General features: G+C 42.6%; 1 protein-coding gene across 3 annotated transcripts; it reads left to right on the top strand.

The window, feature by feature from the left end:
• The first annotated feature begins 561 nt into the window (after positions 1-561).
• Positions 562-77,805, top strand: FAXC (failed axon connections homolog, metaxin like GST domain containing). Of its 3 annotated transcripts, none has more exons than XM_045844089.1 (7): positions 562-682; positions 1,430-1,551; positions 6,835-6,970; positions 19,856-20,052; positions 29,379-29,602; positions 62,236-62,352; positions 70,068-77,805. In XM_045844089.1, the coding sequence occupies exons 2-7, from the start codon at positions 1,445-1,447 to the stop codon at positions 70,355-70,357; spliced, it is 1,071 nt and encodes a 356-aa protein (XP_045700045.1). In that variant the 5' UTR covers positions 562-682; positions 1,430-1,444; the 3' UTR covers positions 70,358-77,805. The 3 variants fall into 3 exon arrangements, with proteins under 3 accessions (XP_045700045.1, XP_045700044.1, XP_045700043.1); XM_045844088.1 differs by lacking the exon at positions 562-682 and adding an exon at positions 821-948; XM_045844087.1 differs by lacking the exon at positions 562-682 and having other exon boundaries at positions 835-1,551.
• The last annotated feature ends 44,091 nt before the right edge of the window (positions 77,806-121,896 follow it).

The following is a 121,896-nucleotide window of genomic DNA, read 5'->3' as shown; positions in this document are numbered from 1 at the left end:
TAGGTGTTCAATAAATATTACTCCCTTCTCTTTTCTTGTAATACCACAATTAAAGTTAGTAAAACAAAGTCCTTGAAAACTAAAAACAACAAGATGCCTCTCGCTTGAAGCTAATGTTACGATGCCAAGGTCGTCAGAACTAGTGCTGGTGGCGGGAGGGGTGGGAGTAAAGATGCCCACTTAATTTTTTTCGGTTCCCCCAGTTTTAAATGATCCATGCTCTTGCTAAAATTTGTGTGTACATCATAAACTTCTGTGAAACACGATCCTATTCTTTGTACTTACAAGCCTTTAAAAAATGAAGTTAAAGGGAAAAATTGGGCGCACACGCATTTTGACCGATATTCTGCACTGAAGAGGAGTGGAAAAACAAAAACACCACACATCAGCGAGTTCAGTGATAGTGATTTAAAAGAGGAAAGGCTTGAAGCAGGGTCTGTCCGAAGGAAAAATCTGCCTGGAGTGCATTTTTCTTATTTGTTACAGCAGATATCTTTCCATGAGCACGTGGCCAAGACCTAAGTAGTTGTGTAATGTAATGTAGTGAGAGTATTTTTACAACTTATGTAGAAAATAGCGCTTCGATAATGGACAGAACGATCTAATTCCCGACCTTGATCCGGGTCCTGGTAGCCAGCCCCGCTGGGTGGCGTTTCCTGCCCGCAGCCTCGCGCCGCCCCAGGTGAGTTTGGCGCGCTCCCCACGCTCGGGCTTGCGGGAGGGGCTGGAGCGTAGGCGGAGGGCGGGCCGCGGGTTGCGGGGACTGAGATCCGGGCCCTGACTGCAGCTTGCTTTCGTCGGAGCCGCTTTGGCAGCCCCATCTTCACCCTTTTCCAGGGCGTGCCGCCTGGAGGCGTGGAGCCCGCCCCGCGCGTCCCAGCCCTGCAGCTCCGGCCCGGGGCGGTGGCCGCCGGACCGCGGAGATGCAGGGCGGGGGCAGGGCGCGGGGTAGGTGACTTTATCCCGCCTCTGTTTCCCTGCCCCGGGGAGCAATGACATCACGCGGCCTTGTCCAGGCGCTGACACAAAGAGAGGCGCTGAGAGGCCGCTGCGGGGGAACCGAGCGGCCGCCCCTGCCGCCCAGGACCCTGGGGGGGTTCCGCCGGCCACGTCCGCCTCCCGCGGCCCAAGCGCTTTCAACTCCTCCTTTGCCGCCACCGCCTCGGTCGCTGCCGCCTGCGCCGCAGTCTCTCGGAGCGCACAGCTGATCCCGCGCCGGGCCGCGTGGGCCCCTTCTCATGCGGGCGCCGGCCCTGGGAGGGGCGCCCGCAGCCAGCCGCGCAGCATGCACTGGGGGGTTGGCTTTGCCTCGTCCAGGCCGTGCGTGGTGGATCTGAGCTGGAACCAGAGCGTCTCCTTCTTCGGCTGGTGGGCCGGGTCCGAGGAGCCCTTCTCCTTTTATGGGGACATCATCGCTTTCCCTTTGCAGGATTACGGTGGGATCATGGCAGGGCTGGGCTCGGATCCCTGGTGGAAGAAAACACTTTACTTGACCGGGGGCGCTTTGCTGGCCGCAGCTGCGTATCTGCTCCACGAACTCCTGGTCATTAGGTGAGCTGGAGAGAGGGCCCCGCGTAGGGGCGCCAGAGGGGCACTTGGCCAGGGCTGGCTCAAGGGGGGTGGGGGGCGTGCCAGTCCCTCGATCTCGCTGTCGAAATGCTCTGAGGCCTGTACTTACCTTTCCCCAGAGGGAGTCCGTGGGTACCTGGTCGTGAGGGGCAGTTTAGAGTTGACAGGAGAATGAAACTGGTTTGGGGAGGGAAAAACATTTGTCTACCAATCTTTTGGTGCTGAAAGCAAAGACTCTGGGCTGTGGAGCAAAATAGTCTAGTATGAAATGCTCTTAGGAATATGCTAAGCGCAATGTTTTTGCAACAATAGAATTAGGTCCTGGAGAAATACTAAGTTACACTTTTCTGAAATCCCTTATTTGTTTATAGAGATATAAACATATAGAGAAAAATAACGCTGGAACGTTAACCACTAACCTTATCTTTTACTTAAAGGTTAGTTCTCCACCATCCCTCCTCAAATGCTAATATCATCAAAAAGCTGAAATTGCACAAGGTCCAGAGACCTCTGTGTCCCTGTTAAGGATGCATGGCCAGGTGTGGTGGTGTGCAGTGTGCTGTTTTGATGCAGCCTTAACCTGGTTCTCTGCTAACCTGGTGTTTAAAGCTGAGCACAATCTTCAGGGTTAAATGCCATGGTTGTGGGAGTCACAGGAGATCGGAGGACAGGGCTAGCACATGGGCCTGTTTGATGAGAACACCGGAGTCACCCAGGGCCGGAAACAGTTGCATCGGCTGCCTGCCGCAGAATGTTTACAGGATTGACTTGGAAATACCGGAAAATGGAGGCCCTGCTGTGGATGCGTCCCGCTGGTCGTGAGATCTTTGTTTGAGCAGGATAATGCCATAGGCTGCCGAGACAGTCATTTGGCTCATTGCTACGTTAATTTGACATTAAAATTTCTGTGCTTTTGAGCCCTCTGTCACCGGGAAATGACTAGAAGTGAGCAATTTTCTGTCCCTGTTGGCCAGTATTTTGTGAATACTGAGAAATGGGTCCACACTGCTCTTTTCCAGTTGGAGTCCTACACCATTGGCTGTAAACAAAGGCAGTGACAGGTGACCTTTCACAGGCCGCAAGCGTTCCAGGAGGGCACCGTGACAGCCAGACTGAGGCGTTGTGAATATTTCTAGTCTCAGAGGGTGGGGAATCGTGTAGGTCTGGGAAAAGGTGTTGGCTTTCATATAATTTGGTCATCATTGAGAAGTTTTATTTTTGTCTTATTATACATTGACTGCTCTCAGCACAGTGCCTTGAATCTAGGTGAACCAAATAAGAAAATTTTAAGTGAAATTATCTCTCTAGATTATTTTAAGTTTTTGCTCCTGTTAAAACCATTTCAAGTTAGGTTTTAAGCTATATGAAAAACCAAAACATTTGTGCAGTAATTTAAATGGTAACCACATTGTTTCTCAATTACATTCTAGCTCAAAGACTTTTCAGGATCCCAAACCATGTGGCTTCTTACCAGTTGTCCACTTTGTGGAGGGTGTGAAGGCACTGCTTCACAGGACTGAGTCCAAACCTTGCTTAAATGACCTTGCAGAAATAGGAAGGAGCTCAGAGCTCACTCTGGGAGCAGGCCACGCCCTGGTAGGTGTGGTCGCTGGACACAGAAGAGACCTGTGGACACAGATGTGTCCTTCTCTACTTAGGGGTCTGCTTGGATACTTAATTAGTTGAGGCATTTTTGATCCTTGGTTTATTCACTTTCATTTCTTGACAAATACTTAAAATCCTGTTACAATGTAAGTAATAAAAGTGCCTGCCCATTTTTGAGTCCTCAGCAACGGTTCCACATAGCAGTGCTTTACTTGCATGATTGCATTTATTCCTTAAAACTAGCTTTGGGTGCTTGATCCCCACTTTATAGGTAAGGAGAGTGGGGTCCAGGATGGTTAAGCAGCTTGCCCAAGATCACACAGTAAGAGTAGCAGGATCCAGATTCAGGTCTGGGAATGTGCATATGCTGAGCTTGAACTTTTCCACCACTGGCTCCTGGAGAGTATCAGTCCTGAACGAGGTTTTGATGTGGGGAGAGGAGGAGAAATGTAGAGAACTGGGGCATTGCTTGGGGAAGGCAGGCCTGTGGAAAGGACCTGAGTTCCTGACAGCCTTTAGGAACACAGAGGCATGGAGGAAAACTGAGGCTGGGGAGGGAGGGTCAGAGGTTACATGATAGAAACCTCCACCTAGGGTGAAATCAGCAGTTTTCTGTGTAGTTTAGGGAAAACACAAAACAATGTAAAATATGCAAAATGGACAATAGACTTCGAAATGGCTACACTAAGTTCACTGGCAATTGCCTGGCCTCTACCACCCTACTCGGATTTGCTTCTGCGTGGACTTAACCTTAATGTATGGTTATGTCTCCAGAGTGGAGGGTGAAGTCAACAGGTGAGAGTTATTTACAAAGTTTCATTAATGAGCATCACCAAAGTAGATATTTGGATTTTATTCATGTTTTCCCCACCACAATATTTTTAAACATGTAGTTCCAACCCCACGTTTTTTCCCCCTGCGTGGAGGTAGACTAGCAACCATCTTCAATTTGAGTTGGCATTTGGAAATGTATTATTTGTAAGTTGAATGACTAAATTAATGACTTTTTACTAGTAGCTCATTTGCATTTAAGGCTCATGGGCTCAGCCTGCCCTAGAAAACTTAGGAATCAGAGCAGGGTCACCTGATGTCCACAACCAGTTTCTCAGCCGGACATAGAGGCACGGCCACCTGTGAAGTCTTCCACCACAGGAGGAGGGGCGAGTCTCGCTGCTCTACAGGTGTTCTCTTACGCAACTCTCGTGATAAGGTCACTTTGTAAAATATGGCTGTCCAGGAAACCAGTCACCTGCTTCTCTGATCCTAAGTTGGAGAGAGGTTCCTAATGTGTGGAGGGAGGGCTCTGGGGCCAGACTGGATTCAAATTCACTCTGCTTTTAATCAATCATGTGACCTTGGGTTGGAGAGGAACCTTCTTGGCTGCTGGGTTTTCTCATTTGTAAAGCAGGGATGGTAATAGTAGCCTTCCTCATAGAGTTGATGAAATGAGTTAACACATGTGAAGTGCTTAGCACACCGTTTGACATATAGTGAACATACAACAAAAGTTGGATATTAGTTACTATAGACTTTCATTAGAAAGTTCCAGGCTTGAGTGGTCTGAGTCAAACTAGCTGTTTTAATAAAATTAACTGAGGAATGGTCCATTTCAGTGTAGTTGAAGTGCTTAAGAATGGGGGAACTGGAGCTATTAATAATTTGATCTTAAATTGATATTCCTTGGGCAAGTTATTAACCTCTCTGAGCTTCAGTTTCCCTGTCTGCTATAAAATGTAAGTATAGTATGTACTTAAAAATATACAATTTTAAACTATAGCAATATATACTCTATAGTGTTACTGAAGTCAGTTAATATGCCTGTATACAAAGTTATTGGCATAGACGCTTGTCACATAGCATCCATTCTTATGACATGGCCCAAGTTAACCAATAGAATGGGATTGTTCTGGCCAATGGCTTAGGGGATTGTATAGTTATCTCCTAACCTTTCAGTTCTTAAAATTTTGCCCAGCTAATTTACATGAAAATACTACTCTGTGACTTGAATTATTTAACTGGATAAAATCAGTTAGTTGTCAAATCTACAGTTTGCACTTTCTAGGAACAAACTCTAAATGGCTTCTTAATGTTAATATTTGACCTTCCAAATATGTCATCTAAATGAAAACCTTTGTTTTATAGCGAGTATTGCCAGAAAGCAGTAAGTATTTTTATTCTTTTGACCAATATTTTCAAAATGAGCCATTCTTACCTCCTGAAGTGGAATGGGCACTCGAGTGGCAGGCATCATCACCAAGAGAGTTTGTTATATTGAGTGGGGATGCTGTGGTAAGTGAGCATGCGCGTGATGATGATATGAAGGGCTTGTCTTTGCTTGCTTAGATAGAAGCTTTTGCGGGACTAAACTAGGAACAACATGAGGGAACCAGAGTCTCAGGGAAGGCCAAGGAGAAGGGTGGAAAGTGGTTGGGTAGAGTGAAGGAAGGAAATTACAGAAGGTTCCTGTGGTACATGAGTGGAGCTGTATGGAATGATGAGATTTTGTAGCATAAGGGAATAAGAGAACATCTCTTTGAATTAGAATAAAGTCCACCTCCCTTACATAATGTTTGATAGCTCACCAAATGTGTACAGATATTAACTTACTTAATTTTCAGGATAATAATCAATACAGAATAGCTACGGTTCTCACTTTCCCTGTGAGAGAAGAGAAGAGGTTGAGGGTAACATGGCCAGTAGAAAGCAGGAGTTGGACTTGACCCCAAGTGTCCAGATGTGGAATCCAATGTTCATTTCACTTCTTGATGGCTATTGAAAACCTGTACCAGGGAAGTCCTCCCCACCCAAAAAAGTATTGTGTGTGGCTGAGACAGAAGAAGGGGGAAAGGTAGGGGCACTCAGATAAACGTTGTGTGGTAGAAATGGGGACCCTGTGAAGGTGGAGGATGAGAGAGCCCAGAATCCAGGTTCCTCAGCACCACAGGTGAAAAGCCAGGTGAAGGCATAGAGAGTTTGAGAGAGGGACCAGTGTACTCAGTCTCAGGTCCCCTGAAGACTTGGGTCACGGCAGCTAAATTGGCAGTTACTTCAGGGTTCTGGGGGATGAACAGGCTGTTTCACGGTGCAGTCTACTGGTCAAGAACATAGGCTCTGACTACCTCATTTAGTCTAGGTTCTGCCATTCACTAGTAATGTGACTTTGGGCAAGTTAATCCTCTGTGCCTCAGTTTCCTCATCTATAAAACGTGGATAACAGTAGCACCTACCTCATAAGGGTATTGCGAAGGTCAAATGAGATAAACCTGTGAAGCCCTCAGAACAGTGCCTGACACATAATAAGCCCAGAATGTAATTTTTATCCATCCAACTTGTCCTTGGCAGGTAGACATAGCCAGTAAGGGGAAGAAGGGGACATGTACCCAAGAGCACTCTTCCTGTCCATTGGTACCAGATGGAAGTTGATATGTAGTTACTTTTCTGAACTTTTGGGGTCATGTTAATAACAGAGTTTCTAAGGTTCTTTTGTGTCTCAAATAAGCTCCCACTTTCTAAGTGCTTCCGAGTGAAGTAAGCCCCCTGACAAACAGATCTGCCTGTTCATTGAGGAGCTACAGCCCAGCTCCTCAAGGTTGAGGAATGCTAAAGGAACCAAATGTACAACCTGTGGATTGTTCTTTATTTCTGTTTTGGTTTTAACAGGAAACAGCAAGAGATTGACTCCAAAGATGCTATTATTTTGCATCAGTTTGCAAGACCTAATAATGGTGTCCCCAGCTTATCTCCTTTCTGTTTGAAAATGGAAACTTATTTAAGGATGGCTGACTTACCCTATCAGGTACTTGTGTGCAAATATGTTTTATTCTCCTGACAGTGGTGTTGCTTAGAGGGCGGTACTTAATCTCTCGTGGTGGGGAGGCTGGCACTTGGTGCTGGAGGGGCAAGGATCAAAACAGCAGTGCCCAGTCCTTGACTGCAGGAGCTGGTGACTTTTATGTCCAATTTAATGTGGGATCAGAAGGGTTATAAAATTTGTAGGCTTCAAGGCCATGTTATTTTTTCCTGACATAGAGTGTAATTTGGTTAAGAGTTTGGGTAGGCTCACTGGGCAGCTTTAACCCAGGTGGATGCACCGTTGCCTGACATGGTTTTACCCCTTAGGTTTCTATTTATTGACTGCACTGTATTTTGTCTCCTGTGAGCCCTGGGGGCAGAGCTCCCACGTGCCGCCAGGGAGATGTGTGCAGGTTTTGTGAGAGCTTCCCCACAGTGTTCCCTGTTTGGTGTGGGTGACTTTCAGGGAAACACCAGCTCAGTTCAGCACTAGAGAGGGAACAGAGGAGGGTACAGGGCATACCCTTTTCTCTGGGTAATGCTTGAGCTGTGTGTCACAAATCTGATGGATTTGTGTTTTCACTGCCATTCATTTCTATGTATCTTTTAAAATTCCCTTATGTTTTTCTTTTTTCACCTAAGTTCTAGCTAAGTGCAATTTTAAAAAAGCTTTTATTTTTGTTATTGTTTTTAAATCTATGATCAGAGTAGGTAGTCTTTGTGATATCGATTCCTTGGAGTTCACTGACCTTTTAGCCTAGTGTGTGGCTACATTTTATAAATGTAAAAAGTAATTGTGTATTCTCTGTGTGGGTGTATAGCTCTCTCTATGTCCTTGCACAAACATATTTAGGGTATTGTTTAGACCTTCTATATCTCTGGTTATTTTTTGTTTGCCTGTTCTAGCAGTTTCTGAAAGGAATGGGTTAAAATATTCAAGTATATTTGTTTATCTCTTTTTTTTCTGTCATTCCGCCAGTTCTTTCTTTAAGAGTGTTTCTATATTTGAAGTTACATTATTAGGTTCATATATATCAAAGATCACATCTTTTACTGTTTTGTTTCTTTAGTATATATCACCCATTTCTGTTCCTTATGACTTTTTTAACCTTGAATTCTATATTATCAGTTATTGAGAATGATTCTTGAGCTTTCATTTGGCTTCAATTTGCTTGAGGCATCTTTCTCTCCCTCCCTCCCTCCCTCCCTTCCTCTCTCTCTCTCTCTCTCTCTTTCTTCTTTTCTTTCTCTTTTCTTTCTTTTTTCTTTCTGTATTTGTCTTTTGTGTAAAATGTATTACTTATACCCCATCTGAATTGGTGTTAGGACTTATTTCTTTTTTTTAAATATATTTTATTGATTATGCTATTACAGTTGTCCCATTTCTCCCCTTCACTTCCCTCCACCCTGTACACCCTCTCCCATCTACTCCCCCCACTTTAGTTCATGTCCATGTGTCATACTTATAAGTTCTTCAGCTTCTACATTTCTCATACTATTCTTACCCTCCCCCTGTCTATTTCCTACCTACAATCTATGCTACCTATTCTCTGTACCTTTTCCCCCTCTCTCCTCCTCCCACTCCCCTGTTGCTAACCCTCCATGTGATCTCCATTTCTGTGGTTCTGTTCCTGTTCCAGTTGTTTGCTTAGTTTCTTTTGGTTTTGCTTTAGGTGTGATTATTAATAATTGTGAGTTTGCTGTCCTTTTACTATACATGTTTGTTTTTTTTTTTAATCTTCTTTTCTTAGATAAGTCCCTTTAACATTTCATAATATAAGGGCTTGGTGATGATGAACTCCTTTAACTTGACCTTATCTAAGAAGCACTTTATCTGCCCTTCCATTCTAAATGAAAGCTTTGCTTTCATTTAGAGCAATCTGGGATATAGGTCCTTGTCTTTCATGACTTGGAATACTTCTTTCCAGCCCCTTCTTGCCTATAAGGTCTCTTGAGAAATCAGCTGACAGTCTGATGGGAACTCCTTTGTAGGTGACTGTGCCCTTATCTCTTGCTGCTTCTAGGATTCTCTCCTTCATTTTTACCTTGGCTAATGTAACTATGATGTGCCTTGGTGTGTTTCTTCTTGGGTCCAACTTCTTTGGTACTCTCTGAGCTTCCTGGACTTCCTGGAAGTCTATTTCCTTTGCCAGAATGGGGAAGTTCTCCTTTATTATTTGTTCAAATACATTTTCAATCTGTTGCTCAACCTCTTCCTCTTCTGGTACCCCTATAATTTGGATGTTGGAATGTTTAAAGATGTCCTGGAGATGTCCTAGGACATCTGGAGATGTCCTAAGCTTCTCCTTGTTTTTTTGAATTCTTATTTCTCCATTCTTTCCTGTTTGGTTGTTTCTTTCTTCCTTCTAGTCCACCCTATTGTTTTGAGTCCCAGTTTCCTTCCCATCACTATTGGTTCCCTGTGTAGTTTTCTTCATTTCTTTTATAGTAACCTGCATTTGTTCATCTAATTTGGAACCAAAATCAACCAATTCTGTGAGCTTCCTGATCACCTGATCACCGGTGTTTTGAACTGTGCATCTGATAGGTTAGCTATCTTTTGGTCGCTCCAAAGGATGAGTTCTGGGGCACTGATTTGTTCTGTTTGAGCCATCTCTCTCTCTTTTTTTTTTTTGGACTGGTCGCTCCCCTTATGGTGAGGGGCGGAGACTTAGGTGTTCACCAGGGCTGGGTACCCCAGTCGCTAGATTATGACGTTGTATGTGAGGGTGGGGTTGAGAGGGAACAATGGCGGTGGCTTTGTTCTCTGTGGGACCTTAGTCCCTTCCCTGGGTTCCTTGGTTGTGCGCTTTGCCCCTGCTCCACAATTGCCGCCTCACTGGGTCTGGCAGCTGCCGCTTGCGTACTCAGGGTCCACTCGATGCGATCTTGTGCGCCCCAGATGCCTTACGTGCTCCCCGTTGCCTTATGCGCCCAATTCTCCCTGTTCTCTGTGCTGCGACCCACGCCCAGCTGCTCCTCTCTGCCCCTCTTACTGGTCTGGACAAATGGGTCTATTTCAACTCCTTGGCTGTCCGATTTCCATTCAGATAAATTTTCTGACAGTTCTGGGTGTTATTCTGCCTCTAAATTGTTGTTGTTCAATCATGGTTGTGCGTGGAGGTACGGTGTGTCCACCTATGCCTCCATCTTGCCGGAAGTCTCAGGACTTATTTCTAACATCTTATTTAATGCTTTTCTCCTTACTATTATTACTTTGTTCTTAATTTTTCTCATTTCCTGCTTTCTAATGGTAGCTAATTTTTTCTGTCATTTTAAACAAATTCTACTTTTATTGTTATAGTGGTTGTGCTTAAGATCCCAATGTGTGTTTATTTATCCCTATTTATTTCTTAAATGTATTCCATTCTGTATTCGCCCTGTACAAGTATGTTAGCAGGTTCATGTGAACCTTGCATCTCTTTCTTCCCGACCCTCATCCCGTTTGCATTGCTGGTATGTAATACTGACTTTTGGAATTTTGCAAACATGCTCTTGTGCTCTCTCTCTCTCTCTCTCTTGATTTTCTTCCAGACAACACACCTTACTAAGTTATTTGACTAGCCTAATTTCCCATATCTCTGATCCTACAGGATCTGTTTGTCTTTTCTGTCAGAGTGCTTCCTTGATGAGTATTTTCAGAAGAGACTTAGTGGCAAACCATCAATAGCTTTGCATGCCTGAGAACATCTTTGTTATGCTCTCACACTTGATGATTCTATGGTCAAAGTTCTTTCAGTGATTTAAAAATGATATTTTCTTTTTAATATAAAATTTAACAATATACCTCCATTGCCTTTCTGCAACTGTATTTGCTATTGAAAAATCTGATGTTAATCTGATTCTTTTTCTTCCTTTTTTTTCCTCTGGAAGCTTTTAGAATTTGCATTTAATCTTGACATTCTTAAATTTCACTATAATGTGCCTTGGTGTGGGTCTTTATGTACCTCGTGTGGTTCTTTATAAATTCTTTTAGTTTGAAATCTTTAATCTTTGTAATTCTTTTCTTTTTTATTTGTTTTCCCTTCTCTCTGTATTGCCTGGATACTGAAGGCTCTGCTTTTATTTCCTGCATCTCTGAATGTATCCCTTCATTCTTTTCTTCTTTCTTCTGGGAGAATACACCTCTTTGAGCTTCTGTGGCTCTGTTCTCTTCTTGTATCCACCATGCTAATATTTCTCCTTGGTTTGTACTGTTAGTCTCTTCCATTATCTCTTAGAGGGTATTTATAATGCTACTTAAAATTTTTTGATCTCTCCCAGTAACTCTGCCTTATGTTGTAGATATCTAGTCTGTTGCCCTTCTCTTACAGTGGTCGTACACTTCTGGTGTCTAGTTATTTTGGTTTGAGGTCTCCTTTCACCAGAAATGTCAGCTCACCTGCCTGGGAATTTGTACTGAGGAAGGGCTAAGCTCTGGTCACAGGTTGTGTACCTCAGAGGGAGGGAAGAAAGGGAAGGAGGTGAGCCCCTGGCATTCCAAAGCAGCATGGTCTCTCCTGTTTGCTGCCTCTTCTCCAAATAACTCCCACTGACCAGGGCTCACCTTCGAGCTCTTACAAAGTAGCAGCATTGAGAGAAGGTGCTGTCCTTGGATGGAAACTGACCAGCAGGGAATTTGGAGGGGGAGAGCTTCCAAATCCAGCCAAGACTTTGGCTACTGTGATAACGATATCCCCCGCCCCCTAACTCCTGACTCCCTGTGGCCTGTGCTTTCTGAGCCAGTTTCTCTACAGAAGTGGGCATGGGGTCAGCAGCGATCCTTCTAAGGCAGCACTGGGACAAGATGAATGTCATTCTCTCAGCTTGGTAAGTGCCATTACGGAGGTCCTGTGGGAATGTGGTGGAGCGGCGCTGGATCTGGATGTTGGGGGGTCTGGGAGGGCACAGGGTCTTTGTGACTGGGAACTCAAGTTCAAGTGTGAGTCTGGACAGAAAAGCTTATTCAGGACTTTCTCAGCCAGTGGTGGAGGAGAAAACAGTGATAAAAACAGACAAGGCTTGACTTATCTAAATGCAGTAGATCAGATTTGAAAGATTGCTGTTCAGCTTGGTGTTGACAGGCGGCATCAAAGATGAGTGTCACCGAGGGGCATAGATCGGAGGGGACTGCTATCCAGCAGCTGCCTGTCTCCCGGTCCTCTCTCTGGGCCACATTGTTCCCTGTAGCCATAGCAGCAGTGGGACAGTTATGCTTGTACACCTGGATTTTGTGCTTCAAGTTTCTGGCTGCTTTTACCTCCATCCCCATGAAGTGATCTTGCTGTTTGTTCTACTCTTTCCGTTCTTGCTTTCTGGCCATCGGGCACTGATTGCCACTGGCCTGTCTTTACCAGTAGCCTAACTAACCAACTGCCTTAGTTCATATTTTGGAACAGCTGCTTTTTAGTTATTATGACTGGAGCAACAGGGCACACACCTCACTATGAAGCCTGGAGCTAAGACAGAGGAAAGGGAATGCTTACTCCCTTCTAAAATTATTATTTGTTGTTGAGTATATTTTTTAAAAAAGGGATGGTATGGGAGTGTTTTTTCTTCTGTGAGGTCTCTATGGAAAATAAATGCAGGGAGCATTCAGTACAGGGCAGAGATTCCAGGTAGAAGGAAAGTGGTTCTATGGTTTGGAGGGGAAGCCTCGAGCCCCACCTGCCATCAGGAAGGGGTTGGTTGACTCGAGACATGCCTGGGATGTGGTGGTGGGAAGTGCTAACTTCTCAGATGGTCAGTAGAGAGATTTGTCATATTCCCAGGGAACCCCACCCTCTGCCCCTTCTGTGCTCTGTGCCTTTTTAAAAAAGATGAAAAGGCCATATTTCTAAAAGCACAACTTTATATATGAAGTTCTTTTATTTTTTAACCTAAATGAGACTGGAATAAATATTTGATAACCATTAATAGGCACTCACAAGGCTTTTAAAAAAAGCCTGATGTATTGGTCATAGTTATTCTAAAAATCAAGCTATAAATACCAGAGGTTAATTTAAAACTTTTCATTTTGTAATAATTTCAGATTTATAGGAAGTTGCAAAACATGCATAGGGAGGCCCTGAGAATGGTTAATTTTTTAAAAAACAGTTTATTATTTAAATTTTTTTCTCATTTATCAATTTCAGAGAGAGAGGAAGGGAGGGTGGGGGGGACGGAGGAGGAGGAGAGAGAGAGAAACATCAATTTGTTGTTCCACTTATTTATGCATTCATTGTCTGATTCTGGTGCGTACCCTGACCAGTGATCGAACCTGCAACCTTAGCATATTGGAATAACAGTCTAACCAAATGAGCTACCTAGCCAAGGTTGGTTAATTTTTTAAAAAAACAAAAATAGCTTTACAAAAATAGCTTTAGTATTTTCTTTTGATTACATGTATTTGACATATGGTTCTTATCAGGATTTCAAACAACAGAAAAAAAGTATAAGTGGAAAACGAAAATTACCTGATATCTACTAGCTAGTGATTACCACCACAGATATTTTTGACCATCCTTCCACTCATTTCTCTAGGCATGCCTGAAGACACTCACATCATTTGCAGTAAATGGTTGTATAAGAAGCATGTATTTCACACAACAATTCTTTTTAAATAAGAGAAGAAAAAAGAAAGACAGTGACTTCTTTGGAACTCTCTACTCTGGCTCTCAGGTTCAACTTTTGATGCTCCATTTATTTGCTGATCTTGCCTTTTTTATCTGATCTCTTAAAATAATTTCTAAGTTACAGACAAGTTGAAAGAAATAGGAGAGTGAATACCCATATGCCCTTCGCCTAGATTCAACTGTTGTGAACATGTTGCTTGCTTTGCTTTATTTCTCTTTATATATACCTTTTTGGACATTTTTTTAAATGAACCAACCAGGTGAAAGTAGGTGGCAGAATCATGACACTTCATCCTTCACCATTTCAGTTTGCATCTCCAATAAATAAAGACCTGCTTCTATAAAACTATCATACATATTATAAACTATAATATGTAATATCATAGTGGGTGCATGGGTGTTTTTCAGTGTGTTATAACCCAAAAAGTTTCTCAAAGTTTCTAATTTAGCCAGTGGGAGACTTTTCAAGATGGTTTCAGGGGTTCAGGGAATATAAGAGATATGACTTTAGCTGAAAATTTGGGGGCAGCATGGCTTGTAGTAAATCAGAATGACAAGACTTTGGGATTTCTTTCAAGGTCTCAAGTTCTGCATCCCAGAATGGTGATGGTGATGTTAATCCTCCTGATGAAGGCACTTTGTCAAACACTTCATGAGCATTTTCTCATTTGGTTCTAGCAACTGTTAGTGTATCAGCCCCAATCTATAGATGAGGAAATTGAGGCCCAGGGAGGATTAGGGAGACTCAGGGAGGTACAAGGTCGCACACTGAATGAATAGTGGAAACAGATGTTTATGCCCAAAGCCTGTGCTAATAACGCAGTGTCGGTACAGGTGCGGTAATCTCACCTGGGACAGACTTGCTGGGGAAACATCAGATTGGAAAACATGTGGAGATTTACTTTTTTATCTTCCCAAAATTCTTTTCAGAAACTACACTTAGTAGGTTGGTCAGACTCCAATTGCTCAAATGAAAATAGACCAGAAGTTCTTCAATACACTTAAGGATATGTGTACATAAATACACACACATATACACAGGGGCAGGCAAAAGTAGGTTTATAGTTGTTCATGTGAAAAATAATACAATAGTTATAAATAATAATACAAGAATAAACTGTTTTGTGTACTCACAACTGTAAACCTACCTTTGCCAGCCCATGTATAATGAAAATATACACCTATATAAATATGTATTATTGTTTAAAAGTAATACTAAAAAGTATTGTTTAAAATAAAAATCTGTATTTTTATTTTAAAAGTAATATAACCACACTTAGAAAAACTGAATGGATGGAAAAGGTTACCTGGGTCTACCCATAGTCTTGCCAATGACTTTTGACATTTTCGTGTTTCCTTTTAAAAATATTTTCTAATTCATCTAATTTCTAGTGAGAGATGACAATAGTGTCTCTAAACTGCTGTCTTCTGCTTTTTTTAATCGAGCAAATGAAATAAAATTTTTTCATACATTTTATTGATTATGCTATGACAGTTGTCCCAGTTCCCCCCCTCCTTTGCCCCCCTCCACCCAGTGCCCCCTTCCCTCCAGCAATTCCCCCTTATACTCAAGTCTGTGGATCATGTATATAACTTCATTGGCTTCTCCATTTTCTATACTGTTCTTAACATCCCCCTGTGTATTCTGTACCTACCAATCTGTACTTCTTAATCCCTGTGCCTTTCCCCCCTTTTTGCCCCCTCCCCCTCCCAACTGATAACCCTCCAAATGATCTCCATATTTATGATTCTGTTCCTGTTCTGCTTGTTTGCTTCATTTGTTATTTGGATTCAATTATTGATAGTTGTGAATTTACTGCCATTTTAAATTTCATAGTTTTGATCTTCTTTTCCTTAAATAAGTCCCTTTAACACTTCATATAATAATGGCTTGGTGATAATGAACTCCTTAAGCTTTACCTTGTCTGGGAAGCACTTTATCTGCCCTTCCATTCTAAATGATAGCTTTGCTGCATAGAGTAATCTAGGTTGTAGATCCTTGCTTTTCATCACTTTGAATACTCCTTGCCAGTCCCTTCTAGCCTGCAAAGTTTCTTTTGAGAAATCAGCTGACAATCTTTTGGGAACTCCTTTGTAGGTAACTGTCTGCTTTTCTCTTGCTGCTTTTAAGAGTCTCTCTTTAACCTTTGGCTTTATAATTATGATGTGTCTTGGTGTGTTCTTTTTGGGGTTCATCTTTTTTGGTACTCTCTGTGCTTCCTGGACTTGTATGTCTAGTTCCTTCACCAAATCAGGGAAGTTTTCTTTCGTTATTTTTTCAGATAAGTTTTTCATTCCTTGCTCTTTTTCTCCTTTTGGCACCACTATCATTCAAATGTTGGTATGTTTGAAGATGTCCCAGAGGCTCCTTAGCCTATCCTTGCTTTTTTAGATTCTTTTTTCTTCTGCTGTTCTGCTTGAATTTTTTTCTTCCTTATATTCCAAATCATTAATTTGAGTCTTGGCTTCATCCACTCCACTGTTGCTTCCCTGTAAATTTTTACTTAGTGTAACCTTCATTTCTGTCTGACTCCAGACACTTCATTTCTGTCTGTTGAAGTACCCAATGAGTTCCTTGAGCATCCTAATAACTAGTGTTTTGAATGCTGCATCTGACAGATTGCTTATCTCCATTTTATTTAGTTTTTTTTCCCCCTGGAATTTTGTTCTGTTCTTTCATTTGGGCCATATTTCTTTGTCTCCTCATTTTGGCAGCCTCCCAGTGTTTGTTCTGTGTCTTAGGTAGAGCTACTTTGACTCCCTGTCTTAGTAGCATGGCCTATTGTAGAAAAGCACAGTGGTAAGTTGGATTGACCAGAGCCTTAGGTAATCGCTAGGGTGGAGGCAACCCAAGTTGCTGCTCTGTGGCTCAGGGTGGGGGAGGGCTCAGAGAGGGGACAATGCCACTGCCTGGCCTTTGGAGTTTTGTCTGGAGGAAGCTGTCTCCTGGCAGTCGCCCTGAATCCAGATATTTCAGTTTCTCCCTGTATGCTACTGGTGCCCTTTCAGCTACTGCCCTGGTGCTGAAGCCCAGAGGGGATGAGTCTGTGTAAGTCATAAGTCCATCATGGGCTCTTTAAAAGGTGATTCCTGAGAATCCTGCAGTTTCTTCTTCTGCCCCAATCCTCACTGTTTTTTATAGCTGGATGTTATGGGGACTTCCCTTCCTCCACTGGAATTCTGGGCTGGGTGGTCTATTTTTGTCTACCAAATGTGGGTGTGGGCTGCCTGTTCTGGGTCTCCACACCCTCCTGCCTATCTGCAGGTCTCCACATCTCCATCCCTCCTAAACATCTGGATGAATGTGGCTTCTTGAATTTCTTGGTTGTCGGACTTCCATACAACTTGATCTTCTGATGATTCTGGGTGATATTTGTTTTGTAGTCTAGTTGTAATTTTTGCTGTGGTTGTGCAAGGAGGTGAGCCATGTTTACCTGTGTCTCCATCTTGACCAGAAGTTCAACTCCCAAAATAAAATTTTTGATGAATACATAGTAGAGCTTTAGTTTCCATAAGAGCTGGTCATTAATTTTTATTACTACAATTTGAAAAAGTGGTCTTGATAGAAATACACCATGTACCCAGGGAGAGGGTGGTCTAGAGGAAAGGCAGATGTGTAAACAGAAATTCTCTAAGAAGCAGGAGTGTACATTCTGCAGTAGAAGCATAGAAGAAAGGCAGACAATGGTTGACCTTGGGGAAAGTGTTCACTAACAAGGTGATATTTGATCTGAACTTTTGGGATGGACAGGGACTTTGCAGAGAATGGGGATGGAATTCCTGTAAAAAGTAGAGTCTACAAAGTCAGAGAGGTGGCAAAGAGTTTGACTTGGGTCAGTGTAGGTAGTTTGGAATTCAGGAGACCAGAGGGACTGAAAGCAAGGAAGCTGGGCAGGTGGACAGCAGCTAGACAGTGTGGGCCTAGACTGTATGTGAAGGGAATTAGATTAGATCCATTAAGGCCACTGGGTAGTTTTGAGCAGCAAAGGCCTTATAAATTATTTGCATTGCAGGCTTTTCCCTCTGATGAGAGCATGGAGGATAGATTGCATTTGTGAGTGACAGGCTCCCAGAAGGGGATGTGTTGGATATGAGTTGTGTTGAGAAATCTGAAACTAGTGCTATGTTATATGGCAAATTTACATCTTTAGTATACAAATTAGATGAACTAGCAACTCTTAGAGGTATGTGCCATGTCTCCTGGTCAGCATCAGGGGTGAAGTCTGGGGCTGCTGTGTGTGGTTGTGCAGACTGTTCACCGCACAACAGTGCCTGTCGAGGGAGGGGCTGGGAGGACTTGACAAGCTGTGAATTCTGGCACAGACGGAATCCACCAGAGTAGATTCTGGTTTCCTAATTGCACAAAAGCAATGGCTAACAGCCCCATTAACTCCCTTTTTCTAGGCTGGGCCTAGAATGAATTTCTTTACAATGAGCAATGAGGTAAAGTATCAAGATACCAGCAGATGGGGAGAGCAGTCAAAGTTTCCAGTATGCATGGTCAAAGACAGATGTAAACAACGTTAAGCTAGTCCTGCCCTGCTTTGCGCCTTCCCAAAAGGTGCTAGTTCCTCAAGGGTCTGAGAAGCCTGGGACCCTCAAGCTGAGTCCAGGCCCAGTCCTTGTGGGCACAAATGGACAACTGCCTTTAAGAGTCATGATATCTAGCCATATCCCTGTTACTTTACTGGAAGCCAATTCAGTGGCCATACATACCATACTCAATATGCAAGCATACTTCTTAGACCCAGAGAGACCTCACTTAGACATTTTGTAACAGTCTATGTTTTTTGTCCCTTGTGGTAGGATGTACTATTTGTTTTTTTGGGAGAGGCACACACAAATCTTGGTGTGATTTAGGTGAGAACATTTAGAGTAATAGTCACCTTTGTTAATCTCAATGATTTCTCACAGAAAACTCCAAAGTGGTAATTTTTTTTATTTCTTGGCAAATTTTGGTCTCTAGTCTAAAAGAAGGTTTGGCCAGGGTCTCCTGGAAGGTGGCCCTTGCAGAGTTTGCCATCATCAAGCACTGTACAAGGAGGCATCTTCTCATGCAGGGCTTGATGCGTGTGGTTACTTACGCGTGACCTTATTTTCCTGGGATGCAATTTGGGTAAATGGGTGCTCCCATGCAGGGGTGGGCAGGCTGCGGGTCTGCCGGCCCCATCAGGCTTATGACCTAAGAGGGATTTTCACATTTTTAAATGGTTGAAAAAAGTCAAAAGAAGAATACTATTTTGCATCATATTGCAGTCACATTTCGGTGCCCATAAACATATTTTTGTTGCCACTCATTCACTTATGTGTTGCCTTTGGCTGCTTTCAAGCTACAGCTGCAACGTGGAGTCGCTGTGGCGGAGACCACATGGCCTGCCCACAATGTACGGTCCGGCCCTTTACAGGACAGCTTTGCTGACCCCTGCTCTAGAGAAACAGTTTAAAGATGCCGAGGTCTGATATATTTAAAATTTACCTAGTGCCATCTTTTTAAAGTGAAAAACAGCTTTAATGAAATATAATTGACATACTATAAACCACCCATATTTAAAGTATATAATTTGATAAATTTTGGCATGTGTAAATATTCATGAAAACATTGCCATAATCAAGATAGTGATGTATCCATGACCCACCGAATTTCTTCTTGCCCCTTTGCAATCCTGCTCTCCTGTTACTTCCTGTCCCTTATCCTCCCTAACAAAAACACTGATTGGCTTTCAGTCACTATAGATCAGTCTGAATTTTCTAGAGATTAATGTAAATGGAATCCTACAGTAAGTACTCTTTCTTTCTTTCTTTCTTTTTCTTTTTTTTTTTTTTTTTTTGGTCTGGCTTCTCTCAGCAGTGTTATTTTGAGATTCATCCGTGTTATTGTGTGTATTAGTAGTTCATTCCTTTTTATTGTAAGGTTATACCAGAATTTGCTTCATTCATTTACCTCTTAATGAGCATTTGCCGTTTCCCCTGTTTCTGACATTTGCACAACAGAGCTTCTGTGAACATTTGTGTACAAGTCTTTGCTTTCTTTTCTTTTGGCTCTCTCTCAGCAACAAGCCAGAGCCCATGGTAAGATCTGCTGGAGTTAAGTAATATCTTTACGTGAAGTAAATCTTGTTTTGTTTTTTCTCCCAAGAGTGACCATTTGTTCTCTTTAAGAGTTTATGTACTGAGTGCACTTACATGAGTCGTGTAGTCACTGTCAAATGTGCAATTGGAATGTTTCTTTCTGTCAATCATATAGAGAAATTGAAATAAAACATTGCTTTTCTCTTTTTAAACTTTACTCTGCTTAGAACTATTTTGGTGGAAAACTGTCTGCTCAAGGGAAAATGCCTTGGATTGAATATAATCATGAAAAAGTTTCTGGCACAGAATTCATAATTGACTTTCTGGAAGAGAAACTTGGAGTGAATTTAAACAAAAACCTTGGACCTCAGGAGAGAGCCATCTCCAGGGCGGTGACCAAGATGGTGGAGGAGCACTTCTATTGGTGAGTCCCGGGCGCTGGGCAGGGGCCCAGGGCCTGCCCCCAACCCCAGAGTAAGCCAAGTTCTGTGTCACTTTTCAGATACTCCCCAAACCTTTCCTTTTGGAAAGAAAACTTTTCAAAAGTTTTCTGCACTCTGACTGACTCAGGAGTCAAACTTATGACTGTTAAGTTTCTAGGTATCTAGAGGAGGGCTGACATTTTCCGTAGAGGCCCAGCTAGCACTTATGGTGGGCTTGTGTTCCACGTGTCTCTGTAGTAACTGCAGTTGACCCTGGAACAACGTGGGGATGACGCTCTGCACAGTCGAAAATCCCTCAGAACTTAACTATTAACAGCCTGCTGTTGACCAGAAACCTTACCGATAACACAAACAGTCAGTTAACACATATTTTGTATGTTACGTGTATCATATACTGCATTCTTACAATAAAGCAAGCTAGAGAAAAGAAAACGTGTAAAGAAAAACATTTGGGATAGAAAATATATTCATAGTACTGTCCATACTTATGGAGAGAAATCCATGTGTGAGTGGGCCCTTGCAGGTCAAGGGTCAATGGTACGGACTCTGCCCTGCTGTTGTCGTGGGACAGTGGCCATAGAGGAGATGCAAATGAATACACATGGCTGTGTTCCAATAAAAACACTGAAATTTGAATTTTATTTAATATGGAACTTTTTTTATTTCTTAGCCTCAACGATTTAAAAATGTACATTTCTTAGCCTATGGGCTATAGTAGGCTGACCCCCCCCCCGACCTAGACTGGAACTCACTAAGGTGAGGGCGATATTTTAATAGGCTGGGCTCTTCACCAATACGAGCTGCTGAATTAAAATAACATCGCCTCAGATACCCAGAGGAGGGAACAGAAAACTAAGGCAGGAGAGAAGTCTTAGGTGAAATAAATTACACAAGCTTCCTGAGATCCTGGTCAGTTTTCCTCAGAGGACAAGGGCGCCCCCATGCCAGGGAGTCAAGCACGCTACTGCTGTCTGTGCATGTCTGCGCGTGTCTGCCCTGACTGCCCCGTGCGGGCTGTTGTCCCGGAGGCCGGAGCAGCACACACACTGTTGACGAGTTGGCCCCTTCCACCCGTGGCGTTGTGCTGGCTGTGACACCTCGGGGGTTAAACAGACATGGTTCTTGCTTTACAAACTCATGGTCATCTGGGTTTTTTATTTTTTTCCTTTCTTTCATCCATCTTTTGGGAGTCATACTATCTTTCTATATCCCAGTAGATAAGCGTTTTCTCTCTGATTTCTGCACACTTGATCTCGTTCCAAAGATTGAATTAAGAATTGTTAAGCCCAGGGTTTTGGCATTCATTGCTCTTCCCCTTGAGTCAGTAGCTCTCCCAGTAGCTCCTCCCTCCCGGGCTGGGAGATACACTCAGTGTGGAGGTGACTACAGAAGGCTCTTCCTCTTCGTCTTCCTGGTTCGTTCATTCGGTTCTCTAAATGGGAAACTCGCTCTGTCTTTTGGATTTTGAGTGACCCTCTGTTTCTCTTTTCATCTTTCTACTTTCAGTCCTTGCCCCCTGTATTCCAGGGCCGACCAGAAGAGCCACTCCCTGCTCTTCCCCCTCTCAGCACCGCGGTGAGGTGGGAGGGGGGCAGGCAGAGGTGCGGGTCTGTGTGGGAGGAATCAGAGACGGTGTCCCAGGTCTTTAGCGTATGGTAGCACCTGTCGGGAACTGCTGGGCTTCCCTTCTCAGAGACTGCAGGGCTTGGCAGTGAGGACCAGAAAGTATGACTGCAAGTGACATGCTTACCTTCAGGGGGGAGCCTGTGGGACCGAGCCTGTCTCACCTGCTGCCAGGTTCCAGCCACAGGGATTAAGGGAAATGAAGAAGCGGTTCCGGACCACGCTGACCCTCATTCCACCTCATTTGATTGATGGGTCCATTAATGTGGAGAGCTAGTGCTTTGTCAGCTGCCTGAAAATGAGCCAAAAGCCTTACATGGGTTGGTAGTTTTGTTATAACTCTTTGATTTCTGTGGTGGTTCATAAAATTTATATTCCAGTTAGAAAGGTGTTTATCCAGAAAGATTCCGAAGTACCATCTGTCACTGCCTCTTGCTCTGGGTGTGTGGGGCATTTTACATATGTCTACTTCATGGTAGAAGTTCATCTTCTGGTCTTCCCTCCTCTTCTCTTTCTATAAGGGCCCCTGCTAATACTTGCTGGGGGCAGCAGGGGGTGGGGGATGGGGGGGAAGGGCACTTGTGGGAGGGGTGGGAGGGACGGATGGGAGCTGGTGTCCTGGTAGGGAAATATCTTAATTCTGTGGGCCACAAACCTCCAAGTGCTTGGGTCATACATAGAATCTTTTCTTTTTAATTAGAAAAAATACTTTTTGGGGCGTTAGCTACTCTTTCTCATTTGCGCTCTTCAAGAATTAATTTGAGGAAGACATAGTTAAGGTGGAAGATTGGGTCTTAATTGAGAGGCACACGTATACAGTGAACTTTCAAAAGAAAAAGTCCTAATTCTCCAATTCCCTTAAGTCCCTAGTAACAGAAGGAGAAACAGACCTTCCTCGGTTTCATAAGTTTTCCAAACCTTTAGCCAGGTTCTTGCTCTGGGGTGATGCTGAACAGGCTCTCCCGAAAGCTCTGAACCCCAAGGGAGAAAAGCCCCCTCCCCGTCATGGTGCAAGAATGCGTGGCATGGAGAATCCGTGGACCCTCCACCCCCAGGCTCCTGTCCTCCTCCCCCTTCTCCAGTCCCAGCGGCAGAACACCAAGCGTGCACCTGGGGAAACTGGGACCAGCACAGGGAACTGATCTCAATATGTAGGAAAACGGTGTAAGTGTGAGCTTCTTCCCATGACAGCCTATTATGTTCTGACAGTCTGTAAGCTGTCAGGTTGTGTCTGTACTGACTGACAGTGGCGGAAGAGGTGGGATGATTGTTTGACTCAATTGATTAAATTATCTGGACTTTTCAGATATGTTTATTTTGGTCTGAAACTTTAAAAATATTCCAGGTGTGATTTTTCTGAAGAACAAAGACAATGGAAGGCTCTTGCTATATAATGTCACATAATTCTGAAGGTCTGTTTTAAGTTTGCTCAAAGAAGCAGCTCTAAAGTGGTTTTTGCCTTGCACTTGAAAGCCCTATAATTATGTCCCACTTGCTTTATAAATCTATTATAGAAGATGAAGAAGGCAGGTTTTATCCTCTTTGTTCCACTGAATGCTTAAGTCAAATCCAATTCAGGGAAGTCCCTATAAGGGAAATCTGAGAGACACAGGATCAAATTACTGAAGTGAAATTGATTTTTGGTAGCAGCTTCTTTTCTGTGACATACTGCCACCTTGTGGACACCAGTGTCTTAAGAGTCTTCCCATCACGTAGGGAAATGTATAGGAGGCACCACAGTCAAACTAGTCATAACAGCACATAACACCCATAAACATATAGGTGTTGGAACAGGGAATTCAAGTTTGCTTCTAGATTGGCTACAATTTTAAAATTTTGAGTTTTTTAGTGAGTGGAGAGATGGGAAGCCTTAATAAAATGACTTAACATCAAGATCTTCTGATTACAACTTGATTGATGTGTTCTCTGATATGCCCTCTCCCACTTCTAAAAGGAGACATAGTGAGGGCTCCTTTTGGGAGGAGCTAATCTCATGCCTGTGACACTTGGGAAAACACAGAGACTTATCCTGTGCTTCTGCACCCTTGAGCATTTGGAGAACAAGCAAAATATGGCAAGGATAGCACGATGGACGAAGAGAAAGGCGTTCTCGTGGTTGGAAAGGCCACGTGCAAGGACTCACTCATCAGACAGTGGTTTGCCATGGTTTGTAGCTTCCCGCCTATTGATAGTTGTTTCTGCTCTGGGCCGGGTCTTGTGTTAGGTTATAGTGAGACATATGTTCATTTAAATACCTAGGGTCAGTTTTTCTTTCCTGTCTTCTTGATATCCTTTAAAAAGTGTTTGAGCACCCAGACCAGTGTGGCTCAGTAGGTCGGGTGTCATTCAGCAAGGTGAGGGAGTTTCTGGTTTGATTTCTGGTTGTGCTGCATGCCTGGTTTGTGGGTTACGTCCCTGGTTAGGGTGTGTTCTTGAGGCAACCAATTAATGTTACTCTCCCTCCCTTCCCTTCTCTCTAAAAATAAATCAATAAAATCTTTTAAAAAGTGTTTGAGCAGGGTTTATTCTTCTGTTTCAATATAATCATTCTTTAAAAAAAAAAAGAACCCTCTTTGACCCCATTTTACAGAGGAGATCAGATCCATCAGTTGCAATAAAGAACACAAGTATCAGCTTCCTGAAAGAGGCTCTCAGAATGATAGATTATTTTAATTGCTCAGCCTAGTCTAGTTTCCAAATGGCTCTCATTGGCTTCTCCAGTTAAGAATTCATGACTCCTTGTGCAGAGGCCTCTTCCCAGCGGAGAGTGGCACAGATCTCAGAAGAGACAGTGACAGCCTCTTCTTCATTCCCCAGAGCCACTGCAGCTCTTTCCATTTTTTAATTTAAATATTGTCATCTTTCAGAAACACAGCTTAGCAGTGGCTGGCTTAGAAGTGAAGCCTTGTTTTCATTCATTTGGTAATTCATTTCTTTAGCTAACTTAGTGAATAAATGACTGTTAGAGGCCAGGTGCCATGCTGGATGTGGTGGTGGCGGAGAGTGGCTGAAAGCAAGGTGATGAGATGCCACTCTGTCCTCAAGTGGCTCCCAGGCTGGAGGGAGACATGCAGCCTTTGTATTCTCAGTGCTGGGGAAGAGTTTGAAGAACCAAGGAAAGGCACCAGCTAGAAGGATGAGGAGGAGGCTTCCCACAGGAGAAGGTGTCACAACAGAATGTAGGGACAAGTAGAGTGGCAAGTGAAAGGGCTGGGTGGTAGGGAAAGATTAGGATATCCAGACAGAGGGAGCAGTGTCTGCAAAAGTTGAGAGGCTCAAAAGTGGCATTTGGGAGCCACATATAGTTCTGTGGTGGGGCATGGGAGGCAATCGATGCAGGGTGATGGGTCACTGTGGTGAGGGGCCTGGTGTGCCAAGGGAAAGAGCTATGGGCAGTTGATGAATGACTCTGAGAAGTCGCATCATTCTCACGTGATTAGATTTGTGTTTCAGGAAGCTCTTTGTGCCTACCTTGGGGCAAAGAGATTTTTGGATGGCCTTGAGGGGGATGTCGGGAGCCTTGTAGGAGGCCACTATCCTCAAGGTTGAGAATGCTGAAGGGCTGAACTCCACTGTTAACTGAGTTGGAAACAAGAGTGAATTCCCAGGGTGACTGGCTGTCAGGAGTGAGGGATGCGAAGCAGTGAGGGATGACTCCAGAGCTGCTTTCTGGCTTGGGTGAGGAGAAGCAGATCAGAAGGGAAGGAGGATGATGAGTTCCAGTTGTGCAGGTGTTGGTTTGCAGTTCCCGAGGGTCCCTCAGGAGTGTCTGTGGATCTCCGGACAGAGGACTGGGCTAGAAACGGAGTTGGGAGTTACCACTTTGGAATCATGGGTGGGAAATAGATCACTCCTGGAGTGAGAAGATAGAAGGTGTAAAGATAAAAATCTTGGCAACATGAAGGAGGTGAGAGGAAAAGCAGTGGAGACATAAGCTAAGGAAGAATTCTAAGAAAGACGCCAGTATTGTTGGATGCCGTAGAGAATTCAAGGAAGATAAGTACGGAACAAGGTTGATTTGGATTATGCAAGAAGGAGGGACTGTGGACTTGAGCAGGGTGGTTTCAGTGGAGTGTCACAGGTGGTGACCCTGCCATGTGGACAGAGTTTCCAGGAAATGGAGTTCCAGGAGGAGATGGATTCAGGGTTGTAATAATATGGAACTGTGTGTCAATAATGTCAATTACCTGTAGTAATTGATTTAGGAACTCATGAAGCACACATTTTCTTTGATATTTAAATTAAAGTGTGGTATTATACACACCTTACGGGGCTTGACCCTGAAAGAGCCTGCCTGGCCTTCATTATCTTCTCTTTCCTAACGCGTGGGAATGAAAGAAAGGAAAGAAATCAAGAGTAGGGCAGGAAAGAAAATGGAGGAAGACCGGGGAGTTTCTGAGGTTACTCTTACCTGCAAAATTCTAAATCAATCAATCCAGTGCTGCTTCTGTGTCCTGCATTTAACCAGCTAATGCAGGTAGAGAACCTTACCTTCTTCCTTGCCTTGGTGGGGGCTCCTGCCTGCTCAGCTGTGTGGCCAAGATAGGTGTCTCTCCCACTCTCACCTGCTGCTCTTCCCATCAGTCTTCAAAAACTCCTCATTGCTGCATCCTCCTCTTCTGCATCTGCCCTTGTTTCCTGCTCCACAGAGGAAACTGAAGTCATAGGAGCTTTAAACCTCTCTGCAGCTCCTCACCTCTTGCAAATGGTGTGCTTACTATTTTCCATTTCAGAAAACCATGTCCGCTACTTATCTCCAAGCTGGCCCTGGAGCCCAGCTGTCTTCTCCTCTAACTTGCCCTTGAACTGTGGTTTCCCCAATACCACTCTTTACCCTCAAAACTTCCCTAGGCAACCTCATTTCCTCTCATAGCTTTAAAACTGCTACTGTTGCCCCCGCCTACAAATTCCCTATCCTGATCTAAATCTATCTCCTGAGTTCTCAAACTGCTGGACTCCTCACTTTGGAGGTTCCATGGAAACTTCAGATGCAACAGGTTAACTCATCGTTCATCAACTAAGTCTATTGCACCCTGTGTATTGCCAGTATTGGTTAACAGCATTATCCACTAAAACCATCAGCCTGGGAGAAAATGCCTAAGTTCTCCTTCTATCTAAGCCTGAGTAAGAAAAAGATCCATTGGTCTTTTTCTCATGTCTTCTCCATGTTTTCCCTATGCATTTCCTGTTCGCCATCCCTTCCGCTGTTGCCTTAGTTCAGTGATCACTTCTAGCCTGGTCTTGCCATGGTCTTCTAGCCAGTCATCCTCTTCCAATTTATCCACTTTCAGCCCTTTCTTCCTCACAAATCTGATCATGTTTCTTGTCTGCTTCAAACCATTCAGGTGGTTCAACTTTGGTTTAAAAATAAAGTTTAGCCCCCTCTGCTTCTGATCCGTCCTGACTGGTCCTTGCCCACCCTTCTAGCCTCAAACTCTTACGAGCTTCCTCAGGCATCCTGTGCACCACCCACCTGTCCTGAAGTTCCTGGCATTCACCCACCAGCCAGTGCTCTTCCAGCACACAGCTTCTCCCTCTGTTCTGTGCAGTGAGCTTCTGCTCACCCTTCAGCATCAGTTATGCTTATGACAAAAGCTATGAAATTTGCTTATGAAGAATGCATTTCCCCCCCACATCAACCTGTTAGCTTAAAGCTGCCATATTTCTCATTTTTACACCTTAGATGCTTCCTGAATGCTGTTATTATCTGTTCATGATTAATTTAGGATAATTTCATTTTATTCTCAGACCACTGACTTCCCGAACAATCACAGATGGCATACCCATCTATTGTGAATTTAGATGTAGTTCATTAGAATGAAATTGCAAATTATTCTGAGAGAATGTGAAAGTTGACTTGATTGCTGGTGTAAAAAGACGAGCAAATAGAAAAGCATTTTGTTTGAAAAATTTATAATATTTACTAGAATAAATATTTAAATTCTTCAAAAATAAAGAATTTATTGATTTTTAGAGAGAGAGAGGAAGGGAGAGAGAGAGAGAAACCTGGATTTGTTGTTCCAATTATTTATACATTCATTGGTTGATTCTTGTGTGTGCCCTGACCAGGGAGAGAAGCAGCCACCTTGGTGTATGGGGACAGTGCTCCAACTGCCTGAGCTACCTGGCCAGGGTGAATGTGAGGTCTTTCATATCAAAGGCTCCACTGAGTACTCTGATGGTACATATTAATTTGTCACCATCATGATATACTTTTCTCTCTTCTCACCAAAATCCATTTCTTGACTCCTCAATACTTTATTTTAAGGAGACTTTTAAAAAAAAGAGGTACACAAATCTTTCTGACAGGATTTGTAGGCATCCCTGTAAAAGGTGACCAGGAAGAGTGATGGTCGCAGTAGAGAGAGTACGTTAAAATTGGTTGTAGGATCTTTCAGTAAACATGAAGAATGCTTAAAACTTTTAGAGATATCTAGTTTTTTTTTTCTAATTTTTATTTTATAGAGAAACAATCCCTTAAAAAAAGAACAATATAAAGTGGTAAAAATTTCAGGGTCTTTTATAGCTTTTTTTCAATTGAGGTGGAAAGTAGCTATAATTTACTATCATACCTTGTATTCTCTGTAAAAATATTTTTTGCTCTTCTAATCATTTTGAAGTGGCCATTACTGCTTTATCAATCAGCAGTAGGAGTAGAGTTGACTGCTAATACATCTTTATTGCTCATTATGAGAAAAAAAAATAAATATCTTAATGCCTGTACACCTTCAGCTACATTTTTCTCAGCCTTTGGTACAAAACCCTTTAACTTGTATCTACCAGCACTATCAACCATAAAGACATTCCTGAGAGGTTGCACAGGTTTGGAGAGCAAAATTTGCAGAGGCCCGGGTGTTGCAGCCAGCACAACACACAGTGAATAGTTGCTTAACTGCCCGTCTCTGTTACATGGGGACACCTGGACAGGTGAGAAAGCACCCTCCAGATGGGAAAAATGATTCCACTAAGTTCTTTTGGTATTTGTATCCGTTTTAGAGTTCTGGGGAGCAAATCATTAATATAATATTTATAATTTGACTTTCTGGAAAGGGAATCATTAATATTTGTAATTTATATAGTTTACAATAAACATGAACAGGTATACCTAATTCCTAATCTTTTCACAAAGACAAAAGGCATCTTTAAAAAAATTCTTTGATATCATAAAATATAAAATGTATACACAAAATGTACAAAACAAAAATGTGCAGCTTAATTAACAGAACATACACCTGTGTAACCATTGCTTTGATCAAGAAAGAGAAGGAAGCCAGCACGCCAGTCACTGCCACCTTCTCCCAATGCCCCCATAGGTACACACTGTGCTGCCTAAAACCCTTCTAAAGAGGGCTTCTGCCTGTTTTCTGTGGGGTTGCCTAAAAGAAAGCAGAGCAAGGCCATGGGAGTGGGCAAGGGGATGGTCCAGAAGTGGGTGCCAGAAGAGGTTTGGTGGAATTGTAACGTGGTACCATTTTCTGGGTTCGTTACTGAGTGTCTCACAGGCCCGAACTCCAGGCATTCACGAGGGCCTGTTGTGGCTGCCATGCAGACTGCTCATTATAAAAACTGCAGTGATTCAGTTCCTCCAGAGTGTGCTCAGTTCTGAACCACTCAGTGGAAATCGACCCCGTGGAGCTGCTATGTATCTAATGCACAGTAGTAACTTGTTTCCACACACTTCCAGGACGTTAGCTTATTGCCAGTGGGTGGACAATCTCAATGAGACCCGGAAGATGCTCTCTCTTAGTGGTGGTGGTCCCTTCAGCAACCTGCTGAGGTGGGTCGTGTGCCACATAACGAAAGGAATTGTGAAACGCGAGATGCATGGCCACGGCATTGGCCGCTTCTCAGAGGACGAGATTTACATGCTGATGGAGAAGGACATGCGCTCTTTAGCGGGGCTTTTGGGTAATGTACCACACCTTCTATTCTATATTTTCTATCCTTTTTGCATGATTAGTAAAGAACTGTTAGTTTACTGATTTAAAGTAAGATTTTGATGGGTTTCTTTGCATCCATGTGTAGGTTGCAGCCCCACCATGGGTTTAATTGTGCTTGGGGAGCCCCTCCCAGGGAAGCCGTCCGTGCCCACAGGTGGGCGAGGGTGCTGAGAGGAGGGCGACTGCCCTGGCTCACCTGGTTGGCTGCAGGTGGCTGGAATGATGTGAGTCTGAACTAGGCAGAGCCTGAGTCTTAGTGGTAACAATTCATAAATATTTGAATTTAGGAGCTTCAACGTGTGAATTGATGGCCTCTCCTGGGGACAACTAATGTTTAAGGAGCTAAGCTCTCTCTGTGACTAGTTATATGACCTAGTCCTTCGGGGCTGCTGCTTTTGTTTGGGGATGATGGGTTTTCACTGCCCTCTCTCAGCACCCTCGTCTCCATTCTGGAGCACATTAGGTGCCTCACTTCTAGGAAGTGGGGTTTGAGATTGGTTTTGTTGGAACCCACCTAGTGCCCTGGGAACTGGGGTCTGTACAGGGTGTAACCTGCCCCCTGCAGGGAGACCCGCTCTGACTGGCTCCTTCCTGCTCCACATTCCAGATGCTTCCTGGACCTGGGATCCTCTCCTGAATTCCAGCTTGCAGGGGGAGATCCTAATAGCACATGCAGCACTCACATCCAGTCTTACACACAGCTTTGTTACATGGGGGTGCATGGGGGGTGGTGTTGGCTGGTTCCTACTCCAAACAGACATCGGAAAGCACTGCCTGGCTTGAAGAGTGACCCTGTCTCGACCTTCTGGTGCTCTTCCTGCCTGAGCCCAAGTTGGCCTGCCTGATGTAGATATGAGTGGAATTAGCCTCCAGTTTGTCTTGTTCTTGGGAATGTCAGACCGGACTCCTGGCCTCACAGAGCAGGTGTGCAGAAGGTCTTTTCCTCCTTGGCAATGGCTCTGCCTGCTACTGGCTTCCTCCCCTTCCTCACTAGCTCAGCTGTTGGGAGCCGAGCAAGCCAGGCATTGAGCCCTTCAAGTCAAGACAGAGATTATGCCAGGGACATGGTGCTCATCTCTCACAGTTTAACAGTGTAGCTCCTTAACCAGAGAGGGGTGATCATGATGACCTTTCTGGAGCATTTTTGGTTGGGAGAACCAGGAACAAGGTCCTAGCTGTGGTAATGATAAACAGCCAATGTCTTTATGGCACTTAATGACTTAGAAAAAGGCTTTTTCCCCAATTGTAGTGAAACAAGAGGTGAATGAATGATCAATGGTAGCTACTGGGTACCTGGAAAGTATTCAAAACTGCATCACAAATCTAGATGAATTTCTGCAATGGGAAACTGAGTGGACCACTCAAAAGCTGAGTTAGCTGGAGTTGGGTCCTGTATGGGGAACCAGGGAGCAGCCTGGCTCTTTCACAGAAGCGCTTCTGCTGCATTTGGAGAGGGAGAGGCTGTTTGGCTGAACATCAAAGTTTTTCTTACTAAACAAGGCAAAATTATCTGTTTCTCCCTTTACCCAGGGAGATAGCTTACTTTTAATGCCCAGATGCCTAAGAGACTCAAAATGCAAAATGACTTTCTTTTGAAATCATTCAAGATTTGGGAAAATTGATTCATAAGGATAAATGAGATACTGTTGTTTCAATTTAACTGTCATCAATGGTTTGAACACCTCCATGTCCAGGAGTTGGGGAATGCAAAGATGAATTAGAGATCACCCCTGCTGTCAGGGAGCTTACAGTCCAGTGGGACAGATAAGACTCTGGAGCATGAGTAGGCAAATTATGGCCCCTAGCCGGTGGCCTATTGTTTTTATGGCCTATGTGTTCAAAATAATTTTTACATTATTAAAATATAAGGACAAAATGCAATAGAGATTAAATATGGCCTGGGAATCCTAAAATGTTTACTACCCGACCATCTGGAGAGGTATGCTGGCCCCTGCTTGAAAAGTGTGATCATGTCCAGGTTGGGCAGGGGCAGGTCACGTGATGGAGGTCTACACTCAGGGCTGTGGGGACACAGCAGAAGCAGAGATGAAGTGATGGGGAGAACTGGGGAGGACCATGCAAGAGGTTGAATTTGTGTTAGCTTAAGAAAGTAAACAGTTGTTCTAATGAAGAAAATAAGGAAGGACCTTTGAGGCAAATCATGGGAAAAGGACTCATGAGTGAGGGGCATTTTGGGATCAGAGATTGCAACGAAGACTAAAAGGTGGTTGGAGCCACATTATAAGGGATGGTCATTATGCTAAGAGGTATGTGCTTTAGCATACTGAAAACACGGAGGTGTTGCACGTTTCGGAGTGGAACAGGAAGAGCCCTAGTTGTAACTTAGACAGTGACTCTCCTCATGCCATAGAGGATGGGTGAGGCCTGAGGAGTAGGTGGTAGAGATGGAAGGCAGGCAGTGACTATCTATGCATGTAGTTTAAAGGATTCTAATTAGATTCAAATTAAAATAAAAAATTAAATTTGAAATGAAAATTAAAGTTAGTTAATTTTAATTTCTAGGTACTTTTAATTTTGGTGTCTAAAAAAAGTCTTTACATGCAGACCAAGTAAAAACAGAATAGAAAATGTGATTTGAAATATGAAACAAACGAATAATACTTGTTGTGATTAGCTAGGAGGAGGACCATAGTTCTCTGAACACTGAGAATTATGCTGGAATTAAGAATTAAGAATTAAGAATTATGTTAATTTTGATGCTGGAATTAAGTATCTGCTTCTGGCAGAAACTATTAGTGAAGGAGACTTGAAGACTAGTTTCTTACCATGATGGAAGGACTGAACCAGGAGCCAGTGTCATGGTGAACGATGAGTCCCTGGGAGCATCTCCACCGTGCAGAAGACAAGGGCGCCTGCTCTCACTGTTCTTTATGTAGTTTTCGGAGAGCCTATCAATGCAATTGGGCAACACAAAAAGGGATGATACCTCCAGTGTTGGAAAGAGCAGACAAAATGATTATCTATAGAAATTAAGAGATTATGTAGCTAAAATAATGGGGAAACAACTAAAGTTATTACAGATAATGAGAGAACTCAGTAACTACAAAAGTTACAAACAGGTTAATATGCCAGTTTTTTTGTAACATCCAAATAACAAGTTAGAAATATAATTCAAAAAATTCCATTCACAATAGCAATACAATTTTAAAATATTAGAAATATGATTTATGAGCCCTGACTAGTGTGGCTTAGTGGGTTGAGTGGTGTTCCACAAACTGAAATGTTGCCGGTTCGATTCCTGGTTGGGACACATGCCTGGGTTGTGGGCCAGGTCCCCCACCGGGGCATGCAAGAGGTGACCGATTAATGTTTCTCTCGCACATAGATGTTTCTCTCCCTCTCTTTCTACCTCCCTTGTCCTTGGTCTAAACATTAAAAAAAATCTTAAAAAATATGATTTATGAGAAATATTCATTATCTCCAGAAATAAAATCAAACAATCCTAATAAGAGACAGGCTTTTTAAAAAAAAGGAAATGGAGGGTGTACTTTCATTCATTTATCTATTTGTTCATTCAAGATTGATGCCTCTAGACATCAATCCCAGTTTGTCAAGTAAAATGACAAAACCCAGTTCTGTCATTTAATAGCTTTGTGACCTTGGGCAAGTTTCTAAACTTCTCTAGGTCTCAGTTTCCTTATGTGTAAAGTGGAGACAATAATGGTGAGAAGAAAACTAATGCATGTTAAGTGCACAGAATAGTGCCTGGCAAACAAACAGATGACAAGCACATGTAAAATTCAGTTGTGACAGGGTCAGGAAGGAGAGGCTCACCATGCTGTGAGAGCCGCTAATGGTCAGTGCTGTTCCCTGTTTGGTTCTGCACGTTCCCGCATCCCTGTGGGAAGGTATGTGTGTTTAAAGCAGAGATTCCATGTACGCAGTGAATGCTGAATTTTTACCTCATGCAATGAGTATACACATGAACTGTTTCCATCCTCCTCCGGAAAGGGTGAGAGTCAAGAACAGCTATATGGAAAATATAAAAATCAAGAGCAAAAATTTAAAAAAGGTTTTGGGGAAGCAGTGTAGGTGGAGGCAGGAAGCCTAGTAGTGGGAGAGGGACAGGGAGAGGGAGAGGGAGAGGGAGGGGAGAGGGAGAGGGGAGAGGGAGAGGGAGAGGGAGAGGGCGCGAGAGCTCTGGAGTCAGATCCCCTGTGTTTGTATCTTGGACCCTACCAGTTATTAGCTGTCTGATCTCACATGAATAACTCGAGTTCTTTCATCTGCAAATGGGGTCAGAACAATACCTACATCATAGAGTGTGAGGACTAAATGCGAATTTAGGTAATGTACTTACTGTAATGATTGGCACATCATAAATGCCAAATAAATATTAGCTATTTTCATGATCACTTTCACAGATTTTATGTGTAATATAACTACATTAGGAACATTGTGTTCTGGGCAGGGGGAAGGTCTTTGGGGGAAAAAACCTTTCTTCTGATTTTAAAATTTAATTGTAGAAATTTGGGAAAGTTCAGAAAAGCACAGAGAAGGAAAATGTCACCCTAATCTTATAACCTATTACTAACCACAGTTACCATTTTGATGCATATCTTTCCAATTTTTATGCATAATTTTGAATTATATATGTATGCATATATATATATATATATATATACACACATAATTTCTTGACCTGTCTGCCCCCACTTAATATATTGCAAATGGTTTCTTTTGTCATTAAGTATTCAACACCATTCAGTTTTGTGTACCTGGGAGCACACCTCATGGTGCTATAAGACTATTAGCCAAACTCCACTTTGCCCTCTGCCTCTTTTATATTTTTGTTCTATTATTAATCCTGAATCTACAGGTATGATCTTTAAGGAGAAGGAAAATAAGACAGAATAAAAATAAGAAATACATAGTTGTGTCCGGTGTTAGCACAGAGATCCTTAGCTATGCCATTAGATACGAGTTTAAAGTAAGAACAGGAGATAAAGTCCAGTACAAATCAGGGTCACACCACCCATTTGCCACAGGAGGAAATGAAGGCACAGTCACACAAAGAGTAAAACCTGGAGCCAGGAACCAAAGCCAGGTGTTTGACTCCAGACCCCTGCTAGTTCTTACCTACCGAACAACTGCCCTGACGTTCCTTGTGAATTGAGATTTAAAGTGGGGTTGTGTTTGCCAAGATGACTCCTTTTGAGCACTTTCTGAGTTGTCACAACTAAGCATGTAGTTTTCAAAGTAGTTTTTAAATGTGTTTCATAATGTGCTCCTGGAGGTTAAGTAGAGAATCACATAAGGAGTTTTATCCCTGGTTCAGATTTCCTGGGCTGGGTGAGTTGAGGTCACACACTTCTTTACTTAGGAGGTGGCTCCCCAGCAAAGAGATGTGTTAAAACTCAGTCTGAAGTGCATAAATATTTGAGGAGGAATGATGTCTTTTTGAAGCTGCAGTTGAAAGAGCCAAGTAATAAAGTGGAATTTGTTAATGGAAGTGAGAAAAACAAGCCAATTGCCAGCCAACTACACTTGACTAATGACAAATGCAAAGCGCTCCTCCCTGCCCAGCCTGAAGCCTTTTATTAAGACACACACGTGGCTTGGAAGTCTTTAGTTTTGAGAGTCCTTGTTCACACTGGGTTGGCACATGTCGAAGAGCCAGATCTCTTGGTTATTTTTAATAAACACCAGTATGTGATCTCAACTACTTAATAAAGAGTAAAGGGAGGCAAAGGAGCACTACTTTTCAAAGGCAATAAAAAGGAACCACTTGCCATGTGTACTTCATGTCACCCTTATCAGCATGTATACTTACAATGTGGTCAAGTTTTTCAGGATGAGTTAAAAAGTGAAATAATTTTTAAAGTACATAGATATTTGATCGATCATTTAGTTCTTAGTTAAGTAATATATAGAAGATGAAAGGAAGCTTTTGTGTTTAGTCATAGACAATTGCTAGCCCACCGTTAACCAGACATGCCTGTGGGGTTCCACTCCTCCGGACAGGGAAGCCTCACTCAGGGGCAAATGTAACGTGACTCAGGGAGCAGATGGACTGCGGCAGAGTCAGGGGTGAGGAAGAGGTAAAGAGAGCATGGCTGCAATATGCATGCAAGTCTGGGCCAGGAATCTGTGAAGAACAAGGTGCCACTTGGCAGACCCCCTCACTGCTCTGGCACGCCAGGAGAGGAGAGAGTTGGTCTCAGGGAGCTGGGGCTCCAAAGGGGGAAGTGGGGCTCCAGGAAAACACAGATGAGGGGAGAGATGTGGTCACTACAGCAAGGGAGCTGCCCTCTTAGGGGTGTGTGCCTTTGGTTGTTGCCAAGTCCTTTCAGTGGGTTTATACTCCATATCTGTTCTCACATTTCTCCCAGTCACAACACAAGATTGTATTTTAATGCTTTTGGAAGGCAGTTTTCATAAAGTTGAGCTAAGAGTTTATTAAGGAAAATGGAGGTGGGACCCCTTGTGTGTGGGTCAGGGTGGATTGCTGCTGGGCCTGAGATTCCTCTCTACTGACCCTTAAGGTTTAGGCTAGGGTAGCAGCCTGCAGGATGAGGGGGTGTTGGGGATAGTTCAGATTGTCATGAAGGAGTCTTGAGAAAGCTGTGCATTTATATGGGTGCCATGAGGCAGATACTACAAGAATCTAATGTTTCTTCACTTTTAATTGGGCTGTTATAGGTCCTATGTGGTGACACAGTGGTTACCTGATGGGGAAAGCAAATTGGTTTGAGAGAGTTGGTAAGGACAGTTGGTTTGGGAGAGATAATCATATGGGGGAGAATGATAAAAGTACAGTTTCAGTTATGATGCTCAGCTATGCATCGTTGGTGAGCAATAAGTATGTGCTGGATGAACGGCAAATCTAGACTCCAGGATCTGTGGATCTGGGAGTACTTTCCTAGTAAAATATTGAAATTTGTGAATGCATTTAAGAAGTGGAATCAGAAATAGTGATAGGTTTTCCAGGTGACATTTGCAGTTTCCTATCAAAGAATGTAATGTCCAGTCATGGCTAGAGATTTAGGAGAGAAAGTATACTTACAATAATTGGAATTCAGACAGAAGGACTATGCCTTTGAGTGAGGACTGTGTGAGTGTACCTGTGTGGACAAACACACAGAAGTGTGCCAGGCTCTTTGTGAGGGGCTGAAGAGACAGTGGTGAACAAGTTGGGCACAGTCCTAAGTGACCGGAGCTGTCACCCAAGGGAGATAGTGTCATGAACATCTATAACATAGCAAACTTAGGAGAAGTGCCACATGGAGAAATACGAGGTGCAACAGGGCATCATGCAGGGGAAGCTACCTTGGTCAGTGGGGAGGGCTTGTGGAAGCCCTCTTGGAGGGGGTGACATGTAAGGTGGGCTCTGAAAGATAAGCTGGAGTTAGGTAGGGATGTGCGTGGGGAAGGGGAACCGGGGTGGGACAGGGAGAATATCAGCATGGAAATACAAGGCTCTGAGATGAAGAGCAGCTGGGATTCTTTAAGGAATGAAAAGATGGCCAGTGTGTCTGGAGATTGCACAAGAGCTGAAGTGTGGCATGAGGTGGAGGTAGGCTGGGGCTAGATCAGGCAGGCCTTATATGTCCCCTAAATCATTTTGGGCTTTGTTTTTAAGAGCAATGGAAGCCACGAGAGGTTGGAAGTCGGGAAGTGGCACGACCTTATTTATATTTAATGTGCCAGAGGGGCCAAGAGTGGATTCGGGGTCCGGTGAGGAGGCCGTCGTAGTCCAGGAGAGAGAAGATGATGCTGTGGACTGCAGCCAGGGTGCTAGAGTTGGGCATCAGATAATGGATTAAGGCTATATTTTAGAGACAGAATTGGCTAAAATTTAGTGATTTGATATGTGTGTATGCAGCAGGGTGAGGGTGGTGGTAGTGAGGGTAGGGGTGCGGAATAACCAAGTTCTTGACATAAACTGACTAAACAAAATAGTGAATAGACTTGAAGAACACTGGAGGAGAGGGAAGATTACATCTTTAAGTTGTGGATATTAAGTTGAGTTTGATATTCCTGTGAGATAGACATGTGGGTGGAAACAAAGAATATGATAAAGGAGGCCATTTCTATCAGTGGAGGAAGACAAATTAATTCAGTAAATCATTCTGGGACATTGGCTCTTGACTTTATGTCATACACCTGAATACATTGCAAATGGGTTAAGTATTTCAATGTAAAAAATAAAATTATAAAGTTTTAAGGATAAAATGTGGAAGACTTTTCTATAATCTCGAAGTTGGGAAATTTTTTCTGACATGGTACGAAAGAGAGAAACTATAAAAGAAAAGTTGAATTGCTAGATTACATGAGAAAAATAAAATGAACCTCCTCTATGTCAAAAATCTTCATAACTAAAGTTAAAATTAAAATGGTAAGCTGGAAAAATGTTTGTAACAAGTGACAAAAGCATTAATATTACTAAATACATGAAAGGCTTCTACAAACCAATGAGAAAAATGAATATCTGAAGGGGAGAATTGGGCAAAAGAGATACAAAGATAATTTGCAACAACAATACAAATGATGAATAAATACATGAAAAGTGTCCAACCTCTTTAGTATTGGGCTGGCCAAAAAGTTTGTTTAGCTTTTTCCATATGATGGTTCTAGTAGAGCTTAGTAGTCTTGAACTTTATTTGAAACAGTTTTGTTAGATTGTATTGTGACAGCTGTCATTACCAGCATGCATTAAAAAATATTAAAATTGGTGAATATTTGTGCAGCCCTTTTAATATTGAAGGAGATATGGAACATTTAAAAACAACTGAAATGAAAAAAGTGATTTGTGCAGTGTATGGAGAAGGTGCTGTGACTTATCAAACTTGTCAAAAGTGGTTTGTGAAGTTTCTTGGTACTATTGACATTTTGGCCAAATCATCCTTTGCTGCAGGGCTGTCCTATGCATGGGCGATGTTTAGCAGCTCCCCTGGCCTCTACCCACCAGAAGCCAATAGTGGGAGACAGTGAACACACTCAAAATATCCAAATCAATAAAGTTATTGGTGAAAATGAAAAACGTGCTTCCCAGCAATTTTCATCAGTTTGGATCAAATAAAATCTTGTAAAAATAAAAAAAAGAAAGCTGTGTCTTTTATTTTACAGAAAAACTAAACAGATTTTTTGGCCAGTTCAGTAATTAGAGCAATGCAAGTTAAAAGATGAAGCACCACTCAAACTGGCCACATTTTTTTTTTAATATAATGTGATATTTTGGCCAAGGGCTTGGGGGATGCACTGACACTTTGCTGGTAGGAATTAAAACTGGTACATACTTTCTAAAGTTTCATTCCACAGTTTTAAAAGTCATAAACTTTGCTCTGGCTGGTGTGGCTCAGTGGATTGAGTGCCAGCCTGTGAACCAAAGGGTCGCTAGTTTCATTCCCAGTCAGGGCACATGCCTGGGTTGTGGGCCAGGTCCCCAGGTGGGGGCACACGAGAGGCAACCACACATTGATGATTGATGTTTCCCTCTCTCCCTCCCTTCTTCTCTCTCTAAAAATAAATAAATAACATCTTTTTAGAAGTTATAAAACTTTACACATTGTAAATAATTAAATTTTCAGGATCTTTCCCTAAGAAACTATGATTTATCTATAAAGAGGATTATAATATTGAAACATTGAAATCTTGCAGTTGTTGTTGGTATGGATTTTTTATCTTGGTCCGTCAAACAAGTGCTATGGAGCTTTTGTTTGAAGTGGTAACAGGAAACTTAATTACTTGAGGCATAGGCTGCTCTCCCTTTCCCCGCCCTCCTCTCAACCCCTTATTTTGTCATCTAGCTTCTTTCAGGTGGGGTGGTTAAGCTGGAACTGTGGCAGAATGCACATAAATTGGAATATCTTTAGGTGCCAACTTGTGACTTATTTGTGAGTAATTTGCATTTTTCTTGGGGAAAAGGATATGATTTCATTAGTTTTCTTTGGTCACAGACACACCTAAAGAAATCAATGACTGCAAGGGATGCTCTGAAGAGCTAAGCAGTGGGCCAAGGTGTGGGGAGGTAGAGGGCAGAGGGCACCTGCAGGTTTTGGTTAAGGGTACAAAGTTAAGTGACAACAAGGGGAAAGTCAAAGCACTCAACTCATAATTTGCTTCTACACAGGTAAGAACTGAAATTCAAACTAGGTGAGAAGGTCGCTAGAGAGCACTTCAATATCTTCAAACAACTAACAGACTTATAAGCAAACTCATCATTTAAACATTATTTTTATATTGGTTATGTACCAGGTTATATATTAGGCTAGGCTCTTGGGAAACAAAGATGAATGAGAATCATCTCTACCTTCAAGGAGCTTACAATCTAGTGGTGCTCAAGTCCTAGGATGTGAAAAATTTCCCATGTGATCTTGCAACTCTGATTGTAGTCTTTCAGCAATGGGAAGGATAGGGAACATGTCAGAAGACAGACAGGAAATTGTCCCAGTTTCTAAAAGGAGAGGGAGAAATAGAAACTGGTAGTGAAATACTGTACTAGAATCAGTTATTAAGTAGATAGTTTTCATGAAGGACTGTCATTGGTTTATAATGAATAAATCAAACCAAAAAGTGACCACTCTGCCTTCTGGACTTGCCAGACTGACTAGGTGGAGAGACCATCTCTTGATTTCTTCAAACCACTGGATTCCATCTCTCATAATGTTCTTGTGGGCAAGATGGCTGGTTTTCAAAAGGGCACCATGGCCGTGACAGCAAAGTTCGCTGAGTGCTCTGGTGGGGAGGAGAGGGTCTCCCTCTACTCCTGCTTCACCTACAGCAGCTCCTCTGCTATCTGTTTATACAGGGTGGGGCAAGAGTTAGGTTTATAACTGTTTGTATGGGAAATGGTTCAGTATTTAATAAATAATAATTTGGGAGTAAACTCTGTGTTTCGCATCCTCACAACTGGAAACCTACATTTGCCCCACCCTATATGTTGGAAATCTGCTGATTTTTGTTTGACAGACAACTTCCCCTGCCAATACAGAAGTTGAAAGCCTGTGGATTAATTGTGGTGCATTTGTGACTGGTTCAGTGGCTGTACCCTCACAGTGCCGATTAATGGATTGATACAACCTGAAGAGAGCTCTCCAGGACATATCTCAGTGTCCTGTTGGCAACTTCAAAGGCATACTGAATGGTTTTTGAGTGACTCTAGGTTGAAGGATAGCTGAAAAATTGGACAGGAAAACCAGGAATCAAAGCTTTCAATCTTGATAAGAAGAAACCAAATAGGGATGTGTCACATTCTGTACCAGGTCCCCAAACTGAATTGTACAAATATAGGATGAAAAGAGACATGTGCAAAAAGACTTATGATTTTGGTTGATTTTAATCTCAGTATGTCACCAATGTGACGAGCTGCCAAAGAAGCTATTACAAACCTAGCCTGTTTAATCAGAGCAGTGTCTTTTCTGGAACTTTTTCCCAGAGGGTGTCAGGCAAACTTGTTCCAGGTTCCCAGGCACCCGGTGCTCTCTTCTCAGAGCACTCCCTGCCTCCCTGCACCTTCTCCCGGTGATTCGGTTTGACTACCTCCCCAGCTGGAGTTTGCTCCGGGTCTGGTGGACTCATTTCTGTCTCTAGGGCCTGACCAAGTGTCTGGCACACAATAGGTGGCCAACACTTGTTTCTTGAACCAAGAAGTACATATTCAGTTCTGGAATCTATCTTTTAAACTTTTTTTTAAGAAAGATTATTTATTTACTTTTAGAGAGAGGGGAAGGGAGGGGGAAAGAGGGAGAGAAACAATGTGGAGGAGATACATCGGTTACCTCTCTCATGGGCTCTCCCATGGGGGACCTGGCCCACAACCCAGGCATGTGCCCTGACTGGAATAGAACTGGTAGCCTTTCAGTTTGCAGGCTGGCTCTCAATCCATTGGGCCACACTAGTGACAGCTAGAATCTATCTTTAAAAAAGAACTTGGCCAAACTAGGATGTATCCAGAGAAGGATGATTAGGAAGATTATTAGTCTCAAAATAATTTCATGTAAGGAATTTGAGGATCTTGGGGATGGATAGTCTGGAGAAGTGAAGGTATATGGGTCGTATGCTAGTTTTTTATTTTTGTTTTTATATTGAAAGTGGGTGATGACTTAGGTTACTGCAGGTGATGAACATATTTGGGGAGAGGAGGACAGAGGAGGATGGAGTATGTATGTGGGAAAATGGCAATGGGTCACAACTCAGGGTAAGGCAGCACTTTAAAATAGACCTGTCCAGAACTGGAAGGGCTTGTCTTATGTGGTCAGAGCAGACTTCTTTGGAATCACTCAGTGTGCAGTTGATGGACAGGAGAGCTGAGGAGTCTCTTTGCAGATGATGAGATCTTCAACAAAACAGGGCTTCTGGGGTCCTTCCAGTTCTGATGGTTTCATGGTTTTTACATTCATTCTCTGGAGAGGAGCAAAGACAGTTTTCTAAGTTATAAAACAAGGCCAAGGCCAAAATGGAGATTCAGTCTCTCATTCTGGTTGATCTCTTGGATTGTGATTTATGTTCAGGTGGCTACTCCTGTGTTCTGAAGGCACACTGCTTTCAGTGGTCCAAATTTCCTCTGTATCTTTTGTTATTAAATCTACTTTTGAACAACAGTTGGTTTCTAATAAATCCCTCTTCTAATCTTCCACTTCTTTTAAAATGATTTTTACTCAAAGGCTTTGGATACTAGCAAACTTGTGTTTGTTTTTAAGGTGCCTGGGAATAGGCTATTTTAATAGCTGCTCTTTCTACCCTGTTTAATTTCATTGTGCAACAGCACTGCATTCACATTAGGCCCTTGGGGCTAGGCTGGGAGCCACCTGGAGCACAGCAGCCACACTCCCAGTGAATGACAGGGGGAAGGTTTCATACCTGGGCATTAGAAAAGAATGAGAAACATTAGATTACTTCTATGCACATTTTAGCACAGTCAGCATATGCTGAGTAATTGTGAACAGAGGGCAGAGGAGGGGAATAAAGACATAGAAGTAATTATGCCCATCAGTCTAGCTAGAAAGATGAAATCCACAGATAAAGAAGAAAATGATAGGCAGTATGAGGAATGTTCTGGAATCTCAAAGCAATGTTTCCTAATGCAGGTTCTAAGCCCTTTCCAAATAATCTGTCTGGATCAGTGGTTCTCAGCCCTGATTGCTCATTAGAATCACCTGGGGAGCTTTTAGAACACAACTGCACAGGCCCTAGGCCGGGCCATTGAACTCTGAGTCTCTGGGAGTGGCTTGGAGGCGGGAGAAGGTGCTTTTTAAAGCTCAGCAGGTGATTCCAAAGTGTTTGTTATCTAGCATAAGGCACGGGGCGGGGGGGAGGGTCGGGTGGGCTGTGGTGCTGGGAGGAGGACAGTGGGTGAAGAGCCCTGCAAGGGGCCATCAGAGGAGGCTGACCCTGCCTTGGTCTGGACAGGTATGAAAGGGGGAAACTGTAGTCTTCACAAGGGAGGCAATAAAGCCTGGTCAGAACAAACCAGGCTTACTTTGCAGTTTTGTTGAGAGGGTAACACTGGTCCGGTCTGTTTGCCTGGTACTTAGCCCAGCCCTTCTTGACTTCTGTGTCAAACACCTACTGTGTAGACTGCAGAATTCTTGTGTGGGTAAATCTTGGACCCTCATTCTAACAGCATCTTGAGAGGTTGTAGTCTTACAGTGCCTCTGAGAGCAAGTTATCTCACAGATGAGAAAGCCGGGTGAGGGTCAGAGCGGCTGGAGGCTGGTTCTCAGGACACTTAACTAATGACAGTGCTTTTTTTTTTCTTTTTCCTGTACAACCTGTGTGTGTTTGCCTTGGTGGCTTGTTAAAGTCATATGCAAGGATGGCAATAATTTGATTTGGAAACCATAAAATCTATTTTTACCTTTATTGATTGTTTTCTAGTGGGAGCCTTGGTTTTTTACAAGTTCATACTGGAGTCTCATACTCACTGACTGAAGTGGAAGGGATTCACTCTAGAGGTCTTCGCATATTATTCAATAACTCTAAGTTGCTCTATCCTCACTAGTGGAGAGGACTGTTAGACTAGGTACTCAGAAAGCACCAACTCTTCTTTTCAAGTATCCTGCCCACTCTAAAGTTCCTGAGGGAGGAAGGGATGGCCTGGGGGCCTGGAAATCCTGAACTAGCCAGGGATTGCTGGGGACAGGCCCTCCTCTTATTGAAGTGTTTGCAGCTGTGTGGGATTAGGCTGTGTCTGGCTAGAGTTGTGCCTCCCTTCCCATTTCATTGTTGCTATCTCAACTGCTAAAGATATGTGGATTACTCATGAAAATATAAAAATTACTGGTAGTAGAAAAACATTAAATGCTAATCAGTACCAATCTCTGAGACATCTTTGTGGTTTATTTAGTAACACAAATTGGTTGTTATAATTCTGCCTGAAGTGATCTGGTCTCTACTGTATCCTGGGGATGGTCCGTTTCTTCCTCTGAGAATAGTCACCTTGTGCTTAAATTTTCAGGGTTCCAATTACTGAATGACTAGAATAAAAGAAAGAAAAAAATTATAGGATAGCATCGTGAGACAATAGATTTGTAAATGTATTAGCACACGTCTCGTAGGCGCTTATGCATTAGACTGATACAGAGTGAGGAGGCTCAGCGCTTTCCTAGTGCGCCAGGTGGGGAAGCCCTCCCCATGTGCATTCTGCAAGCTGATTTGCCCAGATAGAAGTCAGTGAGCAGACCGCCCAACTCAGGGAGGAATTACAGGTAAATGATGACCTGATGGGTCCCAATACATTAAGTCAATTGTTTGGTCCTTGGTGAACCCAACAACATATTTTTATTTATTAAAGTTATTCAGTTTGTATTGAAAAAAGCTATAATCAACCCATAAAAACTTGAAAAGAACTTAGATATGTTCCATAATTCTCACTTAACTCAGTAGCTATTTTCTAATTCCCTGTATCTTCCACATGTATATTTTTTATAAATTTTATTTTTTTAAAATTTATTTATTTATTTATTTACTTACTTATTTTTAGAGAGGGAAGGGAGAGAGACAGAGAGAGAGAGAGAGAGAAACATCAATGTGCGGTTGCTGGGGGTCATGGCCTGCAACCCAGGCATGTGCCCTGACTGGGAATCGAACCTGCGACACTTTGGTTCACAGCCCGCGCTCAATTCACTGAGCTACGCCAGCCAGATAAATTTTATTTTTGATGTATACATCTGTTTGTATTCCATTCATTTTTAAAGCAAACTAAACATTTTTCTGTTTGACATATTTTAGAAATTCATCCTATTAAATAGCTGCATAATTTTATTATGTTGGAAAGTATTATTAATTCCCTTAGATTCGGCCCTATTTTTTAATAGATAACTCTAAATAAATTCCTACATGCTTTACCTTTGAGGAATTATTTACCTGAGATACGCTCATAGTGGGGAAATCCCTGGGTGAAATGTTATGAACACTGTTAGGTCTGTTCCTAGGCACTGCCATGATTTTCCAAAAGGGAAGTACGGAGTTAGCAAGTGACCAGTAAAGGTCTGAGTCTGAAGGCTCATCAATAACAGGTCTTATTACTGAAAAATAGTTTACCACTTTATTCTTTATAAAACTGGTATCTTAAGGTTATTTTGTTTTCTGATTCTTTAATCACTTATAAGAAACATTTTAAAAATTTTTTCTTAATTATGTTTCTTATGTGAATTAGTGTTCTAATCCTTTGTACATTTTAAAAAATTAAATCTTGAGGTTTTCTTTAAAATGTAATCTATCTACTTATATCTCACAGGTATAGTCCCTGAGCAATGTTTGTGGAAAATATTTTCTCTGTCTTGCTTGGAAACTTAAAGGTTTATGTGAATGGACAGTCCTACTCATGGTCATCCTCTTCAGTCCCACGACACTGTAGGCACTCACGGTACTTGTGTGGACCTTTGGGCCAACACCTCACAGCCTTGCACCCTGTCCCCTGTCCCCACAGTGACCTCTGCTCCTCCTATTGAGCTGCCCTCTGCCACAGGCCAGATTCAGACTCAGACAACACCTGGGCTGTCCGACATCGGACAGGGCCTCACACCTGCCAGCATGCTCTCTCTTGCACCATCTCACTCCCTCGTTTGATCACTGACTGCCTCCAGATCTCTCATATTCACCTTCCCTCCACTCACCATTTTATTAGTCCCTTCTTACACTGACTTTACTCAGCTGAGCCAGAGACCATGGGAGCTACTTCTCTAGTCAGCTCCTTTAAAGATTTAGAGAGAGGGTTAAGGGAGGGAGAAAGAGAGGGAGAGAAACATCAATGTGTGGTTGCCTCTCACACGCTCCCAACTGGGGACCTGGCCCGCAACCCAGGCATGTGCCCTGACTGGGAATTGAACCAGTGACCCTTGGTTTGCAGACCAGCACTCAATCCACTGAGCCACACCAGCCAGGGTTCCAGTCAGGAACTTTAGCCTGATCAGCCTCTCTCTTCTTTCTGCTAAGTCCCACCCAACCTGTCCACCAATGCCTGTGTTCAGGAATCGGAGACCAAATTCGCATCTTTTCAACCTTTATTTCTTTATAGGCTTCTTCTACTTACCGAGTTAAATCTTTCCATCTTTAAAAATAACATTCCAGCCCTGGCAAGGTTGCTCAGTTGGTTGGAGCATTGTCCTGTGCACCAAAAGTTTGAGAGTTCAATCCCAGATCAGGGCACATACCTAGGCTGTGGGTTCGATCCCTGGTGGAGGTGCGTATGGGAAGCAACTGATACATATTTCCTTCTCACATCAGTGTTTCTCTCTCTTCCTCTGCTCCCCTCCCCCCTTCCTACCTCCCTCCGTCTTTCTCTCCTTCTCCCTCTTCTCCTCCTTCTCCCTCCCTTCCTTTTTCTCTCAAATCAATAAACATATCCTTGGTTGAGGATTAAAAAATAATGATAAATAAAATAACACTCCAATTCTGTCCTATCCCTTGCCCTCCCTTCACACAGAAGCTTATTTGAATGTAGCGACAACCACATTCTTCTCCTATCTCCCATTTACTCTTGAGCCATTGCATCCTGACTCCTGCCCTGCTTCCAAATTATTTGTGAAAAGGTAAATAACACACTGCCCATCACCAGATCCATCTAAATGCCTTTTATTTTAGATTTTTTTTTATTTTGACTTTTTGGAAGTAAGAAACTTCTACCTGAGGGAGAGACTTTGAGAAGTCTCCTCCCTGATGTAAGGCTAATGACAATGAGGTTTCTTTGGTGATTGAAGTACAAAGGATTCAGGCTTCCTTTTCCCCACATTCAACTGTATGGATTCCCAGGTGTCCCTGAGGAGGCATTAGTCTCTTGCTACTTCAGGTGATGCCCTGGTGGTTGGGTGTGATCTACTAACACATGTAGGCAGTTACTTTTCATACAGTAATTCATTTACTGCTAACAATGATCCTACCTATGAGGAAATTTAGGCCCAAAGAGGCTATGTCCAGGGACACCTAGCTAATAAATGGTGGAGCTTGGATTTAAGCCTAAAGTTGCCCAGGAGAAGCCAGAAGTCATCGCTGAATATTTTTAGCCTTTATCTTTCTTACTGGGTAAGTAATCATTTCTATCCATTCTTCCCTGCTTCTCCTTTGCAGGTTTCTTAAATCTTGATGGTTCTCAGTATTCTTCCCTGCCCCCTGCCCCACCCCCCCTGCCCTACACACCCCATTCATCTCCTGAATCCAGATGTTTTCTATATTTTCACCAAGATGTCCCACAGCCACCTCAAATCCAGCTTATCCCAAAACAGAACTCCTCACCCTCCCACCAAACCAGCATCCCTTCCTGTAACCTCTCCTGGTGAATGGCGCCATCGTTCATTCAGTTATTCAAGTTGGTTGCCAAAAACTCTTCCTAGATCTCTCCTCCTTCATTACCCTCCACCACCTTTCAAAGCCCTACACTGCCCAGGCCCTGCCTTCTTTCTAATCTCATTCCTGACCCCTGATCTCTGGCTTACTGTACGCCGAATACACTGGTTTTCTCTCAGCTTCACAGACCCACCAATGACCTTAAGGCATTTGTCTTAGCTGTTTTTTTGCCCTGCCTAAAAAATTCTCATCCTCAAGATCTTTCTGGTGCTGGATCCTTCTGGACATTACTATCTCTGTGTAAAGATCACCGCCACAGAGAGGCCTTCCCTTTCCACCCACGCTCACGTGGCTGCCAGTAGCCCTCTGTTATGTCACCTTCCTGTAATTCTCTGCATAACTCATCCCCAGCTAAAAAGCTTTCATATTGATTGATTGATTTGTGTATCATCTCTCCATGTGATGTAGACTCCATGAGAGCAGTGACTTTGTCTTCTGTTAGTCCCTGTTTCCCAGCACCCAGAGCTGTTTTTTTGCATATAATTAAAATAATACTAAGAACTGACATTTATGGAACATTTCTAATGTGCTTTTACAAGTAGTAGTACAATATATAGTACCTTTATATGCTAATATAATATATACTTTCATAATATACATGATGTATATTATACATTAATTATATAACATATATAATAAATTATAGATATATAACACATACACCATGTATATATTTAAGTGAAATACCTACTATATATTTGTATAATATATGCATATGTATGTGTGTGTGTGTATATATATACATGGTACTATAAAAATAAAATTATTCTCATAAGGTTTTGGGAAACTAAATGAGCTAGAAACTATTCTTAGTAATTCTCACTAAAGCCATATGAGGCCAGTGTTATTATCAGCAACATAATCATCAACATCGTCATCGGTATTATTGTGCCTGGTTTGTGAATGAAGGAACTGAAGTACCATACATAACAGTTACCTAACTTACCTGAGATGATGTGGCTAATGAGCAGTGGGGCTGGGCTTGGATCCAGGAGTCTGTCTTTAGAGCCGAATGCTCAGTAAGTGTTTGCTTACTGCACGAATGAGTATAACTCATCTCCGGGTGCCTTCCAAACACCTCAGTCTCCCACTTCCTGTCTGCCCCACAGTCATAGTAGAGGCACCTGATGTCTCTTGTCTGGATTTTGCCACAGCTTTTTAGCTGGTGTCCCAACCTCCAGTTTTGTTTTTTAATTCCAGTAGAATGATTAATCTAAAATGGAAATCAGAAGCGTAGGCTCCCAATTGTTTTAGACTAAAATCCAAACTCCTTTTCTTCACGATCTGAATTCTACTTACATCTCTCTCCTCCTTTGTTGCGCGTGGGTCACCGGCCAGCAGTGACCACGGAACGCTGTGGATGGCTCGACAAAACACGTGAGAAAAAACAACACATGCACAGAGACAGACTAGTTTCTGTGGGGAAGTAGGGACGAAATGGCCACCCCCCCTAGTGGGGAGTGCACTGATTTACCGTCCATACCTGCTTTTATTGGGCTCATTCTGCATAATAATTCAGGTAAAGTACAGTACTCATTAGGGGGAAGTAAGGAACCATAGAAAAACAAAGAACTCTGCTGGTCTATTGAGTTGGGGGGTCAAAGAGCTGTAAGACTGAGGAACAAACTAACTTCCTCCTAAGACCCTTCTCATTCAACTGAGAGCATTCTAAACAAAGAAGGTTTCACAGTAATTTACATGTTCTTTCTTAGGCCTGATCACCCTGGGGAATCCGCACTTCTCAGTACCGAGCTGCACCACCCTGTCATTGTTTCAGGCTTAGGTGGAGCAAGGGAACTAAGGCAACTGGGAGACAAGGAGGTTTTTTTTTCCCCAGATGCTGAGAACTCAGGCTATGTCAAAGCCGAGGAGCGAGGGTCCATCACCCCCTTTTGCTGCAGCCCCCCAAATCCTTCTTTTGGGGGGGCCTCCCAAAAGTGATCGTGCCTGTCTTAGGTCGTTCCCCCGTGGGGGAATCTTACCCGGTCTTTGGCTAACCGACCAAGCTTTTTGGGGTTCAGTTATGAATAAATCAGCAGAAGCAGCATTCCTGCCAGGAAGATAAGCTTTTGTCTCCTTGCTGGCTTATGGTTCCAAGGGAGTTCCCTTAGCCTTAGCCTAGGCAGGGGTTTCAGCTTCTGATACCAGTCAGGGTGGTTCCCAACACTCCTTTTCCCCTTCTCCCCCATCACACTTCGATTCCCACCACACCAAATTACTGTTGGATTCCTGAAGCCCATTTTCAGCTTCAGGCCTTTGCACAGGCTTCCCTTGCCTTGCTGAATTTGACAGTCTCTTACTTAAAAATTTCTGAACATTCCTGCCAAACTCCTCTAATCCCATGGGGCTACCTATGTTGGGTGTTTCTCTTCTCTCCTGTTTCATTCTCTGCATACTTCCATCATGGAAGTACTACATCGTACTTGTCTGGACTCTTCCTGTGCTTCCCCCTTCCTCCATGTTTGCCCCAACGTTGCCTGTGGACCTCATTATTTTGAAGGAATTGGCTCTAACCCTGGTACCTAATAGGAGGCCTGGTAAATAGTAGACACTCAATAACTGTTTGCCTAATGAACACTAACTTCCAAAAGGAATTTGAGGCAATCCATACATAAGACAGGACAATATAATGTATTCAACATTAATACAAATCTTTTAGAAACCAATTTAGAAAAAAAATCATGTTTTTGGAATGAGTATTTCTGTAATTGGGCAGAATTTAACTTTGAGTTTTTTGGCTACCAAGATGAAATGGGAAATATATGGGGCGGGTTTGTGTTTATTTTCTAGGAAAAGGAAACACACAGGTTCTTCAATTGGGACAACAATTTTTTTTTGTCCTGAATTTTAGGAAGAAATTCTTCTATGGATGTTATATAAGGGAGATTGGATTTCCTTACAGACAGTGATTTTGAACATAAACATTTGTAAAAAATTGTTTTGATAAAAGCTCAAGGTTTAACATTGAATTGCAGCTCCAAAGGCATTTGACTGGGGACTACTTTAATATAATTCCAATATCTTGTTCCTAATATAACTTATTTAGGATGGAGCTTGGAGAACCTACAGGTTTTGATAATTTGTCCTACAACCAATGCACTGGCATCTTAGACTGACTTTCTAATCAGTTATGTTTTTCAGGAAGGGGGTGAGGGTAAGCTTTGGCTAGTCCCGAGTAGGCTATTTTACATGTAATTCTTTGGTGGCTACCAGAGGTACAGCTCTTCCATGTTGTTGGGAAAAGAGAGCTCTCTTTGCATTAGGTGATCCAGCCTTGAACATTCTCTCAGGAAAACTTAAGGGCTGACTTGCTGTGCTGCCTGGTTAGAAGGCCATCTTGCCTTTGTGGAAGGTGAGCTGTAGCAGCATGGGGCAAGGCCAAAATAGTTCATGAACTATTAGCTCAGGTACCTGTACAAGTTCTTGGATGACCCCCCAGAGTTCTGCAGCCTAGAGTCCTATACCAACAAGTATTGAGAGGGGTAATTTTGGTCTAAAAGATTTAAGGGTAGGTTTTATAAAGTGGTTGCCATTCACTGAAAAATATATTTATTTATTATCTACTGTGTGCTGGGCACTGGAATGGGCACTGGGGGATGCAGCCTTAGCACTCAAGTGGAGGTCATCATCCAGTGTGATTCCTTTCACAGCTTTTACAGTTCAGACAAAATCATGAGAGAACCAATCTGGTGAGACTGTCAGAGCATCCAGGTACAAGTAAGCTCTAAATAGTTGAGTTCATTCACCTGTTAGATGAGGGTCTTGTCCTTTTAAACATTGGGGGATGGCTGCCAAATGTTATAATTTAAGATTTAACATGGTTGACACATGTTTTCTTGATCCATTGTTAGTGAACAGGATCAGTTAGTTTTGATTTTACTAATGAAAATTTTTCAAACAGATAGAAAAATGGAATAGTAGTCCAGTGAACAGCTTTTATAGCCATCACCTCAATTTAAAAGCTGTTAACATTTTTCCACATTTTTTTCAATCATTTTTTGGGGGAGTGTGTGTGGGTGGATATATTTTAAAGAATATCCAGATATCGAGCCATTTAACCTCCAAATACTTTTGAATGTAGCTCTGGTGATTTCCTCCTGTAGGCAGCCAATGGCCCTGCCTCCCAGTGCCCATGTTCTTGTGTAATCCCCTCCTCTGGGAGTGGAGGCTGGACATAGTGGTTTGCTTCTAACAGGTAGACTATAACAGAAGCAGTGCGATGTCCCTTCCAAAATTAGGTTACAAAAAGACAGTAGCTTCCACGTTGGGCAATCTCTCTCTGGCTTTTGCTCCCTCACCTGCTCTAACGGAAGTGAGCTCTGTGTTGGGAGAGTCTACTTGGCAGGAAACTAATATCTCTGGCCAAGAGCCAGCGAAGGCCTGCATGAGTTTGGAAACAGGTTCTTCCGAGTCAGGCCGTGAGATAACTGTCCTCCTGGGTGACATCTTGATTGCAGCCTGTGAAAGAGTCTGATCCAGGGGCACCCTACTAAAGCTGCATAAAGTCTTGACCCACTGAAACTGTGAGGTAATAAATGTTTGCTGTTTGAGCCGCTAAATTTTGGGGTAATCTGTTATGCAGCTAGCAAGAACTAATATACCTACATAGCTGCAATCCCGTTAATCCTAGTAGGTGCCTTCTTGAGCTATTGTTGAGTGTGAAGAGTAAGTTGGCAGAGAAAGTTCTCCTGCTAAAGTGGGTGGTGGGCACCAGATCTCAGTTGCCTCAAGTTAGACAAGAGGTTTTACATCATTTAGAAGTGGACTCTTATCTTTCAGTCTCTCAAGAGATGAATATTATTACTTGATCTGATTCTAGCAGCAGTTTTCTCATTTTAGCTGTGAAGAAACTTGGATCTGTTCTGAGATTATGCAGCCTGGCCCACAAGAGGTTCTTGTCTCCAGATTCTCACTGATCCTTGAGGAAGTGGTCTGCTCTGGGGAGAGTTGTAGGTGGCATTTGTCACCATGTAGTAGTCAGAGTGCATGGACAAGAGCTTTCAGTAGGGAAGTAACAAGGCCTCCCACGGAGTAGGAGATAAAATGTCGGCCTTTGAAAAGAAGCATCACACAGGATTTTGTTGTGATGCCCAGCGCATTCATGGGTGTCTCACTTGGGAAGGTACAGGATTCCCATTTTAAAAAATGAGATTGATAGCAGTTTGATTTCTTTCCAAGGGGCCTGTATCTTGAGTCAGTAAGTAAGACCCTCCTTATTTAGGATAGGGCCTGAACAGTGCTGATGGTTAAAACTGTCCACCAGTTCCTGATGATGGTTCAGATGTTTGAAAGTGGATAAAGATCTTGGGATCCATAAAATGAAGAAAAGTCCTTCGGGAATACGGAGTCTGCTTGCCTGGGCCTGGTGCCCACATTCGACCTCCCATGAGAATCTGTTTCTATTCAGGTTTCTTGAAAGAGGATAACTTTCTTATGAAAGGGTTTGAACTTAAATTTCAACATGACATTGAGTTCTGTCTGATATGTTGTTTCATGAACTAAATCGAACTCTGGGGACTACCAGTCTTTATTGGATAAAGAGATAGAAGAGCTGGTTCCCCTGATTGCCCAAACACAGGACAACCAAGATAGAAATGACGTTTAGAGAAAAACTTCCCCTGGTATATAGTTTGAGTTGAGTGCTCCATATTCTTTACCCTCAGAAGGTGTATTTGGGAAAGTGAAACTGGGGAGCCCCGTATAACTTTTATGCCCCTTAAATCTTACCATTTGAGTCAGTTATGTAGTCAGACTCAGAAATAACGGTATTGCAGCAACTTCAGGAGGAGAGACAAATCAGGCTGATTATTAGTGAGTCAGTAATAGTGCACCATCATTAGAGATGCTATTCTTTAAGACTGCTGGGAGCTGCTGTTTAATGATATTACTATAATAATAAGTGAGTCTGAGCACACACTTGCCTCCTCTTCAGAATGCTTTCCTAATCCACATTTGTGTGTGAAGTTTTTCCACAACTGCTGTGAAGTTTTCCAAAACTACAATACATGCGCATGGATGCTTTGAGTGGAGTTCAGAAGGTGCTCAGGGGGACTGAAGTACAGAGGAGCAAGTGCAATCTGTTCGTTGTAGTGGGGAATGTGTGTACTTTTTCGCTTCATCATAGGGAATTTTAAGAGTCAGGATGTCAAAGAGAAGACTGGGAGGAAGAGGTGAGATGATTGGTTTTGGTGGACAGTGTGGAAGGGGTTGGGATAGTTCATATAAACTGAAAAAAAATTCTCTTGCGTGTTCTTTCAAAGGGTCTTACGGGAAATTGCAGGACCATCTCTCGTTTCTGCAACGAAATCTGAGGAGAGATTAAATTTAGGGGCTTCTTCTGTTAGTCCTCCACCCACCTTTATCTTTTCTTAGAGTGTGAGCCAATTGATGCAACTAGTACACGTCAGAAAGTTGTTGAAGTTGATAATTTTAATTCTGAGATTTACTCTTAAGGAATGTTAATAACCTCACATATAAGATAGCTTCCCCTCCCTCCTCCAAGTAGCTGAAAAAATCACATACTGAGTGATTTCAGTGAGGAGTATGAACAAGTGCTCTTTAGAGAGAGTCTGACCAGGATTATAAGAAAGAACAGAAAATAGATTTCATTTTTTTCCTGTAGCTTTGGGAGATTTACATGAAAAAAAAAGCTTAAGGGGTGAGTGTGTTCTTTGAAAGTTGACTGGCAAGATTACTGTGACCTGTTCTGTCCTTGGGGAAAGTGCTGAAAATCTTCATTTCTCAATTTTTCTTGTGTTCCCAGTTAATTAAAGGTGAGAGGAACAATTAGAACTATGAATGGTGTCCACATTGATCCTGCTTATAAATTGTATCTGTGCTCTCATATAGGGAACTCTATGCGGGTGAAAGACACATTACTCTCTATTTCTTAGATTAATAGAACAAAATGAGTGCTTGAAAATGTGACTATTCTCTTTAATGTCTCTCTTGAACTTACATTTTTCTAGCAAAGCAAGTCTTTTATCTTTTGCCACTTACAGCACTTGAAATTATAGCTAAATGGCATAAACGGTGCTGATAGTGACCGTTAGCTGGTAGCGGCTAATTCTGGGAACAGAAGTAGTAGTGGAGGGAGCAGATTGATTCAGAGGTTCATTTCTGTAGCAGTTTCAGTGCTCTGAAATAACCTTTCTACCCACTCTTCTACAAAGACATATGTGAAAACAAGTAACCAAGTTTTACTTAGAAGTACGTTTGTGGACACTTACTTTCCTAGGAACAGGAAATATGGCCATAAATTCTTTGTGTGATTCCAGAGGAAAGAGCTGGGGTCAGTGGTGGAAGTTCTGAGACAGGCTTTGTCTCAGTGTCAGGAGCTATGTAACCATAGAATGGTTTGCCCTGCCCAAGAAGGGATGGAGAAGCCTCTCGTGGGGCTGGGGCTGAGAGATATGTGATGGGGAAGTGGGAGGAGGGATGTCTACTCTGGGAGAGATGTTGGACTACTTCTGCCTGTAGGCAGCGCTTGTTTTGGTTATTGGCAGTGAATATAATATACCTTATGTTAGAACAGCACTTTCTAGTTTGCAAAGTCCTTTCACGTTATTATCGGTGTATCTTTTAATTCTTCCAATAGCTCTCCATTCTAAGGAAGGACAGAGATAAAAAATAATTAAGGCTCTCATCACCTTCATTGATGGTTTCTACGCTGATACATACCAAATGGATAGAAAAGTAAAACAGAAGGTTACTGACCCCAAGGAGCTTAAAAACTACCTGAGATAAGGACATCCACCTAAATGAGACCGAGACAGCATGTGTCAGTTACCTAATGGGTGATCTAGATCACTGGTTCTCGAAGTGCGGTCCTTGTGCAGCAGCATCAACAATATGTGAGATCTCATTGAAATGCTAATCCTTGGTCCCACACCACACCCAGTGACTTAGAAACTCCTGGTGTCTGAAACTTGAGCAATCAGGAGAATCACTGGGAAGAGTGCTGCTCAATGTGTTGCCCAAGAACTGCAGGCTCTCCATGTTTTTTTTTTATGCCTGTAAAGTTTCAGAGACGTTGACTTGAAAGCTTGAAGATTCCCTCGTCCCACTCTCAGACATTCCGATTCAGTAGGTGGGATCCAAGGCTGTGTGCTGCTGCTGACAACACGGCCATTCCTTGAGCAGCGTGCTCTAAGCTGTTGTGCCCAGCAGAGGAGTGGGCACTGAGAGGGGCTAATGTGCTGGGGTAGTGTGGGTAGCCTTCAGGGAATGGAGGAAGGGGGACTTGATCTGAACAGTAAAGGAAGGGTTAGGTTAGACGAGTGGAAGTCATTTGGGACAGTCATTTGGGAAGGAAGGGATGAGCCATGGTGGTGTGATGAGCACCCAGCATGTTTGACCGACTGTTCATGCTAGGTGCGCCTTGGCTAGTCCTGCCTGGGCCTGGAGAGAGTTTTCTGCTCTCAGCTCTCACATGTCCTCCCCAAGAAAGGGGCTGAGAGCCAGGCAGGAGGTGAACAGCCTTGAGCCAGGAGCGCTTCTTCAGTTGTCCTGTTACGTGGTTCTGCCCTCCGGTGGGACTTTTAAGATCCACATTGCTCTCTGCTTCTCCCTTCTTCCCTTGGTTCCCCTGCTTACCCAACCCAGCGTGTATCAGCGCTGCAGCTTGCTTGTTCTCTCGGATTGATTGGCTTGAATCTTCAGACTTGGATTTCGGCCATTCTCCTCAAATTTCATGTTTGTTTAGTTCTCCCTGGACAACTGTGTGGCTTTGCTGTCTGCAATTTCCCTTCCCTATCATCACCCAGCTATTGCCTCAGTCAGTCCTATTGGGGGAGGGGTAGGAAATAGGGATGAGGGACCTAGGCGACATGCTCAGTCTTTTTCCACATGCTCTCACTCTTGTTGTGTCTTGGTGTCTCCTGGTCATCCCTGTGTTGCAGCTCATGATAGAAATGGAAGACAGTGTGGGAAGGGCAAGAGGTCAGGCTTGCAGGTCAGGATAAGCAACCTGGGGTTAATGGGTCACTTAAGGTTTTGACCAGTGATCACTGTATGCTCAAATCTGGGGTATAAAGAGTAAATATCCTTCAGGGCCCAAGAAGATTCTTGTTATTCATGACTTAGTACTCCTCCACTCAGTTTTGATTATCCTTGTGTACCCCAGTGGTTCTTGTATCCACAACATAGACTTTCTCATAGGGGGTGGAGCTGCCCAAACCACCAAGGAGAGGTAAGATCAGATTCTAGAAACACTCAGGACCAGATATTATTATTTCCCAGCCTTCAGTGCAGCCAACTCCTGCCTCAGTCTCTCCTCCAGGACCACATGGCCTCTCCCCTCTGGCTGTTCGGCCTTACATTTTCTCCCTGGTCTCTGCTACTTGAAGTTCCAGCTACAGAGGCCTGTGAAATCACACTGGGTCCCTGAAGTCACCCCACCTCATTGGCTGGGTATGCTCCACACCCTCTTGTGATATGGGCTCACGCTCCCAGTCAGGAGGTCTTTGTACCCTCAGGGACAGAGTCTGGGTGCTTGAAAGCTGCTGGTGGAGCATCCCTCAGGGAATCTGATGAAGCCCCCACCTCCCAGGGTTACTGGTATAGTCAACCTTTATTTGCCTTCACCAGAGGCTCCAGTCCACACTTCCATCCTAGGGACTTACAGGGAGTTATAGGTGCTTAGATATTCCTCATCCATCCTTACGGAGCCTATGGGGTGGTTCAGCTACTGAAAATGCAGCTTGTGTGGCCTTATCACCTAAACCTGCTCCTTCAGTGCCCTTCAGAAGTGGCCTTAGTGTTTTGTTTTTGCTAAAACCCTCTGGGCATGAGATCTGGGACCACGTGGTGAAACCTGGGAGTGCTGTGGACTTGAGACTTCAATTTGGTTTGTCTGTCTCTAAACAGTCAAGTCTAAATTCAAGTTCCTTCTTAAAAAAACACTTTCTACCAAGGTCCAAAGGGCCAAAGCTGAAACAATTTGAGCAACAAAATAAATAATGAGAGTAGTGGATTATAAGCATAGAATAAAAATAATTATTTGTAAGTGTATACTTAAATAAATAATTGAATACATTAGTAAATGAGGGATGGAATGAACAGTAGAATCCTAATCAATACATATAGAAGAAATGAGATAAACAGAAAATCTTGCTTAGGCAAATGCTACAGTAGTAATTGCTTCAGATGACATCCACCAATGGATGCTAAAATCAGAGGGCCAAAGTCTGCGGAGAAAGAGGATATTTATAAAGTTTCAAAATGTTTTCTCCTAAGATTATTAATTGCAAAAAGGAAAAATAGTACCATTGCAGTGAAGAAACCTCACAGATGCTACCTCTAACACATGGTCAAGGTTAAAACTGCAGTCATAAGACATGGACATTATGGACCTTTTTTTTTTTTTTGGACCCTTTGATTTGATGCCCTGAGAAGGTGTGTTAGGGTTCTCCAGAGAAAAAGACCAATAGAAAAATGGAACAACATTTTTAGTGTAACGCTTTAGTATAAGGAATTGGCTCATGCAATTACGGAGGCTGACAGGTCCACGGATGTGTGGGCTGAGTTGGCAAATGGGGACCCGGATGGCTGATGGTGGAGTTTGAGCCTGAGGGCCCACAGGCTCAAGATCCAGGAAGAGCCACTGTTTCAGTTTGCATCTGAGGACAGGAAAAAACCCATGTCCCAGTTTGAAAGCGGTCAGGAAGGAGGGATTTTTTTTCTTGGAAGAGTCAGCCTTTCTGTTCTGTTCAAGCCTTCAACTAATCACATGAGGCCCACCCACAGTAGAGAGGTAAATCTGCTTTAATTAGTCTACTACTCAAATGTTCATCTCATCCAAGAACACCCTCACAATAGCACCCAGAATAATGTTTGACCAAAGAACTCAGCACTCCATGGCCTAGCCAAGTTGACATGTAAAATTAACTACCACAGAAGGGTGCTGTATTGCTTATGTGGTATTCCTGCCAAAAATGCACGACCTAATCTAACCATAAAAAACCTTAGACAAACCCAGATTGGTGGACATTTGACAAGATAACTGACTAATATTTTGTAAAAGTGTCAAGGTTCTAGAAGACAAGAGAAGACAACAATTTCACAGGTGGCAGAGGCTAAGGAGAAATGACAGCTAAATGCAATGTGAGATCTTGGACTGGATCCCGGAACAGAAAAGAACATTAGTTGAAAAACCAATAAAATTTGAATGACGTCTGTAGTGCAGTTAATAGTATTAATGTGAATTTCTTATTTTTGATTAATGTGTTGTGGTTATATAAAATGTTAATATTAGAAGAAGCTGGTTGAAAGGTACACAGCAACTCTGCTATTTTTATAACTTTTCTGTTAGTCTAAAATTATTTCAAAATAAAATGTTTTAAAAAAGCTTCCTGCCATTGGGCACTGTAAGGACTTTTTAATAACAGGTTATTTTTATGTTCTTTAAATACATAACTGTTTTGTGTGTATACTCATAATTCTGTGTCTGCCATTCACTGTCTCCACAAATGATAATTCCATCAATTTTGTTTGCTAGCACCTTTTAAAAACCTCGAGACTTCTGTTTTTTCCCCCCATACATTCTGTGTTCCTTACCGGCTAACACATCTTTTTGTAAACATTCACAGCTCACCCCCCCTTGATGTGCCATGGGTCTGTATCTCTGGGATGATGATCCACATAGCGTATTGGGCAGAGCAAAGAACGTTGGGCTGGAAGTGAGGAGGCCTGGGTGCCAGCTTTCTGAGGGTCTGTTACCAACTAAGTCAGTGTCTTTCCAGTGTTAGTGCTCTGAGGCCAATGACAAATTTGTGCTGAATACTAGAAGCACTAGTTCATGTATGGTTTCAAATTATTATATTTTTATTATTTTTTTATCAAGGTCCTGTGTGTTCCATGTTTAGGTGTCTGAAGTTTTTATTTTTAAATCAGTATACATTTATCCTCCTGTCTTTGGATTGTATAGTGAGTTTAACAATTCATAGACTTTATTCTTCTGGCATTTCCCAGAGACTTTTTTGGCAATTTGAAGAGATCGACATTTTTTTTCTTCTTCTTTTGATTAGAAAGCTCTTCTGTGATCTTCTCTGTGAAATGGTGCACAGCCATCTCTTCTCACAATAGTCTCTACAAATCCTCTTGGGGCTTCCACTTGGTGGGCTTCCCCCATTCAGGCCTTGAGTGGGCTGAGCCCTGGCACAGGGCCCCAGGGAGCATGGGCTGGCACACCCCTCCTGTATGGGCAGGGTGGTGGGCCAAGAGCTCCGGGCCTGGGTCCCTTTGCCTGCCTGCCTGCAGCACTGGTGCCAGCAGGGGAGTGGCTGAGGCGTGGAGCCAGTGAGACGTACTGCTAAAAAGTAGCTGACACTCTTGAGAACAAATGATATACTTAGTTTTTCCTTGTTCTTTTTGCCTGGATAGTATTTTCCCCTTGCATTCCTGGTATTTGGGTAGTAGGTTTAGATCCCAGTTTAAGATTCAAATGATGGAGAAGTTGGTTGACAACTGAAGACACCTAAGGGCTCTAGCATGGACAACTTGCTTGTCCTCACCAGAAAAGACAGTTTGGTTAGGTTCATTCCCTTGGTCCATGTGGAAGATAGAGTGGAAATGATTTTTTTAAAGATTTTATTTATTTATTTTTAGAGAGGGAAGGGAGGGAGAAAGAGAGAGAGAAATATCAATGTGAGGTTGCTGGGGGTCATGGCCTGCAACCCAGGCAAGTACCCTCACTGGGAATTGAACCTGCGACACTTTGGTTCACAGCCCGCGCTCAATCCACTGAGCTACGCCAGCCAGAGGAAATAATTTTTTAAAAAAATTTACCTCCAGCTTCATACCGTGAGTTTTTTGCTGTTTTTTACTTTTTAAAATTGAGATATGATTGACGTACAATATTGTGTAAGTTTAGGGTTGATTTGATATATGTATAAACTGCAGTGTGATTGCCAGCGTAGGGTCCAGCTTCATTTGCACTGGTCTGTGCACTTGCATCCCCTCCCAGCTTGCTTATGCATTGTCATCAGGTACTCAATTTTTTTGGCTTGCCACTCAAGAACAGTGACATGGGTGGATATTTGTAGAGTATAGCAAGGAGAACTGTGCCTGGCATGTAGTAAACACTATGTTAGAGTTTGTTAAATAAAAAGAAGAAATCACACTTACTTTCAAAGAGCTTGCCATTAAGTTGGAAAGATAGAACGAACACATGAAGAACAACCAATATACAGAACAGAATGGAAAATAATGCCACTCGAGAGGCTTGGATGAGAAGAGGCAGGACCTGTCTGCTATGTGCCCTCCTCAGGTCATCTCATTTATTCTTCTACACTGTTAGTGATTTTTTCCCATTTCATGGTTCAAGAAACTGAGGTTAATGGGCATTAAAGGACTTAAAGTTCTCTAAGGCTGTACGCGTGAAAGTGAAATTTGAACCCGGGGCTGTCTGAAGTGAAGGCTCCCGTTGCCACCAGATAGATGATCACAAAAAGCTTTGAAAGGAGGCTTGAGCCAGACCTCAAGGGATGGATGGGATTTATCGTGTGCAGAGAAGTGGGGAGCATGTAGGTTTTGGGGGGCAGGGAAAAGGGTAAGCATAGCATAAACAAAGGTATAACAGCAGGAAACATAAAGTGTCCCAGATAATGTGTGGTGTGTCCTAGCTTTGCCAGAGAAAGGGAGGAATGCAGGATAAAGCTGCAATGTGGGTTGGAGGCAGAGAACTTGAATTTCAAGTTTGATTTTATTTCATAATCCATTCTGTAAACCATTAAAGGTATTTGTGAGAGGGAGTGATATGATGAAAGAGTGTCTTGGAGATTAAGTTCAGGGGTATGGGATGGACTGGAGACCCAGAGGGCCTATCATCATGATGGCTGATGTTTATTGAGTCAGCCAGATATGTGCTACACACTTTACATGTGTTCTGCCATTTCATCCTCACAATAACCCTAAGAAACGTGCACTGTTAATGTCATCCCCATTTTCCAGATGGGAAAACTGAGGCTTTGAGAGGTTAAGTAAGAAACAGGCTTCCACAGTGAATTTCATGATATGAACTAGGTGGATCACTTCCACCTGTGCTGCCTCTATATTACAGCGCCTGACGGTAGCCCAGGAGACAAGCTTAGGGCAATTTTCATAGGTAAGATGTGATTGTTAAGGTGACAGGGCCTGAGGTGGGTCACAGTGGTAGTGGAAATGGGAGATGGAGCAGCAGTGTGAAACATCCTTGTATAGGAGCCTGACTCTGGCCCCAAGCCTGTAATTTGACAGCCGTCGTTTAGGTGGTGTTTCCAGTGGAAGCTGGTGTTCAGTGGTGAGAACCTTGCCAAGACCAAGGGGTGTCATGGAAACCGCGCCTCCAAACTTCTTAAGTAGCTTAGGCCTCTCATTTTCCCCAAGGAAATGTATCAATTTAATAAAATAAGTGCTGAAGTTGGGTGTGCTTGGCTGGGGTTACTTGTGAGATGGTTTAAGCAAACTTCCAGGAGTCCTCAAGCTTCAGTCCCTAGAGGTGGAGACGAGGAAGTACCCCCAGAGGTCTGAGGGTGATCGGTTGTCCTTTTTTTCCATAAACCTCCTCCCTTATCTGTTTATCTTTATACCTTCCCAGTTACTTCCCTGCTTTGCTGTTGTATGAGTTGATATATCACAGAATTATTTGTTTTACTTTTGTTTCTAAATTTTTTTTAAGAAAAAGGGGTGCATGCATTTTGACTCTGCAAAGTTTTGGATTCATAGTTAAATGAACATATAACGCAAGTGTGCTGAATGTCTTGTGACTGTGGGGAGCAGTGCAGGCCAGCAGTGACCTCTCCGTTCTGTCTGCTGCAGGTGACAAGAAGTACATCATGGGGCCCAAGCTCTCCACGCTCGATGCCACCGTCTTTGGACATTTGGCACAAGCAATGTGGACCTTACCTGGGACAAGGCCTGAGCGGTTGATCAAAGGCAAGCACTACGAACCTCTTCAGGTTTTGGGAGTTGCTGGGAGGGTGCATGGTGGGGTAACGTGATGGAAAACTCCAGGCCAATGCCTGTTGGTTTGCCAGCGCTTTATGGAGACACCGGGCTGTGGTACCCAGGGCCAGGATCACTTTTCTGTGCTCAGGATAGGTCCGGGTGGAGGAGAGACTGGGCTTCTCACCTGCCATCTTGTTCACATTGTGTTCTGGCAAAGCTGACACAGATCATGCCATGTTCTACACCAGGGCCTTTCTCCCAGATCCTTACATAGTGGACTCAGCGCTTGTTGCTGAAACAGGGCTTGGATTCTACCTAGTGCCCTTGTTTTGTTGGTCTTTGTTGCAGTCCCTGGCACGGTGGTAGCTCACCAGTTTCTGGCATATCCAGTGCCACAGTAAGCACAGTGGGGTGGGGATGAGGGGTTGACTGCCCATCTCAGATGCTCTTTTTGTCTTACTTGATCTTACATATTTCACATGTAGGTAAAAGTACATGATCCCGTGTCATTTGAGTTCAAAGCCCTCCCTTCTCCTGTTTCAGTGAAGTATCTATAGATCGTACAATGAGGAAAATGTTAAAAAGTGCTTTGTAAGTCTGGTGCTATGCAAAGTTTTATTGTTAATGTTATTATACATACATTTTGACCAAAGAAACACAACCTTGTATCTTCATTGTATGATCTTGGCTGTCAGAATTATAATTCTAGACTGGGGCAGGGGAGTGGAAGTGGGGATGACTGGGACTTGAGCTCGAGGATGGGCATGAGGGTGGTAGCCAGGAGTAAATTCATGTTGCCACAGAGAAGGAAAAATCAGCTCAACTTGGACTGATGTCACAGAACCAGATCTTGGCCCGTGTGCCTGCATGTGTGTGTGTGCTTTTGCACGCGCCTGTGTGTGGTGGAGTGCTGTGGGGGACAAACAGGGCAGCCTGGCCCTCTGGGAGAGGCTTCCCTCACAGTGCAGGACTGTTTAGAACCATCTCCACTTTGAAGCAGAACCTAAACAAGTGCCAGGGGGCTGGGGATGTGGGGACCAAGGTTCAATATTTATGTTTGGGGAAGTGGATTGAATGACAAGAGTTAATCGAGGTGCTCATGGCCCAAGTGAGCAGGCTGGAGGTGTAGATGAGCTCACTAGTGAATAGCAAGGCAGAATTGTACAAGGAATTGAGGCAGGTGAGCAGTCGTGGGTGGGTGGGTGGAGAGGTTTGTTGGTGAAGGGTGTAGCTCTGTGTGTGTATACTCATGTGCACTCAGGTGCATGCCCAGAGGTTCAGAGCAGACTGTGGGTGACAGTAATCACTCTCTAGATCCTCCTGTTGGTGAGGCTGGGGTGCCAGAAACATTACCAGGGTTGGTTGAGACGGTTTAGGCATAGATTGAAGGTCTTCTGGGACTTCAGCTGAGTGGGGTGAGGGATAGTATGGATTGATATCTAGCTTCCTAAATAATCAGCACGGAGATCTTCCTTGTCTTGTGATGCACTGGAATTTACCTAAATTGACTATGTGGTGATATCTTATTGGTGATATTTATAGCTTTTAAAATAGTAGTTTCCCATTTTAAATCATGGTGGTCTGAGTTACATTGATTCCTTTTAGTTCATTTAGGAGTGTGCTTTATATTTATTCTCCCTTCTTGTTACTTCCTACTCCCTCCCTGTGTTTCTCTGCTTTGCCACCTCACACACCCACTAGCACATCCCCACAGCTACTTACATACTTCTATACACACACGCATGCAGCCACTCACTTGTACACATAAACTTCGCTTCTGACCAAGCACATTCGTGTGGGTGTGCACGCACACACACCCTAGGCATATGCACACACACATCTCTTGAGGTCTTGTTATTTAGTCAGGGGCATTTAAGAATCCATCGTCAGTGGCACTCTCAGATTCTACAGTATTGCTTCTTGCAGAAATAAAGCATCTTTTGTTAATTTATTTATGACTTGGCCCTTTCCTCTGTTACTTCCTGGAAGGACCTGCGGCACTGAATGTTCTTTTTAGAGCAATGATCAGCCTTTTTGGACGCTTGATTTGAGTCCCACCCTGAGACACACATTTGGGGGAACCTGACACCGTCATCTGCAGGGGACTTCTGGCACGAAGTTGTGTGTGCTTTGATTCTTGAAACAAGTTAGTAGCTTCCAGCTCTCCCTGGGGGCAGGGGTAGCACGAATTATTAAAGTGTAGTTCCTGGCTCCCTTCAAACATTTTGATCTGAACTGCTAATATACAGGCACACTACTAATTTGGTCTCAACTTATTTCTCTGCCTTTTTGTGTGTGAGTGTGATGGAAACTTTCCCAAGAAGTAACAAGAGAAAGGAAATGTAGAAACAACCAAGAGCCTGGATAATTTACAACTGGCTCAAACCCAGGAGTGTGAAAGGTGAGGCAGTTTTCTGCCTCAGCTTTGGAACACCCGTGTGTGTGTGTGTATAAATATTAGCTCTTGGTTCTAGATCTTATTTACAGTACCTAGCCACACAAGCTACTTCTGGAACTATCTAGATTAGTGAGAAATATTCCTTTATCTAGGTGGGTAAAGGACAGGCTGTGAATATTTAGCAATTCTTAAAATATTTATGTCTTTGTTTATATATTTATCTCTGTAAATGTAGATACATAAAATATTATTTCCTTACTGGAGAAAATTTAGAAAAGATAGAAAAGTTAAAAAAATTAAAAACAACTTATGATCCTGTCACTCAGAGAACTGCTATTAATGTGGTGTGTATCCTCATCTTTTATCAAGTATATGTATGTCTGTATTTTTAAAAATTGGGATTGTGACATGGATATAATTATAGCCTGCAGTTTTTAAATTGACTATGTATTGTTGCCATTTCCCTTGTTATTAAATATTCTTCAAAACAGTTCATTTAGTAGTTGTATAATATCTTCTTCCTATGGCTACATTGTAATTTATGTGATTAGTCTTCTTTTTTCTGGACATGTGGGTTAGTTTATATAATTTTTAGTAACATTCCTTAGTGACTATTGTATAAATATATATTAGTGTTTATTGCTGGCTATTCCCTTAAATTTCAAGTTGGGGAGTTACTGTCTCAAAGGGTATAAGCTCTTGGTCTATATGGCTAAATTGCTTCTAGAAAGACTATTGCAGTTTATTCTCACAAGTATTTGAAACACTTCAATTTTGTTCTTCAATTGGTTAAATATAATTTATTTTGAAATTTTTGCCATTTTTATAGACAAAATGAATCTCAATTTTATCATCACTAATATTCTTAATGAGGAGTCACATTTGATATTTCGATCAGAGTATCCTTATCAGAGAAACGCAGGGAGCCTTGGGCACTCTACAGAACAGACCTGGAGAACTGGAGAGCCGAGAACAGGGAAACCGAAGCGAGGAAAGGGAAAGGGCTCCGTGCGGCCTCTGCTCGCCCTGCAGAGCCACGTCCAGACCACAGCACCTAACTCGGTTTTTCTGCGTTTATAAGAAATAAAACCTCTCTGTTCTAAGAAAAATCTTGATCAGCAACTCTTTTACCCACAGTTATTTATTACATTTTCCCTTATTATTTGATCATTTAAAACGTGGAAAATGCTGGATACCCTTGAAAAACATGTAAGTGCCCACTCTAACTGTTCTCCACGCGGACGTACCCAGGAAGAGGTTGTTCGAGGCACTCAGGCCCCAGCAAAGGGCTGGCTCAAATGACTTTGGTGGGTGTTTGTAGTTTGAAGTCTATGAATTAGTTTCTTTCAGCTTCAAGGGGATGAGGACGAGGTGGTGTCCGCATTAGAGCATTCGAGTTTGCTAAGGACCCTTCTGTGAGGATATACTCAGTGCCTGCTCTGCCTGTGTGACAGAATGCTAATGAGCACCCAAGGGCATGGGCCAGCACCACGCTCAAGTGTAAAACCGGGAGGTGCTGAGCAAACGCCTGTACCTCAGGTGAGTGTGGGTGGGTGCCCGCCCCATGTTTTCCCAGTATTTGCTGGTTAACGACCAGGGCTGAGCTGGTGGTGCCAGGAGACGCTGGCAGGCCCCGGTCTCGCTTGCCTTCCTGCCGTGCATGATCGGCAGCGGGAGAAACTGGGTCCCGGGTTCTGGGTCTGGTTGACAGTGTTTTCAGTGTCAAGTTGGACTCAATGTTTTTGAATATTAGAGAAATTGGAATAACATGGGAAAATAAAATAAGTCACTTTTTTTCAGAGTGGTCAGGGACATTTCTACTTGAGAAATTCTAAGAGAAAAGTTCTTTATCTGTCTGGGAGTGTGCTTTGGTTAGACGGCTGTTTGGCTTTCTGATAAATATCTTCTCCAGGTGTTTGAGAAGATCACTAATCAATCACCCATTGGTATTTTACTAATTTATTTTATTGGATTTTTATTTATTGTCATAATAAGTTGAATAATATAGGTGTGTTTGTAAAGATTTGTGACCTCCTCATCATCCATGTCCAGTGTAACCCCCCATGCAATAACCAATATTACGGATTTGGAATAAATCCTCTGTGTCTTTTTTATCTACAAATTTATGTACACATGTATAGCTGTTTTGGTGTGTTTTTACTATTTTAAAATTAAATAATGAAATTATATGTATTACATGCTTTTATTTTAGTAGAATAGAGTCCTAAAAGTGGTCTGATATATACAATTAAAATTTCAATACACAACATCAGATTACTTTCCAAAAATGTGGCAATTTAGACTTCTGCCAGCCGTGCAGAATAGTGCCTTTCCCTCTACACCGGATATTATTAGACTTCAATTTTTACCAGATGGATGAAATTGTTATCTGACTGTTGAGTACACTTTGACAATGCAGTTTTTCTATTGTTTCACAACGTTTACATCTTCAGTACAGGCATTTATGTTAATAGCCACCTCTCCCCCCAACCCCATAAACACACTATATACAACCTGTTTTTATTGATGACTTTTCCCATTCTTTTGGCTGGTAGGCATGTTGAGTGGGTCTGCCAAGGAGAATCTGGGTACAGGAAGGGTTGGCAAAGCCAGGTAAGTGTAGAAGTCAATTACAGATTTTCACTCATATTTTTATAAGGGGCAAGACATGAGGATGGGCGTGTGAGCTCCCAGTCCTTGCTCATCAAAGAGAACCCTTTCTTAACTGCGTGATGGAATAATCACTTCCTTCATGACAATGCATTGTCTTTGAGGGGCAGCATCTTATAATTCTTTGAGACCCTAGAAAAATACTCTGTGACAGATGGTACAAAGCTGTTAATTCCCAATCCGGGCTGTTGACCCACCAGTAGAGAGGCAGAGTTGAGTCATAGTGAAGGGCGTGGAGGCTAGAGACTGCTTGTGTGTGAATCCTGCCTCTGCACTGTCTAGGACTTGACCTCAGTCACCTCTCTGTCATAGTTTTCCCATTACAGATGGAGATAATACTGTTTCCTGCCTGATAGAGGATTTTTGCGAGGGCTAAGGGAGTTAATATTAATTCAACAATAAAAAAAAACAGTTCAAGGTACACAGTAAGGACTATGTGTGTGTCTGCTAGTCTTACTACTTTTTATTAGTGCACACTAAGTGGTATTGATGTCACACAGTCATGAAGCAGACAGGCCTTCTGGGAGAAAGGTGAAGTCACAGGCTGTGGAGAGAACAGCTGCAAAGGAAGCGTGTAGAGCCATAGAGGGTGTGGTTCCTGTGGATCTCGTGAATGGTTTCTGACTTTCTAGCAGCTCTGAGGGAATGGACTTGAGTGAGGCAAACAGGGCTCTCCCCAGACCTGCCGTGGAGTGACCATAATTCATTTCTGATGTCTTCCCCAGCCCCCACCTCCTTGCTGCTGCCTACACAGCTTCATCCAGCTTGGTTACCTGTGACTGGCAGTAATACCTGGTGAGGTGTATCTCATGACTGCTTCCTTGAGGGAGAAAAAAAAAGTGAAGGTTTTGCTTGCATCTTTCCAAAAGGGACAGTGATGTTGACTTTTCTGATTCTGACTCCTTATCGTGTACATAAAAATCTCCACACAGGTAACGATCAGAATGGGCTCTTATACAGTGTGAATTGAGCTGTAGTGATCTGATGGGACTGAAAGGGTGGCCTGGAGCCAGTGCAAGAACTGGTTTACAGGGTCCATGAGGTAGGGAGATTTGCTTTATTGTGCTTTGTGGGCATGTGTTTATTTAAGCAGAACAGCAATCAAGTTTTGAAAAATTTTAATGACATGGGAATATGTTTGTATTAATGTTACAGGAAGTAATAGGTAATAATGATGACAATAAACAAATAGGAAAAAAATACTGAAAGAAATGACATCAAAATGTTGATTCTGATTATCTTGGGTTGATGAGATTATAGATCCTTTGTATTTTCTTTATGATTTATAGTTTCTCTATTCAGACTTGTAATTTTCCAAAATGGGGATATATTAGTTTTTTGATAGAAAATAGAGTAGTTACAGATTGTAACTAATAGTGCTATTTACACAGAGACAACATAAATGGGCTGTGACAAAATAAAACTATAGTACATATGTGTAATGAAATGCTATGCAATCATCAAGGTGGTAATAGTGTGAAATTGAGACATTCTCATATCTTGTTAAGTAGAAAAAAGTAGGATAGGAAACAGATTACATAGTAAAATGTTACACAGCAAACATAAATATATATAAATGTATATATAAATATATAATATTCTGAAAGAATGTAAATGAAAATGTTATTATGGAGAATGGGATTATTGGTAATTCTTTTATTTTTTGCTTACCTATTTTGTCTAATTTTCTGCAGTAAAACATGGATTACCTACCTACATAATAAGTGAATGTTTATATAACTTTAAAAAAGTAAACATCCAAAGAATATTTTAAGTGCAATTAAGTCCTGTAAGACACAGTGACAAATTACATATTTATGTGCAATGTTGCCATCTGGTGGATTAAAGGCAAAAGCTCACCCTCTCTCTTCCTCGTGTGAAATGAGGACATGAAAACTGAATACTGTGTCACGTTTTAGACAAATGCCTGGCTGATTTTGATGACTTACCCACCGTGTTCCTTTGATTTACATGAAAAAGAAGTAGTCCAGTCACTGAGTGGGAACCCAATTGTGGATGCAGCTGTAAAATTTAATTTAAAAAATTAAAAATGTATCTGCTTTACTGTGGGTAGTACACTTATCCAAGTAAGTAATTCTGAGTTATCCATTTTACGGATTATTTAGAGCAAAGTTTCCATCTCAATATAACATTTCTCAACCACGTGGTCCAGTACCCAGCCCGTAGTAACACTACAGATATTTGTGGGATGAATGATTACTTCTGGCTTGTTTAAAATCCAATTGTTGGTTGGTATATATTCACAGACCACAAATTAATTTAAATATGAATGAGATGAAACACTAGTTTTCTTGATATGCAAACATAAAATGTTAAAGTACTTCACAGACCCGGATTATGATGGTCTGGCTGCCATTTTGGATGGACCACCCACCCCCAATTTGTCATCATCATAGGACTCAGTCCTACGTGTCTCCTAGCCACTCACTGAATTTAGCTTTCCTCACTTACCTTTCTTATTATGTGTAGAAAATCTAAATATTTTGACAGTTCCTCTGTGGAAAACACTTTTCATGTCTACCCTGCCCTGTTCTTCCCGATTTCCCAGAAAGCCAAGTGGCGGGCAGATGGCTGCCTTTGAGAACTAATCCTTGCTCTCCTTGCCACACTGCAGGTGAGCTGATCAACCTCGCCATGTACTGTGAGAGGATAAGGAGGAAATTCTGGCCGGAGTGGCACCACGACGACGACAACACCATCTATGAGTCCGAGGAAAGCAGCGAGGGCAGCAAAACCCACACACCTCTGCTGGATTTCAGCTTTTACTCAAGGACAGAGACCTTTGAAGATGAGGGAGCGGAGAACAGTTTTTCCAGAACCCCAGACACGGATTTCACTGGACACTCGCTCTTTGATTCTGACGTGGACATGGATGACTACACAGACCACGAACAGTGCAAGTGACGTTCAGCCTCGCCGGCCCCTTTCTGCTGTGGCTGCCCCCTGCCCCCCGGGGCTCGGTCCGGTTTCCCAGGTGGAAGTCCGTCTGAGCTGGAGGAGATCTTCGTGCTTGGCACAATTCTCACAAGCTAGCTGGACTACAGCAGCCTTATTTCTTTTTTGTACAAACACAACACAGAACCATTCAGATGGCTCCATTTCAAACGAACAGGCAAAAAAAAATTGCCAGCATGGTTCCTGAACCCCACTTTTGTTTTCATTAGAAAACTAACATCGTGAGGTAGACCAGGTGCAAGAGCAGGTTTTGCTCAGATTGTTTATGTTGATCTTCTTCAACCCGAGGGCTCAGCTGTGAGATGAATTCTTGAACATCCTCCATACATCAGGGTTTGAAGCCATGAGAGGTGTCATCAGAAGAAATGTAGGAGATGAATGTTCCATGCTGCTTGTCTTCTCTGTGTATATTGTATGTCAAGATGTAAGTCCAATAAAATCCATAGGTATTCAGTGAACACCTACTATGTGCAAAGCACTGTGCTAGGTGCTAATCAGCATAAGTCTTTCTCTAAGCCCTGCCGGTGACGAGCTGTGTGATTTCAGGCAAGTCTCTTAATTCTCGTGTGCCTCATTCCCCCACCTGTAAAGTGGGGATAACAATACTTTCCGCCTACCTACCTCACAGGGGTGTTGTGAGGATTCGGGTGGTCACATTTGGAGCTTTAAACCTCTTGGAAGAGGTGTGACATAAACACAACATTTTATTCTTTATTGTGCTTCATACATTTGAATATTCGAGGGCAAAGGAATTCACAGTCAGGCCATAGCAGCCACAGTCCCTCGACAAACCCAAGCAAGTGAAACATACAGACAGTCAGGACTCTGTCGTCATCCCTCTGGTGATCTTGTTTGAATCAAAATCTTTTGTTGAAAGAACTGTGGAAACATTTTTACAAATCATCAATGGCTACAAATAGTCTATAATTATGTGTGCTTACAGAAACGCATTTCTTTCCTTGCCTGAATGCACACTGGAATGTCATCCTTTGCTGATTTCTGTGTGTTAAGTTGCCTGTGTTTGGTTTATTTGGTGGAATAAAGCTCAGGAATATGGTGGGCTTAATGGAAGTGAAGGGAAAGTATTTGGTTGATTTTTGTAAGCAGAAGTTGCCAACTTGTAATGTCTTTTTGAAAACAAACCTTGCAGGAGGTATTGAAAAGGGGGAGGAGGAAGAGGATCATGTTACTAGTATCAAAGCACTTTGTGCAGGGTAGACGCTTTGCGGTTATATTAATGCAACTTTTCTGGTGTTCTCAGCTTTGGCCCAGTGAGAGGAAGACAACGCTGAGGACAAATTTTAATGTTTCTTAAGGGTCTCCCGTTCCCTCCCTTACTTCACCCTCCCTTTAGTGCCATGAACTCTGTATTTACTGTATATACTAAGGCACTCTATTGCTGAAGACACAGTTTTTGTTAACTTAAAACATTTTTTCTGTTGAAATTTAGGTTGAAGCTCCTGGGGTGGTGGCTGTGGATCTGGGCTAATAGAGTCAGTATTAAGGTTTACAGCTGCAAAGAAAACAGCTTTGCTTACAATTACAATGGACAGAATGGGTAAGAATTATTCATGATGGGGTTCAAGAGTCATTTCTCAAAAGACAGCAATTTCTTCTGAGAAGTTCTTCAGAAAGAGTCTTTGAATATAGCTTTTGCAAAACTTAAGATGCTGTGGATTCACAGAGACATAAGGAGGGAGAGCTTTTGAGGCTGTTGACCAATAAACAACTGTGTAGGGGATATGGAACAGGAAGAAATGCTGAGGTACCCTATTCTTCAGATTATTTCATTGTTAGTATCTTATTAAAATGATGTATTTTTGAGAGGACCAATGCCTACTGAGAATGTAGTGGCGAAGATATGAATGGATGAACCTATTTTTTGTCTCCAGTTTCATTTGGGAGGACTGTTTGCTGCCTTTTGTCACCAGCAACTGCATTCCAAGGCCAGCTGGAGGTAGTTCTGTGTGACAAGGGATGCTCCATACCTGAGAATGGGAATGTAATAAACAGGTAGACTATGGAGCTGTCTCTATAAAGACTGAGTCACCCTTTCTCCGCCCAGAGCTGGAAAGAGTTGTGTTTGAAATTTTGCCTACAATTTATTCTTATATAGCACTGTTTGATGTATGTCCACTCCAAGAGTGATTAAGTTATGAGTCTGTAGATTCAAAAACGTGTATTTTTTATTGTGTTTTACTTGGAGGGCAAGTGCGTGGAGAGCCAGCCCTCACAGTGGAGTTGTGGAACAGTTGATTCCATCCAGGGAACTCCCATAGGAACTTGAATCAATGCTGTCGCCAGGAGGCTTGGGTACTGGCCTGGCAGCTCATGATGAGGTCATCAACATTTTGCAGGTGCAACTTGACTTGGAAACCTAAAACATATTCAGGTTTTACTTTCCCAATAATGTTATGGAAACAAAATAACAGACAAAAATCACTGTGGTGGGGAATGACTTACACAGTTTTTACTGGGAGGGCTTTAATTTTACGTGGTTCATTCTTATGCTAGCCAGATTCAAAGCATGCTCCAATGTGATGAACAGGTGCTACTTCTTAGAAAAATTAACATCAAGAAATTAGGGGACATTTTGGTCACCTGGATCACATGTTCAACTTCTGTGTTTATTTTTACTGGAAAGTAACTTAAGGAAGTGTACTCTTTGATGTTAACTTATGCTTCTGGTTGGACAGAAGACCCATAGGCCATCTGCTTTGTTTCACCTCTTATTGTGCAAACAAATTCTCCCCTCTATCCACTCCCCTGGGCCCTCCCCACCCCCACACATCAGGATTAATGAGCAGCAGTAGTATGTTTTGCATATATCAGAGTAGACACAAGGACAATATAAATTTATGCAGAAGTAAACTGTATTGCTAGAGTTTACCATTTTGTTATTGTAACATAATGAATTGTGAATGGTGACACTACCAAGGCCATGGGCTACCTAGAAGACTGATCACAGACTCAGCAACTGGGACGGGAATCACAACAGATGTCTAGTCCTTCAGTGAGCCCTGCCAGTGTATCCTGGGGCACTAGGACATGCTTTTGTGAAACAATTGGGGTTCAAGAAAGGAAGTGTTAAGGATTAGTCTCGTGGGTCTCCCTTGGATTATTTGTGAGTGTCAAATCATTGAAATGTTTGGTGAGGCCATGGATTAGCTCTAGAAAGCCCCTTACAAGAGAGCTCTGAGGTCATTATCGACTCAGTGTCACATAAATATTTATTTGCAAGGGAGGACTGGGAACTGAGTGAGATCTTTCACTTTGCCCTAGATTGTTCTTGTTATTATTCCACTTTGATTTGATTTCCTTTCAAAATACACATGCCCTGAGAGATCACTCCTAGAAGTTCCTAGAATGAGCACATCCCCAGCCTCCCAGAGAGTGCTGGGAATCCTCCATTTTTGTGCCCCATGTCTGTTCAGCTTGGTCCAGGCCAATTCAAGAGACTGTTTTTCATTATCTATTCTCTGCAAGGCACTGCTAGACTCTGTGAGTGACACCAAGATTGATATCCAAGTCACCAGTACTCCTCATTCTTTGTTATTTATCTTTCAAGCAGCCATACCCATCTGCTCACTATCCACTGGACACCAACCCTGTGCCTGGTCTGGGGGTCCACACTGGATTGAGTGATGAACAGGGCAGATGTGCACCCTGATTTCAGCACACCTTCTTCTGGCTGGACTTCTGCAATAGCCTCCTTTATGTGCTTGTCCACTTCCCGTCCCATGCCACCTATCACCACCAGGTCAGTCTTTACAAAAAGCCCTCATGGGGTGCCATACTGCCTCAGGATGAGGGTCACTGCTTAGGGCTGGGTATCCTCACCTCTTTATTCATCTTGTCTCCTGGAGCTCCTGCATGTGAGCCATCCAGGTGCATCCAGGTTGGTTCCTTTGCTGTGTCCTAAACATGCCTCATGTGCCCCCACTCTGTGCCTCTGTTCATGCCAGTGTCTCTCATGAAATGCCCGCCCTTCCTCTCCATTGGCTCAACTCATACCCACCTCTCAAAGCCCAACTTCAATGGTTCCGCAAGAAGGCGTATCAGCTCAGTATAATCTGTCTTTCCTCTAGAAAAACAACATTGATCATTTCCTTCCCTGAAGACTGCATGGGAAAGGTGTGCTCAGAAAGTGGGCCACAGGCTAGAACAGTGCTTTCAAATTTTTGTGTCTAATGAAAGTCCTACACCCTATTCTCAGAAAAATACCTATATGCAAATATATACAATTTACATATAAGTTCAGGGGATTTAGAAACCTTTTGAAATTATCTGTGGATTCTTTAAGAGGTTTATGAACTCCAGTTGCAGAAGCTTTCTTTGAAGAGTCTTTAAAAATTGTTGTTAGTGTTTATTCTTCCTTGCCTTTAACATTTCTGGAGAGGAGAAAAATTGGAATGGGATGGACAAGCGAAAGCAATCTCTATTATTATCCCTGTTGAGGATGTTCTAAGTGACAGGGGAAGAAGGAGGAAGATCTGACTTGCATTAATTGACAGAATATCTTTGTTTTGACAAATTTGGCATTTTGAAAGTGACAGGGTTTTGTTATCACCATTGTCATTTATCTATTAACCATCTAAAAGGTCAATTTCTCAAAATTAGTTCAGGGCCAGGTGAGCTTCATTTGAGCCCTGGAACTCACCACTGCTGCCTGCATAGGCAGGCTGGCTGGTGCGGAGGTGGGAGGGAAGAGAATGGATTTTCCCTTACAGGAAAAAGGTCTGCACAAGCAGGTTTTCTTGTGTTTGTCCGTCCGTCCATCCATCCATACATCCATCCATCCAATTGTTTGGTTATTTTCCATAAAAGGATAGTGACATTTATTGGTAGGAAAAACTCAGGTTCTCTTCTCCCTAGATCTTTTCCCCTCCCCCTCTTCCTACTTCCAGGGTGAAGTTATTTTTGTTGCTCCTAACTATGGCCCAGGCTGTTGTTTACACAGTACTATTTAAGTTGAGTAAAAATTAATGGGAGTACATTCAATGACAGACACTTCTGAGTCTAAATGCTGAACTCTGGCCACCCCTCTTAATAGGTCTAGGGATCAGTTGCATGTGATTGTGGAGTGCTTGACTTTTATTCCATTTCTGCCAGTGGTTGGATAAAACTTTCAAAGTTCAAAAGGATCTCCTTGGTGAATGAGGTAGGAGGTGCCTCTTGCCTGCAGAACTCTTGCTAGTGCCAGGATTTTCATCATTTGAATTCCTCACCAGAAATTTAGATATTCAGTCCTTGACTTTAAAGAATATCTTTTCCCCCTCACCGAGGACATTTTTTTCATTGCTTTTTTAGTGAGAGAGGAAGGGAGAGAGAGAAACATCTATTGGTTGCCTCCCATGCCTGCCTGGACTGGGGATCGAACCTGCACCCTTTCAATTATGGGGTGACACTCCAACCAACTGACCCACACCAGCCAGGGCTTTAAAGAATATCTTAAAGATATTTAAGGTTTCTTCATCTTTAAGATAACTTGAGGCAGCCACATAGTGGCCTTGTTCTTTAGAGAAGATTACAGAGAAAACTGAAAAATAGCTTGAACAAAAGTAACCCACTGACCGTGACCACCTCAGTCACTCTGGCTCTTGACAAAGCAGAGAACTTGTCCTCAGACCAAAGCTCTCCAACTGCTGCTGACTAGACCAAATTAGGATGCTCAAATTTTCGAGGAATTTCTTCTTCATTAAGGGTGACATATTTGTGTGACTCCTGTCAAAGTGATTTAACATTGAATGATCAGTCTCATGGGATTATGCTTATTGTAAACATATGTTTTTCCCAGTGATCTACATCATGCAGAGTGCCTGACAACTTAAATGTTGATGACGAGGCTGATGGTTTCTTGATGGTGATGGTTGCAAAGTTGAAGCTCTCAGTCCTTTATTTGGTGGTATTCGAGTTTCACTGAGTAGGAGGAAAGAAAGTGAATGACAGATACCGGGGCTAACGGCAACCAGTGGTATGGCTGTGGGTCAGAGGTGTGTCAGGCACACTGGGGGTTTTATAGGTTCTAGCATCTTTCTAAAGTACAGGTTTTAAATTAAAAAAATGCAATCTGTAGGAGGATTGTATGTAGATGTACAAGTGGCTGGTGCGGGAAGCGTTGAAGTAATACGATCTTTGTCACAGTTTATATTTTCATGCTTCTGGATTGTCCCAGCTGAAGTGACTCCTGGGAACCAGGGAGGAAGCTGAGAGTGGCCAGCCCCACTGTGTTCACGCCTACAATTCTGCAGTTCCCTTCTAGTCTCTCAAAAGTGTTTGTGGCACATAGTTTTCATTTTATAAATATAAATTGTACAAAGTAATGTATATTTGTTGTACAGAAATTCTTTAAAATGTTTGGCGATACCCCAAGTCATCCCTATGTAGACAATGGTCTCCAAACCTCTGTGCTCGCTCACTGCATCAATAAAACTTCCTGAGCATGCCCTTCAGCATATTTGTTTACAAACATACACATGCTCACACTGCTGTACTGATGGAGTATGTATATTGAAAACTATGGCAAACAGAGGAATTTACAAAGAATATGCTCCTGCACTCCATAGAGAGAGAAAGAGACGAGGGTAAGCACATAGGGTAGCACCTAGAAGGCTGCAACTGATTGAAGAATGTTATGTAACATTTGTGGCAAAGTGGATGTAAAATAAGCATGGATGCATGATTTTAGGTCAGGGTATTTCTTCATTATTTTTACTTAAACAGGCATTTTTGGTCAGGGAAGAGTGAATGATTGGATGTCACCTTTACAAGATCTCATTTTACTTTTGTTTTTGGGATCACTCTTTCTAGAAGCTCTTGAAAATTTCTGAATGATTTCACAGTACACTGATTTAGGCAAAACGAGAAAAGAAAGGATGGTGAAAGCCTCAAATAATGCAAGTGCAGGATGTATTGCCTGAGGATTTGAGCAGCAATCTGAAAAAACATGTTTTGAAAATTTCCAATAATCATCATCTCATTGATATGTCTGTCTTCTATTTGTTTATAACCTCATGTCTCCAAATGCGTGGGAAATGTACAGGTTTATTTTCAGATGTCTGAGATGGAAAGGACCGCTGTGGGCATAACTGGAACCACGTTTCAGCGCTCGGGGGCTGCCGGGCGGACGCTCCCTGGAAACATTCGCCTGTGCCATCTGCGTTGCAAACACAATGACGAGCATCTTGCTGAATGAGGGTCTCCATGTGGAGGCAGTGTTCTGATGTTTATTTCTGGACCTATGAGTTACTTTAGCACAGTTATTGTTAGTAGTTTATAAAGCCATATTCAAACTTGTACACTTGATTGTAAAATAGATTTGAATTGTGCACTCTGTTGATTACTGTATATAGATGTGACAATTCTGTATATTTGGTCTGTATTTGATGTGTAAATGATAACTAATGGATATGAAATAGCTTTCTGTGAATGTCTTTATTCCAATTCATTTCTCTTTTGCAAATTTAAATCTTTAAACTTTACACCCATGGGGAAAATATGAAATTTTTGATGGGAGAATATTTTAGTTGTAAGGCTCTTGCATAATTAGAACAGAGGTAATGAATTCTTTAGGCATATCACTTTCTGACAGAATTTCAAATGAATGTTTATTAAGTGACAAAGCAGGTCTTTGAATATGCTGTCCTACTCTCTCCTGCCCTTACTTCATACTCAGTGCGCCGCCCCTCAGGGCACTCTGAGGAGTGATGTTTACTGGTAGAGGGAAGAAAAGGAGAAGGAGAGAGCAGGACATGTTACTAAGACCTTCCCTGGCCCTGGCCAGATAGCTCAGTTTGTTAGAGCATCATCTGCATACACCAAGGTTGTGGGTTTGATCCCCATCAGGGCACATACAAGAATCAACCAATCAATGCATAAATAAGTGCACCAACGAATCAATGTTTCTCTCTCTCTCTCTCTCTCTCTCAAAATTAGTAAATAAAATTAAAAAAAAGTAAAGACCTTCCCTGTGGTAGCTAATCATATAGTAGACCAATTTCCCTTTCTATAAATATAATCTTAATTAGTTTTTGCACCTTTTTAATCAAGTAATTATGATTCCCATTTTATAGATGAGGAGAGAGGCTCAGGTAGGTAAATTAGGGTAATGTGGCTAAGGTATGCTCAAGTAATATCTTGGGGTCAGAGATTTTGGAAACACACATTACTTTTCACACCTGTAGGCATGAACTGCAAAAGATCGCTGGGCACAAGGACATATCGAGATTGAAACATTCTAGATGCTTGAAATGCTATCTACAAATTTGATCAACTGTTATTCAAATATTAGCTTCTTACCCTTTAGAGCAAAGTCCAATAAGGTAACATCCAAAGTCACTGATTGCCCAAACCATGGGAGTATCTAGTGAGTAGAAAATAAGGGCAACCCCTAATCATGCATTGTAGAGATACTTTGCTTTTTATTCTTTTACACCTCCTTCCTCTCTTGACCTAGTAAATCCCAACTATTTAGTCCTGCTTATTAATATAGACCCTCTCTGGAAATGTTTTGGACAAATCTATATCTACTTCAACTTAAGTTGGCTCCAGATCCTTCTAGACCTTGTGTCAGGGTCCTGGACTCAAGCTTGATAGTTGTCCCCTTAGGGAAGCTTTATTCTCCTTGCTTCCAGGAGGCAGCAGGAGAAAGGAGTCATTAGCCTTTCCAACACACGGTGCTCTCTGAAGTGTTGAGAGAAACGTTTTGCTGCCAGTTGTACTGAACATTCCACAACCTGGTTTTTCATATTTTTGTCCTTCCCCTCAGAGGGGAGGCAGAGCAGGTGGAGGCCTTGCTCCCTGGGGCCTCCTGTTTTGAATGGAGGATGCCACTGTCCGTACCCATTGAACACTTACTGGCTGGGCTGCTTCCCCTTAGCGACAGACTTTTCTTTCAAACCCTGCCAAAGTCAGAGTAGCTCATCCTCTGGTTGAAAGGGAACTTTGGAGAACAAAGAGGTAGTTACTGTGTTGCTGTCCTGCATGCCCAAGAGGGACCTGGTCTACTTCAGTGACGTGTTCTTGTGATCGTCTCCACTTGAGGGCTGGGAGGATCGGAGGTTTGTGTAGTTGGGGGTGTGTTTGGCCTGGACAAGCACACTGGGTATCTCATGCTCACCATGTATCCAGGTAGACCCTGCTTAAACCAATATCACTGGCAGCCTTGACAGGAGGAGTGGAGGGAAGGCCTGTGTGTGGAAGGGAGCTGCCCTAGTGCCTTCCCTGACCCTCTTGTGTCCATGGGTTCGTTGTGCAAAAGCCCTGCTGATTCCTTCTCCACCCTCTCAAGCCTTCCTTCACCTTAGCTGCTGCATTCAAAGAAAAAGAGCAGAAATTTTAAGGATGGCTTGAGGATGTCAAACAGTCCAGATTTGCTGGTGGTGCAAGCATGGGAAGGGGAGGAGGTGGGGAGGAAGACCCTGAGCATACTGTTGGGAAGTCATCCCTTTGGAGTGAGGAGGTTTTTTGAGCAGGGGAATAACAAGAGGAAAGAGTGAGAAAATAAGATTTATCTGATTGAGGAGTGGATGCAGGAGTAGTCAGAGGAGAGGCTACAACCCAGCAGCTAGACCTGACCTCAAAGTCTCAGAGGGAAGCGAGAGGTGTGAGATGGGGGTGGGGCTGGTGCAGGGTGGGGTAGTGGGAATGTGGAGGGGGAAAGGGCAGCCACTGAGCTCCTGGAAACACTGAGACTTGGATTTGGGGAGCCCAGGGTGGTGGGGAGGGAGATGACAAAGGTAATCCTGGGAGATGGGGGACATGGTGATATGTAGAAAATGAGGAGGAGAGGGCACTGGTTTGGGAAAAAGCATTGTCCTGTTTTAGCCACACTGAATTTCAGGGATCAGTAGGTGATGCAGGACTGGAACTTGCAAAGGGGCTAAAAGGGAATCCATGGCCCCTGAAGGGGTTGCTGAAGGAAGTAAGTTGGAAGGATGATAAAAGTCAGTAGTATCTTTCATTTATATAATGTTTGTCTTTAAGATACTGTTAGAGTCAGTAACACCTGGACCATGTCCCTTGTATCCTCATACACAAATGGACAGTTCTTGCAGGTGATCTTTAAGGTACCTTCCAGCTCAAATGTCCTTTCTTCTTTCCCTGAGTTCAATACCACATCTCTATAAACACTGATTCCACCTCCTGCTTTGTTGATTCTCATGGTGCTGAAAAGAGTTTATTGATTAAATCAACTAGTAATAGCTGACATCTACATATGAATTACTGTTCTTAGCAACCTACAAATATTAACTCATTTAATCCTTATAACCACCTTGTGACATTGGTACTATTGTTGTCACCATCAGTTTTATCACCACCGCCACTTTGATCACCATCATCATCATCATCACCATCCTCAGTTTACAGATAAGAAAACTGGGGCAAAGAGAGGTTAAATACAGTGGTACCGATACTCATTGTTAATTCATTCTGGAATTTGTGACAAGTGCTGAAACTGACGAGTACCAAACAAGCGACGGGTGCTGAAGCCTTTTCTGTTGTGGTCCAGCATCGTGACTCATACAAGTTCTAGCAAGTGCAAAGAGTCCCGAACAAGCGCCAAATGCTGAAACATTTTTTTCCTCATCAAAATGTGATAAGTACAGGGTTTAACAAGTTCTGAAGGTGACGAGTACCGAGGTATGACTGTAACTTGTCCTAGATCTCTGCCAAGTGAACAGAGTGCTGTGGTTTAAATGCAGACCTGAGGATAAGAGTCTAGCTTTTACACTACTAAATACCACTAGCTGTACAGCTTTCAAAAGATAAAGGGTGCAAAGAAGTGCCACAAAAGGGTTAAAGTGGACATGGAGTGTATTTGTGGTATAGAGGGATACGGTTTTGCTGGGAGGCATACCAGCTGCTAGCATGCAGGTGGTGTGAGTTGATTGGGTGTATGTACCTCATGTCTTAGCATCGGCTAAGACAACCTCCTTTTCCTTAGAAGCATCTTCCTCAAGTCACTGTACACTAGCTTTTCCCTATGAGTGGAGCCCTGGGAAACCCCACAGATAGAACCCTGAGGATGGAGCACTCTGGGAGCTGAACCCCACAAAACCCATGGTTGTATCCTCATTGGACATTTTAGTTTTTGTTTTTGAGGGGCATTTACTCTAGCTGGCACATGTAGGATGTCTGATTTCTGGTGTTGGATGGCCTTAAGCATGGAAAGCTTGCCGCAGTTGGAGACCGGAGGGGCTGCACAGACCACTTTGCCCCACATCGTGGTATGTTCATGCATGTAGTAAATGCTCAATAAAGACTGGTCACAGGAATGGGCAGATTCTCAGGTAAAAGACAAACCACATTGTAAATAAATATCCAAAGTTTGAAGTTCGAAAGGACAGACTATGAAAGGCAGTAAATTACTCATAGAACAAACCATAGGTGACTGAAATACGGGGTGGTGTTTTTTTCAGGTTCAAGTGGTTTATGCAGTCCTCAGGATCCCTGCCTGGAATTATAGCCCCATAATTCAAATACCTACTGTTTCCTTGACACACATATACTGTGGATCTGAATCCCAAATCCTGCTAATGGTCAGCACTGTGTTTTTTGTGCACTTATGCTGCCTGATAAATTATTTTGTTAGAGCCAGTAGGGTAAGGCACATTTGCCTGTCTTTTGTCTTATATTGTCACTATGTATTACAGGATATTTAACTTATTAGTGAGACTACATGCATTATAACTTTGTGAATAGCTTTATTTTGGGGTTTTGGAAGTTCATTCATTTTAGCTATCAGTCTTTGCATCCTATAGGAAGCAGAGTGAGGTTAGTGATGTATTCTCTGCTTAGGTATTGATACCTGGATTTAGCACAATTTCTGCACACAAAAGTAGGAGAGATTCCTGACGGCCAGAAGATAAGCCTTCTTCTTTTATCTTTTCCACTGCCTGCATCAATTCTTCCCTGACATTAGGAATTTTAATTCATAGTAATATGATATTGTATTAACTCTCTTTTCTATATTATTGTATACACACATATATAGCTAGTCCCTGAACAGCAGACATGAGACATGTCTAGTACAATTATAAACTTAATTTTTAAATAATTTCTCCAAAAAGGTTGCTATGTAGGGTAGTTTTTCCATAGTGTTGGATGAAATTTTAAAAAAAGATTTTATTTATTTATTTTTAGAGAGAAGGGAAGGGAGGGAGAAACAGAGGGGAGAAACATCAATGTATGGTTGCCTCTCATGCGCCCCCTACTGGGGACCTGGCCCGCAACCCCGCATGTGCCCTGACTGGGAACCAAACCAGTGACACTTTGGATCTCAGGCTGGAGCTCAATCCACTGAGCCACACCAGCCAGGGCATGCCACACCAGCCAGGGCATGTTAGATGAAATTTTAGGCAAGCCTCATTGTTTATATGCTCACTCTGAGCCAGTGAGAAGTTGTGTATCTCTTAAGTCCTGCAAAACAGCTGCAGTTCTGTTATTAATACAGGCAGTCAAGCATAATAATAATTCTGAATTGTGTTCCACATTGACACTGCTTTCCTGATTTGCTCCCTTTCTATTCACATTGCTGATTTCAATTTGGGTCCTTATTGCCTCTTGTCAGAACTCCTTGCTCACATACCTTTGATGGCTCCTCACTGTCTACAGAATAGTCTCAACTCTTTAACTTGCTTGTCAGGAACTTTCAGAATTTGGCCCCTAAATGTCTCATTTTCCTGCTGTCCTACATGAGCACCCTAAGAGGAGCTGTGTTCCTAGGCAGCTGATTCATTCAAAATTGTGTCATACCCTTGGCCGCCTCCATGGCTCGGTTCACGGGTTTTCCATCCTGTTGGCTTCCCTGTGTTCATCCGGTGCATTATGCCACAGCAAACTCATTCTTCTCCAGGAAATCTCCCTGCTCGGAGAAATGGTCCCTGTTTCTTAGTGTCTGAGGCAATCATTGTTCATTTGTCTTTGAGCACCTCCCATGTACCTACATGCATTTCTATTCGTCTCTTGTCCCACTTTCTAGATTATAAACCTTAAGAAACAATATTTGATTTCCTATATTTTTAAATTTTTCTCTGAGGTTTTGATAAATGTATGTTGTCCAAGGCAGGGGCAGTGGGAATTGGGGGGAAGACACATTTGCATGAGGAAGAATTCACAGAACTTTTGAAGGAAGAATTCACAGACTTTTCCATTACTGGCTTATCTAAATCCTTCTTGGGGAATTATTTTTATTAGCATGCTGTTCAAACTCTTGAAATAATGGGTTCCATATACATCCATACCATTGTGCAAACAAATTCTTCCTTTTATTTGTCCTAAGTTGCCCTTTATACTAATGATCCTATTTAAAGCATAAGGTCTATATGCCTTTTAAAGGTTAGGACACTGTTTAGCCAGACACCCAAATATTTATATACTGAGACCTACACCAGTGTTGTCTGATTAATACCTGTCTTCTTGGGAAAGCTGTGAATAATGTCAACATGAACTACATTATTCCTGCTAAAAATTCATCCATTTAGTTTAACTTGCATGTAATGACACCTGAACGTCAAGAGCTGTTTGCAGAGCGTTGTTGCAATACTGTTGTAGCTCATTCATAACAAATGGCAATGAAGTCCTTTCAGCATACCAATTGGGAGAATGAGCATAAATAGGAAATTTGGGGGCTCCTGGAAACCTGTAACAAGTGATGAATATAAAGGGAAAATGCAATGGGTCTCAGAGAAATCTTTTGGGAAAAAAGGCACCTTTGACTATAAAATTGATTTGAGAGTAAAAACTATGTTATTAACCAAACACTTTACATAATGCCAGTTGAAATTTCTCAAAATAGCTAAACAATAAAGAAGGTGGAGATGGAGCTGTTAAGTAGACCAAGGGCTGGGGAAAGGCATGGCTTCTGCATTCTCCTTTTACCTTTCTCCTTCCTCTTTCTCGATTCCTTCCTTTCTCTCCTGTTACATGACTCTGTTTATATTTTTCTTCCCTCATGAGAATATTTATTTCCCCTGGTCTGTCATCAGCCTCTCCTCTTTCTGTAATTGCAGAGTCTTTTCTCCCCTCCACCCTCTTTCCTACTCTCTGTGAATCATATTCCTGCTGTGTTTTAAGTTACAGGGTTTTGCAAGGCCAGAGACCTTGAGACCATCTAATTTGGTTTCCTCTCCTGAGAAGTGAGACTGAAAAGCCCAAGAGATTAACTTACCTGTTCCAGTCACCTAAACAGTGAGTGATAAGATCCACACAAGACGTAATGGGTCTTAGTATCCAAAGAAACTGAGATGTCATCTCTGCCACTTATCCATCCAATGCAGAAGCACATTCTAAAATATCTAGAAATGTTTGGCTTGTTTGAGAAGATTTCCAGGAAGGGTAGGTGCATTATTACTTTGCTGGAGAATTCTGATAAAAGCTAGTCTTTAGATTAAATACTGCCTCCCTATAATTTTCTCATACTATCCCTACTTCTGTCTACTAGAGTTACAAGGAAGGCTTTCTTTCAAGCAATTGCTCTTTAAATTTGGGATAAAGCAATTGGACTCTCTTAAACCTTTCCTTCCCTTCCCTACATCAAGAACCCCCAGTTCTGTTAATGTTTCCTCATGTCACATGGCTTATACTTCTCTCCTCACTTAACCCCCTCCCCCATGATCTCTAGTCAATGTCACTCTTATAGGATGACAATGGATTTAGAGACAATGTTGCAAATAATACTTAATGCACACAGACTGCAGAGTCATTACTACCTATCATGATCTGGAAACTTGATCAATTTCTTAGCCTCATTCCTTTGTGCTCATAGGATGTTAGCTTATCCTGATTAGATGCAGCTGAAACCCTCAGGTCTCTTCCAGTCAAACTGGCAAGAATCCAGATCTTCCCAGCTTCTCTTATCTGATTATGTAGATGATTATAACTTTAAGTTAGGCCCTAATCACTATTCCTATAGTATTTGATCCTTTTGGTTTTGGACCATTTCTCCCCAGCAATCTGAGCTCCTTCTAGGTTGACAGCATTCACCCACATCCCTGGGCTTCACGGTGTACTGACAGCGCCCTGCTGGTCAACAGCCAACTCTGATTAATGTGAAAGTTTATCTTGGCTATGCCTTAAAGTCCATATTGTAACTGTGACATCTGCCAGCTGGAATGTTAGGGGAAGAATCACATGCTACAGAGCAGAATGGGGTGCACCTTGGCTTCTATCAGTTAACGTTCATTTGATTGCGAACAACAGAAATCGATTGGAAGAACTTTTGTATTTCACAAAGCTGAAGAAAGAACGGGACAACCAAATCTCAGAATGGGCAATTCTATGGTAAGTGCTCACAATATTTTCCATAGATTGGTGACTCCCAGTCTTTGGGTCAGATGTATAATCCGAAGGATCTTTCAGAATAAGAGAAATTGAAACAAAGAAAATGTATATAAATACTCTACCAAATGCAGGACTGTGATGCTCCTCTCCTCAGGAATAAACCCTGACATTCAAAACTGAGTGAAGAGAAGGCCCCTCAGCTTTTAAAATTTTGGTGAAAAAATCTGATGCATCCCACATGGGTGCCACTGGGCCCCCTGGAACTACCCCTCCCCCACCCTGTGGTTGTCTCTCTGTGCCCTGGGTCATGTTGGCAGTGGTGCAAAGTTTTGTAACGTAAACACAGTCACCAGGATCCAGCTCCTGTGCCCTGGGCTGCCCAGCAAAGGAGAAATAGAAGCTGGGCGGCCTCAGCAATGCCTACTAAGCAGGAGGAGACTGCCAACGGAAGAGAGTGTATTTACTGGAACATGTAAGGATGGAGCCTCATTAGTATAGAAAGAGAGCAAGGTCAGGGCAAGAATGGATTGTCTCAGAGAGCTGCACAGTGCTGAAGGGCAACCACAGGACCAGTGAGAGGTATGAGGACACTGCACAATGTAGTTATATTGTGGGAGTGATTCTGCCATAATTTTGCTGACCTCATTTGCTCATTAAATGCTCATCAAATGCTTATTATGTGTTTACTATGTGTGAGTCATTATCGTCGGAGCTAGAGAAACCATGGTGAATAAAACATGTGGCCACTGAGCGCTTGAAACATGACTAGTCCAATGGAGGGACTTTCTTTTAATGAATGAAAGCATCAATTTAAATAGGCACACCTGGCTAGAAGCTATTGGACAGTGCAGCTTTAGAATATGTGGGGCCACAAGAGATTCTAGGTGAGTAAGTGATGCAATTAGGTACATGTTTCATGATGACTCCAGTGGAGGAGTCATCAGTATGAAGCTGTGTCTGTGCCATGCTGGGACAATCAGTCAAGTGGGAAAAAACATCCATTGATTGGTTTCTGCACAGACCAACCTCAGAAATGAAACAACAGTGGCATCAAGGGTGGAGGATGCTCCCCGTGCCAGCTTTTCCAGCGTGAATGCTTGTGGCATCTGAATGAATGCTGCTTCAAAACCTCTAGCAATAGTATTCGTAGCTCTTTTATTGTGATATAACAGTGAAAAAGAGAACAAATCAGACTGTTTTATTAGGGCTCCCCTCTTTCTTTAGGTTATTATGTTGCATTTCTACAAAATTTCTGAAAATTTGTGCCTATATTAAGAGTGTAATAATTAAAAAAACCCCTATCTTTCATTTATCTGTCTCTAGTTAAGTTGCAAATGATGTGGCAGCTAACAGGGAAATCTTAAATCTTTCATTAGCACAGGGTAGTCTCCAGAGAACTGTGACTTCGACACACGTTTTGGATATATTCCAAGCTATGGAGGATATCTTTCAACATTTCTGAAAACAAAAACATTCCATTTAGCGCTTGAAGGGCTAAGGTCTTGTTTGGCCCACTGGGGATGAGACCAGGGCTGCCGGGCCGGGCACAGCATCTGCTTCCTGCCCCGGCTCCTCGGTGCGGCTTCCCCCTCCCTCCTGCCTCCGGAAGCCTGGCTCATTTTCACAGGTAATGTAGTTCAGCATTTCATGAGGGGCCCAGGCCCTTGACCTCAGCTGCTCTAGAGAAGATGTAACCCTAAGGACCGGTCCTGGATATCTCATCTTACTAGCTCTTCCCACCTCCCCACTCCTTGGCTGGCCCACCCCCCAGGGTTAGGCCAACTGTCCAAATCCAAGTTTGTGCCATTGGAAAATTACAAACACCATGACAAATGAGACCTTTTGTTCTTTTTCTTTTTCAACCTTTTCTTCGAGGCTAAGGGCATGCTCAGACTTCCCTTGAGTGCACCAAGCCCCTGCCAGAACTAAATGGAGTTGTGGACACACATGGGAAGTTTGGGAGCAAGCAGAAATGTCATTTTTCCAGGTCCTCTGCTGAGGTGAGCTGGGCTTTTGGACACCAGGTATGCCGCCCCCACCCTGCCTTTTACACGTGGCTTGTCTTGGAAACTGGCTGGGAAGGAAACCAAGTCACCCACAAGAGGGCAGCAAATGATTTCCATTCTAGCTTTGTTTCTCTTCCACAGAGCTTCTATTTAATCAAGAAATAAAAATTTGATGCTGATGGGAGGAATGGGACCTGGGTTTTGTTTCCCAGCACGGCTTTCTGTTGCACATTTCGCAGGTATCCTTGTTACTACAGCTTGTCGCTGGGGTGTGGCCAGTCCTGGCTGGTGGCTCCTGGGCCCAAGTATGTGGGATGGGGGGGTCTGTGGGGACCCTCCTTCTCTCCTTTCAAGGTCAAGGTTTATTTATGAGGAGAGGAACATCAAAGACCTGCACTTAATGGAATATCTATCTATCTATCTATCTATCTATCTATCTATCTATATCTATTTTGTTACAACTTCCCTTGTTCTGAAAGATTCTTCAGATTGTGCCTCTGACCGAATTATCAGATGCTGTTCAGTTGGCAGTTTATCTGCCGGGAGACTGGATGCGGTTGGGATGTTTCTAAGGTAGTGGCCTTTCCCTCACTGGTCATCTCGGGGAGAGCTGTCCTGTCAGTGGGTGGAGTGTGATGATTCCTGTGTTCCTACTGTGTGAGGAGCAGAAAGGCCTTGGCTCAGCTGTGAGACTGAACCTACTGTGGCATCCTTTGGTCACCTCCCTGTGCCCTTCTCTCTTGAGGGAGGGGCTTTCCATGGTCTCCATTTCAAATCAATAAGTGTTTATTAAGCAGCTCCTCTGGGAGCCACTGTGTAGATGCTCAGAGGGCCATCCAATGGCACTAACAGTGACAACTTATTAAATGTGTATGCAACTCATTTCATGACATTTCAAGAGTCCTGTAAACAACCTTCTGAATTAGGTATTATTCCCAATTTGTGGATGAAGAAATTAAGGCTGTGCGAAGTTAAGCAATTGATCACTTAGTCAAGGGAGTTTAAACCCAGGCTTGGCTGACTCTGGGACCTTCACTCGGCTGGTATATTGGTTTTCTTCCAAAAAGGCCTTTAGTCTCAAAGGCCTTGTAATTTAATGCAGTGGTTTTCCGACTTGGATGTGCAGTAGAATCACCTAGGGAGCTTTGAAAAATCCCAATTCCAGGGGCTTATCCCAGGCTGGCTAAGGCAGTGTGTGTGTGTGCATGTGTTTGAGGGAAGGGGGTGGTCCCAGGCACTGAAATTTAAAAAAGCCCCCAGGTGATTCCTCTGTGCAACCAGAGTGGAGGAGCCCTGCTCTTGAGGAAGAGAGGGGATGGGTGATGGGAAGTCCAGGCAGCAAAGAGAAGAGAGAGGCGCATTTGTCTCGGCTGGGATCCCCTGCCGGTGCGGCCCACCCTTCTCCAGAAGGTGGTCAGCCATCCTGCCAAATCGAGGACCTGTGTGTGGAAGGCGCTCCCATTTGGTAGCAGTTATAATAATGAATTTTTTTGAGTGCTTACCCTTTGTGAGGCAGTTTTAAATTTTTACCTGTATGAACTCTTTTAATCCTTACAGAAATCTAATGCAGTAGCTTCTACTGCATTGACTTGATTTTCATCAAGTCTACAATGCGGTGGGTTCTAAGATGCATCATCATTTTATGTATACTAAGAAATAGAGAAAATCACTACCAACAAATTGAAAGTCTTTGCAAATTATGATTTGTTTTTTTTCCAGAGAAGTTAAAATGCGAGCAACCATGCATCTTAAAAGTAATGAAATATGGTGGTGTTATTTCCACATACAGATGAGGAAACAAAGGCAAAGGAAGCTTCAGTGTTGTATCCAAGATCACTCAACTAGGAGGTATCATGAGCAGTTACTATCCATCAATATTCTTCCTAAACATTTTTAATGGCAACATTAAGTTTCATATAAATATACTCTAATTACTTTAATTACTCCCCCAATTTTAGTTGATTATATCTTGATGTAGGTTTTTATATGTCTCTTTTCCTGGGGCATTGCCAACCATACATTATGTGCTGACTATTTTATAGCCAATAATTCAGTTAAATCACCCCCACGGATTCTCCATGTGTCTTATGTAGAGTAGATGCTGGGACATCACGAGCCTCTTGCAGAGGTTTCTCTTTTCTCACTGCTTTGTGTTGCGCTCTGTGGACGGCGGGACGCTGACTGGCCGCCCTTGGCTGGTTTCCTCACCCAGCATCTCCAGTCCACCGGCGGCAGCGGATGGGCCTTTCCTGTGCACTGCCCCCGCTGCTGCTCTCCGCAACCTAATGACCGACGGTTGTCCAGTATGTCAGTTCTGCAGTGCGTTGCTTTGCCTTCAGCCTTGGGAGGTGACTGGACATTCATGACCTGAGGGTCATGCACATTTGATGATCGGGAAAAGTTGCTGGGGCTTTTTGACTCTGGGAGACCCACCCCTCTTCATGGCGATCACCTTTGGACACTTGTGCAGAGTAGAGATGGGGGAGAGACTGAGACTAAACTCAGGACAGGATCTCTAAGGAAAACTTGAGGGATGTTAACAAAAAGTGACGACTCAACAGGGCCCAGTAGGTTTAGGAACAGGGAGGAGGCAATGTAGCACAGGCTTCTCAAGCTTTTATGTACAAGGAAATTGCGTAGAGGTGCTGATAAAATGCAGATTCTTACTTAGCAGTTTCAGTTGGGGTCTGAGAATTTGCATTTCTAATAAGTTCCTAGGTATGGTGAGGTGAAAAATGAGAAACAGTTTTCAGGATGAAGAAACGTAGGTGCAGCTTTTAGGTGGTGAGGATGTTAATGGAGTCGCTCCCCCACCCCCCCGCGGCTCTTACTGGCATTTCCCAGCAGGACTACGGAAGGTGGCGAGGCAGTGCCGCCCTTTCAGAAGGCAGGTGTGTGGGAGGGAAAGGTCCCAGGTTTTTCTGTTTATTTGGAACAATTTGGCAAGTTGAATTCAGCTTTTCTTTAAAATAGTCCTCACTCAACACTTCCCTTCTCCCAGTGCGTTGGGATTCCATTTTTCTAGCCTTACCTGTAAAATGGTCTCAGATTCGTTCTTTAGGGAAATAGAAAATTTGTTAGTTTCAAAACTGCTTTGAGATTCTGGACAGATGCTATGATAGCCCAAAATTCATTTAAAGATCAAAGTGATGTTTGAAGACTTCAGATGGTGAATGAAGATGAGAAATACATGAAAAAAATCTAAGGACTACTTCCCATTTAAGGCTATTCTTTATTTTCTTTTTTCTTACATGGCAAGACTTTCATTTTCTCAGTTTAATATGGTAGCCATTCTAAATAGTGTTACTTCTACTTCTAAGAACATGCTTCTAATCTCCCAGTGAAATCCTGTTAATTCTTGGGGCACTCAACCCTGGCTGACTAAGGGGGAGATTCAAGAGGCCCATGGCCTCTGCTGTAGCTGTGTGGAGGCCCTGCCTCCAGTCCATCTGAGACAGATGGACCCAGGACCACCACTGCTTCCGTGGTGAGACCCATATATGGGCTGTAGTGGGCGGTTAACACCTCTGTAGATTTATGACTCCCAACCACTCCAGCCACCATTCAGGTAGACAGTATCTCCTTTTATCACATCCCTTCTGCCCTAACCTGGGAGATTACACTCAGGGTCCAGATAAATGATACCATTCAAGCTCAATTGATGATTTTTGTATCATAATAGTTATTTGAGGTGTACACTCCTGAGCTCTATGAAATGTGCTATCATGTCATTTTGGCGTGTGAACTGTTGACATGTAATACTCATTTTCCAGATAATTGTTTTCCTTGCTCTTGTACTGTTGCAAACCACTCCCTGGAAAGCTAGTATTGTATCTTTTTCTTCTTTTAAAGTGGTCTGGTGTAGGTAAGGAAACATGACTTTAGATTCTTACCCAAAGCCTATGCAAACCACTTTGGTTTAGAAAATTGGTCTGTAAATCTTACAGGGTCAAGGATTTTCTTGGGCACTTACATGGTTTCAGATGGATCAGAAATATTGATGCAGCCTGCTCTTAGAATTACAGCATTGCCTTGAAGCCAGCCCATACTTGGGAATACTGGGCAATGTTATGAGATGGAAAGGCCAAGTTCTTGGTTGTTTTGAACTCTAAAAAGAACTTCTGTTTCATTTCCATGTTAGCTTAAAGGCCAGTCTTCTCTGATGGTATACCTTACTGTGTCCTCTGGGGATCACCTAACCTTGATAGAGACAGTCTGCCTGCCCTCCAGGGGCCACAGGTAAGGCAGCCAGATTGGGTAATGCTACCTGTGCCTTGTCTGGTGAAGGTGAGCTGTGTGTGACCGGTTACAGAAAAGGCAGCAGTGGTGCCCAGGATGCTGATGTGCATGACTCGTCAGGGGAGTGAACAATGAAAACTGCTACTATTTATTGTATGCCTACTGCATGGCGGGCTCTGTGCAGACATTGTGTTGTTGAATTCTTTCAGCATCCTTGCAAGATAGGCATCATCATTTTCATTTCCCAGTAGAGAAAGCCACAGCTTAGAGAAGAAAGATCTTCAACTTTTTGCCAGCATGACAACAGAAGGACCTGTCAGTACAGCTAGCTTTCATAGTGGCGAAAGGTTAATTGGATTAGTCTTCTCCTCCAAACTCATCCATCACTTCAGCTTCTTTGTCCTACTCCCTGCCCCCTAACCCTGCTCTTCCCCTTTGGGAAAAAAGGAAAGTTGTGAGAGGAGGAGGCAGGAGGAGTAGAAAAAAGGTGATGCTGGTGGTTCAAGTTAGGAAAAGGACTGCGCAGAAGACTCAGAAAGTGGAGGTGAGTGGAATGAAGTTGCTCTGTCTTGATGCTCTAGGCCCTGACCCATGAGCATGATTTTTCTCTGAAGGAGATATGAGTGGTCCACATAAATTCTTCTTCGGAATAGTGTAGAGGGTGGGACAGAGGAGAGGCTCCCTGGATGAGCGGATGAGCTCTCCTTGGCATCATTGCCTGCACCAAGGGTGCTGTGGTGTGGAAGAGACAAGAAACCTTCCATTAGTGAAGGGGAACTCGTCTATCTGTTAAAGACAGGCCAGGGGCTGCTATGTTATTAACATTCAAAATTCAGATAGTTTTTTTTTTTCAGTACAGGGAGCCAGCCTTTGGGGGAAGCGCTTCCTTTCCTTTGTTGGACATACACTCTGCCCTAGAGCTAAGGATGTGGCCTCACAGGGCTTCACAAAGTTGTGGAATGAGGCACCACAGAAGCTGGTTCTGGGAAGTCGAGCCTCCCATCTGGAATCCTCCATAGAGCCTCTGGATTTGCAAGGCAGCTGTCTCTGTTCTTTGAAACTGGGGTTATTTGCAAAGCAAAGGCAGCACCATCACATCTTGCTGATGCTTCTAGCAAACATCAGTAGCAAATGATCCTCTTAAGCAAGTGCAAGTGGCTGGAGGCAATGCTGGGGGCTAAAAATACCCACCGGACTAAAACCAAAACAACTGCTCCACCTCAATGCCACTGTATCGGAAGACCCCTTCAGAATACTGATGTGGGGAAGGTGCCACAGAACCAGCAGGCAGTGGCAGAAGGGGCTTCTTCCCTTGTGAGCAAACTGCTCACATCCTGGGACACCAAGTCAGGGACTTCAGCTCTTCTGCTTCGTCTGTCTGGTTAGGGAGAGGCTCGTCCACTGAGGCCAACTTGAATGAAGGTGTCAGAGGACTGGACCAGAGCTGGAAAGGGAAATGCCTTCAGCACTCTCTGATTCTTTGATTTCAGCTCGCATTACTGCTGTGAGTCTGATGGACCAAGTCCCATCCCTTTCAATGGATGGCAGAAGTCCCTGCCACAGTCTATGTTTTGATTTTGGAAAAGAAAATCCTTGCATATTTTTTCACATAATCCTTGCTCAGTCTTAACATTCTTGTCAACAGTTTATTCTAAAATCACAGGAATTCCCTTTTCCTTTGGAAGCCTGGGACGGGGCTTTTTGCATGGAAAGGATGTCAGGGAGTGTTGATGGCTAGTGGCACTTGTGAGACTAGGTTATTAGTAACATGAGATTACTAGTGTAATTGGGACCCACCAAAGTTGGATTACATGAGGATTCAAGCTCCTTAACTGTGTGAAGCTATTTTTCAGTGGGGTGGAGGTGTTTTCAGAACATTGTTGGACTGGTCCATGGGGTGTGATATTTGTGTTTTTTTGGTACCCTATCTCCTTTCTCTTTACTAGAATCATTGGGGTCCTGTTTTCTTCCCATGTCATCTGATTTCCAGCCTCTGTTGTCTCCTCTCCCCAGGGCTGGCTCTTCCTGAACACAGCTGTAGTCTCAGCTCTGCCCTGGGCTCAAGGACTTACTAGTCCCATTTCCAGGTAGGAGGGACTTCAGGAATTTCAGATCCAGTGGCCTTTGGTGCTCATACAGCCTTGACCTCACGCCCCAGTTCTGATGACTGAAGTTGCGTGCCAGTCCTGAGCCACCTCACTCTGAGCCTTAGGTCTGGATGTTGAGCTTCTGTCTAGTATTTGAGACCAACTGTTGTTTTCTCACCGGAGAGTACAGTGTTTATGTTATTTTCCTGTTATGAATTCTTGCTTAAACAATCTTCCATTTATTATGGCTCCTCCAGGCTGGGGCTTCTGCCCTAATTCAATTCCTCCTGTTCTCTGTCCCTGAATACCTTCCACCTGCTGACAGATATCTCTGATGCCACCTTCCTCTCAGGGCTGCCGAGTTTCTCATTGTCCCTCATGTCTCCCAATTTGCTGCCTTTATAGGTAACATGCTATCTCTTTTTGGACTCTGACTCTGAATGGCCATTCATTGACCCATCCACTCACCTATCCATCCACTTACTGTGTGAAGCTCGTCCACTGAGGCCAATCTACCTATTCATCCATCATCCAGCCATCCAGCCATCCAACCAGAAGTTACTATGTTCCAGGAACCATCTTCTGTGATTGTATCTTTAGAGAACGTGTTGCACCTGGAAGGTTGTGTTTCCTTCCAGCACTTATAACTAGATCTATCATTCAGCTCCACTGAGTGGACCTAGGACGGGCATTCTCACCAGCCTCTGCCACCCCCGGTGTTAGGCTCTTCTAGCTGCTCTGTCTAGTGGAACTTTATTGGGATTTCTCATTTGCCTACATCCGACAGAAACTTCAATTCAGTTTTTTCATTCTTTCTTTTATGATTTTGATCACTATAATGAAAATATTTAGTTTAATATTTTAAATTCAATTTTTATGAACTTTGTGGTACTCCTTGGACTTTGTCTATGGAAGACTCAGGATGTGGGCCATGTAAACATGATTCCGGTGTTCCAGATATATTCGAATTCCTTCTAAGTTGCACAGTTAGTTCATATTAATTCCATTCCTACTTTTGTCTTGGTAAATTTCAATGTTGTGTTCTTCAGAGGAATTTTATACCACTTTGTTAAAAATCTCTCATATTTTCAAGACACTTATGAATGGAAAAAGCAGAGTGGCAAAGAATAAATGTCTTGCTAATTTAGGCAACCTCAGAGAGTGACAAGACTAAAGAGAAAGACTTTTGGTATTCTCTCTTTAGACTACTCAATTGGTGGTTATTGTTCTGCTTTGCAAATAATTGTTTAAAATTATTTCCTTTGAAGTGGTAGATTTGTTCTGCAAAACAGCAAAATGGTAGAAAAGAGTTAAAGAATTAAGAAGACACAATAAAATTATTTGGTTTAAAGGAGTATGAAAAGACACTTAATAATCTGAAAATATGGTAATTTTTTTTACTTAAAAATTAGTGGCATGTATAATAAGTTAATCCAAAAGCAAGCACTAAATGCAAACTAAGTGCTCAACTCAGTGAACTAGTTGAATACATAAACATCTCAGGGAGAGGGGATCGGTCCTTTTTGAGAAAGACTGTTGGAATATGGGTGCCATTCTCTATGGGAAGGTCAGGGTCCTGGGATTTGGATGGTGACATTCAAACACAAGCAGATGCCGCTGGAATCCGGACACTTTCATTTAAGCTTCCAGACAGTGTGCTCTGAACGAGCACTTGAATAGTTCCTCTGGGCAAAGTCCTTAGATGTGGTGGCTGAAAGCCAGTCCTATTATATCCACAGTCCTCCTCCTCTCAACTTTATAACAATTCACTTGATTCCCAAGTGAAATGTTTCTCTTCCATCGGAGTCTTTGATCTGGCATGTCAGCGTCACATCGGATTGCGTCACCTGCTCTCTTCTCTCCTTGTTGTATCATCTGACTCTGTTTCTTCTGAACTGCATGTCCCTTCACATTTGGATGATTGTTTGAAAATGCTGCCTCGACATTTTCCCTATTGTATCATGTGTCTGGTGTTCCCACTCTCTGGTGGAAATGAGAATGCACAGTTAAAAGAAACCCAAATGGTTAACAAGATAGGATGGAAACCTTGCTGTGTGTGCCATGCACTTGAGTCCATCTAAAGAGACATTCTTAAACAAAAAAAGGACTTCTTGAAGAGCACTGCATATAATTCACTTAAAGTAATCAATTTAAAGTTTAGACAACTCTAAATCTTCATAGACTCTGATTTATTTTCTTCTACTTTTTTTTGCAAATTGTTAAGATCTACATACAAAATTGTATGGCTCTCTCTGTTATTTAGTATAGCATGGTAGATATAATTTATTATGAAATAGTATTACATTATGTTATATGCTACTCAAGCATGATCACAATCATGTGGACCTTCATCAAATGTATAATTATTATAGTCCTGACTTACTAAGCACACACTATATAAAACAGTGTTTTTCAAATGGGTGCACCTCAGAATTACCTGGGGAGCTTTATAAAATCCCACTTCTTAGGCCACACCCCCAAACCAATTAAACAAGGATCTCGGGGGTGAGACCCAGTCATCAGCATTTTCTAAAGTTCCTTGGAAGGTGTGCTCAGATTGGAGAACCAGTGATATAAAGCCTTGCTGCTCACATTGTTCTGTGTGCCCACAGTATTGGCATTACCTGGGAGCTTGTTGGAAAGCTCGAACTCCAGCCCAGGCTTACTGAATCAGAATCTGCATTTTCTCGAGCCCCCAAGATGCTTCCATATGTGCTTTAAAATTTGGGAAGCACCGATGAACATGGACGGCCACTCTGCTAAGCATTTCAAAGGCTGTTCATTCACAAACAATTTATTACCCTTCTACAGTGTGCCGGGCACTGTTTGAGGCTTAAATTCATCACTGCCTGGCAAAAAGCTGTTTGAGCGTTATTTTATGAGGAAATTGTGGTTCGGGCATGCTAACTATCTCAAAATAGGCTCAGCCAGGATTTGGATCCTGGCCTGTTAGTCCAAAACACAGCTTTTCCCACAACAGCAAGCTGTTTCTAAGTATAGTCTCCAGTAAGCCAAACAAATAATGCTTCCTAAATCTTTGCCCTATTAATAACATCTTTAATCTGTAAATCAGGAACAGAATTAAAGGTAAGATTGCCTGGTGAAACATGTCATTCATGGCAGAGAAACATGGTGAGGTGACAAGTTGTTTGTTAGTCACCGATGCAGAAGGCAGGAGGCACGGCAAAAATATTCCCCTTTCCTTGTGAGTGAGTCCCAGGGGACACACTGGATATTCATTTTAAAGAGCAAGTACATCCTCAGTTAGCTGTGTGGGGGCTCTAGAGCACCTGACTTTGGGAACTGGTTTGGAAGAACCAAAATTGCCTGTGGGGTAGCTTCATGTAATTCAACATACATTCTTGTCATCTCTCTCAGCTGTTTGCCTCAAGGGCATCATTCTGGGGCTACTTGTTCAAAGGTTTTGTGTAAGCAATTCACGGGGACTCTAGTAGCTGGAATGTGAGGGATATTGGATATGACTGCAAATGTGCTCAGTGATGTATATTGTAGGCACTGATATTGTTTTAACTAAATAATAATAATGATCTGCCACTGTAGTTCTTTTTCACAAATCTAACTCTTGGCTACCTTGTGTCAGTTTCCTTCCCAAATTAGAGATGGCTTTAGTGGAACATTTCTAAGATATACTAGATGTAATAAAAGGGAATAGGCAAAATAAACTTACTTTTCACTTAATTATAAATATTTTTTCCTGACATTAAAAATCATAAACCTGCAACAGCTTTTCAAAATTATTGTTGAACATTTTGATCTATGGCCCCTTCCTAATGTACTTCACCATTATCGCACCCTGACCACCTCACTTCTTTTCAATTTTATATGAACATTTTTCTCCATAAACCTTTGTTCATAATTTAGATAATTTCCTTAGGATGAGTTTCTTAAGTGAACATAGTGAGTTAGAGAGTATAACCATTAAAATTAGAAAGGGAATGTATTAATTTACAATGAAAAAGATAATTATCAAAAAGGCTACTCATCAACACAATCTCTGTTTGTCATAGAAAAGTGCAGGTGTTTTGTCCTCACCAGGGTGGCTCAGTGGGTTGGGCATTGTCCCCACAAACTGGGAGGAGGGGAATGACACCCCTCTCGATCGCTGGTTCAATTTGTGATCAGAGCACATGCCTGGGTTGTGGGCCAGGTTTTCTGTTGGGCATATGTAAGAGGTGGTCGATTGATGTTTTTCTTGCACATTGATGTTTCTCTCCCTCTTCTTCTCCTTCCTTCCTCTCTCTCCATAAATAAATAAATAAATAAATAAATAAATAAATAAATAAATAAATAAATAAAATAATAAAAAAGTACAGATATTTTGAAGGTTCATGATGCATATTGTACATTTTCTTCCTAGAAAGTTTATTCATGTGCACATTTGCACTGAAGAGATGGTGTTTGAACACCAACTGCCCTTGCAGGGCTTGTGGTGGTTGGAGGTCAGTACGGTGGACATCAGTCTGGGTAGGACCAGAGCTGAGATGGCAGGGAGTTAACCCCAGCCCTGCTGCTTCTGAGCTCTGTGATGTCAGTGGTCATTTGCGATTGCTGTTTTCTGCAAAAAAATTCAAATTATTTAGCAAAAACAAGAATTCCAAGAGGATGAACCAGGCCACAGGCACAACCAGATGTATTGAACAACTGCAGTCATTGGGACATTATCTCCTTTCTCAGATCTTCTTTCATCTTTTTGGGTTCATTTGCAGGTGGAAACTTTCCACTTTGTGGCAAAATATATGCTTGGGTAGCTTGAAACTTAGATATCCCTCATAAATAACAATTTAGGGGTAAGGTATGAAGTCCTCTTCTTCTATATCCAGGCCAATTTTTGAAAATGATTCTAATTGTTTGTGTCTCATCCCCATCCTTAGGCCAAGCCCTGTGTCCTGGGGATGTGTATTTTGATTGGCATGCACGATCGTGTGCCCATTTCTGTGCGTGGAAGTCTCCCAGAATAGAAAAGGGAAGCTACTCAGAGAAAAAGTTTGAAGGCAGACAAAAAAGTAAATGTGGAAGACAAAAATTATTCATTGTGTAATTCTCTGAGCTCCAGTTTCTTCAATAATACAATTAAGGAATTGAATACGATAATCTCTAAAATATTTTGAAAGCCTTATTAATTTACCTGACTCTCAATGTAACATTTGTTAATGTAAAAATTAAAGCAACACAAGTTAATTAATTAATTAATTAATCTATCTACTTATTTAGGGTTAGCATGCAGTAAAGTTTATTTAGCACTCATTCTTCAGGAGGACCTCTCACAAGTGTCATTTCAGTAAACATTTCAAAAATTTGTAATGTAAAAGAGGAAAAATCACCTAACCTCTAAAGTAGTGTATGTTTTCTAGGTCCCCACCCACCGCCGTGCATTACCAATAGTTATCTTACAAAATTTTATCTCCTGTTGGGCTGCTAGAAGAAAACACCACAGAATGGGTGGCTTCCCAACAGTAGACATTTGTTGCTCACAGTGCTGGAGGCCGGAAGTCTGAGGTCGGGCTCCAGCACGGTCAGGTGGGGCCCCTTCCTGACTGCACCCTTCTCATTGTGTCCTAGCATGGGGGAAGAAGGTGGGAGCTCTCTGGAGCTGCTTTTATAAGAACATGAATTCCATTATCAGGGCTCCGCCTTCATGACCTGTTCACCTCCCAAACATCCTTCCTCCTAATTCCATCTCATTGGAGGTTAGGATTTCAACATATGAATTTGAGGGGAAAAACAAACATTTAGTCCATAAGAAATAGCATGTGCATTTATTTTTTATTTTGATTTGATCTTTATTATATTTTTTCTATTACCATTTAGTCTCCTTATACCCCCTCTCGCCCAGCAATCACCACACTATTGTCCATGTCCATGAGTCCTTTTGCTTTTTTGCTCAATTGTTCCATGTATACATATATGATGACTCACCAAAAGGCAGTGTGAATTTAGGTTTGCACTGACAGTGACGGAGAGAGCTTGCTTCCCTATGCTTTCATCAGCATGAAGCAGGGTCTGTCTTCTTAATCTTTGCCAAATCGACAGATAAAATATATTTGACCAAATGTAAATGACCAAATTCTTCAATTTATTTTTAAGGCTTGTCATAAGATGATCCTGGCTTATATAGTCAATGATCATTTTTATAATTTCATATAAATTGGGTCAATATGGTAAAGTTTTATGGATTTTGAAGTGCTGCACATGAATCACTCAGAAGAGTACATGACTGCAGTTGAAAGTTCTGCACATTAATTTATCCAACAACAATTTACTGAGCACCTACTATGTGTAAGACACTCTGATTGGTAGTGATTATTTAGAAGTAAATAAGATATGATTCCTGTCCTCTTCCTTAAGGGAAGACAATAAATATTGCATAATTGATTACTAAATGGAAAATAAAATGCATTGGGGATTTAAAATAAGGGGACCAGATTTTACCTGAAGAAATAATTAAGCTTCTCTGAGAGAATGACATTTATATTAAAACCCAAAGGATGAGTTGGCTACAGGAGTGAGGGCAGAGAAACGTTCAGGCAGAGGGAGGCTAGTGGCAAACCTGGGAAAGGCTGCATTTGAGAGGAGCATGGTCCATTTAAAGAAATCCAATTGGCTGGAGCAGAGCAAACAGGGTGGTCCAGGCTGTGCTGATCAGATGGACTGGGCCAGACCATGTGGGTCCAGTAGACCATGGTAGAGATTTTGGATCTTTTTCTGAGGAAAATGGAGAACTACCTTCAGGTTTTAAGCAGTGGAATGACATGATTGTATTTGCATTTAAAATGATCACTCTAGCTGGAGTGTGGATAATGGATTGGAGATGAGCAAGATGAAAGTGTGCAGAGCTCATCAGCAGTCTGTTGCAGTGGTCCAGGCAAGAGAAGGAGTGGGTGAGGACAGCAGAGGTAGAGAAATGAGGGGGGAGATATGGGAAATGGGTGGAAGAGAGAATCTGTAGGACTTAGGGGCAAGAGAGGAGTTAAGGGCACATTTGATAAAAGGCTTGCCTAGATGACGTTCAGATTCCTTTGCATCTCTGATGTGTTAGCACTCCATGAGCCTTGAGCATAACAGGGTCACACAAATTTGAACTTTTTCTGTTAGGGAATATACTTGGCTCTAGGGAGAAAAAGAAATTCCTCAAATATAGCAAGATTCCTCAAAGCTGGGATAAAAATAAGCACAACAATGGTAATAATGGAGCTTGTGTATTACTCTTTCAATATTTGAAGCTTATTTATTTGGAAATAGCTTATTAATATATAAATGACATTCAGTAAACTATGTATGTTTAAAGACTACAACTTGACATGTTTTGACATGTATATACAACCATGACACCATCACCGCACACAAGAGATCAAATGTGTCCATCACCCCCAAATATCTCCTTGTGCCCATGTGGATAGTCCCCTTCTGCCACCCCATCCCCAGGCAACCACTGATCTACTTTTTGTTACTATTGATTAATTTGTATTTTTAGAGTTAAATGGAACCATACAGCATTGCACTTGTTTTGTTTTGTTTTGTTTTGTTTTTTGGTTTTGGTAGGGAGAGGTCTGGCTTCTTTACACTCATGAAGCTCTTTTATATACATCTGTCCTATCTAATTATTATAGCAATAACCCTATTATCAAAAAACCAATATTCAAAGAGGCTAAGTCCCAAGGCCACCCAGTTCAGTAGTGACAGTGATGGTCTCAGAGCCCACGCTTTTCCCACCACCACACACAGCCTGGCCAGTGCGCCCCTCACAGTACCAACAATCTTGAAGGTGCTTCATCTCTACGGGGCGAGTCTAAGAGGAGTGGTTCTATCCATGTCTTAAGGGTTTGGAGGTTGGAATCATGACCTGGAGTATCTGAAGATGAGCCCCTTACTTCCCATGACAGTGTACTTGTGAAGAAAGTTAGTGGTAGGGCAAAGAGACACGAGTGGTCTGAAGTTTTGTAGGTTCTTCAATTGTGAAGGCCCCTGGTGGCCTGGGCTTGTGGAGACAGAAGGATCGGGAGAGATCACAGAGATTATGCCCAGAACTCAGGGCAAACCTGGGTTTCTCAGGAAGTGGGAGGAGAGTGCTGGCTGCCCGTCTCTGCCTCCACCAGGGCGGCTCTGTTCTCACCTATCTCATATATTGTGCTTCTGGGTAGATTCCTTTTGACAGGAGACCTTTGTCCCTAAAAAGGTTTGAAAATCACTGGTCTAGTTTAATATTGCACTTACAGGTGAGGGCACTGGGATCTTGGTAAGGTTGCCAGATGAAGGGCAGGATACACAATCAAATTTGAATTATAATGAACAAATTGAACAAATGAACAAAAAAATTCTTTTTAGTATAAGTATGTCTCAAATATGGTGTGGGAGAGAATTTATATGAACAATTACTTATTGTTCCTGAATCTGTCAACACTAAGCCTACAGAGATAACTGCTCTGCCCAAGAGACGGTCAAGGTTGCTGAGGCACAGGAAGGGGAGTATGTGGCTGGTTCGGAGGAACAGTCTCCTGTCCAGAAGTGGACCTTGGAGGGACTCTATTGCATAAAAGTGTAGATCTTCCCTTGTTGGAGGCCTAAAAATTGTTTTCAGCAGAGCCACATTTGTTTAAGGGTTGAGGTGGGAGAGGTTAGAGGAGGCAGGCCAGGATGAGGCCAGTGGCCCGCTGGCGTCCACCATGCCTGCCTCGTCCCTGGGTATCTCCCCACCTTCCCTCCCCATTTGTGCCCTAGGATCTGGGGGCTGAGCAGCCCATGACACGTGGGGAGATGAGCCCCATGATAGCTCCAGCATGGGTGCCTGGTGAAGGGGGCCCACTGAGTCCTCGTCCTCTAAGCTTCCAGCTTTCCCTCTCGAGCATGGGTGAGAAGAGAGGAGGGGGAGAGAGAAGAGGCCTGAGAGTTAACAAGCAAAATCACTCAAATGATCTCCTGTCTTCCTCTTCCCTGACTCGGCCTCATTAACACAAGGAGGCTAATATTTGGCTCTGGAGCTCGGCAGGACTGGAGCGCTCTCCAGGGGCTCTGTTAAATGTCATAAATTGCGAGAGCGCAGCTTGAGGAGTTTGTGAATGGCATCTGAGCCTGAGGCCATCTAGTAATATTTATACTGTGGAAGTTCAGCCCTTTTCCCCCTTTAGAAAAAGTTTCCGATTTGTTTCAGAGGATGTCCATCTTAATCACTGTTTCTGGTGCTCTAATGGGCTAGAAACTGAGGGCCTGGATCCCAGGGAAAGGCTGTGGGAGAAACAAAAGTTTGCACTTGGGGAGGTGCTCACAGGAGCTCATTTTCTGGACCTTTTATCCTACCCAATGCTTTTTTCTCTTTGGGGTACTGTTAGGAAATGAGTCTCTAGCTGTTGTGGGCAAAGAAAAATCATACTTATTTTCAGTCTATAAAATCTGAGAATGAATTAAATTGACTGTTTAGCAATGTCCAAAAGGCAGAAAACTCCTCAGCAGGAATAATGGAATATTGCCAAATATAATAAAATAATTGTTACATATTACATATGTTCATTTTATCCTTCAAACAACACTATGAGGTGAGTACTATTATCGCCATTTTAAAGGCTGAGAAAATAATCTCCATCACAGACTCAAGTGGAAAACCATGCTGGCCGCTCACACCCAGTGTGGCTTCTGAAGCCTGTGGTCTGGCACTCCAGTCCCCACGCACTGCACCCTCAACTGCCTTTTCAATTGTACCTGGCATGACTCATCTGTGGGCACAGCTCAGACGTGGCAGGTCTCACTGTCCCTGGCCTCATCAGGCACATTCCTCCTCTGAAACCCTAAGTCTGTTGGGTATGTTGGGGATGTGGTCTGCCCATTTTTCCAAAATATTCTATCCACACTTGGATCGGGTCCCAACTTCCACCCAGGCATCCTCATGGCTATTCCAGACCGCCGAGATTTCTCTCTTGGTCTGAATTATTGAAGAACGATTCCTCAGTTGGTCAAGCTTGTACCGTCCTGAAGTCATTTGTTCTGTCCCTCAAGTCACCTTGTTCTGTCCCTCAAGTCTGTGCTGTTTCTTAATGACTCATTTCTCTGTCTCCTTCCCTAAATAAATTATGAGCCACAGAAGGGAAGAGGCTCTGCATGAACATAATGGTTCCTCAGTCAGGATAAGGGGCTGGGAGCTTTATTTTACACTTGCTGATTCTTAAAGGAATCACCAAAGAGGTAAATGTTGGTCTTCACGAGCAATTGGGATGCTCTTTGTGGCTCTTGGATTAGGCATGGTCTAAAATTTAATATTGAATATAAGCAGACAGCTCTCTCACTTATGCAATACTAGTCTTACACAAATTCATTTTCCTTAAAGTATTCCATAAAACACATAATAAGATTTTGGAGTTGGAGAAAGTTTGTGTTCTTACAGGAACAAAGAGTCAACTGTTGCGGGCAGTGGCTGCTGTAAGCAGGTCTGTCTCTTTCTTTCTGGCATTACTTCGTGACCACAGGGCTCAAGATGCATCCGCTTATCATATATCAGTGTTATTTGTGTCATTTTCCCATTAATTGCCATGAGTTCCCATTAAGTGCCTTTCCCATTAATTGCAGACCAATGATTTAGGAGAGACTAGAAGTCTGAGGATGTGAGGATAGAGTCCAGTGGTGCCAGCCCTGACTTTGTGTCTAGCTGTGGATGGTTCAATAGATTGAGCTCATACTTATTTTTATACTGCAAAAGTGTATTCTGCGGGGCGACTGAGAGGAAGAGCATTTCTGCTGCAGTGTCCTTGACTTTTGCTAAATATCAGTTTTGTGAGAACTTTCCTACCTGAATAGTTGTGTGTCTCAGGGAGCATTTGTCATTCGTGAATCTGGGTGAGATGAACTGCAGGTGAAATATTTCTGGAAATGTGTGAGTATTTTGTGTCTTTACTGTTTGTGCGGACTCTCAGCTCACACCTGTGGTACTTTGGGCCTCCAGGCCTGTCCTCAGCTTTCTTCACTGTCCAGAGAAAGCTATCTGTCCTTATGACAAAGGGAAGAAGGCCTTCTGGGGACAGAGAACAATGATTGCTTTTCTTTTATGTTCATCACAAAGATCGATAATCCACATATAATTTCCACATTGGGCCATAAGTATAAGTAATTACAGAGTAATTAAATGTGCTAACGGTGGCCAGGACTGTTAAAAGAGCAATTATGTCACTAACCCCTCTGGGCTGCCTTCACTCTCAGTTGGAGTGAAATAATTTGAAATATAAAATCAGATTTCAGAATGAACATTTCAGAGTCCTCTTCTATTACACACTGTTTACCTATAATAGAACTTCTTTTTTCTTTCTCAACATTTAGTGAACAGATACTATACTTAGATCTCAAACAAGGGCAGGGACAAAGGGAATTCAACACTGTGCCAAGGTAAGGCTGTCCCCACCTGCCTTATACACGTCTCTCCTAGATTCCTGCCGGTCTTTCAACATCTAGTTCAAATGCTACCTTCTCTTGACTTCTAGGATCTTATTTGTCTGAGCCTCCCCTAACCATAGTACTTTCTACTTTTGTGGTAGAATTCAGACTTCAAATCTATAGATGAAGAAACTAAAACCCAAATGACTTACGACATTTAAACTCAGATGCTTATAGGAGCCATACAAGATTTGAGGACCACTTTGGTACTGCACATATTTTTGCTTATGCTGACTGATACACACCTGAACAGGTTGTTCTGTATTTGTATTTGCTTGGCTCCAATAGGCATTTGAGTTTAAAAGTTTTATCTTAAGGCACTTGAGTTTAGTTTATTCTTCTGTAAGTTTGCATTACTGTATACCCCTACCTACCAAGTTATGAGTAAGATATATGAAAAAATGCATTGTAAATTATAAAGTAATATAGAAAGGTTTTTATTATCAAGTAGTCATAAAATAAGACAGATTTCACCGATTCTGCTATAGAAGTAGAAGGTACTATGTATCAATCCAGATTTATTTCTCAACGAGCTTTCATGTTCATTGTAGGTTGGCTGTGGCCCTTCTCTGTGTATCTTAACTTCAAGACCCATGCTAACACAGGGATGTTGCCAGGAGTGAGGCACCATGGGATGGTGCATATCACTTCTGCTCACAAATCAAAACATGCCCTTTTCCTTTGGTTTCTCTAGTGGGTCTGCATGAACCAGATATTCATCCTACATTAGGGGTTGGCAAACTAAAAGGTTGACAAAAATCAAGAGAAGAATAATATTTTGTGACATATAAAAATTCCATGAAATTCAAATTGTAGTGTTTCTATCAATTAAGTTTTATCTGGACAAAGTTATTATATTTGCATATTGTCTATGGCTCATTCATACTACAATAGCAGAGATGAGCTACAGAAGTCTGCGCAATTTAAAATATTTACTGTCTGGCCCTTTGCAGAGGGTTTGCTGTACCTGTCATATCATTAGTCAGAAAACAACTAGATCAAATAGGAGCTCAGTCTAGGTTAGTTTTAGCTGTCTTTTGTTTGCATAGAATGGACAATGTGTTTGGAATTCAGGGCCACTACATACTGCTGTGCATACAAGGGGCTGTCGATCACACAGCCTCTAATGTGACTGGAGCTCCTGAACTCTTGTGATGGGGCGACCAGACCATTAGCGTCTATGTGCAGAAGGTTTCTTACTCTTACTTAGGGCACTTTCAAAATGGCATTGAATTCTAGCTAATGCAAAAATACACTAAATTATATTAAAAAGCAAATGATAGCCTATAGGAAACATTGGCAACAAATATGGTAGACCAAAGATGGATATTTTAATGTATAAAAATTATTGCAAATTAGTAAGAGAAAGATAAATACTAGAATTTTAAAAAATGGTTAAAGTTAAAACTATTTAAGTAAATGTCCAAAAATATATGATAAAATTTTAATCTCACCAATAAACAAAGAAATGCCAATTAAAACAGGGAACTCCAAATGTTAACTATTAAATTGGTAAAATAACAGACAAGCCCGCCATTGGCAAAGGTGCAAGGAATAGGGCTCATTCTCTAAATATGCCCAATTTTGATGGGTAGCTTGTTAGGATAAACTGAAAGCTTAAAAGCATTCATACTCAGACTTTGCCTCGAGAAATTTATCTTAAGGAACTAATAAGTACAGATGCACAAAGAGATTTATGGACAAGAACTTTTACTACTAATGTTACTTCTAATGGAAACAACTTAACTATCCAACAGTAAATGCTAGATAATCCTTGAAATTATGCTGTAGAAGGAAAATTAATGTCATGGGAAACAGTTTATGGTGTATCATTAAGTGAAATAAACAGGATACAAATAGCATATAGAATACACTCCAATTTTTCTAAAAACAACAACAGTAGAGAAGTGTAAATGCACAAAAAAGGGCTGGCATTTATTTAGTAAACTGTCAATAGTGGTTACCTCTGAGTTGCTGGGTAATGATTGATTTACATTATTACCTTTGTGTTTTTCTGTACTTTCCTGTTTCTACTTTACAAACACTTAATTACTTTGGTAATCAGAAAAAAATTAAACATATTGAACAATTAAACATATTTGGCTTGAGAAAACTGACTGCAGGATGCTTCTGAGTATATGGGGACCATGTAATCTTCTGCATTACTTCCTTAGCTTGAAGAAAATTATTTTGGGGTAAATCATGGGCTTTGTTTTCTTTGACACACTAGAAGATCCATGATTCCTGATGTTTGCAGAGGAACATCCTGCTTTGGTCTCTCTCACCTGGGCATTAAAGAGAAAATATTTTGCTTGGATGCTCTGAGGTATTTAGAGAATCATTTCAGCTCAGCAGGCCACTTTATTACTGTTGCTGTGGCTTAATCAGAGGCCAGAGTGCTTTCTGAGATGGAATGATCCAGCTTTGAATAGAAGTGGTCTTCTAAATTGGGGTGGGCGCCTGCAGCATGCGGTCTGCATTGAGAGTCTGCACACTTCCCCACCCCCCGGGATGCATGGCACCTCCTTACTGCAGCCCAGGCTCATCTCCCAGGGAGGAGCAGCCTGCAGTCGGCTTCCCTTTGGAAAGGTTGCCGATTGCTACTCAAGAAAATTGCTTTTGTTCTCTAGTTTTTGTTCCTACTAGTCTGGCCCAGGTTGTCTGCGGTAAATGAAATTCTAAGCAAAGTTTGGAGAAAGTTGAATACTTTTCTTAGGTCTGAAGCTAGAAATCTAGAAAGTTCCAGACAAAAAAAGCCTGTTTGTTTCTTTTGGAAGTCAGTTTTTGCTAGGCCTCTCAGACATGGTGCCATCACAGTGTATTACATGACATCTCTGGTGTCATGATTCTTCCTGTCCTTTCTTAGGACCCACACTGCCATGGGTCAGGTGTTCACAGGCAGACATGGCAGGTGGAAGAGGCCCAGAATGGCTCTGGTCAGCCTTCAGGGGCCAAGGGAGGGTTGGTCTGGCCAGCGCAGAAGAGGTTCCAGGAATGGGGGACCAGCCTGGTACAGCCCAGCTGTGCTGTCCCAACAGGTGGAATTATGGGGTGAAAGTGTTCTGAATTCTTGGTGAGCAGCCAGTCAGTGGGTGGCAGGGCACCAGCCACCAGGTTCAGAGATGCCCGATGCTTAACATAAGAGCCTGGTAAGGGTTTGCACTGGCCAGGTGGAACTGTGGAAAAGTATGGGCTTTGGAGCCAGACGGTCCTGGGGTTGATCCTGGCTTCACCACTGCCTCACTGTGCGCTGCTGGTGGAGGCCTCACTGTCTTACCTGCGAGTAGGGCTAACATCTCCTAGCTCTGCGAAGTGTTGGGAGAATTAAGTGAGAGAAGCTGTATAATGCGTGAGAACAGAGCAGACACACTAAAGGACCTTCTAAGGCTCTTGTGCCCCAGCTCAGAATTAGAACTGGGAATTGGGCTGGGCTTGCAAGTGGGGAACAGGCGGTCCCAGCCAGGGACCCACAGTGTTGAGGCTGAAAGCCAGGCTGGGAGTCACACTGTTGATAGGAATTTTAGGAAAATATACCCACTGTGTTTTCCTACTCTCTTTTCTAATGGCTTCTCTTTGGAAACTTGAGGACTTTGATCTGATTTTATCAAAATCTGAGGTGATTAGAAAAGAATGGGGGTGGTTGCAAACAACTGAACTTGGACTTGTGGAGAGAATTACAGGATGCAGCAGAAATTCTTGCAAAGATTTCAAGTTATAAATGTTGAGAGAGACAATAAAAATGCAAAGGTTATGGTTCATCTGACACATTGCTTTCCAGTCTTAAAGAAAATGAGTGTGAACCTATTCTTTAGGTTTTAGTCCCTTTGCAAATAATCTAAAAAGATTTATTAAGGGGAATATTTATTTTTATTAGTTTGTAAAATGACCAACACTGTAACGCTTTCAGCACTACATTAACAAATTCCAGGTCTTCTATGCTCAGGACATAATGCCCACTATGACATTCGATGAAAACAAAATAATGAAGCCAACTCCTTGAAGCCCACAGAGACTGTGCCACGCTCACTTCTGCTCTCTGATTCTTAGCTCAGGGTGTCCCTCCTCTTAGCGGGTCCTTAGTAAAGGTTGTTGAGCTGAACTGAATAATAAACAACATTTTATTTTATTTTATTACAGCTCTATTGAGGTATAATTGATACATAAAAACTGCACGTATTTAAGTGTACAATTTAATAAGTTTGAACACATGCATACATCTGTAATGCCAGCATTATAATCAAGGTAACAAACATACCCATGACCTTCAAAATTTTCCTGATGGTTGGTGTGGCTCAGTGGATTGAGTGCCAACCTGCAAACCGAAGAGTCACCGGTTTGATTCCCAGTCAGGGCACATGTCTGTGTTGTGGGCCAGGTCTCCAGTAGGGGCTGCTCAAGAGGCAACTGCATATTGATGTTTCTTGCCTTTTCCTTCTCCCTCCCTTCCCCTCTCTCTAAAAATAAATAAATAAAATCTAAAAAAAAGTTTCCTGATAAAAGACATTTTCAGTTGAATGTGCTCTACTCTAAGAAAATTCAAAGATCTTCAAATTTATCAAGCAGGTACCTAAGGTGGTGGTGGTAGTGGTTGGGGTGTGAGGGAAGTTAAAAATTCATGTTGGGGAAATTCATCTTTGCATCCATTTTTGGGGACATGATAATTTTATGAACTAAAGAACATAGATCCTTCTTTTTCTATTAAAGTCATTTACTAATAATTTTTTTTTAAAGCTTGGTTCTCCTTGAGTTGTCAAAGAATGTGTGGTTTTCTGACCTTGATGAGGAGAGGAACTTCCCCAATTTTGCTATGGACTTGAAACCTAAATTTCTAATACCAAATACCAAATTCTAAAGCTCTAAATACCAAAATTCTAAGCCCTTCTCAGCTCACCCACTGAAGAGCCTCTGTACAGTTTTGTGCCCTTGGACACATGGCGGAGCGACAGTCGTGGGGACAGAAATTTTTTGGACAGTGGGCGTCAATGTGTATCAGTCTCATGGCCTCCCAGGGCCAGTCACACTCGGTGTGGGAGTTCTTTTCTGCAGAGAAATGCATGTCTCTGTGGGCTCTTGAGCTGTAGGGAGAGACTGTATTCTCAGAGCACCTGAGGGCAGAGGCCAGGTAAAGAGGTGATATACTCAGAAAAGACCATTCCTAAAATATAGAAGATAAAGTAAGTTATTTACCTTGCTTGCCTTGCCCTGCATGTACTTATTACCAGTGCCAACAGCTACAACACTGATGTATTTGAAGCATCTTTTGTGGATCATAAAGATCAACCATAGTTCACCAACAGGAGCTTTGTACAATCAATGTTTGCAGCCAGTCACAGACATCATTTTAGCCACAAAGGCAAAGTAGACTAGGTTTGAACACTTCTCTCAGTCAAGCAGTTCACCACTGAGATAGAATAAGGTTCTTTATGCAGAGACTGAAAGTTTAAAATGTCATCTGTACTTCTAAGTTCTTTCAAATTATCCACTAAATACTGATCCCGTAGCGGGTGATGGACAGTCTGGCACTCTTGTGGGTGTCCTACTGCATTTCTTCCAGCCCCACAGTGTGGACTCTGAGGTCCAGCTTTGCTGAATTATTCACTTTTCCTTTTTACTGCCTGTGGCTATTCGCCGTTGTGCATTTGTTTGAGCTGTTCCTTCACCTGAAATCCCCCTGCCCTCTGCAAGTCAAATCCTATTTTTTTCTTTAAGACCTTCCTATGCACAGTGTATATTTGGGTCATTCCAAAATTTGTATGTTGAAACCTAATGCCCAACCTGATGTTACAAAAAGAGGGTCCTTTGGGAGGTTGATTAGGTCATAACGGTGGAGCCCTCATGAATGGGTAAGGCCCTCGGACCCCACAGAACTCCCTAGTTAGGTTGTAGGGAGAAGATGAGCCAGGAAGTGAGCTCTCACCAGACACTGAATCTGCCTGCACTTTGACCTTGGACTTTGCAGCCTCTAGACCTAGAGAAATAGACATTTGTCTTCAAGCCAGTTTATGGTATTTTTGTTATAGCAGCCCATATAGATTAAGGGGGACCCCACTGAAATCTGATTTTCCGTGATGACTTTTGTAGCATTTGCTGGGTGCCCACCCACATTCCCTTAGTCCACCCAGGGGACTCACAGGTACGTCCTGTTAACTCTGGCACTTCTTGCCCGCTGCTCTAGAGAGTATTCTCTGGCCTCAGGTTGGGGTTGGTCTGCAGGGCACTGGAAATCAGTGACCGTTAATCACGAGAGGTGGGAGTTGTGAGACAGACACCCCAGCTTCCTCACTCCTCATTTTGATGATTCTGAGGGATGCTCATCCTCTCCCAGAGACTCCCCAAGAGGGTGAGCCCCAGATGTTTGCAGTGGTAACTGATCGTTAAAGCATCCTGTGCTGGTTTTCCTCTCTCTGCTGTCTTGACTTCCATTCCTTGTGCTCACCGAGACCTTCTCCCTCCCAAATAAACTACTTGCACTCACATTCTTCTCTCAGGATCTGCTTTTGGGAAACCCAAACTGCAGACAATGTCCCCTGTATTCCAAATGACAACAATGTCTTTCCATTCCCGAGACACATGCAGTGCTGTCTGTACTTTTCTCATAGTTTACCTCATCTCAGAAAGAGCTATAGCCACGACATCTCCTCTGTTAAAGGACAGCCTTTCGAGGGCAGGATACCTCAGTACTGTGTCCGAAACAGCACTTTTCACAGAGTAAATATTCAGTACCTATCCATTGAATAAATGAGTAAGTGAATGATGAATGAATGAACAAACAAACAAATGGCAAAGTTCCTTTTCATCTTGATTTTTTTTTCAGGGCAGGTTCAGGCAGCACACGTCCCAGAGGCTCTGCATCCCCAGTCTTTGTGCACGGGAGGTGCTCAAAAGATGTTAGTGGTGTGAAAGTAAAGTGTATTTGATGGTAAAAAATGCAATCTGCAGGAGGGACCAGAGTCTCTTATTAGGCCTAGGTCCAGTTCTTGGTAACTTGATCCAATGATATTTGAGAAGCCTGCATGTTCTGCCGACTTTTGAGGCCATTGGCAACCAAACCAAGTGAGCTGGGGTTTCATGGAACCAGCCAAAACAGTGTGTCAGTCTGGGCTCTGTCCCTGTCTCAGTGAATGAGCCTCAGGAGTGGCTGGCAGCAGGAGGGAGGCTTGCCTCCCTGACAGCTGTCAGCTGCCCATGGAAACCAACTCAAGTTATAGCCTACAAAATTCAGACTACTCTGAACCACTGATGAGAAACCTTAAAACCCCTTAGATAGCACCCTAGGGCCTATCTCAGCCTGGAGAAACCCCTGGGGTCCTGGGGCTTGGCTGGATTCCACAGGGGATGGGTGGGAAGAAGGAGCCCAGAAAATTCTTTGGGTTGTGGAAGTGTGGAGGAGATAGTGATTCAGACTCTCAGCTGCTTGAAGTATTTTCGTGCTGGTGGACTATGTTGATACCTGAGGGTCCAGGGTGGTGAAGGGGTGACACCCACTTCCTTGTATCAAGGGAATTGCTTAGTGTGTTAGGAAAGGCTTCGAAAAAATGAGGTGTGCAGGCAAAGGCACTAATGTGCCCTGCCTCCTGAAAGGGAACAGAGAGCAATACTTAGTTTGAAAAGAGATAAAATCCACTAGTAGCATCTCATCCTACTCAGAAAAGACATGAACAACTTCATAATTTTTAGTGTTAAAAAGCTAACAGTGTAAACATGCACTTGATAACAGAGAAACAGGAATGTTGCATAATAAACTTTTACACACTTTGATTTTTGTTAGGAGGCAGGAACAATGGAAAGCAAAAATTTATAAGACAAATCTGCTTTTTAAGGAGAGAAAACAAATTTTAAAAATGTCTTGTTATAGATCAGTGAGAACACTCTTCTGTCACACCTTTGCTTATAACATTGGCAGTCATACTTTCATTATTTTATTAATGTATTTATCTAATATTCTTTTTAAGATTCATGTTTCAACAGAGAAGCAGAGGGCCTTGTGCATTTCTATTGCTCCCTGTCAATAAAACTGAGGAAAATACATTTTGGTACAATGATATATATTGTTAGAACCCTATCTTGGTATCTACATCTATTAATCTAATGTTATGGGTTATATTTGTGTATTTGACTGCTGTGAAGTGCCAATGAAAAGAACTACGTTGACATTCCAAGTATTCTTTCTTACTTTTTGAAAGTGGAATCACCTTAAAATGCTTATGTACAAGCAATGAGGTACCCAGGAAAAAATATTATTCCATCTCTTTCAGTCTCAGAACTTCATGTGAACTTAGTTGTCGTTTAAAGCGAACCATCACCTTAAATGGGGATGCGTGTACCTGTGGTTGCTGTAGGGGCTGCAATGGGCCTTGAGGGGAAAGCATGATGGACTGGGGTGGGTAGCGGGTGGGCAGGGGCAGAGGCAGGGAACGCCTTCCTGCTGAAAGGTCATCAGAGAGTCCAGCTAAGATGAGGGAAGCTCCTGTCTCCATCTGTGCATGGAGATCAATGTAGTCTCTCACAGGAAAAGGTGTGGGAGGTCATCAAGTGCCTGTGGGTAGCTGTAGAGGAAAAAATGAAAGAATGTTCAGATAGCTTGCCACGACCTTGCTCTTATCAATCGTGTATTTACCTAGCATAGATCAAAAATGTCCTAAACTCTCACGAGCCCAGGGTCTAGGGCCTTGAGATTAGGAGATGACCCAGGATTATCCAGGGGCGTCCAACCTAATCATGTGGGTTTCCTAAGAGTGGAGGCTCTTTCCAGGTTGTGATCAGACAGGGATGTGACTGCAGGGAAATGGTCAGAGAGATACAACTTTGCTGGTTTGGAGGACGGAGGAAGGGGCCACAGCTAACAAATGCAAGAAATGGATTCCCTCCCTGAGCCTCTACAAAGGAATGAAGCCTGGGGGGCATCTTGATTTTAACCCAGACTTGTGCCAGACTTCTGAGCTGCAGATCTGTAAAATAATACATTTCTGTTGTGTTAAACTATCCACTTTACAGTAGTTTGTTACAGTTGCAATAGGAAACCAATGCAGTAGAAGAGAACTGGACTAAATCTTTGAACAGATCTTTTAGAGTGCTTCTAGTTCTGGGATTCCTTAATCGAATCTGGTTTGGTAAATACCTCCTCCTATACAAATAATTTCCATATTAGCTTCACATATTTCCAGATCGTGACAGCATAAAATATCTATGTCACATTAGACACACTTAATGAGTTGATTTACATTGATTTTTGTGAACCTTTTCTCATTGGTCAAAGACAGTCTTTTTTTTCTTTTCTTTTTTTTAATTTTGTTCCCTCAGAACAGTGCAATTCCAATACACTTCCTTTGAAATTGAGTTCACACGTGTATCTTGTGCCCATTGTCAGGGTTTTGTGCTCTAGGACCTTAGGAAATTAACTTTTATATGTTACCTTTTAGCTGCCACGATGGGTCACTGACACCTGAAGAGACGAGATTTAATTAAAGCGCAAATGAAAACGTATCAATGTGCTACCGAGAGCAAGCCAGTCCTGGCTGAAGAGCGCTCAGGATGGCAAGGATTCTGACAGTCAATTAGCAGTAGGACAGACTCTGGGGTCCAGAGCGGGTGGCCACACCGGCTCAAGTCCCACTGGGCTGCTCTGTGAGGGGATTTCTTTTGAAAAGTGGCCATTAGGCAAAATACCCTGAAATCATTGTTTTTGAGGATTAAAATGCATATTTATACTCAAAAGACTAAAAGACTTTGAAAAGGTCATTGAATTGGTCTTATTCCTTCCTGGAGTGTTTTGCAGCTCATGGAGGAAGAGAACGTGCAGAGAGCGACAAAAAACAAATTAAATTTCCACTTTCAAGGGGCGAGAGGGTCACAGGCACTGAATCGCAATTTTTTTTCACGTTGCTGTTCCCTAGATCCCTTTTTACCTCAAAGCTTTCTGGAATCCGTATACAAGAAATAAATTTAGGGCATACATTTCCATTCTTTCTATGCCACTGAATTAAATTCAATTCTTGTTTCTTGAGCACCTATTATCAGTCAGGCATAAGATACAGTTTTTGCCCTCAAAGGACTCACTGTTGAGCAGGAACAATATGCAAACAAATTTCAGTTGAGGGATTAATGCTACAATAGGGGTTAACATAAAGTGTAGAGGGAGCTGAGGAGGAAGGGATTAATCAAGGGGGCAGAGTGGAAGCCTTCCCGGAGGAGGTGATATCCTTATTGGAGCTTTAATTATAACTGGTATTTTATCAGGTGGCAAGGGGAAAGTGTTCTGTGGGCTGTGAAAGCAGCTCTGTGGGTGCTTCCTCCCCCACCCTTGGAAGTCTGCCTGGAGGAGCCCTTCTGAGCGGATTGGGGACTAGAGGGTCACCAGCCTACTGACCATGGACTTTGATTCCAGAAGAACCTTCTTGTGAGTTTTGCCACCAACTTCTTGTATGACCTTTAAAAAATTACTTAACATTTTAATGCCTCAGATTCCTTTTCTGTGGAGATACAAATTTGATTCTACAATGGAGATACAAATAGTGACTACCTTATACAGCTGTTGTGAGGATTAAATGACCTAATGCTTTGCATATTGCTTGGCATCTGGTAGCGAACAGCATTATTTATTTTTGTCTCTTCCTAAGTTTTATCCTCGCAAAACCCGAGTGCAGCCCTTTCCTTTGCTACAAGTCTGCTTAGGTCACTAGAGTGGCATGGATATTAACTTCATTCCCTTTCTTGAGCCAAAGATGCTGGAGTCAGAACTGATCAGCCTTGAGCAGTGGGGCAACCAGATGGCAGCAGAGGCTGAAACAGAGATGAAGACAAGCAAGTCTGGCGTCAGTGGCATATGACCTGCGTAGTCCCATAGAGACTCACACTCTGAAGAGCCCTGCATTTGGTTTCTGTTGTCACTGTCCTGAAATTCTTAATTTTTGAACAAGGGACCCTGCATTTTCATTTTGCACTAGACTCTGCAAGTTATGCAGCTACTCTTGGTGACAAGGCTGTCTTGGGGGCGGCCCATCCCTTCTTTGCCATGCTCCCCGGTTGTTCAGGGACTGTGGGGTCACACCCCTTCTTGAGGTCCTTCCTGGGGGATGGGCTGTGGCATTTCTCCCTACGGGTGTCTCAAGGTCCCTGGCGCAGTACCGAGGCTGGGCAAACCCCCCTCACCCACCAGCTTACCTGGCCCTATTCTGGGGAGAAACAAATATGAATTTGGTGCAGTTTTTCTTTTTTTACTTTGGGGACGCTCACATTCTAGAAAGTAGAGACACTGCCTACACACAAGCAGCCGCAGATTGATACAGCCAATGCTGGAGGCAGAGATACAGATGTTCTGGGATATCCGGAGGTTACATTCATGACACATTTGTGACCTTTGTGTATGGCCTTTTTTTCTGTCTTTTTGGCTGAAAGAGTCCATTTTTCTTATGATTTTATTTCCCAAAGAAAGGAAGTTTTGATAGTGTGATTCTTGAAAAATTGAAAAAGGCACAATGCGTGGCCTGGTTCTGGTGGAGGCCTTCTGCTGGGATCTTACTGGGGCTGGGGGCCCCACTTCACCAGACTGTGTGAATGGCTTGCTGGTGGCTCCAAGGTCTGGCGAATGGACAGCTGGGCCTTCGTCATGAGGTCCTTTAACATGTTTTCTAATGCTGATTTCCTGAGTAATCTTACCCTTTCCATAAGTGTATTTCCCTTATCACTTGGAAGTGTGTCGAGTGTTACCTTTGCTAGAGGTAAAAGGGTCCTAAAAAGAAATAGTCATTCAGTGCTCTCAATGATCAAATGTTTTTATTGGTCACCCAAAGAGATAATTTGTGGGAGTTAATTTTTTCTCCCCGTTCTAACAACAGAATTATAAACAAAGGTCTATACTGGGAGGTAGGCCCTAACAGAAAAATGTTATCTCTTCATTATGAACTCCATTAAGGCAGGACTCATATCCTATTGACCTTTGTCTCTGCTGTGCCTAGCTTAGTGCATGACACCCAGTAAGGGCTCGAACAACAACTGCTGAATTGAATGGAATAATAATGGAGTTGGATTAAATGCTGTTAGGAACATGAGTGTCAAAAAGCAATTTTGAGAGGCATAATGGAACTTCTATTAGAGTAAGCTGCTGAAAAGTGACAAACTATGCCAAGCTCCTGGGCATTTTAGGGCTCTGGAGTGTATCTGCCTCTGAACATCAAGGTTATACCTCCTTGATGCCAAGCAATTGGATGAACTGATTTTGGGTTTTCTTGAATTGCCCAGTTGTGTGCTGTTCTTGTGAAGAGCCTCATAGAGTGCTCCAGTTTCTCTTCAGTCCATAAACTGAGGCCTGAGCTCTTCTCCAGAATATTTCCCAGCTGACTTGATTCAATGTGTTGCATTATTCTATTTAACCTAATACCCTTCCAGGCAGAAACAACAGATCTGGCCTCACTTACAGCCAAGGCATAAATATGCACATCTCTAATGGAGCCAAATCCCACCTTCAGAGGTTGACATTGTTCCTTTGGAAGTTGCTGGGAGCTGGGAGCCATCCTCACAGACATCAGTTCTGCCTTTGGATTCCAGTCATGTTCTCCAGCAGCCGAGGAAAGCAGTGAAGGTGAGCAGGGGCTCTTGAGAGCTGAACTTCTGCTCCTTATTTCCTGTGAGAAGATCTAGCACTTTTGATAAAATAATACCTAGCATTTGTTTTATTGAATGGAGAGAGAGAAAGAAAAAAACAAGTAAAACAGAATTCATTTAAAATAGAAAATCTTTGCAGTTGGAGTTCTGAGATCAGACTTCTGCCCCAGCTTTCTTTTTCTTCATTGTCTATTGCGTAGCAACTTGTTGAGCAGATGACCAGCATCACCATTATTATTATATATCAGTCACATAGCACTAGATGTACATGCGCAAAGTTACTTACAGCCATGCTTTATGATTTATTAAAGAGAAAATAATTCTTTAGGGAGAATTGATGTTTCCTGTGGGGAGTATTTGTCTACTGATCTCCGGTTCACTTAACTCAGGCAGCAAAAACAAATGGCTCATTTTCACTCCTCAATTTGAGCACATTTGTATATAACCTCCAAATTTTAGAGTTTAACACTTTGGTGGAAGATAAAAGATCAATACAGTGTTTTTTAAAAAAATTTAGCCTTTCATAAAAACATCCCTTCTGTAGTACTTGTAATTTGGGTAGTTATAGAGAATTCAAATTTAAAAAGAGAAATTAGGTTAGAAGGAAGAAGAGACTGATTTGGGTTTAAAGCAAATGTCATCTCCATTGCCACTGTCTGAGCGCTGGCCCTCACTGTTTGGTGTAGACAATTAGAAGGACTTATTCTGTCTCCCCTTCCATAGTAACGGTCAGTCCATGCGATCATGTCCCCTCTTGGTTGAATTTGTACATTGCAGCCTATTGCTTTGCATTGCTACCCAGTGTCTGACACAGAGTAGACACAAAGCAAGCTTGAGATGAATTTGTTTGTTGAAATTCTCATTTACAATACCCCTAGGCCATAGGGAAGGAGTCAGGAAGGAGACTTTTGATTGATTACTAGTGAGGTGGAATTTTTTTCCCCCTAAGTTTATTGAATGTTGTGTGTGTGTATATGAATTTCTTGTTTATGTCCCTTATCTATTCTTCTGATGTGGTCAACATACACTGATTAAACACTTCCTTGTAAAACTTGATGGGTCAGCTCTTAACTCTCTTGGTCATGAATGAGTGCGCATGCATGCACACACACAGGTGTACTCTGTGACCTCTACGTTGTGCCATCACTTAGTAAATTGTGCTTAAGCTGCTTTAGTAAAGTCGTTCTCATTTTCTTTTCTATAAACCTTGCTCTTTCTTCCTGTCCCATATCTAAAGTGCATGTTAGCAGTGCTGACCTTGTGGAGACATTAAGTTCCACCAGTGTAGTCTCAAGCACAGGGTTTAAATGAGTTCCTTCATTAAGGAGGCCCAAGCTTTGTGCCCTGGGGTGAGCACTCTTCCTTCTGTTGGGGACACTTTCCTGGGTTCTCGCTGCCCATTTTCCCATCTGCCCCACATGAAGCTGATAAGGAAGGATTATAAAAGGAACCGATGTCCAATAAATGCATTAAATAGCACTTATTGCATTCTCTCATCATAGGGCAACTTGAGGAGAAGACCCGGTCTGCCCTTCAGGAGGCTGGCCTGGTTGGGTGTTTGAGCAATAGAAACACCACAGGCTTCAGTTATGAAATAACGAGGCCATAAGTGGTTACTGGTTTGAGGGAATGGTTCAGATAGTAAGAGCTATAGGAATCAAAGAAAGGACAGAGCTATAGAAACTGAAAGAATGGGATATAGAAACTGAAAGAACTGAGATATTGCTAGAGAAAATGGAACTTGACTTGGGATCTAACCAACAGTGGTTAGTTTGGTTATGAAGATGCGCCAGGCAAGAAGAGAGAGAATCTGAAATGGGGATTTTGTTTAGAGAATGGGGGTGGGGTGGGTAACATGGATTCATTGGACAGGTCAGGTTATTTTGTGACCTTGGGCCAGGGGAAGTGTGGGCTCTGGGCTGAGGACCTGCTAGAGGCTTCTGAGCAGGGCTGGTGAGAGATGAGTGTCAGGAGGATGACTCTGCTGACATAGTCGAGGAAGAAACAATGACAGAAGAGCTGGCTTGAGGGAGACCCTTTGCCTCTGTTCGGTGGCCCAGTCATGGTGTCAGAGTAGGGCTTCGTCTCAGAGGGCAGTCAGATGGATAGGCTTGGACAGATAGGAGGTTTGATAACTGAATGGACACAGGTCTGAAGTTTAAAATGTGGGGTCTCTGACAATGGCATGTAAAACAGGAGGGAACTGTGTTTCTGGTTTTTGGTGAAAAAAACAAAAGGGCTGGGGCTCGGGTCCAGTGAATGCTGGGCTGCTGGCTCTCAACCACTTCTTCCTTCTACATACACCTAGGGACTGGTAGGCTGTTTGGTGTCATCCTGTGCTATAGGAGTTTTCACAAGGTCATCAAAGGGCCTGTCACTGGTGTGTCACTCCTGAACACACTAATTCATTCTGCTGTTCCCAAGCTTTGCTGGGAGCTGAGGGTGTGTGCTGAAGGACTTTTCAGCCTAGACACAGGGCATGGCCATTTCTGCCAGGGACATGGGGAACTCTGTATCTCTCTGCCGGTTTCCGGAGGCTCTGTCCAGGAAGGGCCTAGGTTCTCTTCACTCTCAGCTTCGCATCCTACTTCATGCCCTTCCCCAACACACACACACACACACACACACACACACACACACACACACACACTCTTTAGTTCTCTACATCTCCTTCAGTTCTTCCTTTACTTAGGCAGGAGGATGTTTTTCTGACCTTGGGAGAGGGTAGGAAATTTTGGAAAGGCTTTGTTCTTCTTCACATTGCATCTTTCCAATTATTTTGTCTATGTTAGGGCTGAGGCATTGGAAGCCAAGAGGTAACTCCTGTGTTTTCTACTTTATGCTGTGTCGTCTCTTCCTTGAGGTAATTAGTACCACATCAGGAAGAGTAGGAGGAATATGAACTACTAGGAGAAAATCCTGGATAATGATTTAATATATGAAACAAATTTTGGGACCCAAGTATATCATGCTGTTTTACTTAAAATTGCCTTTTCACCATTTTCCTATCTCATGTAATACTGTTCTAAAGTGTGACTTTTAATGACTGCATCATTTATTTAACTGCCATTCTATTGTTAGAATTCATTGTGCTTTAGTCTGCTTGGGCTGCTATAACAAAATACCACAGAGTATGTGATTTAGGAAATTTATTGCTCACAGTTCTTCTGAGATTAGGATGGCAGCATGGTTGGGTGAAGGCCCTCTTCCAGGTTGCAGACTTCTCATTGTATGCTCACATGCTGAAAGGAGGCTAGGGAGCTCTCTGGACTGCTTTTAAAAGAGCACTAATCCCTTTCATGAGGGCTTCACCCTCATGACCTAATTGCCTCCCAAATGTCCCAACTATTAATAAATACTATCACCTTTGGGGATTAGGATTTCAACATATGAATTTTGTAGAGACAGAAACACTCAGACCATAGCACATTGTTTCCAAGATTTTAAAAAAATTTTAAAATAGCTTAGTAATAAAAAAATTGTTCATAAGTCTTTGGCCACATTTCTCTTTATTTCCTTATTATGAATTCCTAAAGAGGAATTATTTAGTCAATGTACATGAGCATTTGAAGGACTTCTGATAATTGAATCCAAATCCCCCTCCAGCCAAACTGTTCCAAACAGTCTGAAAAATGGCAACTATTTATTTATAAGGCCAGCAGCCTTATTATATTGAGAAGCATTAACAATAGAATCTTCTTCATCTTGAGATCCCATCTTTCTGTGTAGTTTTGAGGTTGAATGAGGTTGAATGTAGTGAGGTTGGATAAACAAAAATTATTTTGGAAGGTTTCTGGGGAAGTGGGACTGGTGTGAGTTTGCAAGGGGAAAGTCTTGATATCCT

This window comes from Phyllostomus hastatus, unplaced genomic scaffold (assembly GCF_019186645.2).
Source record: "Phyllostomus hastatus isolate PE091 unplaced genomic scaffold, TTU_PhHast_1.1 phas_contig_40, whole genome shotgun sequence".
In the NCBI taxonomy this organism is placed as follows: domain Eukaryota; kingdom Metazoa; phylum Chordata; class Mammalia; order Chiroptera; family Phyllostomidae; genus Phyllostomus; species Phyllostomus hastatus.
This window is presented reverse-complemented; position numbering and strand designations above follow the sequence as displayed.

What these genes read in the sequence shown, in the direction of transcription:
- FAXC (XM_045844087.1), top strand. Translation starts at nt 1,286, where the DNA reads ATGCACTGGGGGGTTGGCTTTGCCTCGTCCAGGCCGTGCGTGGTGGAT. An exon ending in GTGGAGGAGCACTTCTATTG is followed by an intron (nt 20,053 to 29,378) that starts GTGAGTCCCGGG and finishes ACACACTTCCAG; the next exon opens with GACGTTAGCTTATTGCCAGT. An exon ending in GCCTGAGCGGTTGATCAAAG is followed by an intron (nt 62,353 to 70,067) that starts GCAAGCACTACG and finishes GCCACACTGCAG; the next exon opens with GTGAGCTGATCAACCTCGCC.